The sequence below is a fragment of the Pyrus communis genome, chromosome 17 (genome assembly GCF_041283825.1).
Source record: "Pyrus communis isolate YQ-2024b chromosome 17, ASM4128382v1, whole genome shotgun sequence".
Classification (NCBI taxonomy): Eukaryota; Viridiplantae; Streptophyta; class Magnoliopsida; order Rosales; family Rosaceae; genus Pyrus; species Pyrus communis.
This window is the reverse complement of record NC_142581.1, coordinates 10,728,536-10,872,714: the sequence shown is the minus strand read 5'-3', so window position 1 is coordinate 10,872,714 and position 144,179 is coordinate 10,728,536. Positions and strand designations below refer to the sequence as shown.

The window sequence follows — 144,179 nt, the reverse complement described above, 5'->3', positions numbered from 1 at the left end:
GAAGAGCACCGTGTAAAGGAAGAGTTCTCCCATGTCAAACTTGTGAGGACCATTGAGTGCGAGAGGAACATGAAACAGACACGTAAGGAGATGGCTTTTAGTTTTAGATTCGGTTAGGTGCAAAGCCATTAGCGTCCGAAACACCGATTTGTGGCCGATCTTGATATGTACGATAACCATATAGGGATTTGGCTTAGCGGATATAAGTGGTACGAGGGGATGGATCAAAGGCCCTTCGAAGACCTTGCTTCTTCTAATCCTATCCTAGGCAACAGGTTTATCACTAACACTGGGCCCATCATTTCAGGTTCAAGCTTTGGAGGCTTTCAGTTTGGTCTCTACTTTGGCGCTCAATAGCTGACGTGGTCACTTATTCCCTTTCCCCAGCTAAAAACCCTGTCCATACTTCTGTTGTGTTTGAACCTATGTCAGCTGTACTTTTCGCTTATTTCATCTGTTGTTATAGTATAATTCTCACTCACAAGTTGGGCCTTAGCCCTTCCATTGCCTAGCCCTTTCTCGTCGTTCTTTTCGGTTTTTCTCGTTTGAATAAATGAGAGCAATATCTTTTATCCTTGAGTTTGATTTTTTAAACGAGGGTCTAACTTATTCCAATAAAGTGCAATCACTTTAGATTTTAAATTCTTGCTTCTATTAACCTTGAGACGTCATTATATAAAGAGATGTTAAAGGTGTGTAGGTAGTACCTGAGTCTCATGGCTAACAAGCGAAGAATGAAACTCCATTTTCGGCTCTGTGCTTATGTTCCTAAAAAAGTGAGCTCTCCCAAACGGAGGGTTCCAAGGGCTCTAAGAATGTCATCGAATTATGTTCCAGTTTTTCTTCTCGTTTGCCAGAAAGGGCTTCTCACTCTTGTGAAGTTCCTAACACTTTTCGTGAATCCACGTATCGGTCTCGATTAAGGTTGGCTAATGCAAATCGGGCTCTTGACTCCATTGATGGAAAGATCTCTCTAATGAGAAATTATGTAACTCGGGCTCTTGACTTAACTGATGGAAAGGTCTTTCTAGGGAAGAGTTATGTAACTCGAGCTCCTGACTCAATCGCTCATTCTTTGGACCTTTATGCATTAACTAGAGGTGAAGCAGTTCCTCCCGCACCTCCCCTTTGCCACATGTGTTGGCGTCGGTGCTTTGACTACTCCCTGTTATTGGACGAACGTGAAATTCTAAAGGGATACTTGCAGCATGCCCAACACCAGGTGAAATGCCTCAGAGAGGGATTGATGGTTGTCGATCGTGTGGTGTCCGCTGCTCACGCAAATGGCATACATGATGATTTCAAACAAGGTATTCTAAGAGTTCGGGTTCAGCTGCATAGGGTAAGTGTTTGTGAAGAATAGGATGAGATGGATTATGGGGTGGAGTAAAGGAGTTATAAATCCCTTATGCTTTTCTAGCACGATTCTCTACCTCTTCGTAGTGAAAGAAGAAAACCCATCTTCTGCCTGCCTTGCAGTGAATGAATGAGCATTAGGCCTTAGGAAACTAATGGCTCCTAAGTGGTCTGGAGATAAAACGATGGACCCAGGTGGAATACCCAAAATCGAATACATATCGACTTCGTAGGAAGTGGACTGAGGTGCACGTCCACGAATCTTGATGATCTCGAAGTGTGGTGCAGTTCCACCATATTTAGGCCAATGCGTGTGTCTCGAGAAGGTAGTCAGAAAAGGAATTTGGATCCCTTAAAAATTAAGTGTAAGTTTTGAAATATTTGACAATCCCACAGGTAAGAGTTCGAGATAGAAAATTACATGTAAGTCAAGAGGTCACACTGAAATAAGAAATTACATGCTTGTTGGAGAACTGAACGGAGGAAGTGAAGAAAAGTGAGGGTAATCATGTGGAAAAGAAAAATGCAATTTATAAGAAGAGAGTACATGCATGGGAGGTAACATGAATGCATGTGAAGTTTGGACTTTGAACATTTATCTCTACCGAGGATGGATGATACTCCAATTCAGGGGACATAGGCTATGGACAACTTGATGGATGAGATAAGACTTGTAAGAAAGTTGCCTTTTTGTCATTTATATTTTAGTGTGCAGTCACAATCTAGGTCATTCCGATGGGAGACGACAATTTGAATGAGAGCGAAAGAAGAAAGCAACCGCTCATTGTTCTGGAGCACATGTTCCAAAATTGAAGCACGTGATGGCAGAATTTATGTGTGGGAAATTATGAAGCATACTGAACTAAGCCTGAGTTAATGACATATAAACATATGACATGCATAGTCTAATCCGTGTGTGGAGGTTTGAAAAGGGACGACACGTTATGTGTACGTGGGTTTGCAAGTTCAAAAAGGGATTTGTATGTGTAGATATATATATATATATATATATGAGCGTCGGTGTGCAGAGTTGTGCAGATATATATATATATATATGTGTGTGCAGAGATATATAATTGTATGGACGAGGTGGGTGCCGATTTATATAATATGTGTATATGTATGTACATAAGGATATGTTTGTGGAAGACGGCACGCAACGCATGCAGGTTATATATATATTAAGTAAGTGAATAAAAATAATAAATAAATAATTAGGGGAAGTGTCAGGAAGCAAGCTTAGGGAATTGAAAAAGTGACTGGGGAAATGCTTTGGTCTTAGCAGAGTAATGTTGTGTATAGTGTAAACAGATCCAACTTCAGTGCAATTCGTCTCTTTTTTCCAAAACAAAAAAAAAAAAAAAAAAAACAGAGGGACGTGTCATTTCGCTTTCATAAGATAGATGAAGAGTGTCAGTTGGCTTTCATAAGTTAGGAAAAAAGTTTAGTTGACTTTCAGTTTCATAATTTAGGCGAAGAGTGTTAATTGGATTTCGTAAGTTAGGCGAAGAGTGTCAGTCGACTTTTGTAAGTTTATGCAAAGTGTCTCAGTTGGCTTTCGTAAGTTAGGCAAAAGATGTCAGCCAACTTTTGTAAGTTAGGTGTCAGTCGACTTTCATAAGTTAGGCAAAGAGTGTCAGTCGGCATTTGTAAGTTAGGCATGTTAACAACAAAGAATCAAGAAACCAAAATATAGAGAGAAAGCTTGAAAGCAAATATTTGAAATACTTCACTTTCTTATTACTTTCTTTTACACTGTAATAAATACATCATTATGGTATTTATAGCTTATACCATCTTTTACATTTGTAACTAACACTCTACCTCAACTAATCATAATATGACACTTGTCATAACCCTAACCATTCTGTTTTACACTAAGCACATGTTACAACCTATCATCCCCCTCAATCCCATGCTTGGAGCAACCAAGCATGAGATTGGAAAAAAATAGGTAAACTGAGGAGAACACAAGCCTTTGGTTAATATCTCCGCATATTGATCAGCAGCAGCAACAAATTGCAGTTGAATGATGCCTTGTTAAACTCTTTCACGAACAAAATGACAATAGATTTCAATGTGCTTAGCTTTAGAATGAAGAACTGGATTAGTAGCAAGAGCCATGGCTGAGATGTTATCATAGTGTAGTAAGGGAGTATCAGAACAAGACACATGTAAATCTCGAATAAGCTACTGTATCCACACTACTTCATCTATTGTAGTGACCATTGCTTTATACTCAGCCTCAGTAGATGATCTACTAATAGTATGCTGCTTTTTAGAACTCCAAGATAGGGGATTAGATCCTAGAAAAATAACAAAGCCAGTGGTAAATCTTCTATCATTAGGGTCACCAGCCCAATCAACATTTGTATAAGCTTTTAAAGACATAGAACTAGGGCCAAAGCACAAACCCAAACCAGAAGTACGTTTGAGATACCTCATGATTCTCTTAATTGTAGCAAAGTGAGGTTCAAGAGGTTGATGCATAAATTGGCATACCTGATTAACAGAGAATGCTATATTATGTTGGGTGAAGGTTAAGTACTTCAATGTCCCAACTAAACTTCTGTAATAACTAGGATTTGTGACAGGAGGATTACCATGATTCAAGAGCTTTTGTTTGGGATGGCAGGGAGTATAACAAAGCTTACAGTTAACCATATTTGCTTTCTGTAGGAGCTCCTTAATATACTTTGTTTGATGAACAAACAATCTTTAAGAGTCGTATTGAATCTGTAACCCGAGAAAAAAATGCAGAATTCCCAGATCCTTTATATCAAATTCTTGAGTAAGTTGAGATATCACAGTTTGTACCACACCATCATTACCCTCAATGAGTATGATATCATCAACATAAAGTAAGAGCACAATAACATCACTACCAATATGATTCATAAAAATAGAAGAGTCTGCATAAGATGACTTGAATCGCAAGGAAAGTAAGAACTTGGTAAATCTCTCATTTTAAGCTCGATGAGCTTATTTAAGACCATAGAGTGATCTCTCTAGTTTGCAAACATAATCAGGGTGGTTTACATCCACAAAACCCTGAGATTGAGACATGTAGACTTCTTCTTCAAGAAAGCCATGTAAAAAGGCATTCTTGACATCCAATTGTTTGAGTTTCCAGCCATTAGTAGTAGCTAAAGACATAACTAGTCTAACAGTGGTTGGTTTAACCACTGGACTAAATGTCTCATAGTAATCAATGCCAGCCTCCTTAGAAAACCCCTTAGTTACCAATCTAGCTTTATACCTTGCCACAGATCTATCAAAGTTCTTTTTAATCTTATAGATCCACTTACACCCAACCAGATTCTTATTTGGAGGAAGAGGAACAAGTTTCCATGTGTGCTGTTAAATCAAGGCTGATATTTCCTCTTGCATGGCATGCTGCCATTGAGGAGACTTAGATGCAGAAGAAAAAGTCTAGGGTTCCTGAAGAGAATGTGATTCAATATGAACTTGAACTATGAAGGCTGTCTTTTTCTTTACAATACTAGACTTGGATCTGGTTTACATTGGATAATAGTTGAGAGTAGGCACATGAACAGATTGAAGATTGTCAACCTAAGATGTGCTTGTATCTGGATTCAACTTTGGATAATGAGATGGTTGCTCAGTTGATGGAGAACTGGTAGATGCTTGAAGAGAGACAAGGTCACTAGTGTTATTTGTTGTTTCAGGGTTGGACTGAGTAAAACAGGACATGTGACATTCCCAGAAGTAGAAGAAGAAAACACGTGTGGAAAAGGAATGGGAACAACTATAGGATGTGAAAAAGTGTTTGGATGTACCACAGAATATTCAAAAGTTGTACCAGAGGATGATGGGGGTACTAATTAACTGGGAATAAGAACCAGAAAAACTACTAGGAAACCTTTGCTCATCAAAAAGAACATGTCTAAAGACAATGAGTTTATGCGCACTAAGTCAAAAACAAATGTAACCTTTGTATTGTGAGGCATACCCCCCAAAAAATACATTATGTGGATTTGGGATCTAATTTGTTATGTCTATAAGGTTTCATTGAGGGATAACAAGCACAACCAAACACCTTTAAGTGATCAAGACGAGGTAAAGCATGAAAAAAAAGTTCAAAGGGTGATTTCATATGAAGAACAGGTGTTAGTATCCTATTGATCAGGTATAAAGCAGTAGCACAAGCATGAAACCAAAACTGGGAAGACAATTGTGACATCCCACATCACCCAAAGGAGTGGATCTTGTAAGCCTTATATCTATATTCTCATCTTTACCTAACACGAGGCTTTTTGGGAGCTCACTAGTTTCGGAACTCCGAAGTTAAGCGAGTAGCGCGTGAAAGCAATCCCATGATGGGTGACCCACTGGGAAGTTCTTGTGTGAGTTCCTAGAAACAAAACTGTAAGGGCGTGGTCGAGGCCTAAAGCAGACAATATCGTGCTACAGTGGAGTCGAGCCTGGGATGTGGTGAGGGCTCGGGCTAGGATGTGACAACAATGATGCTTTTTGAAGAAAGGTAATGGCATTTTTTAGCAAATGCTTATTTTTCCTTTCTGCCAACCCATTTTGTTCAAGGGTATAAGGGTAGGAAATTTGATGAACCATAACTCTATCCTTGAGAAAGTTTGTGAAAGTTACATTGACATATTCTCCCCCAGCATCACTTTGGAAAGTTTTAATAGAAGTGGCAAACTGAGTTTTAACATAAGCAAGAAACTGAGCAAAGATATTTAAAACTGCAGCTTTATTCATGATTGGAAATATCCAAGTGTACCTTGTACACTCATCAACAAATGACACATAATACCTAAACCCTTCTAAGGAACTAACAGAAGCAGGGCCCCATACATCTGAACGCATTACTTCAAAAGGAATAACAGATTTTGAAGCAACACTAGGGAATGGTAATTTGGAAAACTTGCTTTGCAAGCAAGCAATACAAGTTGTTGAATCCTTATTACATGAAATAGAAATAAATGAGCTCCTAAGTGCTGCAGTAGTAATATGATTGGCAGGATGCCCTAGTCTACAATGTCATAGTTCAGAAGACACCTTTTGACCAAGAAAAGCAGTTGGTGGGGACACATATGATCTGGAAGACTTGAAAACTGGAATTTGGTAAACAACATTATTACTCAGTCTATTGTATAACATTTTCCCTATGACCTTGTCCTGTATACAAATAGAGAATTCATCAATAATACATCGACATGTATTGTCCTTACATAATTGATACATTGCCAATATGAGTAATACTTAAACCTTCACCATCAGCACTAGTGACTATCTAAGTAGAAGGATAGGGAGCTGCAACATGGAGACTAGTAATATCTGAAGTCATGTGATTGGTAGCACCTGAATCAACCAACCAATACTTTTGTTGAGGTGCATTTGGTGACCCATTAGTCCTTGCTTGCATAGCCATTGGTTGAGACATGACTTAAGGAGTATGAAATAGATTGCCAAAAGCATGGTACACAACTGAACTACCAAATGATTGATGAAACTGTGGACAACCATTCACTGGAAACTGTGAAGTATTATAATTGTTTCTGTCAAAGCAGGTGGCAGCAGTGTGCCCTTTCCTGTGACAAATTTGGCATCTATTTTGAAAACAGTTTAGGGTAAAGTGTCCCTTCCTATCACAAATTTGACAGATTTGAAAAGGATTATATCCTTGTCCAGTGCTTGTTTGTCCACTTGAAAAACTTTGTGAATTGTTGTTCCCAAACTATTGTGTATTCTGAGAGGACTGAGAACTAGAATAAAATTTCTTGCCCTTGCCTTTAGGCTTGAAATTATTGCCTCGAAAGTTGTTGAATGAACCAGATGCATACTGTGAAGGAAATGCCAAAGGTACATGAGACATATTTGGCATATATGGCATTGGATTCTGAAAGTCTTGCATTTGCATTGGGGAAAACCCTGGCTGTATTGGTGAAAAACCTGGCATATTCATGGGTTGAAATCCATAAGTATTGCCTGAACCATGCATTCCAGCTGTGGATGCTATACCAAATGATGACCCTTGGTCATATACATTTTCATTACCCTGAGCATACATTGTTGCCATGAATGGAATTTGCTTATTAACCTCCTCCGTAGTGGATTCTTCAGCTTTCAATTGTGATTGAAGTTCTTTCAATGACACCAAGTTTTCTCTACCACAAATCACTGCTTTGATAGTGTTGTACTATGATGGTAAGCCTCTGAGAGCAAGTATAGCAATATCCTCATCTGAGATAGATACTCCCACAACAGCCAATTGATCTCTAGAGTCCTTAATTCGTTGAAGATATTTATCTATAAATCCAGGCCCCTTCTTAATATCCTGCAGATCGATCTTCATTTGAACAATGCTAGTCCTAGTAACACTAGCAAAACTTTCACGAAGATTATTCCACATTTCCTTGGAACTCTGACATCTAATTATGCATGATAATGCATATAGAGATAATGTAGCAACAATGAGTGTCATTAGGGCCTTATCATGAATCTTCCAGATTTTATAAGCATCAGAAATGGACGCAGTGTCATTAACATCACCTTCCGCAGAATCCAAGGCATCAAACTTGGCAGGACATGGAATCATACCATTAACAAATCTAACTATACCATTTCCCTCCAAAAGAAGATTGATTTGAAAATTCCAAGTTACATAATTGGAATCATCTAGTTTAACAGTGACAGTATTCCCCACGCTTGGAATTAGAGACGAAATCGGTGACTGTGTGAGAGCTAACTTAATAGAGGTGATTGTAGACATCGAAATTTCAGTGAAATAAATGTTGATCAATGCATTAAAATTACAATCTTTACTTATTTCACCAACAAACTCCACTCATTTCACCTACAACTTCCACTTACTTCACCTACAAACTCTACTCATTTCACCTACAACATCCACTCACCTCACCAAAAAAAAAAAAAAATGGATGGTGGTCATTCACTCTCAAAGCCTATAAATAGGCTTCTCCATCAAGGGATAAAAGGGAGGAGAAAAGACCACTTCACATCACACCAAAACCTTGAAGCTTTGAAACTCTAAAAGCTCTCAAGCAAATCCCGAAGGATCAAGAAAGCCCTATTCGTTCTTCATCAAATCTTCCTTCAAGATCAAGCCCCGATGGCCCTTGAAGAAACTTCCCCTCAACCTTCAAGATCAAGCCCCAACGGCCTTGAAGAAACTTCCCTCAACCTTCAAGATCAAGCCTCGACTGCCCTTGAAGAAAGTGTTCATGTTCATCATCCGTTCATCCTAAGATCAAGCCCCAGCGGTCATTTGGATCAACAACATCAACAAATCCACACAACTGTTCATCCCTAGATCAAGCCCTAATGGCCCTTTGGATCAACAGCTCATTCACGAATCTACACCTTACGAAGATAGAATCAGAGGATCAAATTGTAAAAGAGATTGTAACCCTAAAATCATTAATACAAAATATTATTTTGTACACGTGTTATTGTTTCAGGAAAGTTCGTGTTTACAGTGACCATTATGTAGAGAGTAATTACTTCAACACTAAGTAATCTCAACAAATTCAATCAAACACTTCGAAAACAATTCAACTGCTGAACTCCAGAATATAGTAAATCTTGACAATCATAGCAACAATTCAAGAATTCGAAATCGAGAAATCGAAATCAAGAATCTAAAATCACAACAACAGAAAGAGTGTTATAGGAAGAACACCTCGCAATTGTCCAATAGACAATCAACCGCAATGACAGGGAACACCGACTTCAAAAAACCCCAAATCTTAGGGTTTGCGCACCGACGACAATCAACAACAACGACGGGGAACACCAACTTCAAAAAGCCCCAAATCTTTAGGGTTTGTACACCGACTACAACTCGAATCGCAACCACACCGACCGAAGAGCAAATAGCAACACGACCGCAACAACACGAATCAGAAAGGTGAGCGGAAGCAGAAGGATGAACAATCAATGGTGGCAGCCATGACCGGTGAAGATACCATGTTAACGATGAAGAATCAAGAAGCCAAAATATAGAGAGAAAGCTTCAAAGCAAATATCTGAAATACTTCACTTTCTTATTACTTCCTTTTACACTGTAATAAATACATCCTTATGGTATTTATAGTTTATACCATCCTTTACATTTGTAACTAACACTCTACCTCAACTAATCATAATATGACACTTGTCATAACCCTAACCATTCTGTTTTACACTAAGCACATGTTACAATCTATCAAGGCAAAGGTAAGAAAAGGGTGTTGGCTTTTGCAAGCGAAGAAAAAATGAAAGGGTTAGGTGGCTTTGGTAAATTTGGATTTAGAAAAAGTGGCCTTTGCAAATTTGGCCTTAGCAAATTTGGCTTTAGCAAGTGGTTTGGCTTTAGTAAAAGTGGCTTTAAGTTTTAGCTTGGCTTAAAGAATATTATTTCATGGGCCTCATGCAATCGAAAGCTCAGTTTTCCCCTATTTTACGCACCAGTAAAAAAGGGAAAAAGGGGGCACTGTGGGAGAATAAAATCCGGCTTCGACTCATGGGCCAATACCTTTTGCAGGTATCCCCACCTAAATGAATCTTCGGAGAAAGACTATTCGAGGAAGCCTCCGGCGAGCGATTTAGCGAATGTGCAGATTATAGTCAACGAATTTGTGGAGGCATTTTTTCATGTAGGAAATTTCGCTCCAACAACACCGTTGATCAAGTTGACTTCATCACACAGTTAAAGGGTTACTGACATACAATTAAAAACTTGGAATTAGACTTGTGTGTATATGTGATATAGTACCATCCTGTAAAACGAAAAACAATGTAATTGAGGAACTAAGTGAGATTAGGCTAATTTGACTGAAGTCAACTTCTTTGAGTTGCAGAACAGGCTGTGGATCATTTGACTTGGATATGAGATAACATCTGTTTCCTTTTAACTGCATGAATCCGCAGATACGAGCGTTTATTTAGTAGTGATGATTACAACTATAGAATACAGTAACAGTCTTTTAAGTCTTTGCAGATTGTGAGTAACAAGAAAGTCCATTGTGTTACTTTTTTTATCTTGTTAGTCTGACATTATGTACATTTACTAGAGTCTTGTCATGCATAGGTTTTTTATTTGGCTCGAGAATCATGCAAGTGGATTCAGTTTGAAAGTTGTTGAACCTATGTCTGTGGAAAGCTTAAAACTTGACATATATCCTGAAGAGAAAGTCCCAGGGTCAAAGCATTCTAGTCATCACAGAGTGGATCCTAGCCTGCAAGTCAATAGAGCCAACAGTGGTCAAATTAGTTGGGATTGTTAGAACTGTTATCGGGACATGTTTGATTAGTTAGATTCTGTTTGATTAGCCAAGGTGTTTTCAGCTCATTATATAAGCTCTATTGTATGTTAGTTTCATTCATTGACAGCGAAAGATAAAGAAATTCTTCATTGTTTCAGCGCCACTAGCCTAGCGGAATTTCTTGCTGATAGATAGAAATTCCTCTAGAAGGTCGTGTTCAAGTTGGTTTATCAATTTTGAATTTGACTAGTAACTGGTTGAGTGGTTGGTAAAACATAATTTATCCCAGATTCTATTTGATGTTTAGTAGATACTATTTCCAATTGGAACTCTGGTGGTGTTAGGAAAAAAATTGATGATATTCCCCCAGAAACACGTTATCGACTTCTGCGCATGCTAGAACCAAGGTAATGATGTTCATTAAGTATCAGCTTACTATAGCAGCCCTGCTAAGTTATGTAGAAAATTAGAAAGAAAGCACTATGCATGTATCTCTATGTTGCATAGCATCTTTCTATATGATTTTAATTTTAGATTCATTGATGTTTAGAAAATTGTAATGCAGGCTGGGAGATAGCTGGCACCCGATATGCGTATCCCAACTTAACCAAGAGAAGTGCATCTAAATTGTTGTGTACTAATGACCATGGCGTAACATCTCTTGAATATTATCATTACCGAACAAGTGGAGGTGGATCACATAAATCAATTTATACTGGAAGTTCTAATGCTTTCTGAAAATGACTGTAATTCGTTCGATGGAGTAGTTTATTAGTTTACTCTTTATCAAACTAAGGATGTTAAAAACATGAAATCTTCTTATTATGACAACAAAAATCTACCTGTTGATTTATATGAGCGAAGGTGTCCTCTTTTAGTTTGGAAATACGAAACAGCCCATTTCTGGTCACTTTTGAATGATTATTTCTGTTGAAAAAGGCATTTCTCAAACTTCTGATTGCATATTTTAACCGGTTCTTTTCGAATATGAGCTGGGTTGTAGTTGCTGCAAATGCCACCTCTTCGTGATTTAGCAATAACCTGTGGAGAAATATATACTGAGTGCCCCCTCGCATTTAATCTGAATCTTATGTTACCTTGTAAAAAGTTTGACACTGGTTTGTTTAATAGGACCAATGCCCATTTCTTGGATAAACTCTTTCCAGAAGGTAACTCCTCTATTTCTACTGATTGTCCCTTTCTTCTACCTATTTGTATATGCATGCACTGTTGGGACAGTGTAATTGAACGTTATGCAAATCTCAGCCAATATTTTCTAGCACAGACAGGAATATTTATGGACGATTTATTGGTTGGTTCTTTATCCTCCATGAGATTTTTTATTCATTATTCTATTTATTATTCTACTCTACACCTATTGAAAGTTAAATTAAATTGAAGCTTATGTTGAATTTGCTAAGGAACAGTGCAAGATAATTTCTCTAGGACCTAGAGGAAATTCCTGGCAAGTGTGGATGGACGGTGGGGGGTTGCTAAGGAAGATTATCATGTGACAAAGGGGAAATTTCAATGGATAACTAAATTTGCAAGGATTGTCCATCATCCTCTGTAATGGGAGAAGATATAGCAACCTAAGAGATTGATTAGGAGGCATCGCAGAGGGAGTGAACTGCTCTGGTTCCGTGTAAGGCAGTGGTTTCAACTAAAGAAATGTGAATCCAAATCTCAGGGAAGAATCCAATTACTACTGTCGTATATCTTTGTTTCCATATTTTATTTTTAGGTAGGAACCCAAATAGAACTATGAAACTACTGCAATTTAACATGTTCCTTGAGGTTTCTTTGAATCCCCAAAATTTCATATTTGAGTTGTAAGTTCTAGAATGTGTTTGTTTATTATGGTACGGTTTCAATGTATTCTGTCATTGCATGGTCTGCAATACCAAGACTAAATGTTGATTTGCTACAACTTATCAAGTCTGTTGATATAACTCTTAACAATTGTCGTAATGAATCAGGTGGATCATTTTTAACCGGACTTGCGAATTCCTTTAGTCCATTGTACTTCACGGTGAGACAGCTTAAGGAAGTAATGCCAACTGAACAACCTAGTGATCTAGCATATGTGTTTGGGGATGGACTGTTTGACCTCCAAGAATACCCAGAAGGTTTTCAAAGACCAGGTATATATTTTCCCATATATACCTGAAGACCGAGGATTCGGGTGCATATACTTTTTTAATTTTACATATGTGGTGTATACACAACAGACACGTTGTATATACCTGACCATTCTAACCTTTTATTTTTCACGAATAGACTGACCATTCTAACCGATACGTTGAATATATTATTAGTACAGTATTTATGATTTCGGTTCCCATCACATTCTCAGAATCTCACTTCCAGTTCTTGTATCATCTCTACTTCCTTTTAGCTAGTAACGAAACTGCCTGGTCGTAGCAACTGCAAATGAACTGATGTTGTGGAATTATCTACTGTTTCTCGTCCACTTACGGTTGACCTCGCCCCCCACTACAGCAGGCCATTAAGGGGATTAGGTTTGGTACCGGCTATTTGCCATTAAGTTTCCTGCTTGCTCAAGCCTAGAAGTAGGGCCATTGATAACCCAAGCTCAATTGTATTTTCCATATGATAACAATAGTTAAACTATATCTGTATTACAAACATTAATAATAGTAGTTAGAAGTAGGGCCATTGATAACCCAAGCTCAATTGCATTTTCCATATGATAACAGTAGTTAAACTATATCTGTATTACAAACATTAATAACAGTAGTTAAACTATATACAACTGTATAATTTTGTAATGTTTTCGTTTTGCTTTTTTCAGTCAAACATCCATATCCTTTCAACGATCAGGTGGTTGTGTACGTTCGCCATTTGGGGCCAGGTGTTTCGGTTGGGCAAGCATGGCAAGAAGGAAAGAAATTACAACAGGTACCACAAAAGTTATGCTCCGATATTTTGAGGGTGAAAGATTGTTCTGCTCTTAGAGAAAATCAGTAATACTTCTGGTGAAGTTAGGAGAAAGGTTACGCTGTCATCAATTTTAACTCGGGATCTCATGTTGTAAGGTGTTGAGAAAACAAGCACAGCAAGGAAAGAGAGGGTAGGGATCAGGAGAACGAACAATTCCTGTTACTCAAAGCCAACAGTAAGTGATTCACATTGATTTGAAATTTACTGTTAGAGTAAAATTGGCAATTCCTAAACAAAACGCCTAAGTCTGTGATGTCTTAGACTGGTACATGTATTCCGTTGTAATTATTTTAGTCTAAATTTGTCTCTCGTGCTCTCGATCACTAAAATAACAAGCGTTTCAGAAACATCCATTCAGGTAAGTTTGTCATGCATATGCATTTGTGTAGTTAGGCTTAACTACAATATATTAGATCAATCAATTTGGCCTCATTATTGTTACGGTGATATGTCTACAGAGAAAAAAGTATACTTGGGTTTATTTACATGATAGCTAGGCTTTAATCAAAGCCCATGACTTTAAGTGTGAACAAAACCTTAGCATATGCATCCGGATTAGTCACTTGATAATTTAGTTTTATGCCTTATCTCAACACCTTCAAATGTTTTTGCTTTTTTTTTCGTCTCATCTATTTAGAGATTTAAGTTATATTGAAGTCTCCTACGGCAGCTTGTATATAGATGGGATTACATTAGGGTTTCGCCTGCTGTTGCTGTAAGATGTGAGTGTCAAGAAGAATGAGTTCTTGTTCTCAACAAACTGATAGCTCAGTGTATGAGTTATCATGTTGAGGAAATTCCGATCCTACTTGGTTAAGATTAAGAGTCCTAATAACATGCAATTATATTCAAGTAACCTTATCAAGACTTGACAAGAGTTCAATGCCTATGAGGACTATACCGAAACCCTAATCAGTTTGGAATATCTAAGGTATCATTTAAATAGGTCTGATATCAAGGGAGTATGGAGATATATAGGGAGGTCCTTGCACTCACAGTATTATTCTATCTTGTGCTAAAACCCTATTTGATAGCAAGGACTCTCGGCTGCTTGAGTGCAGAAGACTCCTTATGAAACCCTAGCAGTCATGGCTTCTTCTTCTTCCTCCACTTCGGAAGATAAGTTTATTTCCCTTTAACTATTTGATTAGTTTATTGTAATTATTTTGGTTTTATCTGTGATCCTAGTAACTTGTTGATTTTTGAATGACTTCTTACATGTGGTAACTCGCCTAGGATTCAGAATTTCGATCACGGTTGCTTTTGAATGTATTGGTAACGTTCCAATATCATGCTATTACTTTTATCTTTACAATATGTAAAGCTTCCGCGAATTACATGATTCATTGATTTATATTGCTGATAATTCAATATGTGGATTGATTATCGTATTGGCTTTGCAAATAATTATTTAGTTATTATTATTATTTTTTAACTGACCCATCTGCAGAAATTACTTCTGCGTGTAGTTGTATCATCGTTGTCTGCAGATACAAATCTGCTAGGGAATTTGCAAAGCTTTGGGGTTCGGATTATTGGTAATCTGTTTGAACAAATTTTTAACAAATTAAAGGCATAATTATTTGTTGTTTTGGTTAAATGTCTTTTACTTGTGGATCCTGAGGCTTCCGCTTAATCTTAGAATATTTTTGTAATTGCTTTTCTAACTACAGTTTTGCAGCATGAATCACAAAGATTCATGGCAAAATTTATATTGTGAATGACTGTTGACCAACATGTTCATTTAACTTTATGATTTAGATGTCAAGTTACTTCATACGACATATATACATAAGATGTATGGTGGGTGAAATATACATTATTCCAAGGATTTTGTAGCTTTTAGTATTCCTTTTCTATCACATGATATCTCCGATGGAGTAAATTTGTTTGGTTGAAGGATCAGAGAGCTCCAGTATGCTGAAGATTTCTCCGTCATGATTGAAGTGTTAGAATTGTTTAAAACTCTAGCCGTTATCTGATAAGGATTTACAGCTAGGGTTCCTAGTTTTTAGGGTTGTTTTATCTTTTAGAAACAATAATCCCTACACTTAAGGGACGTGTTGCATGTTTCCTGTTTTGACGTAGTCTCCACCATGATCGTAGGTCCTGTGATCGTGGGAAGTAGTTGTTTCTTTTCATGTTCAAATGTAAAGGCTATTTAATAGCCATGCAGTTTGTTTGCTTAATAAGAATTCTCCCGGTTTTGTTTTGTAAGCTCTCGAACTTTGCATTACAGCAGTCCTTTGCAAGTTTCTGGTTCCAACATCTGGTATCAGAGCCCCACTCCGGGGCCTGATCGAGAGTCTGCAACCTAAGCGGAGAGACACAACCATGGCGTCTGAGAATAGTTACGTACAACCAGCTATTCCCAAGCTTGACGGACACTATGACCACTGGAGTATGCTTATGGAGAATTTCCTTCGTTCCAAAGAGTATTGGAACTTGGTGGAGATTGGGATTACTGCAGCAGCAGGAGGATCGGAAACTGGGGAAGCACAGAAGAAGATCTTAGATGAACTAAAGCTGAAAGACTTGAAGGCCAAGAACTATTTGTTCCAAGCTATAGATCGGTCCATTTTGGAGACCATTCTGAAGAAAGACACAGCAAAGGATATATGGGATTCCTTGAAACAAAAGTATCAAGGAACTGCACGTGTAAAACGTGCACAACTGCAGGCCCTTCGCAAGGAGTTCGAGGTGCTGCACATGAAGAATGGAGAAACAGTCAATAGTTATTTTGGCAGAACTCTTGCCATAGCTAACAAGATGCGGACTCACGGAGAAAAAATGGACGACGTGGTGATCATTGAAAAAATCCTGAGATCCATGACAACGAAGTTCGACTATGTTGTCTGTTCGATTGAAGAATCGAATGACCTAGATACCATGTCTATCGACGAACTCCAGAGCAGCCTTTTGGTGCATGAGCAAAGGATGAGTCGACATCAGGAGGATGAACATGCTCTTCAGGTTACTTATGGAATCCAGCAAGGATGACGAGGACGAGGAACCTATCGAGGAAGAGGAAGAGGACGGGGAAGGCTAGACAAGTCAACCCTAGAATGCTATCATTGCCATGAACTAGGGCATTTTCAGTGGGAGTGTCCAAAGAAACCTAAGGAGGAGAAAGCAAACTATGTGGAGACAAAAGAAGAGATTTTGTTGATGGCACTCGTGGAGTTCAATGAGGCAACAGCGGAGCACACATGGTTCCTTGATTCTGGATGCAGCAATCACATGTGTGGCAAGAGGGACCTATTTAGTGAGTTTGACAGCAGTTTCACAGAATCAGTGAAGCTTGGAAATAATTCCAGCTTAACTGTCCAAGGCAAAGGAAACGTTCGAATGGAGGTAAATGGTATGATACACGTGATCACCAGTGTGTTCTATGTACCAGATTTGAAGAACAACTTGTTAAGCATCGGACAATTACAAGAGAAGGGACTCTCAGTACTTATCCAACATGGAAGGTGCAAAATCTTTCACGAAGAGAAAGGTCTAATCATGGAGACCAAGATGAGTTCTAATCGAATGTTTGCAATATCAGCTCGAGGACTACCAAAGGAACAAAGATGTTTCTCGTCTCAAACCACTGATCAAGCACGACTTTGGCACTGTCGCTATGGGCATCTGAGCTGGAATGGGCTTAGAATACTTCAACAGAAGCATATGGTGGAAGGAATGCCTCAATTCACTGCCTCTCAAAGGGTATGTGAAGACTGTTTGGTAGGGAGACAACACAGAGACCCTTTTCCCAGGGAAAGCACATGGAGAGCCTCCGAGATACTACAACTAGTGCATGCGGACATATGCGGGCCAATTAATCCTGCATCAAACAGCAAAAAGAGGTACCTTATCACCTTTATAGATGATTTTAGCAGAAAAACATGGGTTTATTTTTTGGTAGAGAAATCCGAAGCATTTGGCACGTTCAAATCCTACAAAGCAAGGGTAAAGAAGGAAACTGGGACATCAATAAGAAGCTTAAGAACAGATCGAGGAGGGGAGTTTACTTCACACGAATTCACAAATTTTTGCCAAGAGAATGGAGTTCATAGGCAATTAACTGCAGCATATACCCCCCAACAGAACGGTGTAGCAGAACGAAAGAATCGCACCATCATGAACATGGTGCGAAGTATGTTGTCAGCCAAGCAAGTTCCAAAAACTTTCTGGCCAGAAGGAGTTAACTGGGCAGTGCATGTGTTGAATCGATGCCCCACTCTTGCCGTGAAGAACAAGACACCTGAGGAGGCATGGAATGGACACAAACCATCCGTGGACCATTTCAGAATCTTTGGGTGCATTGCTCATGCTCACATACCTGACAATAAAAGAGTGAAGCTCGATGCCAAGAGCTGTAAATGTGTATTGCTTGGGGTGAGTGAAGAGTCTAAAGCTTATCGATTATTTGATCCTGTCTCACAGAAAATAATCATAAGCCGGGATGTAGTGTTCGAATAAGACAAGCAGTGGGTTTGGGATGACAATCACAAGGAAGTCATTATGGCAGATCTCGAATGGGATATGGATGAAGAAAATGGCACTGAGATGACAAGTAATCCTGAGGCTGAAAGTAATGAAGAAATTGAAACCGAATCTGATCATGGTGGATTAGTAGCTGAAGAAGACAGCCAAGTTGATGAAGTCTCACCTTTCACAAGACGAACTCGAAGACCACCAACTTGGATGAGGGACTACGAAACAGGTCAGGGCTTATCTGATGAGGAGAATGTGTTGAGTGGTAATCTTGTCTTCGGCCCATGACAAGTGATCCAACCCAAAGCCTATTGTGCAAATGCTAGAAAATTCTAGCAATCTATGTCGGTGATAGTAGCTGGAAAATTCCAGCAATGGAAGTCGGTGGGAGTGTTAAAAAATTGAAGACATTATGCAAGCCAATGTCGGTGTGCATTCAAGAAAGATCTAGAGGCAGCAAATCATGTGGTCATTGCTGCAATGCCCAAGTCGGTGGGCAGAGTAAGTCGGCAAAAATGCATGCCTATAAATTTAGGTGTGTGTGTGTGTGTTGCGATGTAGTAAGAAGAAGTGAGAGCAAGAAAGAGAGCAAGAAGTGAGAAAAAGAGTGAAGTGTGAGTGTGTTTGAGTGTTTCCTCTTGTATTAAGATTGTGTGAGAATAAAAATTTTGTATAACACTTTGAGTGTTTTTTCCTTTCTCTTGCCTATCAAATTCCGCTGCGTTACATTTTTCTTTGTGAGATAAACATGTCTAGAATAGTGAAGCATTTTTAAACCCCAACAAAGTGGTACCAGAGCTATGGCTAGCAATGCTATGGCAGCCTTCCAAGTTCCAATGCTCGACAGCAACAACTTCGATAATTGGAGTATCAAAATGAAGGCCCTTTTGGGTGCACACGATGTTTGGGAAGTTGTGGAGAAAGGCTACACTGAGCCAGAAGATGAAGCTACTCTGTCTCAACCCCAGAAGGAGAGTTTGAAAGATTCAAGAAAGAGAGACAAGAAGGCTCTCTACCTCATCTACCAAGCATTAGATGACAATGGCTTTGAGAAGGTCTCGAGTGCAACCTCTGCCAAGCAAGCATGGGAGAAGCTTCAAACCTCTTACAAAGGAGCCGAACAAGTGAAAAAGGTTCGTCTTCAAGTATTAAGAGGTGAGTTCGAATCTCTACAAATGAAAGGGTCTGAATCAATCTCTGATTATTTCTCAAGAGTCTTAGCCGTTTCCAATCAATTAAAAAGAAACGGAGAAAAGTTAGAAGATGTTAGAATTATGGAGAAGATACTACGCTCGTTGGACCCCAAGTTCGAGCACATTGTCGTGACGATTGAAGAAACTAAAAACTTGGAAGAAATTAGTATAGAGCAATTAATGGGTTCACTACAAGCATATGAAGAGAAACATAAGAAGAGGCAAGGGAATGATGAGCAGCTCCTTAAGACGCATGTTCAGCCAAAGAAGAAAGAAGAAAGCTTCGACAACGAGAGAAGCCGATACGGAAGAAGTCGTGGTCGAGGTCGCGGACGTGGACATGGGCGTGGATGTGGTTGGAACTTAAACAACCATAGCAACTACGAAAGAGGAGAAAGCTCAACAAAAGGTCGCGGAAGAGGATGCTCAAACTCAAGGTATGAAAAATCTCAAGTTCAATGCTATAATTGTCAAAAGTTTGGGCATTATGCTTGGGAATGTAGAGCTCCAAACAACAGACTTGATGAGAAGGTCAATTATGTGAAAGAAGAGAAAGAAGAGAATGGTGTTGTGCTACTAGCATGCAAGAACAATGATGGAGACCAAGACTATACATGGTACCTTGACACCGGCGCCAGCAACCACATGTGCAGAAGAAGAAGCATCTTCGTAGAGCTAAATGAATCAGTGAGTGGCAACGTTTCTTTTGGAGATGAATCCAAAATACCCGTAAAAGGAAAAGGTAACATCCTTATTCCCCTGGAAAATGGGGGTCACCAATTAATTTCGAATGTCTACTACGTGCCCAATATGAAAAGCAACATTTTGAGTTTGGGTCAACTCTTAGAAAAAGGTTATGATTTTCATACGAAAAATTATATCCTTTTTCTTAGAGATGACAAAGGAAGATTAATTGCCAACGCGAAAATGTCAAAGAATAGGATGTTTCCCATGAACATTCAAAACGATGTTGCAAAGTGTCTCAAGATATGTTACAAAGACATATCTTGGCTTTGGCATCTTCGTTTTGGGCATCTTAACTTTGGGGGATTGGAGTTATTATCTAAGAAGGAGATGGTGCGAGGCTTACCGTGCATCAGCCACCCTGATCAAGTTTGTGAAGGATGTTTACTTGGGAAACAGTTCAGGAAAAGCTTTCCAAAGGAGTCGACCACAAGAGCCCAGAAGCCACTCGAGCTCATTCACACCGATGTGTGCGGTCCAATAAAACCAAGCTCTTTGGGTAAAAATAATTATTTCCTTCTCTTCATTGATGATTTTTCAAGAAAAACCTGGGTGTATTTCTTGAAGCAGAAATCAGAAGTCTTTGGAGCATTCAAGAAGTTCAAAGCCGCTGTAGAAAAGGAGAATGGTTGCAAGATCAAAGCCATGAGATCTGATCGAGGAGGAGAATTCACTTCGAAGGAATTTCAAGAGTTTTGTGAAGAAAATGGAATTCGTCGACCTTTGACAGTTCCAAGATCCCCTCAACAAAATGGAGTGGCGGAAAGAAAAAATCGAACCATCCTCGACATGGCTCGAAGCATGCTCAAAAGCAAGAAATTGCCTAAGGAATTGTGGGCAGAAGCTGTAGCATGTGCTGTCTACCTATCCAATCGGTCTCCAACAAGGAGTGTGTGGGGAAAAACTCCACAAGAAGCATGGAGTGGAAGAAAACCAGGTATTTCTCATCTAAGAGTTTTTGGAAGCATAGCCCATGTACACGTACCAGACGAGAGGAGAACCAAACTCGACGACAAAAGTAAGAAGTTCATCTTCATCGGCTATGACACCAATTCAAAAGGCTATAAGCTGTATAATCCAAACAATGGGAAGACGGTGATCAGTCGAGATGTGATGTTCGATGAAGAAGGAGAATGGGATTTTGGCCCGCATGCAGGTGATCTTCACTTCTTTCCTCAATTTGAAGAAGAGAATGAACAAGGGATGATGGAGCAAGCAAGAGAGGTTCAACAAGAATCCACTACTCCACCTACTTCACCAACATCAACCAATCATGGTAATTCATCAGCATCAGCATTGTCAAGTGGGAGTCTAAATGAAAGAGAAGTACCACGCACAAGAAGTATACGAGATCTTTATGAGGTAGCTGAAAGACTTGATAATCCTACACTTTTCTGTCTTTTTGCTGATTGTGAACCAGTCGACTTCCAAGAAGCAGTGCAAGATACTAAGTGGAGGAAAACAATGGATGAAGAAATTGAAGCAATCCAGAAGAATGATACATGGGAACTTGTTATTCTTCCGAAAGGACACAAAGCCATCGGAGTCAAGTGGGTGTACAAGACAAAGAAAAATGCCAATGGAGAGGTCGAAAGATACAAGGCAAGACTTGTGGCGAAAGGCTATAGTCAAAGAGCCGGAATCGACTATGATGAGGTATTCGCACCCGTTGCTCGGTTGGAAACTATACGATTACTAATTTCTTTGGCAGCTCAAAACAGTTGGAAGATTCAACAAATGGATGTGAAGTCCGCCTTCCTAAATGGAGTCCTTGAAGAAGAAGTCTACATTCAGCAACCGTCAGGCTATGAGATCAAAGGGCATGAAGACAAAGTTCTGAAGCTGAAGAAAGCCCTCTATGGGTTAAAACAAGCGCCACGAGCATGGAATAGTCGCATCGACAAGTACTTTCAAGAAAACAACTTCATCAAGTGCCCTCATGAACATGCTCTCTATGTCAAAGTCAAAGATGGAGATATTTTGATTGTGTGCTTATATGTGGATGATCTAATCTTCACTGGGAGTAATCCAAGCATGTTTGAAGAGTTCAAGAGAGTGATGACCAAAGAATTTGAGATGACCGACATCGGGTTGATGGCATATTACCTAGGCATTGAAGTCAAGCAGAACGAAGAAGGAATTTTCATCTCCCAAGAAAGCTACACAAAGGAGATACTGAAAAAGTTCAAAATGGACGACTGCAAGCCCGTGAGCACGCCAATGGAGTGCGGAGTCAAACTAACCAAGTATGACAAAGGAGAAAGCGTAGATCCAACATTTTTCAAAAGTCTAGTTGGAAGTTTGCGCTACTTGACTTGCACAAGACCAGATATTCTATATGCTGTTGGATTAATCAGTCGCCACATGGAGAATCCCACAACTACACATTTGAAAAAGGCCAAAAGAATTCTTCGATACCTCAAAGGTACTGTTAACTTTGGCTTGTTTTATTCAAGTTCTGATAACTACAAACTTGCTGGATATAGCGATAGTGATTGGGCAGGAGATTCCGACGATAGAAAAAGCACTACTGGATTTGTGTTCTTCATGGGAGACACTGCATTCACATGGATGTCGAAGAAGCAACCGATTGTCACTCTCTCTACCTGCGAAGCTGAATATGTAGCTGCTACTTCATGTGTCTGCCATGCAATCTGGCTGAGAAACTTGCTGAAAGAATTAAGAATGCGACAAGAAGAGCCAACAAAGATCTATGTCGACAACAAGTCTGCAATAGCTCTAGCAAAGAATCCAGTATTCCATAACAGGAGCAAACATATAGATACCCGTTATCACTACATAAGAGAGTGCATTGCAAGAAAGGATGTGCAAGTGGAATACGTGAAGTCTCAAGACCAAATCGCAGACATATTCACCAAGCCCCTCAAACAAGAAGACTTTGTCAGACTAAGAAACTCAATCGGCGTCACAAGACAAGATTAAGGGGGGATGTTGAGTGGTAATCTTGTCTTCGGCCCATGACAAGTGATCCAACCCAAAGCCTATTGTGCAAATGCTAGAAAATTCTAGCAATCTATGTCGGTGATAGTAGCTGGAAAATTCCAGCAATGGAAGTCGGTGGGAGTGTTAAAAAATTGAAGACATTATGCAAGCCAATGTCGGTGTGCATTCAAGAAAGATCTAGAGGCAGCAAATCATGTGGTCATTGCTGCAATGCCCAAGTCGGTGGGCAGAGTAAGTCGGCAAAAATGCATGCCTATAAATTTAGGTGTGTGTGTGTGTGTTGCGATGTAGTAAGAAGAAGTGAGAGCAAGAAAGAGAGCAAGAAGTGAGAAAAAGAGTGAAGTGTGAGTGTGTTTGAGTGTTTCCTCTTGTATTAAGATTGTGTGAGAATAAAAATTTTGTATAACACTTTGAGTGTTTTTTCCTTTCTCTTGCCTATCAAATTCCGCTGCGTTACATTTTTCTTTGTGAGATAAACATCTCTAGAATAGTGAAGCATTTTTAAACCCCAACAGAATGAGGGTATGGCTCAATTGGCACTATTTACTGATCAAGATCCCACAACCTTTGAAGAAGCAGTGACATCCGAAATATGGAGACAGGCCATGGATCAAGAAATACAGGCAATCGAGAAGAACAGTACGTGGGAATTGGTCGAGCTACCACCTGGAGGGAAAACTATCGGAGTAAAATGGGTATTCAAGACGAAACTTAACGAGAATGGAGAAATAGATAAACATAAAGCTCGACTAGTTGCTAAAGGTTACTGCCAACAGTATGGGATTGACTATGCAGAAGTCTTCGCACCAGTTGCTCGTCTAGACACCATTCGCATGGTAATCTCGCTTGCTGCGCAAAAGAACTGGGACATTTATCAGCTTGATGTCAAGTCCGCATTTCTGCATGGGGAGTTAGATGAAGAAGTATTTGTAGATCAACCACCTGGGTATGAACAGAAAGGGCAGGAGATGAAAGTGTATCGACTGAAGAAGGCTCTATATGGACTCAAGCAGGCTCCCCGAGCCTGGTACAGTCGTATAGAGTCGTATTTCAACAAGGAAGGATTCAACAAATGTCCTTTTGAGCACACATTATTCATCAAAACTGCAGAACAAGGTAAGATCTTGATAGTATGTCTTTACGTCGATGATCTCATTTTTACTGGAAATGATAAGTTGATGTTTGAACAATTTAAGAAATCTATGATGGTGGAGTTCGACATGTCCGATCTCGGAAAAATGAGATACTTTCTTGGTATTGAAGTAATACAAGGTTCTGGAGGAATCTTTATTAGTCAAAGAAAGTATGCTCAAGAGATATTGGAAAGGTTTAACATGCATCAATGCAACTCGGTACTAAATCCCATTGTTCCTGGTTTCAAACTTACAAAAGATGAAGGAGGAATAGAGGTTGATGGCACTGTTTACAAACAGATGGTAGGAAGTCTCATGTACCTAACAGCTACACGCCCTGACTTAATGTTTGTTGTAAGTTTGATTAGCCGTTACATGGAGCGTCCAACTGAAGTTCACATGCAGACGGCAAAAAGAGTTCTTAGATATGTTAAAGGAACTACTGATTTGGGGATATTCTACAAGAAGGGAGGAACTGAGGAGTTGATTGGGTACACCGATAGTGATTATGCGGGTGATCAAGATGATAGGAAGAGCACCTCAGGTTATGTATTTATGGTGAATATGGGCGCAGTCTCTTGGTCCTCAAAGAAACAGCCAGTTGTTACTTTATCCACTACTGAGGCAGAATTCATAGCAGCAGCATCAAGTGCATGCCAGGTGGTCTGGTTAAGAAGAATTTTGGAGAGTCTTAACCATGAGCAACGAAGTCCAACAGTGGTGTATTGTGATAATATTTCGACTATCAAACTATCAAGAAATCCTGTGTTGCATGGTCGAAGCAAACATATTGATGTAAGGTTCCACTTTCTTCGAAATTTGGTTAAGGATGAAGTTTTAGAACTGGTGCACTGCTCATCTCTGGAACAAGTTGCAGATATTTTCACGAAGCCGTTGAAGGTCGACTTGTTTCTGAAGTTGCGGGGATTACTGGGTGTTTGCAAGCTTCAGGAGTAAACTGAATAGCTGTGGTATTCAGTTTAAGGGAGGATGTTAGAATTGTTTAAAACTCTAGCCGTTATCTGATAAGGATTTACAGCTAGGGTTCCTAGTTTTTAGGGTTGTTTTATCTTTTAGAAACAATAATCCCTACACTTAAGAGACGTGTTGCATGTTTCCTGTTTTGACGTAGTCTCCACCATGATCGTAGGTCCTGTGATCGTGGGAAGTAGTTGTTTCTTTTCATGTTCAAATGTAAAGGCTATTTAATAGCCATGCAGTTTGTTTGCTTAATAAGAATTCTCCCGGTTTTGTTTTGTAAGCTCTCGAACTTTGCATTACAGCAGTCCTTTGCAAGTTTCTGGTTCCAACATGAAGCAGCCATGGTTCATTACCCATGCACTAGGGTTTACGCATCGAGCTTGAACCCCATCATGAAAAGCTTGCTGCCAAGTCTTGCATAATGAATTATTTGCCATGCTTTATTATGGGTTGAGCTTTACGAGATTTGCATATCTTGATTTAATTTGATTGGTAGTGTTAGTGCTGGTTTCCTAGGGCTCGCCCAAAACCCTAGTGAGCATATCCCGTTCAAAGGTGAGAATAAATTTTGACCCAACGGAAGTAAAATTCGTAAGTTTGCTCATATTTTTTGTTGTTGTCTAAAGCAATCTTTTGAAATTATTTTGAGTTGATGGATAGAATTAACCTTATGGATACTGACTTCGTGGGTGAGCCATTGTATAGGATTTTCATGATTTAAAATTCTGAATTTGGATACCATGACACTAACATGTTTTATGTAGGCACACATGTTCATTCATAGCTTAGATGAATGTGTGAACTCATTCTGCAGAAATTAGAAAGGTTTGAGATCCCTTTCAATTCTCAAATCTTGCGATCGTAAGTAGTTTGATCTACATACACATATTAATGCCGTGGCCATTTTGGTGTCACTTTTAAACTGTTTTCTTATCTTAAAAGGAGATTTTGATATATCACAATGGACATGCTAAATGTTGTTTTAAAAAAAAAAAAAGAGATTTTAGTAAAGTTATGAAAACAAGACTAGCTATGTTCATGCAGTTTAGCGTACCTAGCAATTTGTTCTATTTTAGTTTCTGATTTTGATAGATTTTTCATAACTCCAAATTTTATGAAATTTGGTCATGTCATAATATCAAATGGATTGTAGACGCTGGTATTTTTTCACGTTTCTAGACAAGAAATGGATTTCTGTTAATTGTTTAAGTGTGATACCATGTTGCTGGAATAGTCTGTTTGTGATATTATTTTGATATATCTATGTAATTCCTAAATTCATGAAATTTTAGTATGATATACATTGAGATGTTTATTTCAAATCTGGAAATTTTCACTAGCATTGGTTTGCAAGTGAATTATTGGTGAATTTTTAATATTGGGACTGTCCTGCAGAATTTACGCAGCTTCTGCAGCACATTCCATTTCGATTTGATTTTTAGCCCACTTTTAAGATTGAAAAAATTATGGAACTTTTGGTGACAGTAAATGTATATGTCTACTTCATTTCTGAAAATTCTCATGCATATATTGGAGACAAATTAAATTTTTTGTGAATTATTTAGTCTCCGGTATGTACTGCAGAATTTTTGCCGTTTCTGCAGCACATCCCATTTCTAATTTTCTTTTAGTACACTTGTAATGTCTCAAAAATTATGAAAATTTGGGAATTAACAGCTTTGTATGTTTACCTTATGTTTGAAATTTTTCATGCATATCGAATGAACAGTGAATATTTGGTGATTTTGTAATCTCAAGTCTATACTGAACCTTTTTCTGCGGTTTCTGCAGCACCTCCCTTTTCGAATTCATTTTTGGCTCGCTTATAAAATTTTTAAAGTCATGAAATTCTGCGAAATAGTAGCCATCTATGCGTAGTTCATACTTGAAATTTTTTATGACAACCTAACAAGAATTGAGTTTTCAGTGAAATTACAAATAATTTAGTACTGCTGAATTTTGGGACTTCAAACAACTGGTTGAGTTATGGGATATTGTTTAACTGAATTGTGCACAACTATTGGTACCGATTTTTAGACAAGTTTATTGTTCCAATATGTCCTTATTTTATGCAAATTCTCAATACTAATGACTTTTATTAGGCAACACTGATTAAGTTTTGATTTAAAGATGTATTGGTTTATTTTGCTCAAACCAATGTTCTATTTGGTCATCAATTTTGATTATGATGATCATTGTCCGTTGAGACAAAAATTGGAAAGTGGCATCAGTTTACTAATTGATCATTTTGGTCCCTATTGAATAAATGATAACTATGTTTCCTCTTTTGAGAACTTTATTGTTCAATGTCAATACCGACATACTCTTGTGTCTGATTTAATCTTTTGAGAATCATTGAATATCCAACAAAATGGATTATTTAATTTTGTTCTAAATGATTGTTTTGAAAAAAAATCAGAATTCTAATTTATATGATGAATACTTTTGTCCCAAAGGAAATTTTAGGGAACTCATTTACCAACTATAAATTAGTATTATAGCAAATCATAAAGTACTTCTAACATATTTTCATCTGGCCAAAGTTGTTGAAGCTATATGTATTTTGTGTATTTTATGTTTTGGCTAGCTGTGCAGGTATTTGCTTTGCATGATTTGTTTATGCCCAAAGGTGTAACAATCATGCAATTTGCAATTGGTTCGATCCTCCACAACTCGACTACTTCCATGATGAATCTTGTTGAATCGAGAATGAGTAGGTAAAATTGCCAATCTTTTGCCTTAATTTTCTTTGAGTTCTAAATTGGATTAAAATTATTGTTGGAAAATTGATCTTATTGGGATATCTAAGTGTTTATCGACTTTGTTTTAGAATTAAAACATAAATTTTGAGTTTGGATTCTCTTATTAGGTTTCATTTTAATGTATGACCTAATCTTTAACACATACGTGAGTCTTCTCTCATACACTAAAATAAAACAAATTTTGTAGTCATTGCATAAGTTTTTATTTATGGAACTTTTAATTCTAACGTACTTTAAAAAAAAAATTATGTATTTGATCTTTATTGATTCAAGATATTTTGTTATATGAAAACCACTTTCTCTAGTGTTTAAACTTGCAATTTTGAGTGTTTGCCCAAGTGAGAGAAATAATGTATTATGGGCTTCACACTCATCAATTTTGCATGCTTTTAATGGTCATGGTTTTGGTAGATAAAATGTACATTATCATACTTGTTTATATTTTATTTGTTATATATGCAACTAATCTTGCAGGAAATTCAAGAAGGGTTAATGAGTATATTCTGCGTAAAAGTGTTTTGCTTATTAATTCTTGCTTGTTCATGAAATTGGACTTGTGATTTATATGTTATTGATGGATAATTAATCTGCTCAAAAGTGTTTTCTTATTCAGTCCAACTATAAATCAATGAACTATTAAACATGGAATTGACAAGATTGTATATACTTCATCTGCTCAAAAGTGTTGAAACTATATACGTTTGCCTTTGTATTTTATGTTTTAGCTGTGAAAACCTAATATAATAAGATTCTGTCCAAAGATGATTATGGAATTATATGTTTTTGTTGCAATCAGAAAACATTCCGTTAAAGTTTTTTGTTTCTATTAAATTTTAGATGAATAAAACTGAACATATGATTTTGTATATCTTTTTAGCCACTCACTTCCTCGCAATATCTAACGTAGAGATATAGTCAGAAAAATTAGTAGTTGATGTTGAATTCTCAATACTTTTAAATCCTTGATTAATGCTTGATCAGTGGGAGCTTTTAAGAGGTATGTGCATTTATGAGATTTTTTTACTCTTTTAATCGGTGGGAGTTTAAAATTGCTATTGTATTATTAATTGAAGTGTTAGTGGAAAATGGTTTAATAGTAAAATTTTATTCATAAATCTTGATAAGAGAGTAATTTTGTAACAGTATATTGTATTTGCATCTTCTCTTATCAATATATTTTGATTGACAGAAAATATGAGCCATGCTTGCATAAGGCTCAATTCATGAGTTGAATTTTGTTTATCAACCTGAAACTTTTGATTTCTGTCAAACAACACAGTGCTTATGGTGTAGGTACTTATAATCATAAGGTGCACATGTAAAAGAGATTACATACTACATTTATGATTCAATATTCGAAGCTATAAGTGACAGGTTGTTAAATGTTTAATTGCAGCTTTTGGGGACTTGTGATCACCTTAGTCTTAGCCTATGTAATATCATTCTTCTTGGACACTCAAGTGGGAGAATGTAAGATGTGAGTGTCAAGAAGAATGAGTTCTTGTTCTCAACAAACTGATAACTCAGTGTATGAGTTATCATGTTGAGGAAATTCCGATCCTACTTGGCTAAGATTAAGAGTCCTAATAACATGCAATTATATTCAAGTAACCTTATCAAGACTTGACAAGAGTTCAATGCCTATGAGGACTATACCGAAACCCTAATCAGATTGGAATATCCAAGGTATCAGTTAATAGGCATGATATCAAGGGAGTATGGAGATATATAGGGAGGTCCCTGCACTCACAGTATTATTCTATCTTGTGCTAAAACCCTATTTGATAGCAAGAACTCTCGGGTGCTTGAGTGCAGAAGACTCCTTATGAAACCCTAGCGGTCATGGCTTCTTCTTCTTCCTCTTCCTCCACTTCGGAAGATAAATTTATTTCCCTTTAACTGTTTGATTGGTTTATTGTAATCATTTTGGTTTTATCTGTGATCCTAGTTACTTGTTGATTTTCGAATTACTTCTTACAGTGGCCGCATGTTATTCATATAGCGGTCTAGGTTAAAAAGGAGTTGTGGTTACTGCCATTGCGTTTTCGTGAAGGTGAAAAGGATGCTGCTGCTATATCAGAATAAGTTTTTTTAGTCTAGGATTGCTGCTGTACTTTCATTGTTTAAGTCATATATATATATATATATATATATAATAGTCTACAACAACTACATGCATTATATAGATCCATTACTTGCTGCATGTTCTAGAATACATACATACATACATACATACATACATACATATTGCTGCATGCTCTGAAGGTATAATAGTCTACAACAACTACATGCATTATATAGATCCATTACTTGCTGCATGTTTTAGAATACATACATACATACATATATATATATATATATATATATATATATATATATATGTATTGTAGTTTGCATTTGATGCTGCACCATGCACTGAAAGCATCGTCATTCATACAACAGCAGAAAGTTTGTTTTCCATGTCGGTCAGCAGCCTGTGTTTTTAAAAGAAAAATCATATTTTTCCCGTGAGTTTTATGGTAGAAAAATCAGTTTGTATCCACGTGTTTCTGTTTTAAAGAAAAATTTAGTTTTGTTCACTGATTTTTTCATTGTGCTTTAATCGAAATCAGACAAAACTGCCTACTAGTATACGTGTCTAGTTATTGAGTTTTGTAAGTCTTTCTATACTCATTTCTCTTAGTGCTTGTCCTAGCTTGGGAGCCCGAGGATACTCCCAGTGATGGGTTTTGCCTCGTTAAATCCTACATCCTTATACACTTTTTTTATTTTTTTACTGCATATGTGTAAGATAGTTTGACATGTGATGTGAATGTGGAATTAATTTGAGAACTGAAAATTAAATTGAAAATTGAATTGCATAATTTTAAATTGGAACCTATTCACCCCCCTTAGGCTAAACTAGTAACATCCTAGAACTTTCATTTACAAGTAGAGTTTCTATAGCGATTGTTTTCGTACATTACTGGATTTGTTTTCGATGAATTCATGTATACGACGCCTTTCTGTTGCTCCAAGATAAAATGATTCACTGATTTAATTAAGGTAAATGTTACAACGTTAAAAATGGTTGGTGCAGGGTGGATATAGAAACGAAAGTGTGTTGGAAGAATCAACTGGGAACATTCAGTTCAGCATATTCCAAACCTATCAAATTAGTGTGATTATCCGTAAATTTTACAACGTTACGGTGTATCAAGTCCACCAGGATTGTTGGCTGTTAGATCTCAGTCACTGGATCTTTGATCAAATATCTAACAGTCAAAAACTCTGGTGTATAGAATGTCTCGGAGCATACTAAACTATCTCGTGATTGTATGTGTATATGTTTGGACAGGACATTAATTAGAGGACATGCAGCACATGAAAACTTTCCACTAAACTGAATACAACATCAACTTAGAGGAATGATCGATGTCTTATTGTCTAATTGCAAAGGTGGTATTAAAGAACACGAGGGCTACAATAATGGACTTTCATTCATGATGATGCCTTGAGTTATAAATTTTCGTTGTAGCAAGTAGCTAGCTAGCTAGCTCAACATCAAGGAGCATGTGATTATGTTCATCTTCAAATCAAAAATCACGAGAGTGAGAGCGATAGGGTACATGAAAAAACGGACAAGAAATTTGGTGCACGAAAGGATGAGAGAAACTCATATGTAACTCAATGTATACCAAAAGTCACAAGCTACACTGAGTTACAGCAAAGAACGAGAGAAACTTAACTTACATGCAACTCAGCGTATAGTTAAACTTGCTATGCTCAGTTACATGTAAGTTTATTTTATCATTTCACGTACTTGGTTGCACGGAAGTTCATTATTTGCCCTAAGTACCACACCAGCTGAAAGTAACTCATGACTAGAGAGGCCTTTGATGAAGGGGATTTACACCCAAATTGAAAGTGAGTTTTGGCAAAGAGAATTTATGAAAGGGTGCGAGAATTAGATGCAAGATGAAAGGATGTGACACTACCTTAGAAGAATTACAATATGTTTACATATATTGACTGTCCATAAATAGAAACACGTCAAACAAAATGTGTCACTTTTTTGCCTCACATATATATTCATTTTTGTAATGGTCATTGTTCAGTTGGTTAAGACTATTCACCCTTACACTTAAGGTTCTGAATTTGAATCTCTCATTTTCTAATATCATCCATATAAGAGAAACCATATATATTCATTTTTATTTTTTAAAAATTACAAAATATGTGTTGCAATAATTTGTGTTGATGTTTGAGATAAGTATGCAAATAGACCAAATGGGTTGTCAACTTCTCTCGATCTATATGGAACGCATATTAAGTAAACCAGCAAGAAACATGGAGCGTGTTAGTAGGCCAGAATCTTCCAAGCCAGTAGGCCTCACTTGGTTCTCTCCTTCATTTATTCATGCATGTTACAAGACAATCTTCTTCATCGGCTCCATGTATTTGATCGCTCGATTTGTATTTTATTTTATTTGTTTTATGATTCGTTTGATAATCATTTTAGTGTTTTTTTTTTTAACTGTTTTCTAGAAAATTGAAAACCAAAACTTGGAAATTGAAAATTATATTTTAAAAATTCAAAAAAGCAACTTTGAGTTTTTGGTTTTTAGTTTTAAAAGAGTGAAAATATTGAAAATAGTAAACCAAATGGTTATTGAACGACTCGTGAATTTGTCACTTTTTGTGGAAACTTTACAATGTTCTGCTATGTATTATTGACAAGAGTTAAACGGACCCATTATTCTACAACTTACAATTGAATCTAAATCCTCAGATTGTTAGGTAGGTTGTTTTGCAGGTCCCCTAGCTTTGTCTCTACACAATAATTTGGGAGGGAACCTTCCCCCTTGTAATGAGAGTGCACGCTACAATGAACGGCTAAAATTAGTTTGAACGCGTACGCAACTGGTGCTAGCATTTTCCCGTCTTATTGCTTTTGATTTCGATCTCAAACAATCAGAGCACATGGATAGTAATGGTGCAGTACTAGTGGCACTATACCTCATTTATAGATGTTATCGGATGTATTAGTCTCGTTAATGTATCGAAAAAAGTGACATTTTTACTTGCCATGAGAGAGAGTAAAATTTAAAGTTTGTGAGGATGAAACGAAAAGGTAGATTCATATTAGAATCATCTCTGAGATTTCGAGGGTCTTGTACGAAATTTATAAAAGAACGCCGAAATTTATAGATTAGATTTAGTTGTTTGTTTGAACATAAATAGAGGAAGGTTTTAAGTCTTCGAGTTAGCCCAAGTGACGAGAAAAGTTCAAGATTCAGGATTTGGTTCTCTTCAATGTGACAAAAAAAATGAAGACTGTTACAAATTCAAATCTGAACTCTTTCTTTAACTGATGAACAATAGAATTAGAACCCTCCCTTTCCTTATAATCTCCCTCTTAGCATAGAAAGGAATCAAAAGATAAGCATGACAACCCATCAACCTACTATACATATGCATTTATTTGAGGGTCTTTTCATGCTTTTGCTTTAGGATCTCCAAGACACCCATCATATAACACAAACCTTGGGCAGTTGTAAACCCATGATCTATTTACGATGAGAGAGGTAGTTTGGTCATTTTATCAAATCAAAACGTCAATCAAATTTGTACCAGAGTAAAGGCAATCAAATGCAAAAGTTGGATTCAAAGCGGAAATTTTTTAATATGCTTCGTTGTATCTTATATGTTTTGAAAATTTGACCACTTAAAAATACAATAACAAAGATTTAACGGTCAAACGTTCCCATACATAATATACACCAACATGCATCAAAAGTGTTCAAATCAATGAGGTAGTGTTTCTTTTTCTTTGGTGCATCTAGTACCACCATCATGCATTCCTTTATTGGAACAACAATTGGCACACACCCACAACCACAAACCCCTTATTATTACTAGGCAAGATAATTAGCATAGATTTATGTGGGGTTCAATGTCCACTGCAGGTCATAGTTTAGGGCACCCCCATTGCCTGCCGACACTTTTTTTTTTTTTGCTCTCTTATTTTCCGAGACAAATAAAATATTGTGCTCCCCACTCACAGTGTTCGATTTTTTTTTTTCACTTAAATTAGAGCAATTTAGAATATTAATCACTTTGCCAGAAAAAAATAAATAAATAAAAAGAAGAGAAGAGGAGAGAATATGGTATCAATTCAACTAATGCAACGTACACATTTAAAAAATAATAATAATGCACTATACAGAGAGTTTTACATGTGTAAAATCTGAAAATTCAAATAATTAACAAACCTATCTGGTGTTGGAACACAATATTGGCACCAACACTCCACACAGAAGCAGCAATACAAAGGCTTGAATTGGATAAGTCCTAAATTCTTAAACAACAACAACAACAAAGCTTTATCTCACTAAGTGGAGTCGACTATATGAATTCTAGAACGACACTACGCTCGGTTTTGTGTTCATTATCATAAGGATTCGATGTGAGACTGGAGTGCCGGCTTTCGACTACCTGACGCCCTCCTCCTCCTCCTTTATCCGGACTTGGGACCAGTGGTGTAATATAAGTCCTAAATTCTTATATGTAATTAAAAATCAAGAAAACAAATGATTGCAACAATGCAAGGACAAGAAAAAAAAATCTAGAAAAATAATCCATAAGGGAAATTTTAATGAGAAGGAGCTATTTTGGCATCTGCCTCTTCCAAATTTGGACACCAAGCATTCTCTTATTCACCCTTTATTTTTTAACTTTTACCATGATTTTTTTTACCTCAAATTTTTAGCTCATCTGCTCACCAATTAGATCAAGACCCACCAGTAAAAATGACACACCTTGGAATAGTAGGAAGTAAAAGTGTACTCCTTGTGCTGATAGGAGGCTCCTGACTGCAGCAGTGAGCAGTAAAAATGCCAGTGCTAGCTCTTTCTTGTATATCTTGTTCAATTTCTTCACAGGAGGAGGTTTGGGAGCAGCTTCTTGTTGCTCTTTTAATTTGCTGAGCTCAGAGAGACCGCTATCGGATGTTCCTCGGTACAGTTGTGGGTGAATCATGGCCTTTGTTTCCCTCTCCTCTAGTTCTAGCAGGTCGGGCTCTGATGACCGACCTGCCTTTTTGGTAACAACCCATTCGTAGGAGCTCCCCAACTTGAACAAACCGGAAACCATAGCGTTGAATTTGGTCACGGACATGGTGTTTTCAAACAGGAGGTAAGGGACAATGAAGGGGAAAGATCTAAGGGAAGGAAGAATGTTCATGAATGACATAAATACGGGCACATAGCAGATAACCCACATGGAAAGCTCAGCTTCCGGGACAAACATTGTCAGGGGAAGAATTATGCAGAACAATGTGAAAGAATAAAATGGGAGAATTAACTTCCTAAGAAGAAAGAATAGTAGTATCAAATTTGCTTTCTTCCAGAACTTCATCTGCAATACGGCATTTAGCAGAGTTATTGTCAGAACGGTACGATTCAGGACAATAAATTGATCAAAAGGAAGAATTAAATTGCAACAATACCTTAGAACGAATGATTGCTGGAAGGCACAAACGGAAAAGATGCATCGGACCAGAATGCCAACGATGTTGTTGCTTTTTGTAAGCTTCATAAGACTCCGGAAGCTCACAAAGAACCTGAAAAATCAGTTTCTTAAACTTGAGACATCATTCGAATTTATCATGTGCAACATGGAAAATAGCTTCCCATTAGATACACACTAATTTACGAAGATTCCAAATTGTCGGAAACTAAACGAAGGATCAGGTAAAGTTGGATTGGGGTTTGAATTGATTAAGTTACCTTGACATCATTGAGAAATATGAATTTCCAACCACAAAGATGGGCACGAACTGCTATATCCATGTCTTCTACTGTTGTACGCTCCAGCCAGCCTCCAGATTCTTCAAGTGCTTTGATTCTCCAAACTCCAGCAGTACCATTGAAACCAAAGAAATTGAGGAAAACCCCATTAACCTGCTGCTCAACCTCAAAGTGGAAGCACAAATTGATGTTCTGGAGGCGTGTCAACAAGTTCTCATCCGTGTTAACAAAACACCACCTAGCCTGAACCAACCCGAGCTCAGGATTGTCCTACCACACAAGTTAAAATTACAAACCAAAATCAGTCACCTAAAGTAGAAATAGCTAGAAACTGCAGAGAAAGAACTAAATGAGATATAGCCACCTTAAAATGGGGAACTGTGAGCTTGAGGTAGTCGGGGTTTGGCTGGAAATCGGCATCAAAGATTGCAACAAACTCATAGTCCTTCACATAATCACAATTCATAGCAGACTTGAGATTTCCAGCTTTGTAACCGGTTCTAACCAAACGATGCCGGTAGATAATATTGACACCCCTTTGGTTCCAGTTGGCAACCTCCCCCTTAATCAACCACTGTATGCTCTCATCATCAGAGTCATCTAGAACTTGAATCAGCAACCGTTCTTTCGGCCAATCAAGTTGGCAGACTGCTGAAATAGATTGTTCATAAACCTAAATACATTTTTATGTTACAGTCATTGTCACCAATAGAATGAATGATATATTGAAAACTACTAAAACAGTGCCTAAAACATAAATTTCCACAGTTATACACATATATAGTATTAGTTAGCAACCTTTCCAATTATAAAGTTACTTAAATTTGAACTAAAAGGATCAAACCAAATTAGTAATTTTGTAGAACATTAACCCGAAAAAGCATTGAGATTGTTACCTCTCTCTCATTGCACATAGGAATTTGAACAAGAACTTTCGGATAATTGCATCCTGGACCTTCCAAATCATCTGACTTCAATGGAACCTCTTTCAATTTTGGCTTAATCTTCTTAAACTTGATCCAGAAGCAACCTAAACACAGCAACATCCGGTCGGCGGACTGGATTAAGAAGAGAGCAACACAGAAGTTAGTCAAACCCTGAATTGCAGGAGCAATGTAGCCGGCCCGGAACTCCAACCACGAAAAGTAAACCGAATGAAGCCATCCTCTAATCTCCAAACTTTGTGGGATATGCAAATGCCATCCTTTCAAGTGAGCCATCAATTCAAAAGCCAGAAAAGCTAAAGCCATCACTAAGAACACCATAATAACCCTATACAAAATCCTCCCTTTCCCAGATTTCTCAGTCTCCACAGTCCCAAAAATCAATCTTTTTTTTATTGAAACAAACAATGACCAAACAATGTTTCCAATCCAAGAAACAAAGCCAACTGCTTTATGGGCCTTGAGAAGCAAAACCCAGGAAAATTGCTTAGCATTTTTGCCTCTGTCCTTATCAACCGGCCTGAAAACTTCATCTGGACCGTTCATCTCCAGCACTGAGTAATTAGGGTTCTCCATGGTTACCACCACTGGATTTCCTACTCTCCTTTCCCCATCACCTTGGAAAATCTAGGCTTGGTGCCATTATTTTGCTCCCAAGCTTCAAGCTTTTACTGTTCTGAAGTAGTAAAAAATTACAGTTCAAATCCAACTATGAAGTGAATCTACAGCAACCAGATCACAACATTGAAAATCTCAAAAACCCATATCAGAACCGAGGACATAAAGCAGAACCAACAACACTAAAGACTGAAAATTTGGCACTAAATATTCAAACCCAGAAACCAAAAGTGAGAAAACTCACAAACCCATTTGGGGACTGGTAAAAAGGAATCAGATCCAACACTACAACAACTTGACAAACTAGTTCAAACCAAATGCCGCAGAGTACAAAGGCAGAGAGAGAGAGAGAGAGAGAGAGAGAGAGAGAGGAGTGAGAGAGTGTGTGGGAGTGGTTTCTCTTTGAACACTAACATAAAGCTCCAGAAGCTGAGGGCTACCAGAAATGGGTACTTACCTTTGTAGGGAAATGTTTTTTCAGCATTTCTTGAACGTTTAATCCACGTGGGGCCATAAATATTTAATAGTAGCTTGATTAACCCAGTATAGAAACAAAACAGAGACCCATGCTGCCCTTCCACATATTACCATTACCGGATTGGAATTAAATAGATTCTAAAAATCAGACAAATGATTATAGAAAATTATATGGATAAATAAAATGAATAACTAATAAGACAGTTGATTAAAGCAGTGTATTTAGCTCGACTGCATTTGAATCTCTTTTATAGTGCATTACCATATTTTAGAATATTGGTTTATGAAAAGAAGAACGACTCACTAATCCCTTACCGAGATGTAGTGGCAGATCGTGTGAGAATGAAAAGTATGACTTCATGAAAGTTCTCTCGTGTTCTAAAATATTATATATTGTAAATTTTTTAATTGTTAAATCCTAATACTGTATCTTAAATTAATAATTTAACGATTAAAACACTTTTAGTATACAATATTTCGAATTATAATACAAAAGAATAATGTTAAGTAGATAATTTGCAAATTAAATGATTTTTTATTATAAGAAATAAGCACGTTTATTAACATTTACGTATAACCATCTTCTTTTATGTTATTTAATATATAAAATTTTATCTACAAATTCAGTATCTCTAGTATTATTCTGGATAGAAATTCCCAATACTTTGAATCTTCTTGTTAAAGAAAGAAAGCACTTTGTTGGCATTGGTGTTTGGAATTTGTGCTTTTGTATTAGAGTTGCAGAAAATGGGGAAGACGAGCCCTTTGATTAAAATAATCATAACTTACCAGAATAATATGATTAAAAAAATACAAGAAAATGGATAGAGAGGAATGGCCACAGACAATGCAGATCCCAAGTCTTATATCTGTCCCCTTCCTTGTCTTTAAACTAACCTAAATTTGTTGATGACCCACACACACTCTTTATCTCTCTCTCTCTCAGACGCACACACGCACACACGCACACACTATGTCGGTCGTCTTGAAAAAAAATGAAAGAAAAAGCCTTTTATACAAAATCATTTTTTTCATGTATAAATTAGATAGTTATATATTATATTACATCATGTTCAGAAATCACAATCATGAACATTGACTGTGTCTAGCAGTAGTAGGAGATTAGGATTCTTTCTAAGCAAATAACTTACATGTTTCGAGTCAAAACGGGTTTACAGGCAAAGTTAATAGGAAATTTTAATGAAAAGCTCATAGTATTGTTCATTTTAACGAAAAATTAAATTTTTACACTAAAAAGTCAATCCGAATACTATTCATTTTATTTTTTATTTTGTCCTTAAAGTTTTCAAGTCATTTTCATTAGTTTTCCTAAGTTAATAAGGGATGTGTTTTTGAGTCTCACTTTGACCTATGTTTTCATAATCTTAGGCCATCTCCAACCAAAGGCTGGTCAAAGAGCTCGTTTTAGTCCTTTGGCCGTCCAAGAAATTAATATTTTAATGAACAGTGTAGGGCTATATTTCTTACCATCTCCAACCGAAGAGCCAAAGGATCATAGGCCAAACATAGCCTTGTGAAAAGAAAAAAATATCATCTCCAACCAAGGACGAAAGGGCCAAACATATATTATTATTTTAATTGAACTACTATAGTTACTTAAATTAAATTACCTCAATAATTTTCAAGGTTCTAAAAGACGCTAGGCGCTAGTCGGGCGGCGAGCTGGGGCCTAACGCCTAGGCAGCTAGTCGGGGTCTAGGCAAGCGCCTAGGCGGACTAGACGGATTTGACTAAATCCATTATATTTCATGTAAATAAATGTATGTTTATACTTCAAATATCTATAATTTCATCATAAACTACAAAATAGAATGACACATATATTATGAAGTATTGGAACATAATGAAAACATGAGGAACAATCAAATAATATGTGCTCATTTCAGTATTTGACAAGTCTCTTACAATTTATTGAAGAAAAAAAAATGCAAAATGAAAGTTATCTATTTTCTGCCTAGGTGAGTCGATGCCTAGGCTGGTCTGGGCGGGTGCCTAGGTGGTCTAGACGGGCGCCTCAGTAGGTCTATGGGGGGCTCTTTCTTAATTTTCAAACACCTAGGCATTAATTGGGACGGTGACCAACTGCCCTAGCGCCTAGGCGGGGATTTTTAGAATAGTGATAATTTTATGTTATGGATTGTCAATAATTTTCATGTTGTTAAATGTTTTTAAAAATGTTGTTTAAGTTTCATGTTGTCAAAATTTTTTTTTTTATGTTGTTTAATGTTACTTAATGTTATTTAATTTTGTTTAATGACTTAGGAAATTATAGGAAAAAAAATAGATTTTTTAAATTTTGTAATTGAAAAAAATAGTAAAAAAGAAAAAAGAAAAATCAAATATGACATCAGCATGTGGCTCAGCCCAGGGCTAGTTGGCCCTTTGGCCCTTTTTGTCTAGTGGGGCCCACGAGCCCTTTGGCCTGGCCCTCGGTTAAAAACTGTTTTCGGGCTATTTTTGACCATCTAGCCCTTTGGACCATTCGGTTGGAGATGACCTTAAAATACATATATCTTAAACTCTTCCTCATTTATTCCTCCAAAAAAAAAAAAAAGGGTAAATGACAAAAAACTACCTCAATTATTTGTCACACGACACTATCATACCTCATCTTTTAAAATTGACAATGTCATACCTCATCTTTAAAATTTGGTCCAATGTTATACCTTCCGTTAGCTTGGCTGTGAATTTCGCAGTTAAATGCTGACATAGTTTGATTCAGGACCCACCTTTTATTAAAAATTTAATAAAATATTGAAAATAATAATTTACCCTAAGAAAAAAAAAAACAAACCCAAACACCCATCTTCCCATCGCCGTCTTCACCGACCTTGTCTCACTCAACCTCAGTTACAACTCGTTCTCCGGCCACCTTCCCGCCGAAATTTTCAACCTCGCAACATTAGACATCAGCAGAAACAACTTCTCCTGCCACTTCCCCGTCGGAGTCTCAGCTTTTCAAAACCTCATTGTTCTTGATGCATTTGGCAACAGCTTTTCCGGGTCGCTCCCCACCGAAATTTCAGAGCTTCAAAACTTCAAAATCCTCAATTTAGCCGGAAGCTACTTTCGGGGGCCGATACCGTCGGAATACGGCGCTTTCTGCCTCCTCAAGTTTATTCATCTCGCTGGGAATTTGATCACCGGAAGCATTCCACCGAAACTGGGGAAGCTCAAAACAGTGACGCACATGGAAATCAGCTACAATATTACCACGGAAACATTCCGTGGCAATTGGGGAACATGACGAAGCTCCAGTATCTCGACATTGCCTATGCAAATATCTCCGGCGCCATCCCAAAATCCCTCGAGGATCTCAACAATCTTGAATCCCTCTCTTTTTCAGAAACCAACTTTCCGGGTCGATTCCGACGGAGCTCAACAACATCAAAGCTTTTCAAATTTTGGATCTTTCCGACAATCTGATTTCTGGGTCGACCTCAGAAACCTTTTCAAAGCTGAAAAACCTTAAACTCCTCAGCCTTTTTTACAACGAGATGGCCGGCGAAGTTCCCGACGAAATTGCAGAGCTTCCATCGCTGGAAATGCTGCTTTTGTGGAACAATTACTTCTTCGGCAACCTTCCCCGGAGCTTGGGGAGAAACTCAATGCTCGGGTGGGTGGATGTCTCCATAAACAACCTCAGCGGCAGCGTTCAACCGGATATCTGTGGAAATGGCCAGCTCTTTAAGCTAATGATGTTTTCGAACAACTTCACCGGTGGCCTTTCCACTTCCCTGTCAAACTGTTCGTCTCTGGTTCGTCTTCGACTCGAAGATAACATGTTTTCAGGTGAGATTCCATTGAAATTCAGCAGTTTCATTGATATCACATATGTTGATTTATCTGGGAACAATTTTAGTGGTGGGATTCCAAACGGCGGGGAAATGTGGGTCTGGGGGGGGGGAGATGTTGGCGTGGGTAGGGAAAGGGTCGGGGGTTGTAGGGAAGGGGAAAGGGAATAGATATGGGTTTCATGGAAGGAGAAAGAGAATGGATGGGAAGATAGGTGTTTGGGTTTTTTTTGTTTGTTTTTTTTTTTAAGGGTAAATTATTATTTTTAATATGTTATTGATTTTTTAATAGAAAATGGGCCCCGAATCAAGCCACATCAGCATTTAACTAAGAAATTGACGGCCAATATAACGGAAGGTATAAAATTGGACCAAATTCTAAAGATGAGGTATGACATTGTCAATTTTAAAAGATAAGGTATGATAGTGTCATGAGACCAATATTTGAGGTAGTTTTTTTGTAATTTACCGAAAAAAATTATTATATATCGTATATATTCTCGAAGAAAGAGAAGGAAAAAAATCTCTCCAAAATATAATCTAATGCGTCTCAAATCATTATATTGTAGAGATGGTTAGTATACTGGATCTAAATATTTTCTGATTTCACTAGTTTGATAGAAAAATTATATTAATATACTAAATTAAGAAGACCGCATTGCATTTTCATCTTAAGTCTCAGCTTGTATTGGATGACTATGTTCGAGTGCATATGTGCATACTTTTTTTTTTTTTTTGTCTCTCTCCTTATGTGATTAGAGAATGAAAATACAATGGTTAAGTACAACCGGTACTAGTAGGTTTCTTTCCGCTTCTAATTTGTATTGATGTTCTTGAGGTTGCTAAAGGGAAAAAAAAAAAAAAAAAAAGACTATAATCTCAACTTTTCATTTTGATGATTGCAACAAGTGATGAGATGTTTACAAAGATATTTGGGTAAAGTACAAAAAATTACCTCAATTATGGGTCGAACGACACTATCATACCTTATCTTTTTAAAATGACAATGTTATACCTCATCTTACGAATTTGTGACAATGTTATACATTCCGTCAATTTGTCTATTAATTATTCCGTTAAATAGTAACGTGGCTTAAAAAAATTAATTAAATATTAAAAACTAAAATTATAAAATCATTTAACAATTTTTTTTTAACATGGGGACCCACCCCTTATCCCCCTCACCTTTCTTCTCTCCTTCTGTCTTCCCCCACCCCAAACCCAGATCTCACCCGTTCCCGTCTTCCCCTAACCTACCCCCCAAACTCATCACCCTCAACCTTCTTCCCCACCTGTCTCCCCCCGAACTCATCACCATCACCCTCCTTCCCCATTTCAGTCCCCACCCTAATTTCCCCACTTTGCTCTCTCTCACCGTGCCCAGAACCACCATCCCTCCCCTCTTTCTCCCTTTCCTCCCGTATTCTCTCTCCCTTTCTCCCTTTCACGATGCAACAACAGCCTTGTCAGCTGATGCGTGATTTATACGCACACAAATTAAACCCTCTTTTTCGTCAAATTGTAGTATATGTATAAGTAGGGATCGTTCTAGACCGGGGATTAGGAGGGATTGTTAACCACTTGGATTTGACTCAAAAACGTAAAATAACAATATGAAACACTATACTAGACTCAAAGAATGCAAAACTAAACTTTAAAACACTAAGACAAACCAAAAGACTCAAAACAACACAAACACACTCAAATCTGCCTAAAAACCACTTTCTGGGCAGATTTGAGCACAAACACAAATTTGGACGAAATTAAGTAATAACTTGACTCAAGAACGTAAAAACACAATATAAAACACTAAACTAACTCAAAGAATGTAAAACTAAACACTTAGAACATTAAAACAAACCAAAAGACTCAAACATCACCCAAAACACTCAAAACTGCCTTAAAATCACTTTCTGGGCAGTTTTGAGCACTTTGGTGAATTTGGACGAAATTGGGAAATAAAATGAATCAAAACACTTAAAAGCACAAACTAAATTGATTTCTAACTAAATTGGACATTAAAGTAAAGGGGGATTTAGATTTATACGAAAATTGAAATAACAAAACAAGTTAATAAACGAAACAGATTGTAAAACGAATTTGATGGAATGGAATGAATGGATGATAGAATGGCTAAGGGGTTCATCTCCATACATGTTATACTTGCATAATAAAATGATTTCCAATTGCATTTCAATAAACCATGAAACTCAACACCCCGGGTTAACCGTGATGCACTAATTAACCTTCAAATCTTCCTAACGTTATTGAATTGGATGATGCATGCGACAATTCAAAACATTCCCCACAAGTCCTCAACATGAATGCATAGAAGAGGTACAAGCAAGAATCATTATGCTCTATGAAAATTATAAGTGTTGACGAGGCATTCGTTACTATGATTGCATGAAACTTATGCCAAGAATTTGTTTAACGCGATTGTTTATAAGCAACCTCCACTACTTGTGAATATAAGTTCGTAACTATTAGGTGAAACTCACTTATATTCTAGCGTCATATTCATGCATGAAAATTAAGCGCGCATTCTCAATAAACATACATAAATAAGTTATCAATCAAACGGTTAAACAAATTGAATCCACAACTTATGAAACGCAATTAGAAGTAATCAAATCAAAATGCAAGCATAAACATATATTTCGAATTCCCCCCTAGCCAAGGGGGGTTTAGTTGAATTTAAACATTGGAATCAAAGAAACACCTAAACATTCCAACAACTCAAACTTGAATTGTATGAACGTTTAGGCACTCTTCTCTTCCATTCCTCATACGTACAAAACAAAGAGTATTGAAATTAAACATTGAAATCAAAGAAACACCTAAACATTCCAACAACTCAAACTTGAATTGTATGAACGTTTAGGCACTCTTCTCTTCCTCTTCGTTGTAGCACAAGGTCTAAGGATAGTTTGATGGTGTGAATGGTTTGGGGAGTGGTTGGAGTGGCTGCAATGGAGGAGAAAAGTGTTTTGGTGGCTGCAATGAGGGTGTGGAGAGGTTTTGACGAATTTCTGGAACATGGAAGAGTGTATGAATGAAATGTGTATGCAATGGATGCTTATTTATAGGTGAAATGGGGGGAACATGACAGCTAGGAGGGAATGTGGCTGCATGTTTGAATGATTAAAGGATGCATGTGGGTTGGAATTGCATGTGCAATGACAGCTAGGTTGAATATGCATGTGGAATGGCTGATTTATTTGAAGATGCATGTGCAATGAAGTGGAATGACAGCTAGGTTATGATGATGAATGCATGTGGCTGATTTAATTGAATAGGAAAGCATGTGGATTTAATGGTTTAAAGGGTGAATGCATGTGGATGCATGTGTTGATGAATGGGATTAGGAAAGGTTTAAATGTCCTAAAACTAAAGGGAACAAGGTTCCAACACTTTGGTCTTCAATTAGGTCTTCAATTTCGTCCAACACTTTGGCTCCAAGCATAAGCTATCCATCCTTAGTCCAAAAGTGCTCCAAAAGTCTCCAAAATGCATCTTTTTGCTCCTTTAGCCCTTTGGACCTACAAACACACGAAAATAGCTTAAAGTACTAAAATAACTAAAGAAACATAACGTAAATGCACGAGAACAAGCCATTTAAGTCGCATGAATATGCTCCTATCAAATACCCCCACACTTATCTTTTGCTAGTCCTCGAGCAAAACAAAACAAAAGAAACCAAAAACAAAACAAAACGAACAAAACACAACCTATACCTTCCAACAATCGTCTCAGGGATTTCCAATGCACATGACAAGTTAAAAATCATTATTCCCACAGATTTTAGCCATCTTTACACTTAAGTACATTTTTAATCATAGTCACCACATACTAGTTCACAATTAAGCATTTAAAACCATGTTTTGAATGTAGTAACATGCCTTAGAGAATTCCCTCAATTCCTTACTAGATGTACTCTCGTTTTTCACACAGATTTTCTAACTTCACACCCTACACTAGTTATATGTGAGAAGATTGATGTAAACATGAAAACGAACACTCACATATATGTATCATAAAGAGAGCAATTTCTGGAGTTAATAAGCATGTTTAGGTATGATCTCATGAATGGAATGCTACTACTTAGAAGCGAGAACCAGTGACACCATAAGCTTATACCAAGTTCAAACTCCACAAATTGAAACACATAACAATCAAGATAGAAGTCAAAGGGTTGTAACGAGGCTAGGCTATTGGCTAACAATGAAAGGTGAAGGATAAGCAAACATTCTTAAAGCAATAGTGAGCAAAGTATTGAATTAGGTACTTAGAATTCCCTTTAGAACGCAGAAGAAAACTTTGAACACCCAAGGGGAAGTCACAAAACTTAGGGCCATATTCAACTTTTTGGGCCCTTTCTTCAACAATCACACTTGTGAGTCCATTCTCACTTATTTTCACTCTTTTTCTTTCTTTTCTTCTTCTTTTTCTCACATTTTTTTTTTCTTTTTGCCGTGCCTCCTTTAAGATTTAGGCACATACATACACACAAAAATCCCTTCCCCCACACTTATTTTCTGCAACATATTAATCAAAAGGAATTCATTATCCGCCATGCTTACTATGCTTCAAGAACAAGGGTACGGATGGTCCTAATCTAGGCTAGGTGAGGATGATATGGGTTAACAAAGAACATGGGCTAAACAAGGCTCAACGGGGTTAAAACTTACAACATATACGAAATATGGGAAGTAAGGCTATTTGGCTATGGTGGCAACTACACAACTTCATCTTGATATATGTTATGCAATTCAATGTCATGCTTTGAATGAAACAGATATAAGTTCTAGCATTTAGTTCTATCATGATACAATTGCATTCTAAGTAGCAACCAAGCAAGGATAATGAGATCATGCAACAACTTTAGAAAACAAAGAATCACAGAAAATAACTCTCCAAAGAAAGTAATGGCTCGAGTCTCACAGGGATGTAGCGTTATTATGAGTTTCTTCCTTCAAGCATGTTACAGAAACGAATTTTTCTTTTATGATTGCATGTGAAGTCATACATTATAACCATAACCAAGCATATACCAAGAGTAAATCAAACTTTCATCCATGTTTATAACTCTCTTTAACAGTCATGCAATTACAAACCAAATCCTTATCATTGTGTTGGAAGGTACCCTAAGACACAAACACACAAAAACGACTCAAAACACTCTTTTTAGGCTTTTCGAAACATGTTTTTCAAATTTTTATGTGATTTTCGGAGTTATAAAACAAAACATACTAAAACACTCTAAAACAACTTAAAAACACCTTAAAACAGCAAGGAACAACATTTGAAGTTATGGGTGATAAAATCCCACGAATTTGCATCAAAACACTTTAGTTACCCCCCCCACACTTAAATCAAACATTGTCCTCAATGTTTTAAGCATAGATTCACACAAAACATAAGTAAACACACAAAAAAACAATTTAAACATACTAAACATGGCATAATGTAATTAACAAAGAGAAGAGTTTAGGGACGCAAATCTGGTTATGGAGTGTAAATTCCCTCTTCTCCTTGGTGATTGCATTGAGGCTTTGATCTTTGTGATTCCACAGGCTTACTCTTGAACTGGTTTCTGCCCATCGTTGATTTTCCTTTGTGCTACTTCTTGAACTGGGCAGCAGGATGGTTCTTTTGGTCTCCTCCACTTGTTGATTTTCCTTTGTGCTACTGGGCTGGAGGATTCTTTTGGTCTTCCCCGAAGGTCTGAGCTTACCCCTTTGGTCTGTTTCTTTGTTCAATCTTTCCAATTCGTATTGAAAAGGGTTGGAGGATAACTCAGCCTATGTTTGTCTCCACATGCTTCAATGTATCATTTTCACTTGCGGTACTAGTAGGTTTCTTTCCGCTTCTAATTTGTATTGATGTTCTTGAGGTTGCTAAAGGGAAAAAAAAAAAAAAAAAAGACTATAATCTCAACTTTTCATTTTGATGATTGCAACAAGTGATGAGATGTTTACAAAGATATTTGGGTAAAGTACAAAAAATTACCTCAATTATGGGTCGAACGACACTATCATACCTTATCTTTTTAAAATGACAATGTTATACCTCATCTTACGAATTTGTGACAATGTTATACATTCCGTCAATTTGTCTATTAATTATTCCGTTAAATAGTAACGTGGCTTAAAAAAATTAATTAAATATTAAAAACTAAAATTATAAAATCATTTAACAATTTTTTTTTAACATGGGGACCCACCCCTTATCCCCCTCACCTTTCTTCTCTCCTTCTGTCTTCCCCCACCCCAAACCCAGATCTCACCCGTTCCCGTCTTCCCCTAACCTACCCCCCAAACTCATCACCCTCAACCTTCTTCCCCACCTGTCTCCCCCCGAACTCATCACCATCACCCTCCTTCCCCATTTCAGTCCCCACCCTAATTTCCCCACTTTGCTCTCTCTCACCGTGCCCAGAACCACCATCCCTCCCCTCTTTCTCCCTTTCCTCCCGTATTCTCTCTCCCTTTCTCCCTTTCACGATGCAACAACAGCCTTGTCAGCTCCACCATCATCCGCAAGCTCCAAAGTCCTAGACTTCGAGAACCTCGTCCTCCGCACCCACCCCGAGAGCCTTTTGTCTTCGAGAACCTGACCGATTCGATCGTCAACATGAGCCTCGGCAAGCTCGCCCTTCGCACCTATAGTTGTGCCAACAAATCTGCGTTTTCTGACGAGGAGTACCTTCAGTTATCCCAAGCCTTCAATGATTTCTCTGCCTGCAATAGCGACATATCAGGAGAATTAAAACGGCTCGCAAGCTTGCCGCCGCCGGAAAATGCGCTGACCCCTGAATTATCCGAGGCTGTGCCAGAACTGGAGCTATGCTAGGGGTTTTTGCAGATGGAGAACATCTCGACCGAGATCATCGAGAGCATTTCGTTGGAGGATCTTCAGCCGATGATCAAGATCTGCGTCGACGGCATCCAATCGCCGTCACTTGCCGTGAAGCAATTTGCAGCGGCCAAGCTCAGGCTTTTAGCGAAGAATTGGGTTGATAATCATGCCTTGATCGCCGAGTCCGGCGCCTTTCCTGCTCTAATTCCTCTACTGCGGTGCAACGATCCATGGATGCAAGAGCACGCCGTCACGGCGCACACGCAGTTTGCTAAATTCCAATTCGGATTTGAACAGGGGAGAAAGAAAATGATGGATGCACGAGGCAGAGGTGTCAAAGGGGTAGCAACAGAGCACACCGAATTTGCGAAATTCCAATTGGGATTTGAATTGTTTGAGTAAATTAAAAATTGGGGACTGAAATGGGGAAGAAGGGTGAGGGTGATGAGTTCGGGGGAGACAAGTGGGGAAGAAGGTTGATGGTGATGAGTTGGGGGGTGGGTTAGGGGAAGACGGGAGGGGGAAGACGGGAGGGGGTGGGATCTGGGTTTGGGGTGGGGGAAGACGAGAGGAGGGAAGAAAGGTGATGGGGATAAGGGGTGGGTCCCTATGTAAAAAAAATTGTTAAATGATTTTATAATTTTAGTTTTTGATATTTAATTAATTTTTTTAAGCCACGTCGTTATTTAACGGAGTAATTGACAGACAAACTGACGGAATGTATGATATTGTCACAAATTCGTAAGATGAGGTATGACATTGTTATTTTAAAAAGATGAGGTATGATAGTGTCGTTCGACCCATAGTTAAGGTAGTTTTTTGTACTTTACCCAAAATATTTTATAACCAAATTACGCCACTAATATTGTTGGTTTTATCGCTTTATCGTACTCATTTTTATAAATATATTTATCGTGCTTGCATTTATATGAGTTGAATCTCTCCAACCAAGTGGTGACAACTTACAATCACCACTCGACTGACGACTCACGGCTTGTTGTAAGTACATTTTTTTTTCTCAATTGAGAGAAAATGAAGCTTTAAATTCATACTTTAACACAAACACTAAGACATTTGCAGTGTAGTTGAAGGCTGTAACCATTTGAGTGGAAGTATGTTGCCATTGGGTGTTTGACGTCCAAATTTTACATGGATGGTCAACGTTTGGTCAACATTGTCAGCGAATATTCTTTATATTATTCGATCTACCCCTCAACCAATATTATTTGTAAGTAATAATAGATATACCACTTATTTAGACTATATTAGTGAACTGTGTGATGTGATTGTTATATATCAAACAAGAATTTGAATTCTCTCATTTCTTTTCCCTTCATGGCCCTCCCCTCCTCTCTCAGTTTTTCTTTTCTTTCTCTCTTTACAGAAAAGATAAAACAAGATGTTAGTATGACTTAATCTTAAACGTTCAAATAGGAAAGGATGAAAAGGAGGAGAAAATAGAAGGGAGATAATCCAGATCTTTGATATAGTACACCAATATAATAGTACGAAAATGTGGTTTTCCTTATCGAGATATATCATGTTTATTTCCATATTCTTACTCATATAAGGATTTGTGTAATAGTAGTTTTAATACCATATGGCGCGGCAGATAGATTTGCTTTTTTGAGGATCATTCATGCATGTATCTGCTCTAATAACTTTCCAACTATAATCTTGCCAGGGTTAAAGCTTGATTTGGTATAAAGATTATACCATTTCTAAAAGTAGTCTTGCAATATAGAATTTCAATGTAATACAAATAGGCATGCTCCTACCACACACCAATCGTCCATCACATACATCAAGGGAGAAAAGGAACAACTATGACCAGCATGTCAAGAAAATCTGTAAAACTACAAAAATTCTATGTTAACGAGTTAAATCTTAAAAATTCATCTCCAAGAACTCTATAAGGGATACCATACAATAGTAAAGTGAATGGTTGCTCTTTAAATTTATAGAATCACTGTTCATTTGTTAAATGTTAAAAAGTATTTAGTCCAATATCTTAGCGGATATGGTGTTAGGTTTTCGCCCAATATCCAAAGTTTGTTAAAATATAGTGTAATTGGAGCTGAAAAATTAAAGAGACTAGCTAATGTAGTTTTCTGACACTGTTCACCCACTAAACTAGCAAAATTGTTGCAAATGCAAATCAATATACTTGAGAATATGGCTTCCATCAACTTTGTTGTTCTTGCAAGAGGCCTTTTCATGGCGCTCTTTTGTATGCAAGACTTTAGTATACTTAGTACCTGAGCTCAGAGGGTGTAAGCAAGATTTTCTTGTACTTATTATACCAAAACAATACTGTGGGAATAAGATTGTAGTACAAATTCTACAAATTAGCCTACATTTTTCAGTTTCTCTGAGTGTATCCCATCACTAAAAGAAATTAAGAGTGCGTTTGTTCCACTAGACTATCTTGAACTAGATTAGCATAAGAGATTAAGCCGGACTGGCTTGGCATAGACTAAGTAGTACTAGAATTGTGAAACATTTGGTGCAATGCTGGACTAGCTAGGACTAATTTTTTATTTTTTTATTTTTAATTACAAAAACTTCCACTTTCTTGTCTAAAAAACTAGAATACACTATAAATAAAAACAAAGCCAAAAATTAGATTTTAGGGTAAATTACACTTTCATACCTTAGGTTTGGGGTATATTTCAATTCCTTACAACATCTTCAAAACATTTCACTTTCATACCTTAAGTACTATTTTATTTCAAAATAATACCTTCGTTACATTTTCCATCCATTGATCTGTTAAATACTAATGTGGCTGCCACATATATGCCACGTGGCTACCAAATGTCTGCCATGTGGCAAATAAAATAATTTTTTAAAAATTTTCTCAAAAAAAAAAAAAAATTGAAACCCATTTCTTGCAAGAAGAAGAAGAAGAAGAGGAAGAGGAAGAAGAAGAGAGGGAGGAAGAAAGGAAAAACAAAAAAAATTGTCCATCCCACCCTCCCCTCCCCCCCCAGTGACCCAGAAAAAGAAAGAACAAAAAAAAAAATTGTCCCTCCCCCCCAGCGACCCAGAAGAAGAAGAAGAAATGGGTTTCAAATTCCCAGAACCCCCTCCCCCCATGAGACCCTCCTCCAGTCCCCCTACCCACCCCGACCCATCTCCCCACCCACCCAAACCTATCTCTCTTCCTCCCTCTTCTAGAAGAAGAAGAAGAAGAAGAAGAAATGGGTTTCAAATTCCTAGAACCCCCACCCCCCCTGGCGACCCTTATCCCGTCCCCCTACCCACACTGACCCATCTCCCCACCCACCCAAACCCATCTCCCTTCCTCCCTCTACTTCTTTCTTCTTCTTCTTCTTCTTCTTCTTCTTCTTGCAGATGTTTTTTTTTTTAATTAAAAAATTATTTTATTTGCCACGTGGCAGACATTTGGCAGCCACGTGGCATATATGTGGCAACCACATCAGCATTTAACGGATCAATGGATGGAAAATGTAACGGATGTATTATTTTGAAATAAAATGGTACTTAAGGTATGAAAGTGAAATGTTTTGAAAATGTTGTAAGGAATTGAAATAGACCCCAAACCTGAGGTATGAAAGTGTAATTTACCCTAAATTTTATACCAAAGAATCAAAATCTTGAATTTTCTATCTTTCCCATCAAAGAGTTGAGTTGCACCAAAAAAATAAAAAAATGCAGAGACAGTGCTACATCCCATAAAAACAAAAAGTGATGGGAGAGGTTGCAAAAGAAGAAGAAATTTGGAAAGGATAGAGAAGTTTTCTTGACGAATTTGATTGGAAAAAAATTGTTCAGACGTGTTAGAAATGGTGGGGGAGACCAAATTAGGAGTGGGTATTGGAGGCCTTGATGCGTTGTGGCGGGTTGAAGCGTTGGGAATTGAAGCTTGCAAGAACTTGGCATCCATGACGATCACGACGACGATCGAAGCAATTAGTCGCTACGACGCCTGTCTCCTCTCAACGATATGCAGATCCGACGTGAATCTCATCTAAGATTCAAAAATAACGATGCCCAGAACTCGCAGTGGGGTGAAGTGGGGAGGAGGAAGAAGCCAATTTTGAAAATGGATGTGGAAGTGGGGAAGAAGAAGCAGATGCGAGGGGCGTAAAGGAAGGGTGAAGCGGAAGCGAAGCAGAAAACCGGAGATGGTCGTAGCGAGTCCCATGGTCTGGGGAGGGTCTCATTAAGAACTTCTAGCGAGGTCTCTAGTCCAAGCGAGTCCCCTTTAGTCTCATTTAAGTTAGTCCCAACACGACCAAACGTGGGACTACATTAGTATGTAGTCCAGTCCCACTTAGTGAGCCCAAACACACCATAATAGTTTAGGGACCGGTAAGCAAAGATGGATGGTGTTTCTTTCATTACCGATTAAATTATTATACTCTAAACAAGATTGTCACTTAGTACAATGATTTAGTGGTGTTCATCTTCATTTGTAAATATGAGGTTTTAGGTTCGATTCTCGCCAAAGGCGAATTTGAACCACATTATTGCTAGCTCATTGTGAGGTGTAGCCCAGTCCCCTACCTTCTTAGTGTAGATAATATTATTTGTTAAAAATAAATAAATAAATAAATAACCAAGACTAGGTCCTTATTCACCGAGAAGGAGGAGTGAACTGGGTTGAAGAAGTAGGCCTATTCACCAAGACTATCCACCACTTGTGCAAACTAAAAAAGAAAGCACTTTTTGGCAACAAATCAGCAATGTTTAAGAGAGGATCATGCACATCCATAAATTTTCCGTTTATCGCTCATACAAAGATTTCATTTCTAAAAAGAGTTGCAAAGATATGAATTCAATGCAAATTGTAAAATAAATACACATGCTCTCACCACATGATTCAATCATCCATCGCGATACAGCAAAAGAGAGAAAAACAACAACTACTAAAACATTACATCTTCGACAATATGACTTCCACCAACTTTGATGTTCTAACAAGAGGGCTTTTCATGGTGTTTATTTGCATCGCCTTACTTCGTGTGAGCTCAGGTATGTACTAAGGTCATCTAACAAACGCTGTGTCGTACACATTCACATTTACGATCGTTATATGCGAAGAAGGTTGAGATTTATAAGTGGTTTCCAAGTTGCAGAAGGCCCTGCAAAAGCACCTGCTGGATGGGTAGAACTTGCCGTGGGGTCGTGCGAAATTTTTAAGCCTGACTGCAACCAATGGTGCCTGGGTCATGAAAACCGTTTATATGGTGGATATTGCAAAGTAAATGAAGGTGGAATAAACATGTGTTTCTGTCGAATATGAGATGAGAAGAGCTGGAAAAACCCTAGCTACTTTAATTTTCACAACTTTATGAATAATTGAGTTTTACGAGTTCCCAATTGTTTAATTAATAAAACATATTTACCTGACTGTGATCGGATATTTTTGTGTTTGTTAGAACTACGAAGTGGGTGTTATTGTATGCCAAAACCAGTTGGGAGTCTCATCGTTTAAAACTAAGTGCAACAAAGTAGAAAGGCTACTGGAAAGGATTAAAACAGCATTATAAAGTAGCTAGATTTCCATGGATCTTATTATCAAATAAGTCAAATCTTAATCTAAGAATAATTACATAAAGTTACTAAATTGGTTTCTTAATTTCATGATGTTATTGGTAACAAATCTGCAATTAAGAGGACATAATATCATATTTAATCAAATGATTTAGTAGTGAACCAAGAGGATCACCATGATTACCTATTATTTACCCATAAAGTTCCCTTAAGAAAATTCGTTTTTAATGTAGATCAAAAGAACTTTCATAAAAAAATATAGTTTAAAACGTACATAAAATAGGCATATCCAATGTGGTTCTTAGAACAATTTATAAAGGAAAAAAAAAGTAGTCCTTAGAACAATTCAAAACGCGCCCACAAATGTCAAAACACCACAATTCCACAATTACAAACTCATAAAAAATAGAATACAACTCCACGACCACATAGGTCCGCTAATCATGAACCCAAAGCCCTAGTCACAAGAATTAAACATTACAAGTTGAATAACTAAAGGCAACATGATTATCTTGCAATCGTCGACAAAGAAGCGCTGCTATAAGTAACTTCTAACAAGTCTCATCATAGTCCTTTGCGAGCACACAACCCACAAAAATCATCACCTCATGTATGAAAAACAAATGCCAAAATCAAGACCATGACCACAACCATGAAACTCCCCTTGACAAGTCAAGAGAGCGACCACAACAAAAAAAGACTCTCCTCGATAGAGCGAGAAAGCAACCATGACTAAAAACAAAGAAAAATAGAGAGGCAAGAGATCTGGAATGATTTCCGCAACTGTAAGATCAAAACAAGGAGTCCGCGACTAGGATTTTTCTTTAAAGAGCTAGGTTTTTTCGGGTAAAAAACAAATTAAATTCACTAATTTGACCTTCACATCTAAACAGTCTTGCAAGATTGCTACAAATTTGATGTAATATAAATAGACATGCCGCATTATTCAGTCATCCATCATAAAGGAAAAGAGAACAACCATTAAATTGACAATATGACAATCGAGATGCCTTTTGAGAAACCTTTTTTCTTTTTCTTTTTTGCATTTCACCAAAAATGGTGAACACATTTTATATAAGGGAGTTTTTTCTTCACATGACAACGTATTATTATATTGAAATACTACAGTAACAGTAAACACATTTCCTATAAATTGTTCACCTACATATCCCACCATATGCCGGCTGCCAGCCTGCCACTTTATTCGGATCATTGGGATCTTCTTAATGCAGTATTACTGGTAGCAAATCAACACTAATAAGGAGGAAATCTTATTTATCTCCATGAATGAAATTCTCTGAATGGTTATTACTTCTTGCATTGACATCAATCATTTAATACAAAATAAAATAAAATAAAATAAAAAAAAACAAAACGTAATTATTAATATAACGTCATATCTCTCTCACGATTTCTCCGTCTTCAATGTTAAGCAATTTTTGCAACTATTGTTCATTTATGGTGCAAAATCCCATTTGATAATAATCTTTATTTTTATTTTTATTTTAACAAACGATATTATTTATACTAAAAGGGAGGGGATTAGCTTAGCCTCACAATAGGGTAGCAATAATGTGGTTGAAATCCATTTTTGGAAGAGAATCGAACCTAAGACCTCTCACTTACATGTGAAGAGGAATACCACTAAACCATAGTACTAAGTAGCGATAATAATCTTTGCTTGATTACATGAAATGAAATAAGCAAACCAAGGTGATCATTAAACCGATTGTTTTGGTTCATATTTGCTACTAGTTTGGGGACTAAATCGAACCAAGGGAAGGGTGGAAAATATAAAAAACCAAATTTGGGCTCAAAGCCTCTCCAAGGCATATATTTTGGGGTGGGAATTTGGGGTTGTTATCAGTGGAGCCTAAAATAATCCTAAAAATTCTAGAGGCGACACGTGGACTTTTACCTAAGAAATACATGATTGCCCTCAATAAATGAGTAGGCTTCTCAGATGCTTCCAAGTGCAGCTTACACCCCTGAAGGTCCCAGCAGCTGAATACGACTGCCCACAGCTCACCTACCCTTGGCAAGGAAAAGTCAAAGCATTAAAAATAAGGATTAATTATCCAAATCCTATCTTTAATACATTCCTAATTGAAGATTGACTCCAATCAAATAATTAATCCTAATTTAAATCAATGAGGGATAATTACTCTATTATCTCAATATATTATTTCCTATTTAATATTTTCAGAATATTTCTCCATAAACCCTAACATTGTGGCCGGTCTATCCCTATAAATACCTCATATTCTACCAAATTTCGGTAAGATTTTGCAACCCTAAAAATCCCTAAACACTTTATTCTCCTCAGAGAAACTAACTTAGGCCTCGAAGATCCATCGCCTAACCCACCCCCACCTAATGGGCGTGTAAGGCTTAGTTCCTTGATCAAAGGTGTTAATTGTTTTGCAGGTGCATTTTTGTCAAGACCGAAGACGGCGGAAATTTGCATTGACAAATTAGTGTTTTCATTGAGAGCTGATTCAAATACTCGAAGAAACCTCTTGCATTTGGTTTCTTGAATTTTATGTTACATTGAATTTCCCACACGTCGTATCAATTAATTTTTCCTAGAAAGTTTATTGATCAATCCATGGGGAAATGATACAATGGTAGGAAATTTAGAAACCACGATGAACGGAACCCCATACGTACAAGGATTTGGACAGGAGAGTGTAGATGAAGACATAGCCCCACGACGGAGATCCTCAAGGCTCAACACGACAGCAGAAGAAGCCTTACCACCGCGAATCTGCGCCATCACCACCACCGTGACCCAGCAGCCACGGGCCAAGTTCCACCATCGCTACTCTCGCAGCGTCGCAACCCTCAAAACCCTCGGCTAGAGGCCCAGGTCTAAACAGTGGTCCACGGGTAGGAGGCCCAAGGTTTGGCAGTTGCCAGAACAGACCCAGGGTAGGAGGCCCAGCCCACTGCAGCAGCCCTAACTACCAACCAGTGAGCTCAGTCGCTCCAGGCCTACGAAAACCCAGCAGAGCTAGCCCAGCCAGTAGAAGTGGCCCACGGACAGGCAGCTTAAGCCCAACCAGCTGCCAATGGAGCCTAACCAGTTGTCAACCAAGCCCAAGCCCGCGAGGAGTTAGTGCCAGCCTAACGCCCCCACACACATGCCGACCTCATAACCGGGTTGGCTCACCCCGCAACCCACTCTGGTGACCAAGCCCGTGGCTCAATCCAATCCGAGGCTATCTCCGATGATCCAGATTCCTACCACCGGTCCAGCAATCGATTCATGGTTATTTTCACCCCACTTTTCTGAATGAATGCCCGCTTTGGGCTCAAGTTTTGTACCTGCAGTCCACTACACTTCCACCATAAAATGGAGAAGCCATTTGTCCAGACTCTTCTAATCCGAATGGCGAGCACCACCTTCCCCTATAGGTAACCAATTTGACAAGCACCCTCACCCAGTAGACCACCTTGGTGAACTAACTCCTCGAGCGTATTGAGATGCAGGGCGCCCCAGATGAGGTGTCTCGAAACAGGATAAGGGCGGAAGAACGTGACTCATTCCAGCGACGTCCCAGAAAAGAGCAGCTCAGCCCATTACGAACCGTGCATTCGAGTAGTGTGCATTCTTGTTTGGGTTCCTGGGAAAACGTCTTATCCCATCTAGATGCCTAGAGAAGCGTTCATTCCTGACTCGGCTTATGAGTCAGTGTGCATTCGAGGTTGGCTCTACACTTCGACGAGCACTCAGGACATTCCAGGAAAAACGTCCACACGGTTCATGGTCGTTGTCATCCTTTACCCGCTTGACGCAAACCTCAGACGAAATCACATGCTTGTACGCCTTAAGAAAAGCCTGAAATAGCTCATCGAAATTGATATTGACATGTGCAGCCTTGAAATAGCCCACATTGACGGAAGAACCACCTTGACTGTACCAAGGTGGAATATACTCGTCACTTTTACGATCAGAGGAAGACATCTCAAAGTCCCTGCAAAAAGTATGAAGAAAAATATTTAGAAGGCAACTTGCAAGAAGAAAAAAAAAATTAATTAAAGAATGATCGAAAAGCCTAGTGACAAGCCCCATGGCCCAGAAAGGCCCAGCCCTCACTCTTTCTCTAACACGCGGCTCGAGCCGTTCCAGCCCAAAGTGGAAGGAGGCCCACGTCTCCCTTTTCCCTTCCTCTTTCGCACGCTCAGCACTCCAAGATAGGCCCAGGCTTCTCGGCCTAAGCCACCAAGACCCAAGAGCTGGTATGAGCCAGTCTCTCATCTCTCTCACTTCACGCTTACATGGTCCCATGCCAGCGCTCCAAGCCAACTCAAAGGCTCGCAGCCCGATCCACCAGTGAAGAAGGGAGAGTGCCTCATGCCTTTCTCCCCTTCCTTTGCTCTCCAATAAAGCCCAAGGCCATTCGGCCCAATCTGCCAGCAGGAGAGACCTGGCCCATGCCGGTTTCTCTCTTTCGCACCATCAGCAGCACCATGGCACCCCTGCCACGTGTTCCACATGACCTCGGCCCCTGCTGAGCCAATTTTTCAAGTCCCAAGACTCCCAAAAAATTCAAGAAGAAGAAAATTCAAACTTTTCTTACCTTGGTGTGGCACGGAGAAGAAGAACTACAACGAGAGACGACTCTTTGCAAGGGAAAGAGAAGAAGAAAGCTAGGGGAGGGGGAAGAAAAATTTCCTCTGGCTTCTCTTTCTTGTTGGAATGATGATTGCTCTCCAAATTTATTTAATCCCCTGCTTAAAGCAGAATTAAATAGGTATTGGGGGCAATTGATTTCCTTTTCCTAGAAGAAGTCTATCTCTAAATAAAGAAAGAAGATCAAGTTCAAATTAGGAAACAACTCTACAAGCCTATGCAGCTTGGGATTACTACATCTAATGCCCTTTTTCCTACCTGCAGCCCAACATGTATGAGGGCATTTGTGGAGCCTAAAATAATCCCAAAAATTATAAAGGCAACACATAGACGTTTGCCCAAGAAAGATAGGATTGCCCTCAATAAATGAGCAGGCTTCTCAGATGCTCCCATGTGCAGCTCACACTTATGAAGGTCCCAGCAGCTAAATACGACTGCCCACAGCTCACCTACCCTTGGCAAAGAAAAGTCAAAGCATTAAAGATAAGGATTAATTACCCAAATCCTATCTTTAATACATTCCCAATTGAAGATTAACTCCAATCAAAGTAATTCCTATTTAAATCAATTAGGGATAATTACTCTATTATATCAAGATATTATTTCCTATTTAATATCTTGAGAATATTTCTCCATAAACCCTAACACTATGGCTGGCCCTATCCTTATAAATACCCTACATTCTACTAAATTTTGGTAAGCTTTTGCAACCCTAAAAAGCCATAAACACTTTATTATCCTCAGAGAAACTGACTTAGGCATCGGAGATCCATCGGCCTAACCCCCCTACCTAGTGGGCGCGTCAGGCTTAGGTCCTTGATCAAAGGTGTTAATTGTCTTGCAGGTGCATTTTCGTCAAAACCGAAGACTGCGGAAATTTGCACTGACACTATCCACCTCAGATAGATAAGAAAGCAAGTGGATCATGGGACCCCCATTGCAGCAGCATCACATGACTCACTAGACAGAAGTGGGCCTCGTGTTTCTGCTTCCTCAGTGTGGACAAATCAGCTACGGGTGAGCGCACAAATTCCACGCTTTCTACAGTTAAGATTGTCTTACAGTTGAGATCTAGTAGCTGAGGCGCGTTCTTGGGTTGTGATGAGTGTGGCGCCCCAACTACAATCCGTTCCAACAAATCTTTGTTCTATGACTCGGATTTTTTGACCATTGGAATCCAACGGTTAGTTTTGAATGTTATGGTAAATACGGGGCTAAAATTATAAGGTTAGGGTGGAAATTATAGATCCCTTACCGTTGGAGGAAAAAACTGTCTAACCTCATGCATATAGATGAATAGTTGAAAACACAGGGCTAAGATTTGGAATTTTTCCACCTTTAGGTTGAAGATAGTCTTACTAGAATTAACAGAGATTTATTCATATAATTGGGCCTTCTCTAATGGCCTCACATTAACATAAAACTCGATCAGGCCCATAAACAAAGCCCATTTGGGATTTAACCACCACTGCAAATTAAAGGGAAGCTTCGTCTAGGTCACATTGACTGACACACGAGAGAGCGAAACCAGAGAAAGACAATGGCGTCGAACGCAGCGGCACCGTTTTGGCGCGCAGCCGGTATGACCTACATCACCTACTCCAACATCTGTGCGAATCTGGTTCGTAATTGCCTCAAGGAGCCTTACAAGACCGAAGCCATTTCCCGCGAGAGGGTCCACTTCGCCGTCTCCAAGTGGGCGGAAGGCAAGCCTGAGAAGCCCAGTAAGCTCATCCCCTCATTTATATTTCGGATTTCCGATCTTCATTTCTGTGATTTGTTGTTGATTTTGATGTTAAAAATCTCATATTTTGATCGTTGTTAGTCGTTGATTTCAATCTGTGCGGTTAGGATTCGGGGTTTTTCTCTGATGGATTGAAATTTTGGGGTTGTCTGGTTAAATGAGATTTAATTTTGTGATGGGCTGATGGAATTCAATTTGCAATGTTGGATTGTGTAATTGGTGTGATGGAAATGAGTGGCTCAGATGAAAGTTTTGTTGTTTTGGTGTAGCGAGTAGTGGTCAAAATGCATTTGGTTGAATGAAGATTATTTAGGTTCATGAGTTTTCTTCCAGTTTAAGATTTTTTGAAATTGTCAAAGGTGTTAACTTTTAGATGAATCTGGATTTTGTCATGACTAAAAGCGCCTGCGTCGAAGAAAACCTGTTGTGATCTCTTGCTTTGTGTTAGTAAGTTTCAGAGTTGAGGTTTGTGAACTGAGAATGTATCTCTGAACTTTGCACCGTATGACTAGCTTCCGTGGGAATGTATCTCCATTTGTGCAGTTTTAAAAACAATTTGGACCCTTTCTAGCAGCTGCAAATGTTTGTATTTTCCCTATGATACCATTAAGGTAATATGAGGACTGCAGTTGCGGGGGCTTATCGTTGATGTTGCACGGACACTCCTAAACCCCTAAGTGTCGGAGTGTTGGATATTAGAACAGTATACCTTTGTGTTTAAGAGTAAATAAAAGTAACCTCTAGTTGTCATCTCAGCTTATGTTGGCAAATAAATTGCAATCGTTCTATATTTTCAGTTTAGCTGTGTTGCTTTAGGTTAGTTGTGCCTGAGGAACTCCTCTTTGGGTTCACCTGCCTGCCAACATATAAGGAATTAAACCGAGAACAAATCCCTCAGAAGAGGGAGGGCAGAAGTTGGGTCCCATTGGGCTACAACTCATGATTGGAAGGAACTCGTCCGCATAATATTGTTTCTTATAGGCTTATAGCATGCCTATGTAAATTCTTTTATAATATGTAAGGATTCCGAAAAACTATTTAGGCACAATCTGTCTTATTATGCTCAAAGGGGGGCTTCTTATGTTACATGGAATGTGCTTGAAACAAGGCTTTCTTGCCAGGCTCTAATATCTTGTATTCTGGGATTTCTGTTGTGGGTTTTTTACATGTTAAAGTTGTGAGTTGGTATGCTTGTTATCGTTATGTTGTATGTTATTAAATCAAATGTCCACTGTGGATTGTTGGTGTGCTGAAATATGAAATTTTGGATTTAGATTTTATTTGTTCATGCTGTGTGTTTTCTCAAAGTCATCCTAATTTATGACGGTCGATTTTTTCTTGATTTGCCATCTAATGAAGAAAATACAATTTTCTTTTGAAATTATAGATATTCAGAAGGATTGTTAATAATCCTTTTGTTTAAATTTTTGTTATTTCTGATGGGTTAGAATTTTAACAACGTGAATGTAATTGTTCGTATTTGTATTTGATAAATACGTATACATTTGCATAGAAATGTGATTTTTGAACTTTGTAAGCCGAATTTTTATCCCGCCAAGCCAGTATTCTCATGGGTGTTTTGTGTTTTCTCAACAGCTGTTCGTACGGATACACCCGAAGCATGAGTTGAGGGAGATGAAGAATTGCTCATGCGCTTGCGTTACACAGATGCTTTTTTTTTGTTTTTGTTGTCAATTTGATAGATGTGATCTGTGTTTCTGCATGATCTTTCTGCTATAATAATGTAATTGACACTGATGAAGTGCTTGGTTATTCTGTAGCGTAATGTATGTGACCAAATGTCAAATTGCATTTCTCGCATCGGCCAAAGGATACAAGCTTTACTCCGTTGTTTCGAAAAACAGGTGCGTTTTGAAATTAGTTGTTTTCTCGCCCCTCGTTTCTTTTCCGAACAAATCGAAGAACCGAATGTGTCACTTTGTGGGCGATATTTACATCGGTCCGTCAATTTTGAAGAACATACGTAGTACTGATACATCCTCATCCCAGATGATCCTGTGCGGTTGTCTATACTTGCACATGCATAAGCAATCCAAACGGACGCGCAACCAACCGTAGATTAAACTCCGATTCAGCCACCAATGTGACCAACGCACAGTTTAATATGAAGATTATTCCGAGTATGATAATTTGTCCAAAAGTTGATAAGAGTAGTTAGCTGGCGGCTGTTGGTCTACTCTGAGTTTGCGGGGATGGTCAGTGAGTTTTTAAATAGATATAGAGCGTGAAGTGAACAAAAAAAATTCAGTTTATTCATTGTGGCATTTCATCAAACACTTGGTGAGTTTGTTGTTGTCGAGAGAATTTGACAAGTGCTCTTGACTCAGCCTAACATTTCATCAAACGTTTGCTGAGCATAAAATGGACGAATACCTAACATTTAGGGAGTCTTTAAAAAACCTTCACATCTAATATTTTCCAGGCTTCGAATGGCCCTAGGACGGACGTTGGCCCCATCATACATCCCTCACTGGTTGCGGTTATGATAAGAACCTTTCCTAAATTATTTTGCATTTATTTTTTCCCTAGGCGACTTATAATTTAATTTTGACAGAAGATGACACGAGCTTATGTAACGCTGTAGATTATTGTAAATATTATCTCTTCTTTTACCGAAGCATAATATTTCATAACTTGAAAAAAGAAATAAAATTTATGATACTCTGATGTATATATATTCGCAAGTAAAATTTTGAGAAAAGCGTGGAGCCAAAAAGGCATATGCTTCCCCAACCACTATGGTGGTGGTGATGCATCGAACGGGAATAAACTAGTAAAGTACCAAACTACTTTCTACCAAACATAAAAAATAAACAACTTTAATTACTCAAACATAAATAAATAAATAAAAGATTAAGAAGAAAGAGAAAAAAGAAAAAGAAATGCCTGGAGATGGAGGTGGAATCTAACCACGGCAGCAGCAGCACAGCCACAGCCTGTAAAATACAGCAGGGCAGCACTTGGCATGCAACATAGTTGTTCCCTCTTTATTTTATTTTGGATAAGGATTTTGCAATACAATATTCCATTATTTTCAAAAAAAAAAAAAAAAAAAAAAAAAAAAACCTGAACACTGTTGTTGGTTGAGCCAGCTAGCCATTCTCCAGTGATGATATATATAATTTTTTTTATTTTTTTTACAGATATTTAGTATATTTTTATATAAATATTTTGTACATTGCATATTGGCTCGGTGATTAGAGATTTTTTGTTCAACCGGCTGTGTTTTTGTAGTTCAAACCATTATCCTTGTTTTAGTGTAGATTAGAACAGTAATATCGCGTGTAATTTTTGTTTTTGAACAAATATTATCTACATTAGGGGGTGAAAGAGTGGGTTAAGTCTTACAATGGCTAGCAATAATATGGTTCAACTTCGTCTTTTGCTAAAATTGAATCTAAGACTTCTCAAATATAAGTGAAGAGTAATACTCTTAAACCGTAGTACTAAGTGGTAATATCATTTGTATTTAACAGCTGGTTGACAAACCTAATTGAATTAAGAAATGATTAAAATGTTTGACCAAGAAGAATAATCATGTTTTAAATGTTTTAAAGCCGAAGTTAGTCATTTCTTCCATCATTGGTTTAGTTGAAAATGTACTCAATTTTATGAATATTTGTGTGAAGACTCTACATTATACAAATGTAGAAAAATAAATCATGCAATAATTACGTATTTGTTATAACAGTAGTCCTAAATCAAACAGAGTTAAAGAAAATCAAACTTAAAACTTTCTGCTTACTTAAATGGATAGCATTAGACCATAGATTGTAATAATGGTGTCGATTGAAGTAAATCAAGAACTATCCTTTTGTTTTTAGGTAATAAAATCTCAAAAAAACTATACAAAGATGTGATAAGTGCACAAATGGAGTCGTAAATCCCAGTTAGACCTCATTCCTTTCTATATAAGGAAAACTAATTAAAAGAGCTTGAAAATTTTGAGTTTTAACAATAAAAACAAAATAAAGGGTAAAGTGAATAGTATTAAGATTAATTTTTTAGTATAAAAATATAATTTTTTATTAAAATAAACAGTAAATGTGAACTTTTCGTTAAAACTGCTTCTATGTATTAACCGCTGTCAAAATCTAGTAAATCGCAGTCAAACCAAACCGTATCTCCATCACATTCCCGTTTCCTCTCTCTCTCTTCACCAAAACACGCTTCGTGAGCACTTCTCTCTCTCTCTCTCTCTCTCTCTTCGCTTGGTTCGGAAGCTCAACTTCCATGGCCTAATTTCCACCGGCGATTAGTTTTGAAATTCCCTTTTTGCCTTCACCGGATCAGTCGCCCGTTTGCTCCCCGCATCCCTAATTTCGGAGCTGCTGGTTCAGCTGATTGATCTGATCTGTCCGGCGATTCATGGCTTCGGCGAAGATGGCCCGGTCGAGAGGCACGCCGGTTAAAGAGAACGGCGTCAAGCTTGAGGAAGGCCTCAATGTCTTCAAGTCTGACAAGTTCGATTCCCAGAGCTACGTCCAGTCACGATGCTCCCTCAACGAGAAGGTCACTTTCTTCTATTCATATACATATATACATTACATACACACATATATGTTTGTGTATGTATGCCTGTTTTTTGTGCTCGATGTTGTATATTTTATGCTGTTTGGTTGGTGAGAAACCATGGGAAAGTGAAAGAACGAACTTTCAGGATTCTTGAATTGTTGATGGAATGGAATTCTATCTTTGTTTAATTGTAGAATTTGGTTTCTTGAAACAATTCCGAGAGATGCTATGAAGTTCGAATTTTCAAAATTGCGGAATTGTAAAGGGATACAAGTTAAATATAAGACAATTATGTTCATATCTTTTGCAGGATATAAGACAATTATGTTCATATCTTTTGGACTTGAAAAGAGCTTCCGCAGAGGAAATGCGTAGAAGTGTCTATGCTAACTATTCAGCATTCATACGGTGAGTTTTCGTTAGATGGTTAATGTGACAAATTGATGAGTTCATAGTGTATATGCAACTTTACCGGTTTATATTCTGAGGTGCTTCGCAATAACAGCACTCCCTTCGCTTGTTGGTAATGCTTAGTATATGTTTGGGGATTTGGGTTGCCTAGCTTGATACATTTGATTTACGCATGATTTGGATAGTGCGATTCTTTAGTTTTAAAATGTACTTTGTAAAATATCCCACCACTTCCAGCTCTAACTAAAAAGTAAAAAGAAAATCTCGTTTGGTTATTTAGAGTTTAGACCAAGTTCACAAAATATAAAATTTCACCTGTTTCAAGTGGTTGCATGGCCATTCTCTTAGTAGTTTGGATTTTGCTGCTGTGTTTATGGCATAGTATTCCAGCTTACCCTGACGTATTTTTTAACTCTTCGGAGTTTAGACTAATTAAACTTGAGATACAAAATGTTACTTGTATGTGGTGCAGATTATAGTAATCGTAATTTTTTTCTTTTATGAGTTAAAACGTTTTGGATTTGTACGTGTTTGTTTATTGTTGCTTTTCATGGTAGTTTTAGTGCCAATATAGTCACAGTCAAAGTGATTGTATATCTCCTTAAACTATCATTTATTGTTTTTATGTTTCCGTTTTTGTTATTAGAATTTCTGTTCTTGTTTCTTTAGATGATCCAATTGATAAAATTTGGTATCCAAGGTTGTTTGGTGCCAAAATAGTCACAGTCGAAGTGATTGTTTATGTCCTTCAACTAGGACTTATTGTTTTATTTTTTTTAGCTTTGTTATTAGAAATTTCCGTTCTTGTCTACCTATTGGTCCGGTCAACTCTGTCGGGGTTACTTTTATGTACCTAGTTTACTTGAAAGCAATTTTCAAATTCTATTGGAAGGTTAAGTCAGTTAATCCTCAGTTTGAGTCATTCCTTTTGATACAAATTATTCGTCAAGTATAATTTGGATTTTACGTAAATTGTATTTCTTACTCACAGCACCTCCAAAGAGATATCAGATTTGGAGGGGGAGCTATCCTCTATCAGAAACCTGCTATCCACTCAAGCTGCCTTGATTCATGGTCTAGCTGAGGGAGTAAACATCGATTCCCTATCGAAATCTGTTCCTGAAGGTTCTAGTGAAAATGGTTTATTAAGTTTTGAAGACAGAGATCCTACAGACCTGGAGAAATGGTTAATAGAATTTCCTGATCTCTTGGATGTTCTATTAGCGGAAAGGAGAGTGGATGAAGCTTTAGATGCCCTAGATGAAGGTGAACGCGTGGCTGCTGAAGCAAAAGAACTGAAGATGTTGGATCAAGCTTTACTCGTGTCTCTGCAGACTTCCATTATTGAACGCAGGCAAAAGTTAGCTGATCAGCTTGCTGAGGCTGCTTGCCAGCCTTCTACGCGCGGTGGTGAACTTCGTGCAGCTATCTCAGCACTGAAAAGGCTTGGGGATGGCCCTCGTGCACACAGTTTGCTGCTCAATGCACATTTCCAAAGATATCAGTATAATATGCAAAGCCTTCGTCCATCAAGCACCTCATATGGAGGAGCTTATACTGCTGCACTCTCACATTTGGTGTTCTCTGCTATTGCTCAAGCTGCTAGTGATTCGTCAGCGATATTTGGCAAGGAACCAAATTATACTTCTGAGCTTGTGATGTGGGCAATAAACCAAACCGAGGCTTTTGCCTCTCTTACTAAAAGACATGCATTAGCTTCATCAGCTGCTGCTGGGGGGTTAAGAGCTGCTGCAGAGTGTGTTCAAATAGCATTAGGCCATTGTTCCTTGTTGGAAGCTCGTGGTTTGGCACTTTGTCCTGTACTTTTGAAACTCTTTAGGCCTAGTGTTGAACAAGCACTAGACGCTAATTTAAAAAGAATCGAGGAAAGCACTGCTGCCTTAGCTGCTGCTGATGACTGGGTACTTACATATGCTCCAACTGCTACACGGCAACCTGGCAGGCCTTCAACTACATCCCTCGGTAATATGACAGCGTTCCAACATAAGCTTACAAGTAGTGCACATCGGTTCAATTTCATGGTCCAGGTAAATCATTTTTCTACCGCATAAAATCAATTAATCAATTTTCTGTGTAGTTGTATGCGATCCCTTATTTTATTGTGGCCTCATAGATTACCTGATCTTGCAGGATTTCTTTGAGGATGTAGGACCATTGCTCAGTATGCAGTTGGGTGGTCAGACATTGGAGGGTTTGTTCCAAGTATTTAATTCATATGTGAACATGCTCATAAAAGCATTACCGGGTTCAATGGAGGAAGAAGCAAACTTTGAAGGTTCTGGGAATAAAATTGTCAGTGTAGCTGAGAATGAAGCCCAACAGATTGCTTTGCTGGCAAATGCATCCTTATTAGCAGAGGAACTGCTTCCACGCGCAGCCATGAAGCTGTCTCCACTGAATCAGGTTGCTTACAGGGATGATCTACGTAGAAGATCTTCAGATAGGCAAAACCGGCATCCTGAGCAAAGGGAGTGGAAGAGGCGGCTTGTCAGCTCGGTTGATAGATTAAAAGATAGTTTCTGTCGTCAGCATGCTCTAGATCTCATTTTTACAGAGGATGGTGATAGCCATCTTACTGCTGATATGTACATAAACATGGATGCGAATGTGGAAGAGGTTGATTGGTTCCCATCCTTAATATTCCAGGTATGCTGAATAATGATTTTGTCCGGCATAATTTCTGCTTGGACTCATTTCTTTTCCTTCTTTTTAGACATCATGCTATTCACAGTTGGTGCTACTCAGTTCTAAATGTTCCTCTGCTAGTTTGCTTTGCATGTTTAATTCCCTCGTTGGCGTCCTCTATGGTTAAGAAGGGGTTAAGGAAATTTAAGAGGACCTCCCCTTGTGACTTGTGTTGCTGAACTTCTTGTTGGAGGACATCAAAGTTGTTATAAAACAAATGTCTTATATATAATGAGTGTTGTCTATTAATATATATATATATACACACACATACATATATGTGTGTGTGTGTGTGTGTGTGTGTGTGTACATTAATATATTTTTGTTATTTTAAGTTTATCCTTTTTCCCCACACCATGACTTGAAGGTTCTCTTTACCAAAAATATTGTCAATCGTTGCCACACTGTAGATTTTTATATTCATGTCTCCTTGCATGATACCTTGAAGTATAAGGTGTGGCATGAAGATTTTTATATTCATGTCTCCTTGCATGATACATGGTCACATGAAGATTATCAGGTGTGGCATGCTGTCTTTACGTGATTCATACTTATACTTCTTGTTCATTATTGTTCAATTTGTAAGCGAGAACATGAGAATTGACCAAAAAGTACTGAGGGTCATATGATATTTCCGCTTTTATATGTGTATAATGTATATGCATATTCAGCTTTTTTGTGGTGTATAAGATCCTGAGTATTTTAAACTATTTACGTGCTTTATTTATTGTCTTTTTCAAGTCCTAATTTTCTTTTGTTAACTTTTCCGAATTCAGGAACTTTTTGTAAAACTAAACAGAATGGCCAGTATAGCCGCAGAAATGTTTGTAGGCAGGGAAAGATTTGCTACATTGCTTCTAATGAGACTAACAGAAACTGTCATATTGTGGCTTTCGGAAGACCAGAGCTTTTGGGATGATATTGAGGATGGGCCACCTTTAGGTCCTCTTGGCTTACAACAAGTACGTAATTTCGGGTCACACCATCTAATTTACTGTCTTTTGTTGTGTTTCTTTTGATCATCCGTCGTTGTGAATCCAGTATAACAACCCAAAGCTTACACCTACAAGCAATAAGAAACACATAGTCATAATCATGTGAAGGGATATTCCTATTTTTGCAACGTAAGAAGGAACTATATCATACAAGAAAGAAAGAAAGTAATCGAAGATCTCACATGTAGAAACAAAGAAAAGAGGATGGAAGGAAAAATCTTGGATTGGTATATTTTGTGAGGGAGGGAGAGTCGGGCCTGCAACTGTGATAGCTCTAGTTGTTTACGTAACTCTCTTTCCGTGCTGCAACTATATCTCCAACCTATCAAACATGAAAAGGACTTACCCTTATATCAGGATACTAAGTATTTTGTAGCCTGGCCTTTCGTGGTGATATGAGGATGCCCAGTTTTTTCCTTTTCTTGGTTTGACATTTCTCCCCAGGTTACTAACTGATAATTTATACAACCTAACATTTGGTGCCTACAACATTGTGATGATATTGATCCTAAATAGAAACGTAACCTTAATATCGTCATTGAATCTAAAGCAATTGTGAGGAAATAATGCAGATTACAGGAAATGGTGACCAGATACTAAAGAATATTAAAAGGGTCCTAACAAGAACTCATACTCGATACATGATAGCTGTCTTCTCCCATCTTAATTTTGGGGAGTCTCCTCATTGAACACCCACTTCTATATTAACTTGTTTCATCTGTGTGCAGTTCTATCTGGATATGAAGTTTGTCATACTCTTTGCTTCTCAAAGTCGTTACCTATCTCGAAATTTGAATCGAGCTATTAACGAAATCATATCTAAAGCCATGGCAGCATTTTCTGCAACTGGCATGGATCCCAATAGGTATGTTACTTCATTTACGTTGCTCATTTTTCATCAACGATAATATACATGCATACATGTAGGTGTATAAACATAAAACACCTGTCGTAAAAAAGTTGTGTAAAACCTTCCAGTACGACACCCATCTATTTTATGCTGGACACTTTTATCCTTGTAAGGAATTCAAATTTTGCTGTGATTGCACGACGTATTGTACTGCTTTTGAGCCGTTGATTTAACTTATACTGAGTTTTAAATTTTGTTTCAGTGTGCTTCCGGAAGATGAATGGTTCAATGAAGTCTGTCAAGACGCAATTGAAAGATTAAGTGGAAAACCAAAAGCTGTGAACGGTGATCGGGATCTTAGTAGCCCAACCGCCTCTGTTTCGGCACAGTCAATCTCATCTGTCAGATCTCACGGGAGTTCCTGAGGCGCATCAAGTTTCATCTCTCTGTAAATTAGATAGAGAACTATCCTTGTATCCTTTAGAATTCTTTTTCCCCTCCAATATAATAATTTTTGTTTACCATTTTTAGTTTCCGTCATCCTTTTTCCTCGCTTTTTTCTGTAGGACGACATTTCGTGTCACAAGGCTAGGAATTCTTTTGAATGATTTGAGTTTGTAAAGTTGTTGATTGCAATTGTTTGATCGGAATACAAAATTTGTATAATTCTTAGACAAGGTCGGGTGGATTCCCAGAATCTGTATTGATGTCGTCGAAACCCTGAATTCATGTGAATAATGTTTTGTTTGATGGAGCCATGGGCAGTCGTTCTCATGGAAGATCTGTTTCTTTGTTCGAGTGTACTTTCTTTTCATTGAGCAAATATGACATTCCAATGTGCATAATATGCCGTACTGTATACTGCATTCCGTTTAGAATTAGCAACATCCGAGAGAATTTGTTACTAATACTCTACATCCATGAAATATCATTCATTTCGATCACCGGTGACGATCACACTAATATGCGCTATCTGTGAAGACCCCGGGCTCTTTCAAAATCTGCCCAATTTGACATCCACACTTCAGAAAAGCTTGAAAAGATTTTGTTCACTCATGTCCTACTTTTTCGACTCAATAGTCTCAAATAAGTTCTTCTCCTCACTCTGCCTCGGTCATTATATGGAACAGGTTCACTGTTATCGTGGCATCCCATCCAATACAACACAATATTATTGGACCAGGATGTCAAGTGACAGTGAACTCATTCCATATAAGTTGCTAGAGAGGGAGAGAGAGGGGGAGAGAGAGAGAGAGAGAGATTGCTTGAAGTGAATTCCATATATCTAACCTACATTGCACATGTTTACAGATGCATCACTAACTATCCGCTAAGATTACACCCGGTACAAAGCAGATTAAATATACAGGCTACAATAGTCGATCTGGGAAAGTTAAAAAGCTAGCCCTTTACGCTTCTCACTTTGGAATCTGCATCTAACAATTGCTTGATCACATCTCTCATTGTGGGTCTACTTTTCGGGTCTTTCTCAGTACATCTGAAAGCCACCATAAGAGCGTCAATAACTTGATCCATGATGTTTGAATCCAGAAGTTCCTCCTTAAGGCTTGAATCGATGATCTGATCAATTTGTTCTGTGCTGCTCCACACTGACCTAGCCCATTCTACAATGTCAGTTTGCTCCATAAATGATGGATCCAATGCCTTCTTTCTTGTTATCAGCTCAATTAAAACAACCCCATAACTGTACACATCAGATTCCACGCTCTTTGCTGTTCGAAATGCATTTTCTGTAGCAAACCACGGAAAATACTTTAGTTCATTAAGTGCATGAATGTACAAACATTTCTGAATCGAAAATAAACCAGAAGAATTACCTGGTGCAATATATCCGGTTGTACCCACAACTGCAATGGATGTTGCTGCAGAAGACTGATGATCCAAAAGTTTCGCAATACCAAAATCACCGATATGGGGCTCCATATCAGAGTCCAAGAGGATGTTCATTGGTTTGATGTCTCGATGCACTATAGGGGGATCACAATCATAATGGAGATATTCCAACCCATATGCAGTTCCAAGCGCTATCCTATAGCGGACACTCCACTTGAGAGTTGGCGGGGGTTTGATTTCATGTAAAACATCATAAAGGCTCCCATTTTGCATGTACCGATACAATATCAAACCATGGTCTTTTCTTAACCAGAAGTCTTCCAATCTAACCAGATTCCGGTGCCTAATCAACCCAAGTGTTTGAATTTCTCTAATCATGCTCAAACGCCTTCCTTCGTGCCCTGCAAATTGAAGCTTCTTGACTGCATAATCTTTGTCTGGAGCCAAAGAGGCCTTATAGACTGTTCCATGGGCTCCTCTCCCAATGATATAGTGATCATTTAGGTTTTCTGTAGCCTCCAGTACCGTGTTGAGCAAGGCAGATGGCCCCCCTAGAGCAGAGATCTCAAAGTCGTGCTTGGTCTTTTTGCGCAAGAGGAACAGATAAATCAGCCCATAAAGCACAAAAACAACAAACATCGAAGATCCTAGAGCTATAAATGCAATTTGCACTTTACTAAGGCCTTTCTGGTTGCTTGGTGGACTGTTGCAAGATTTAAAACTGTTCTTTCCTGAGCACATTGAGCCACATGATGGAAGGTAATTGACACATATGTAGGGATTGCCCAAAAATGACACTGGGGATGAGCTCAACAGGTTCATCAATGTCTCTGGTACTGGACCTGTGAAGTTGTTGTCTGAAACGTTAACCTCAGTTAGTGAACTCATATCGCCAAGAACTTTTAAAGTCCCTGTCAAATTGTTACGAGAAAGATCTAGTCGTTGGAGCCTTATCAGTTTCCCTAGCTCTGAAGGAATCAGACCTGTCAATGCATTGTTGCTAAGATTTAATGCATAAAACATACTCTGCAATGCTCCAATTGCTGATGGAATCACACCTCCGAATAGATTTCCACCAAGTTGTAGCTCTGAAAGCTTTTCGAACTCCGACAAGAAAGTTGGGATGCCGCCAGTAAAGCTGTTGTCGCTTAAAATCAGTGTTGATAAAACTGTCCAACTTCTCAGACTTGACGGAATGGAGCCATTCAACAAATTGGACCGCACATCGAACTTATCCATTTTGGTACAATTCGATAGTTGAGGAGGCAGAGAACCAATCAAATTGTTCTGGAAAAGAACCAAAGTACGAAGCTCTGCAAGCTTCCCCAGCTCCTGCGGTATAGGTCCAGTTAACCTATTCGTGGACAAATTGATGGTTGTGAGGTTGCCACAGTTTTGCAAGCTTGATGGAATTGCTCCACTTATCTCATTGCTGCTGATGTCCATATAATTGAGGTTTGGATTTTTTGCAAATTCCGGGAGAGCTCCGGTCAGGTTATTCTGTTCAAGCTTCAACCTCCAAAGTGTAGAGCAGTTTCCAACATCAGAAGGTATGGAACCTTGAAGTCGATTGGAAGCCAAAGTCAACACCCTTAACCTCTTTCCATGGCAAATATTTGGAGGGATTGTACCAGTGAAGTTATTATTCAGAAAATCTAACTGCACTAAACTGCTGTTAATCCCCAGACCTTGAGGTATAACTCCAGAAAAGAGGTTGTTAAACAACGAAATATTCTGCAGTTGCTTCAGCTCAGTCATCTCTACAGGCAGCTCCCCGGTGAGGTTATTATTGTACACAAGGATTTGCTGAAGATTCTGAATCTTCCAAATGCTAACTGGGATTTCACCAGTTAACCTGTTCTCAAACAATTCAAGATCCTGCAATTTCAGCGTCCCCAATTCACTAGGAATTTCTCCCTCAAGTTGGTTTGTATACAACTGTAGTCCTGTTAAGGACTTGCATTTACCAAGTTCGGGAGGTATTTTCCCAGACAAACGGTTCTCAGGAAGGCGCAGAAGTTCAAGCTTCTCTAGTTGGCCAAAGGAAGACGGGATAGTCCCCGTTAAGTTGCTATTCACAGCACCAAACTCTGTTAAATTACTACAATTTCCCAGACTTGATGGAAGACCTCCACTAAACTGATTGCGTGACAAATCCAAGAAAATCAAATTCTTGCAATCCCCAGAACCCAAATCAATCCTACCGTTGAGACGATTACCACTAACTTGAAGATACACTAGGTTCCCAAGATTGTTCAGACTCTTAGGCAGGGCTCCACTCAAATGGTTGTCATCCAAATACAACTCCTCCAATTTACTCAAATTCCCAACATTTGCAGGGATGGAACCATTCAAACTATTCCTATACAGATATATATAAACCAAGCTGGAAATCGAAAACAAGGGTTCAGGGATTTCACCAGAAAATCGATTTTCTGATAAGTCCAAGTACTCAAGTAAACTACAGTTGGCCAACCCAACTGGGATTTTGCCAGAAAAACTATTGGAACCGAGAGCAAGAGTCTGCAGATACCTAAAGCTGCCAACTTGAGGCCCCAATTGGCCAGAAATTCCAAACCCAGTGAGGTTTAAGGCAACCACATTGTGGGATTTATCACATTGGATTCCAACCCATTGGCATGGATTGGAATCAGAGGCATTCCAGGTGGAGGATATGGGGGATGGGATTACAGTCCAGTGCTTGAGGAGGGACAACAGCGCCACCCCATCAGAGCTCAAACTAGATACAATAGGTATGGGCACAGAGAAGCAGAATAACAAGAAGAAGAAGAAGAAGAAGAAATTGAAAGGGTAAAGCTTCATACTTTGGTATATAATTAGTTGAAGAAAAGGAAAATTACTTGGTAAAGATTTGAGCTTTAGCTACAGCATGCAGATTCAGCTTTCCTTTGCATTTGAATGAGTTGGAAACTGAGTGGTTTGAAGAGAGAGAGAGAGAGAGAGAGAGAGAGAGAATTGTGTTGGGATTTTGGTAAAGATTTGAACTTTGGTGGTAAGCTAGCTGGTTTAAGCTCGCACAGGAAAACCCAGCAGCATGTAGATAAGTAGACTCAATTGGCCTTTTGAATAAGTTTGAAATGAGTTGGAAACTAAGTAGAAAATTGTTAAGAGAGAAACAGAGGAGAGAGAGGATTGTGTTGGCTATTTGGTATGTCGGTTGACGTTTAAATAACAGAGTTGATAGTTTCCAAAAATAATAATAATAATAACAGAGTTGATCTGGTCGGATCCACGTTTTGGAGACTTTCTGTGGACTTTGAGTCATGTTTCATACTCTTAACAGAAGACAGAACCGAGAAAAGATAACGACTCTTTCTTGTGTCTATGTGTGTGTTATTTAACAACCAAAAAAGTTATAAAAAAATTCAAATTGTGTGTTTTTGGGTGTGAACAAAACATAAAGATAGATACTTTAAAGTGGAAATTATGTGATGAAATCAGTGGGTGTTTTCACACACCATACCTGCGAGGAAGAATGGCTTCCACTTTTTGACCACAACTTTTAAGAGAATTGTTATTAGTACTCTAAAAATTTTATTCTACACTCCTCGTAAGTGTATTTTTTTTTTTTCTAATTATAAAAAATTTAGAATGCAAAATGAGATTTTTGAAATGCTAATAACAGTTCCGGGAACAAGAATTACTTTAATGTTACTTAGCACTCGATGTTAGTCGTCCATTACCTACTATTGAAGAAAATTGCTAAATATATGAGTTTTTATTCTATTTAAAGTTGGTTGAAACTGAGAATTGACATTTTTTTTTTTAAATATTTTACCAACTATGTCTCAATCCCCCGTTCCCTGTTGTTACAAGGCAGAGGAATAAACATTGACAACACGACATTCGCATGCCTTGGATGTAAGCAAACAATTTTACAAGTTTGTGATCTGATAATTGGTTATGTCCTCTTTAAATAATAAAAAAGACTTTCAGTTTTTAATTCATCGAAAGAAACTTAACAAAAAATTTTAATCATAAGGACAAAAGTCAGCATTGAAATTGAAAATAATAAAAGATAAAATTAATAAAAAAACTCTTTTTATTATAATTCTTAAATTAATTGTCATTTATATACGTTAAAAATTTACACATAATAGAACAAAATACGATTACAGTGTATCTTATACGTCTAATATTAATGTGTTGTATATGACATATTTAATCACTTCTTTACTGAATAAATTGTCATTCGACCCCTTAAACTATTGTCCTAGTAATTACCTTGAACTATTTAAAATTAGCTAATTTATTCCCCACCATCAGATTCGATCAAACTCCATCCACTTTGCAATTAAATAATAGTACATGATCAGCACGTGATTCACTCTTGTGGATAAAATTGTGCTAGTACTGACATAAGGTGAATGAAATTTTATCAAATCCGATCCAACAGTGAGAGGTAATTTGATAATTTCAAATAGTAAAAATCGACCAAAAAAATAACTAAGGTGTCAAATGACAATTTAACGTTAGACCAGCTCTAAATAAAATATTAAATTATAAGAGTCAAATTATAATTGATGACAAATATATCAAATGTTATTTTATTATTCAAATAGAACTTTAAATGATTGTAATTATTAAAAAAATATTGAAACAAAATTTTTGTTCGTCGAAATGTTAGTCGAACAAATGACTTACCATTAAAATGAAAATTAAAAATAAATTTGATATTGATGTCAATTTTGACTCCAAATTATAAAGTCTTCAAATTCAGTCAGTAAATAACACTTCAATTGAATAGATTTTTTATGTCAAATATACACAATAACATTTCATCAAAGATTTTTACATCTTTGAAAATATTCTTTTTTTTTTTTTTTTTTTCTTTTTTTTTTTTGCAAGGGGCAATCTTTAAGCAGAGAATCCAGAGATGACATTACGCAATGTGAATAGAAGGCATGGAAGTTGCGACTGGAAGTGGACCCCGTCGTGTCCACGCGTGGAGTTCATATTTATATTAAATGACAGCACGCAGCCACGTCAATACTGTGAGACAACAACAGGGAGGGAGGGAGGCCCTACTTACTTACTACTCAATTCTGTGACATCTCCCCCTCCCTTTTTTGTCAACCTGTGACTTCTGACTTTCTCCAAAATAAATACATTTTATTTGTCAAAAATATAAATAAAGGAAAACTAAATAAAATAATTTAAAATTTTTGAATTTTAACAATAACGACAAAATAAAAGGTAAAATAAATAGTATCGGGATTGGTTTTTTAATGTAAAAATGTTGTTTTTCATTAAAATGAACAGTACCATAAACTTTTCGTTAAAGTTCCCTGTAAATAAGTGTAATAGTTGGTGTGGGGGTGGGTAAATTCAGCATTTTGTCAATGAAATAGTAAAGAATCAGCTACATTTATCGTTTATTTGGACCATTATTTGTACTACTTCTCTAATAAAGGCAGATCCCGTCAACACATGTGAATTCCATCTATATTAGATAGTACAAATAAATGATAAAAATAGCATTTTTAAATAATAAATAGTAAACTAGAAGAAAAAAAACACCTTGTTAATGATAAATTTTACAGAAAAAACACTTGAAGAGTTTAAAACTTTAATGGGAGATCAAGCATTTATTTGTCCACTCGTCATGCTATTAATTCTGAGTTTGGGAAATTCATTTGTTACTAAATAGTTTGGGTTTGGTTTTTCTTCTTATATATTGAGTTTATAATGTTTTTTTATTTATAAATTATGATGTTATTCAGGTCTTATATGAAAAATAAATAAAAGAAGAAAAGTTGAAAATTTTCATTGTGATGCATAATAGGACAAATAGAAAGAAGGGCGTACCAATAAAGCATGTGATGCATTCTTCCTTCATATGATTTTGGAACAATATCGTTTTCGTCCTTGTTGGAATAGGGAAAATATTTGGTCCCCGCTGCATCAAGAATGGTAAGCACTATCACCGCATAAATTGTCGCTGGATGAGCATATTTCGAGATTTGTATAAACTTCAAGATTTGTATAACAAATTAAATCACACTCATTCAAAAGCAGTTGATGCGATGGTAATGCTCACTACAAACCGACAAATGGTGAAATGAAATTAGGTGTTCCAACTTTCTACGAGATTTCTATGAAAGCAAATGGGGCAAAGTTGTATCGCACGGAATGCGACCCAGTTTTACAGTCAAAGCAATTTCTAATTAGAGTTTTATCGACGTTGATATCCAAGTCTTCAATGATAAAATGTTTGTTTTCCCACTAAATATTCGTAATCCCCCTTCTTGGTCGGGAAAAAAATTTTGGACTGAGAAAAAGCAATACGAACCGATCAATTCAACTTTGATTTTTCCAAAAGAAAAAAGTCACTCAAAATAAAGGCATCTACTCTTTCTTGTGCGCATCTAACAAACACATACAGGACCAGCCGATAGCATGGACCGAGATCCAAGACCGTTAAATCTTTAGTCACTAGATTCTTAGTTAAAACTCTGACGGCTATAGATCTCCATCGGGGACAAGGATTGTCTGCCTTCCTACTTCCGATGTCTTCCCGTGCCCTGCTGTTTTATGTGATCACGGTTAAACCACGTCAACATTTTATATTGTATTTTTTAATAGAGATAATAAGACAAAAATGAATAGTAATATAAAATGTTGACGTGACTTAACCGTGACCACATAAACAGGAGGGTACCGGAAGTAGGAGGGCAGACAATCCTTGTCCCTCAGTCCATGCTTTCGGTAAATCCATTTTAAAATTGGGAGCAAAAGAATATTCTTTCTTATTTTCCTCTCAATGTAAATTTCCATTAAGTCTTCACAACTTATAACTCATTTCACTTATAAGTAATCAATGGCACTCAAGGACCAACGCATAGTTCGATCATATTTGCTTCAAACTTGTAATGTGCAAAATGTGTTTCCCCTCATCGATAAATGTCAAGATACCTACTAATCTCAAGACAGCTTAACCCGAGGCACAAGAAAACTTCATGCTGGATGTAAAAAACCTCAATAAGTGGTGACCGACAGTAACCTTTGCCTAGTGAAGTGAACATTACCTGAAACAAACGAGCAGCTGCAGACACCAGACCTCCTCAAATGTATAGTGCATTCTCATTTTGTATTGGAAAATCCTGTATATAAACCACACAGCATATATAATACCCAACGTCTTACTGAAAAGCCATGCTTCGAACATCTTGAATGGTAAAACTGCATGTCTAACTCCTCGCTTAAACGATGACTTATGATTAGTCTAAGTTATTAGAATGTCGTGGGAATGGAAATGACAAAGGTGATGGAAAGGAAAACATGACAATTAATGGCATGTTTTCCTAAGTATCCACATCCGAATGAAAGTTATGCCATGAAATAGAACTGAGGAACACCTTCAGATGATTGGTTAAGATAATTGAATCTCAAAACCTATGTAAACAAAAAAGAAGTAAAAGTGGCAAGATGTCTATATGGACGCCTTCCTAATTTCAACGTGCAACAATTTAAAATACAGCAAAAAACACTCCAATCTAACAAATCTGCAGCCCCATGCACCACCCTACAGATGATAACCAAATTACTGCCCCTAATATTGCATTAACAGTTATACTGCTGAAATATGCATGTCACAAATACGGTATAAGATGATAACAATATTTGAGCCCCTAATATCCAGGCATTAACACATACTGCTGAAAATGCATGTCACAAACACGTTCTAACATGGCCAAATGGTATGTTCATGATGCCACTATGTGCATTCATTCACAGGAGGAGAGATGCTAATGCTGATGACGTGACTATGAAATGGATGCATGCAACAGCTGCAAGATGCATCCTATCATGTGGTTGTGTTTCTGTAGCATAAGGAACAGAGTACATCCCCTTCAAGCTACTGGTATGTCATAGCCGGCGGAGCTCCATTGGCAGTAGGGACAGCACCAGGGTGGTTTCCATCCTTCCTTCTCCCAAATGGGTTCTTCGAATATGCATTTATAGTCAAGGAAAAACATATATTGCCAATCACAAAAGAAACATAAACAAGTCACAAGCGACGTATATAATTGTGGTGAGGTGGATTAAAAATTCAGAATATATATTTAAAAGTTATTTAGCACAAATTTTAACCTATGCTTATTTATGGTTCAATAATATTAAGTTGCATAAACAACAAACTAAATATCAGCCATACAGAAAAATTCCAAAAGGATATTGTATTCTCATGCCTACAGAACCAGAACTGGGGATAACAGCACCCTGCAAAGCCTGGTGTACATTGGCGGCACTGTTCACATCCTGCATGGATTATACAGAAAATCCATTTAGAAAATAGAGAAAAGGGCATCCCAACATGAAAACATCAATGAGCAGCGCATAACTATGAAATAAATATTACTTACTTCAAACTCAATGAAACAAACAGTATGCCTTTCTTGTCGTAGGACCTTCATTTGCTTAAATCCAGGTTGTCTGCATTACCAAAAATTCATGTTTAGCATGACATCTTTCTTATGAAACATAGAGAAGAAACAAATCCTAAGATAAGGGATGAGAGACATTCATACGAGCTGAAAAGGCTCCTCAATTCTTCCTCATTAATGCTCTCTCCCAGATTTCCAATAAATAAGGTATTGCATGGTGGGTTATCTTTAGTGTTCTGCAGGAAACAAGAACCATTGTAAAAAAGAACAAATTATAGGCTTCCTGCATCATGAACAACCAACATTTACAAAGAATTTGAGCACTACGAAACAACAAAAGTACAACAAACAGGAAGAAAGATAGTGGGGAACACAAACAAAAAAGCTACATCCACGGAAGAAAAAATTCTTTGAACTGTGAGCAGAATAAGCAAAAATGAATAACCAAGGTAATCTGCTTATTTAGTTTGGTATCATTTTACAGCTGCACTTATGGCTTTTTTCTTCAATATATGATGTCTTCATTTATCTAAACAAGAGAAGAAGGGGCACGGGGGTTGTTTGACGAAGTAATAGCTAGACAAGCTATATCTCTTGATGAATATCAGTATCTCAACTCCCCACCCCACACACACACATCCCAATCCAAGGAAAAAAGGAAATTTGTGAATCAGTCTAAAGGTTCATGTGAACTCATCAATTAGCAAATGCAAACTTTTTACCCAACATTTTACGCACAGGAAGCATAGTGGATTACCAGAACAGGTACATAACTACTTGGTGCTGGTGCTGGTACAGGAGGAGGAGGGTGCATTGGTACTGGAGGAACAGGATAACCACCATATGGATCATACGTAGGAGGTGGTGGAGCCATATACCTGGGCCACACAAGTAACACTCACATGAGAAAATGTGATATATACGGAAGGGGAAACATATGCTCTACTGAACAGCAGAAACAACTAAATTTTATTTCCAAATTAGATGAGCAATGTTTGATTACCCATGTGGCCCCCAAACAGGTGGAGGAGGAGGATGAAAAGGAGATGGACTACTATAACCAGCCTGTGAGTAGTCACCACCAGTTCGCAATCGTTTACTTTGATCATAAGCACCTGTATCAGCTACAATTCCTACAGTTTCCAACTCATATTAGTGAGTCACAAAATATTCAATCAAACTCTCTAGCTAACCAAAAAACATTGATATTACAATTCAAACCAACATAATGTGGTATGACAAACATAGGCAACAGAGCCGATATTTGCACATTCCCGAAAACAAGAAATTTCATCGTATCCCGCTAACGAAATCGAAACTTTAAACCAAAGACACTGATTACTCCACAATGTAGGTAATACTCTACGAACATACCGAAAACACTAAAACTCTCGATTCAAATTCAAAACAAAAACAACTTTGATCACCATCCTCACCTCTTTTAACAAAAAGATTCTTCTTCGCCAACTCCGTGTGCAGCACCGCCTTCGACTCCGAATCGAAAATCATACCCTAAACCCCAAATTCCAACAAAAACTCAAAATTTCAACATAAAAATTAAAAATCAAAATTAAACAGTAAGAAATTATTCAAAGCTAACCTGAAGGGCGTCTTTGGCAGCAATGGCTTCCTGAGCAGTGGAAAAGAGAGCGAAACTCATAGGCTTCTCGCCTTTGTTGTTGACCTGCGAGTACTCGTATCCCGGCAGCCATCTCAGGAGGTTCTGTATCTCTCGCTCCTTCACATCCTCTGGAAGACCAGTGATGAATATGGTGCGGACCTCTTCGGTAACGGCTCGGTTTGGGTTGTCGACGAGGTGGTGAGGAGGAGGAGCGATGGAGCCAACAGCCGGAGGCTGCGGATGAGGAGCGGCGGCTGCGGGAGGCCATTGCTGGTGGTATGGGTGGATCCCAGCGCCGGCCATGTCGAATTGTACCCAAAAACCCTAGAGAGAGAGAGAGGTGGGGAGGGAGGGAGAGAGTTGAGATTTTTCGGAGGTAAACGACTAGAGTTTGGATGGGATGTTGCCGCGAGCGATTGGGAATTTGCCGATTTAGGATTTGCGGAAACTGAAACTGTTTAGAGCAACTCCACCCCTATCCACTTTACGCCAGCACCCAGCCCATTTATCCACTTAATTGAACAGTAATAGACACAATGAACAGTAATAGGCCAAAGCATCTCCACCCAAAAAAAATGTGCTGGCACCTAGTCTAAAAATGCGCTGGCACAAACGATCTCCACCCCTACAAAATGCGCTGGCACCCAGTCCATTTAAAATATTAAATACTTTTTTTATAAAATAATAAGAAAAAAAATAGTTTTAATTTCAGATAGGATTTTTAACCAATCTCGTCACGCCACGTGTTATTATCCGAACGTACTATTTTTTGAATAGATTTCCGCTAAGATTTTCAACCAATCCCGACAACCCACGTGTCACTTCCTGTTTACAATAATTTAGGCAAGATTTCGATAAGATTTTTAACCAATCTCGTCACGCCACGTGTCATTATCCGAACGTACTATTTTTTTAATAGATTTCCGCTAAGATTTTCAACCAATCACGTAGTGCCACGTGGCATTGTCCAGAACCTCATCTTCTTTTTTTTTGTCCATATAAACCCTACATCCCTACATCCATCTTCACACTAAACTCAATCCTTTTTTTTAGCTCAGAATTCTTCTTTATCGTTTTCAAATCTTGAGTTCTTACAATGTCTTCTTCAAGGAGAGCGTATAAACAGTTGCAAGAGCAGCAGAAAAGGTTGTTGGCACAACAGGAAGAATTGGTCAATCTTGACCAAGGTGGAGGTGGAGATGAGGCCTTCGCAATGGAGGAGGATGAGGATGATCACCATAGAAGGCGGAGGGCCTCACATTCCCGCCGTATCATGGAAGCTATGGGTCAGATAGCCAAACCCGAACGTGCGGCAAACATCGATAGAAGAAGGGAAAGACGAGGTAAAGATCTCTTGGAAAATTATTTTATTCCCAACAGCGTTTTCCCTGATCATGTTTTTAGACGTCGTTTTAGAATGCAACGAAGTTTGTTCGCTAAAATCATGAGTGATGTTTGCAACCATGATCCATATTTTGTGCAAAAAGAGGATACTTTTCATGTTCTAGGTCTTCTTCCTGAGCAAAAAATTACGGCTGCCTTGCGAATGCTTGCATATAGAGCATCTGCAGATCAAGTGGATGAGATCGCAAGGATGGGAAAAACAACAGTTCTGGAGTCCCTGATGCGGTTTTGCTCTGCAATTGAAGCCCTCTACACCAATGAGTACCTTCGGCAACCCACGACAAGGGACATGCGAAGGCTTCTGAGGAAGGGTGAGATGCGAGGCTTCCCTGGCATGATTGGAAGCATCGACTGCATGCACTGGACATGGAAAAACTGTCCAAGTGCATGGCAAAGCGCTTATGGCGACAGAAAAGGAGTCAAAAGCATCATTCTGGAAGCGGTGGCTTCTTTTGATACATGGATTTGGCATGCTTTTTTTGGTGTATTGTTTTTTAAGTAATCTTATTTAGTGTGTTTGCTCTTTTTTTTTTTAAGTTTAAATGGTGAGGTTATGTAATTTTATTTGGTGTTTTAAGTTTAAATGGTGAGGTTATGTAATTTTAAGTTTAAATGGTGTTTTAAGTCTAAAAGTAAATAAGAAATTACATAAGAAATTAAATAAAGTTCTAAAAGTAAATAAGAAATTACATAAGAAATTAAATAAAGTTCTAAAAATAAATAAGAAATTACATAAGAAATTAAATAAAGTCTGTGGAGTTAGGATATGTGGTGCTAGGATTTTGGTTGCTAGGATTTCTGTAGCTGGAACCCCCTTGACTTGTTTCGGCATCTCTTGCACGCCTCCTTCGCACGACATCTCTTTTTTCTGATGTCCAAAAATATTTTGAATTCGGAGACAGTCCTACTAGAGACTTGTTCATAGTGTCACGATCTGTTTGAGCCATCCTTTCTTCTCTAAGCATCTCATTCTCTCGATGAAGTGCTTCTCTAATCATCTCGTTCTCTCGATTAACTATTTCTCTTTGTCTCTCAGCCGCCGCATCACGAGCCTCAGTAGCTGCAATAATTGCTGCCATAGCAGCAACTTTTTCCTCATCTCTAGCCTTTTCCCATGCCATGTTCAGTTCACCTTGACGAGTAAGTTCCTCCATATATTTAGTGTAGTCATTTTTGGAAGAACTACCTTTTTTCTTTGATGCCTTTTTACCTTGAGGCCTGAGGGACTGACGAGTCGGTTGGGTCTCTGGCACTTGTTCAGGCGTCCCTTCCGTGTCTTCAAATGTGTTGGCTTCTTGTTCGGCTGTGTCTGCTTCTGGCGAACTGTGTAAACCCATACCGTGCATGACAACTTCTGGACCGGTTGCCACAATTTTGTATCTAGGGCAATCTTTGACAATTTGCCAACATTCCCATTTGTTGAATGATTTGTTATGGTTCTTTGCATTGTAGAATGCTTGTGCTTGTAGTGTCTATAAAAATGTGGGATAAGATAGTATTAAAAAATACGGGTGTAACACAAATAAATAAATTAAAATATTGATGGACGTGGAATGCATATAAATTACATAAGAAATTACATAGAAATTACATAAAATATTGATGGGCGTGGAATGCATATTACATAAAAATTACATAAGAAATTAAATAAATTAAAATATTGATGTGGGTGGAATGCATATAAATAAATAAAAATATTGTTACCTCATCCGCTAAACTTGTCCCACTACGCAGATTACCAGAAGCATGAGAGAGGGCATTTTTCCAACAAGTAAAGGATGCGTTGAGTTTTTTCCAACGACCTTGAAGACCTTGACTAGATCTGGCATCTTTTCCATGTACATCGCAAAACGATTTCGTAATTTTACTCCACATTTCTCGCTTATCCATCTCATTACCCGTAATCGGGTCATGAATAGTGCGAACCCAACATTCACACAACGTAACATCTTCACTGAGCTTCCACGAAGTCATTTTTTTCTCTCAAAGTGTACAAAATATTCAAATGTAGAAAGTGTAGAAAGTGTAGAAAATATTGAAATGTGGTGTAAGGTGGAAGATGAGGGTTAGGTATTTATAGAAAAAATAATAATAATAATTTTTTAAAATTTTTCTGTATTTTTTTTAAAAAATTTGACAATTTTTAATAAATTTTAATGTTGTAATTAATCTGGACCGTTGGATTTGAAAAATAATCAAATCCAACAGCCAACACGCTGCCACGTGGCCAACGGTCAAATTTCTGACCGTTGGGCCTTTTTTTTTTTTTTTTTTAATTTTTGGTGAAAAAAACGTGGACTGTTGATCTGTGATCGGACGATCCAATTTAAAAGTGAAATTTAAATTTTTTTTACCGTTGGAAATCCAACGGCCTACAAAAACTAGCCGTTGGAAATCCAACGGCTCTGAGGAGGGCCACGTAGCCCTTTGACAGTCGGCTGCAACTTGCCATGCACACGGGCCCCACCGCCTGCAATTGATGTCGGCTACTCGCCTGGACTCGCGCGTGTTGTGCACGCGCCAGGGAAACGAACCGGCATCTGGGTCTGTCCATTTTAGGCTGGGCTCTTGACTGGCACGGGATGGGTGCCAGTCACTTTTGCGGGCTGGAGCTCATTCACTGGGTGCCGGGCCATTTTCTTCACTTGGTGCCAGTCACTTGGTGCCGGGCTGGACTTGCTCTTAGGATGCAGAGCCTCGGCTTCACTTGCCTAATCGTTGAATGTCTGTTGACACGTGGCTAAAATGAAACTTAATTAATTTCTCTTAAATTTTAGATATAGTACGATATGTATCATACTGAAAAACTTCTCATCATGTTGGAAAGAGAATTACAATTCAAATACGATAAATTGATCTTTGCATTATTTGACAAAAAAAAAATGATCTTTGCATTACAAGGTTGGCTAATCTCTAATTTGATCAAGCCTACAACCACTAAAAGTTTATCAAGTTGCTCATGGAAATATATTTTGAAGGTAAATCTTCAATGCAAGACCAATGATTGTGTTAATAATCGTATCATTAAGAATGGTCGCCATGTTACGCACAATTGATCATATTATGCACAATTTGGCAAGGTAAATATATTGTAGCAGCACCAATTCCTCAAGATTTTGCCCCTTCCAAAGCCTGGAAGCCCAACTTAATTCAGCATATAGCTTGCTTCCACCCCCCCCCCCCCAAAACAAAAAGACATTACCCAATGAATACCAAACTTAAAAGAATTTTACTGGTGAACTTAATTAATCATAATTATATGCTAATTACTATCTAATAATTGAAACTGGTGCTAATTTTTAAACCTCTAGCATTACTGTCTACATTTACCAAAAGAAAATTGAAAAACTTCAATAGAATTACCATACTATTGTAAAAGTCATTCAATGTGGATGGCCACTCATCCCACTACCACTCTACAACTCATCCAACTACCACACTACAACTCATCCCATTAAACTTTGTCTAACATTCAAGCTTTGCCTATAAAACAAAGGAGCAAATGAAGAAAGAAAAATAACATACAAAAGGAAGAGGAAAGAAAGAGAGGAAATTATGGAGGAATGGAAAGAGAGAAAGAAGAGAGGAGGAAGAGATGGGAGAATAGAGAGAGTTATATTTGTGTTTCTATTATTTCAGATTATAAATGAAAGCACCATTGTTGTCCCGAGGACGTACTCCAGTCACACTGACTGTGGAGGAAACTCGTAAATATTGTGTCTTATTTCATTTATTCCACAACACACATACTACTAATTTTACAACACGTTATCAGCACGAGAAACTCTCGTGTCAGTGAAAAACACAACGCCACAAATATGGTGAAGCACTACCTACCTCTTACCTCTGTGAGCTAAAATCTCACAGATAAGAAAATCATTTCACTTCATCTTCAAAATCTCTGTACTACTGATTTTCTTGAAGCAACTATATATCTTGTTGTACGACTGTATATCATCCTTTGCATAAAGCAAAAGGGTACAGAGTCAAAATCTGTAGAAAATCTGACAGCCATGTAAACAGCCTCTGAACTCCAACTTGTTGACCTCGGATTGAAATACTTTCTTCCTGAAAGTTGTTCGTCCACCCAGTTCCTATAACATATAAAATTTTCAGAAAATTCCAACGGTATGATCATCACAGATGTTTAAAACACCAACCCAGTTTCCAATTCCGTAGAAAACTGGACAGCCATCTTATGAGTACCGAAACTCCTTTTTCAGTAGCTTAGATCGAAACTGTTTCTTCATGAAAGTTGTTTGGTATCCTCTTATCCATATCATAGTAAAATTTGAGCTAAATCTAACGATTTGATCTTCTTATAAGTTGCAGGCACTACTCTTGACTTCAAAACTTACGGGAACCGTTTTGACTCTTTCGAAACTCACCGGAGGAAGAACACAAATTGAGACTTATTGTTACTATCACTTCTTGGTTAACTAAAAAGAGTTAAAAGTAGCTAAAAAATAAGGATGCTAGGGTTTTCTCTCAGGGGGCCCGTCGGCGCAAAATTGAGGCCATTTTTTATGGTCTGACCAAATTTCTCATTCTTGCTTCTAGTCAAGGAGTGAATGATAATGTTCAGAAGAAAATTGATGGGATGGGTGAGTTCTGGTTTGTTAATTTTAGAGGTTTATTTCCGCTCTTAATTGAGTTTCTTGAGCTTAGTTGCTTAATCTCTAGCAATTTTTTGGGATTATTACTTGGTTTGATGTTAATTAGATGCGGAGTATGTGGTAGAAGGTAATTTGGGAAAAGCTAATTTTTGTAGGGTAAAAAGTTGTGTAATCAGGGAATGGTGGCTTAAGAACCAATCTGAATTTTGCTCAAAAAATTGGCGTTTCGTAATTATATGTTGGCAAGATGGAAAGAAACTAATTATTCAAAGTCTTCTTGTGATTTTTGACAATAATGGGCAGGTAAGCGTTCTCTTAAACGTTCCTTGGCCTTTCTTCTCACTACCTTCGGCCATCGGTTCTCCCCCTACTCTTCGTGTTTTTTATCTGCAATTCCTCTTTTTCCTGAGCTATTTCTATGTCTTGGGGGGTCTTGGCGCTTATTGGTTTTCTGTCGTTTGTGGTTGTGGTTTTTGGAAGTACTTTGGTTTTTGCTTTTATGCTTTTTGTCTATAGTTTTTTTGTCTTCATTTCCATTTTCATGGCTTTTGGGGTATGGGTTTTAGGCTTCTTTTGTTGGTGTAGTGATTAAGGGTAGTTGGTTGAGTTTTATATTTCATTTGGGGCGTTTGTGTTCAAGTTTTTGTTTGGGGCCTTCTCTTATTTTAATTGGGTCTTCTCCTTCCTTTGTTGTTACTTTGATTATGGGTTTGATTTCTTGGGTTAAGGCAATGGTTATTGGTACATTGAGACCTCCCTGCAGGGTCACCGTCATCAATATTGGGAAGTTTTTGTCCAGTGTCTCTTTCTATTATGGCGACTTTTGTCGCGAAGTCTTTACCTGTAGATAGGACAAGCTCCTGAAAGATTTTAATTTGAGTTGCTGTGGTGAGATTCATGACCAAGATTGCAACGTAGATGTTTATAGCCTTAAAGGCTAGATGCAAGAACCTGACATTGTGAAAATAAGGTTCAATTTTCATGGGATGTTTAAGGTAATGGTGAAGAATCGGGTACATGAACTTAGGGTGAACTCTCTGAATTGTGGCTACTCTGGGTTCATAAACTCTATCTCTACTCTTTTTATCTTTGGACAAAATGAGGATTGATGGATAGTTATTTCTAGTGTTAATTTTATTAACTCTATGTTTTATGATGATGAGTTATTTATCTTGCCATGTGAGAATAATCTTGTTTGTGATTATAAAAGTGTGAATTTTGATTTCTTTGATGTTATGAATGATCTTGCTTTATACCTAGTTGTTGATATGTCAAATATGAAAAGTGATGAGGCTGAAACTAAGGAGAACACTAGAATTGTGGTTTCTGCTTTTCTTAATGCAGAGGTTGGCTTTGTGAGTGCGAGACCTGAAATAGGAATGGTGAGTCCAAAAAAAAAAAGTTTGTGAGGAGGATGCTGTTAAACCTAGGCCTAGTGGTGGTGCACCTCGTGCCACTGTTATGATGATGAGTCTGAGAAAGAGAATCCGTGCGGAAATTGCAATTATGGAAGAGTTTAGTTATATTGAAGAATTAGATTGATGAAGTGGCTTGCGTGGAACTGTAGGGGTATTAGGAGAAAGGAATTTCCTAGTAATTTTAATTTTATTTGTAGTTTAGCTAAGTTGGACCTTTTTTGCTTGATGGAGATTAAGGTGGCTGTTCATAAAGTCCCTAGGAACTTCTATTCCAAGTATTTTGACAATATTTTTTGCTGTGATCTAATTGGCTGATCTAGGGGCCTCTGCTTATGTTGGAATAGCACAAAGGTTTTTGTTAGTATAATTTCTTCCTCTCTGAGATATATCCATTGTTCTGTGAAGGACTTAGTTACTAATTTAGAGCAATTAGTTACTTTCATTTATGCCTTTCCCCAAAAACATATGCAGTGTGACATGTGGGAGGAGTTCCTCAAGTTAGATCCAATTAATAGTCCTTGGTGCTTAGTTGGAGATTTTAACAATATTATTGATCTTTCAGAGAAGGTTGGAGGTAATCAAAGCCATACCATGGACATGAACAATTTTATTAATTTTCTTAATCGTGGCAACCCTTTGTCTTTAAATGTGTTTGGATTTCCTTTTACTTGGACTAATTGTCATACAAATCATACGGTTGTTTTCGAGAGATTGGATAGGGTGGTGGCCAACCCTTTATGGTTAAATATGTTCCCTAATTATCATTTGCATAACTATCCTATTTTTGGTTTTGATCATAGTTCTATCTTATTATCTCTACGTTCTAGTGAGGAGACGAATAACTACTTCTCGTTTAAATTTGAGGCTATGTGGCTTAATTATCCTCAATTTAAAACGTTTGTGCAAAATTCTTGGCATTGTGACCCTATTATTAATCCTAAAGATAAATTTAGAGTGTGTGTTGGTAAGTTTAAATTTCTAGTTTGTAAATGGAACAAGGACACTTTTGGCAATTTAAAGGAGAAAAAGAAAGAATTGTTAAATGAAATTGATGAGATTCAAAAGAAAATTATGAGTAACAACTCTTGATTTGATGATGGAAAAATCTCTTCGAGATGAATTGAATCATGTGTTACTTTGTGAAGAAATCATGTGGGCTCAGAGAGCTAAAACTAATTGGATGCAACTTGGGGATAAAAATACTAATTTTTTTTCAAACTATGGCTATTATTCGTAAGAAAATGAATGAAATTACAAAAGTCAAAGATGAAAATGGTTTTTGGTGGTATGTAGGTCAAGGCCTTGAACAGGTTTTTGTGCACGATTTTAAAAAGCTATTTTCTTGTGACTGTCTTCCCTCGGGTGATGAACTATGTAATTTTCCAGATATCATTCAACCATGTATTTCTAATCATCATAATGAAAGTTTGTTGTCTCTTGTTACAGATGAGGAAATTTGGGATGCGGTGAGTAGTATTGGAGCTCTTAAAGCTCCAGGTCCTAATGGTTTAAGTGCAGCCTTTTTTCAGGTTTGTTGGGACCAAATTAGGGACTCTGTTTCCTGCTTGGTCAAAGAATTTTTCCTAAATGGTTCTAGCTTAAGACTCATTAATCATACTAACATTGTTTTAGTTCCTAAAATAGATAATCCGGAAACTGTTAATAACTATAGACCTATTAGTTTGTGTAATGTTAGTTATAAAATTATCACAAAGATCATCGTTAAGAGACTAAAACCTCTGTTAGATCTTTGCATCTCTCAAAATCAAGGTACTTTTGCTCCAGGTAGAGCCATTCATGATGATATTCTTATTGCTCACGAAATGTTTGCTGGTTTTAATAAGATGAAAGGGAGAACTGAAGCTGGATCTGGAAAAGGCTTATGATTACTTAAACTGGGATTACATTCGGTCTATTCTGCTTATATTTGGTTTTGATAATCGTTGGGTTGATTTAATTATGGAATGTATTACTTCTCCTTCATTCTCTATACTTATAAATGGGCGACCTCATGGTTATTTTTATCCGAAGCAGGGAGTTAGACAAGGGAACCCATTGTCCCCTTATATTTTCATTATTTGTATGGAACCATTAATTAGACACCTCAATACCCTAACAAATAATCCAAATTCTCATATTGGTATTTTTTCCTCACCTAGAGGATTTAAAATCTCAAATATTGTGTTTGCTGATGACTGTCTCCTGTTTGCGAGGAATATTCTTCAAATCCTTAATATGTTTTCTAAAGTGGTGGGCCAACAAATAAATTTTCATAAGTCGTCCTTATATTTTTCCAAGAATACAACTTCTCCAACTAGAATTGATATTGTTAATATTTTACATTTTCAACATAAAACTACTATTGGTAAGGATCTAGGAATTCATAATATTGTTTTCTAGAAAGACCAAGTTAATGGTAATGAGTTACTTAAGAGGGTTAAGCAAAAACTAGCCGGTTGGAAAGCAAACACTCTTTCGAGAGCGGGGAGGCTTACTTTAATTAACTCTAATATAACAAGTATGCCTAATCATGTCATGTCTTGCTTTAAGTGTCCAGACAAGATTGTCAATAAGCTTAATAAAGAGTGTAGGGATTTTTTTTGGGGTAGGGAGAAGAAAATCTTTCCAGTGGCTTGGGATTCGATCTGTACTCCTAAGAAAATGGGAGGTTTGGGAGTTAGAAGACTAGATCATTTCAATAATGCTTGTCTTGCTAAATTGGGCTGGAAGGTAATGATCGAGGAGGATAACTGGTGGGTTAAGTTAGTAAAGAGTAAGTATCTTATAAAAGAAAGTTTTCTAGATAATAAAATTAGATAGAATCATTCTTTTGCTTGGAAATGTATCTTGAAAAGTAGGGATGTTATTCTTAAGGGTATGAGATGGAGAGTGGGTAATGGTAAGGACATTTTGTTCTGGTCCCATAATTGGGTTTTTCCTTACCCGTTGTTCCATCTTTTACCCAATATTGACAACCAAAACATTAATTGGGACTTGAAAGTTAGTGAATTTATTGATAACTATTTTTGGGATAGGAGAAAGCTTTCATAAGTGGTTAGTAATGAAATTGTGAGGAAAATTTGTAATATTACAATTCCCTTGCAGGATTCCAAAGATGTGCTTGTTTGGGGTCCAAATACAAATGGTAAGTTCTTTGTTAAATCAGCTACTTGAATCCAAAAATGGACATTGACTCAATCTACAAAGCATAAGTTAATTAATAAGATAATAAGATGTGGAAACTTAATATTCCTCCTAAAGTTAAGAAGTTTGCATGGTTGTTCATTCGTAATAGACTTCAAACAAGAAAACGATTAAGTCATATTGTAACTAATAGTGATAAGATGTGTCCTTTTTATAATTCCGTAGATGAGGACCAAATGCATTTATTTTTTAATTGTGGTGTCACTAAATTGATTTGGGACCTTTGTTCAATTAAGCAGGGCAATTTCACTAATGCTAATTTCGACTCGGTAGTAGATTTACTAAATTCTTTAAAGTATGTTGATAAGGAAGTTCCTAGTGATTTGAGCTTGTGTTTGCTTCTTTGTTGGCAAATTTAGAATGATCATAATAATATGGTGTTCATAAATGTTTTGCCCATCCATGCAAGATCTAAGTTATTGGCTATATCTATGGGTGAGTGATATCTTAAAGCCAATGGTAAAGATTTGAGAAGAAATACTGATGATATTTCCACAATTGTTAAATAGTATCCGCCGAATAAGAGTTTTGTTAAGTTAATTTTGACGGTTTAGTGGCTGGGGACAATACAGCAGCGAGATTTGTCTTAAGGAATCATAATGGGCAGTTTATTAGAGGTGGCGCCTTAAATCTAAATGGTGCTACTATTTCTAAAGTTGAGGCTAGGGCTCTCAGAGAGGGCCTTCTTTTTACTCAGAGGAAGGGCCATACTAAGATTATGGTTGAAGGTGACTCAACTTGGTCATTCAGTCAGTGTTAGACCGGGGTGCAACTCCATGGAATCTGGTTCCTATTATTGAAGATATCAAGTGGACGGCGACCGTTTTTTATTGCATTGACTAGAAACTGGCGGATGCCTTCACTCGCCAATGCCTTCTTATTACTGATTATCATATTTAGGACCATTGTATTCCTTCATTTGCTCTTCATGCTTTTCAATGTGATTTTGTAGGGAACGGTTGTACTCGAGGGTTTTCTCTTTAATATATTTTCTTGTTTCAACCAAAAAAAAAAAACAAAAAGACTTAAGAGTTATAAAAATAGAATAAAAGGGATGAAAACAAAAGGAAGTGGCATACAAAGAAAAAGAAAAAAGAAAAAAAAAACAGAGACTTAATCGTTAACCTTTTCTATTTTTGCTTTATTTATGTGAATGGTGCTGGTTTAAAACCCTTCACAAGTTTCATATACTTAAAAGCAATTTATTTACAGTGGGTGTAATTATTGCTCTTTACTTTAATTTTTTATTTATTTATGTGAATGGTGCTGAATTAAAGCCCTTATCACAAGCTTTATTTATTTAAAAGCAATTTATTTACCATGGCTGGAATTACCGCATATTGCTTTAATTTATTTATTATACTTTTTTTTGTTATGATGAGTATATACAGGACTCGAAGTTCCTTGATTAGATCAGAGCCTACAGTTTCTTGATCCTCATCATATAAAATGATTGGACCCGAAGTTCCATCATGTAAAAAGATCAGACCTGAATTTCCTTGATCATCATCATATAAAAAGACTGGGCATGAAATCCCTTGATCCTCAAGATCGAACATTGAGTTCCTTGATGAGTACAGTAAGTTGAAGTGCCGCAGTGCCACAACTTAATTGTAATAAAGGCCATAAGACTCTCAGTCCATGGACTATTAAATAAGGACCAGAAGTTCCTTGATTCATGTAAATAATGATATAATCCATGTATATTTGCTGGAGAGTTTACATTTCAATTTTTTTATGATTATTGCATGTTCTTGTGCATTGATGTTGAACACCATGTTCCTTATGTCCATACTTAAAATGATTTGGCAGAGGCATTTATTAAGCGGATGAAATTGATTACCCGCGCTTTACTCATGAAAACGAAATTGTCAGTTTCTACATGGGAACATGCCATTTTACATGATGCATTATTAGTTCGGTTAAGGTTGCCAACCATTAATACTTCATTACAACTAGTGTTTAGGCACCAGCCAAACATTACACATTTACGAGTTTTTTGTTGTGTTGTCTATATGTCTATTGCACTGCCACAACGTACTAAAATGAGGCCTTAACGCAAACTAGGAATTTTTGTTGGATTTGATTCACCATTTATCATTTAATATTTAGAACCCTTGACTGGGGATATGTTTACCACGCGATTTGCAAACTGTCATTTTCATAAGACAGTTTTCTTGCCGTTTGGGGGAGAAAATACCATTCCAAAAGAATGACAAGAATTGTCGTGGGATGTACCCACTTTGTCTTATTTCTATTCACGAAACAATCAATGTGAAAATGAAGTGAGAATAATTGTTCATCTTCAAAGTATTGCCAATCAAATACTAAATGCATTTAATGATGCAACGAAAGTGATAAAATCACATATACTAGCTGCAAATGTGCTTGCAAGAATTGATGTCCCTGTTGGACAAAATAATGCGGTAGCAAATGATTTATCTGTTGCACACATGAAGCATGACAGACTCTCAAACTCAAAAGATTCAATTCTTCGAAGGAAGAAGAATATGACATTACTAAACTATTGCATTTCCAAAGCATAATTGTTGCATGCCGAAAGCATGACAGTTGCCGCATGGTCCCAGAAAGACAATTCGTGGATATGGGAATTTTGATGTCTCATGCATGAAGCATGATAGAAGTATAGATTCCAATGACTGAACTCCCAAAACTGGAGATTAAAATCCAAGCTCTATAATGCTCAAGAGGAGGTTATGATCCGCATTCTCTAAACTATAACTGTCTTGGAAGAGATAATGTAATGTTCTTTAAGAGGCAATGAATATCCAAAGAAATGAAAAGTTTTTTATGCATTCGCATGCACATGAGAATATGGGATCACGGATTGATGATAACCAATAGTAATTTTGGTTTTTACAAATAGCTACTAAATTCATTAATAAGCTGTGTTGATATTGAGTCTCGTTCTTTTTTTGTTGACGAAAGAAAAAATTATTGGCCAAAATGGAGAAAGGCAATTCCATTACAATTTTGTAAGAACGTGGAAAAATGGACATATATATATGTATATAATACAAATAGCCAAAAGATGTTGAACCAATGAGGTTACATATGGACATTTGTAATACAATGAAGTACACTCACATGATATGACACAAGATTACTAATTGAAACCTGAAATTATACACCTGTAAACGAGTACATATGAATGGAGAATTATATACGAAGGATTGTGAGTTTCCCACATCATATCTCCATTAGTAAATTCCCTTAAGTATACGTGGGAGAAAGTTGCTATGTATAAATTCCCAAGGATAATTTGTCATGAAGTGTAAAAAATCTTTGAAGAATTCAAATTGCTTGAAATAAACCTTGGAAGGGTAAAGCATAAATTATGTACTCAATACCAATAAATGGTATAAATTGTCTTAGTGAGTACTTTCATTATGATATTGTTGCAACATACAAAAATCCCTTGCAAAAGTTGATGATATTAGATTGAAACTCCTGAAAAGTCTAGAAAGATTATAAAGTGTTGAAATGAATATTGTCTTGAGCTGCAAATCAAACAATATGCCAACATAAATCTTATCCATGATGTTTATGATATTAAAGAACCATATGGATTGAAGATTATGAGTTGAATACTCAAATGATTAACCAATATTTAGACACTAAGAATGATCATTTATCTTCGTGAGGGTAAAGATGAATTGATATTTGATCCATAAATACCACTTTTTAATGAAGTATATGTTTTATTGTATTTAGCACAACACTATTCTCATCCGTTAAAAGTTTCATTGATTTATATTCTTGGAACTATAATATTTCATCATTTCCTTATTTATTTATTGATTATGGAACTAGAAATTTTCATGGGTTTCTATTTCTAACAAGCTGGAATAAAAGTTTTCAGGCATAATGGAGGAGATTTTTATACATTACTTGGTAGAACCTCATAAGGAGGAGATACTGGAGACAGATCATGTGAAACCTCAAGTACTTGCAAAACCCCAGAAGGAGGAGGCACTACAGACAAATCATGTGGAGCCTCAGTATTTGGCAAAACTCCAGAAAGATGAGCCACCAAAGGTTGATTATTTGGAGCCTCAGTATTTGGTAAAACTCCAGAAGGCGAAGACAATTGGTGTCCTTGGAATAAAGCCACAAACCTGTGCATTGCTCTTGAGTAGTCATCTTCAATTGTTGTTAGGTCTTAGATTTCCTCAGCAATACCTCAGAACAATTGATATGATGTTGGCTCTTTACACTGAAGCTGCCAAGCATGGATGAGTCGCGAAGAAGCAATGTTTTGAAGGATCATTCAAAGACAAAAGTTGCACACCACTTATGCTATGCAAGAGACTGAAGCAGAAGGATCAACGATGAGCCCACAAAAGTTCAAATATTGCATTGACACGCACAACCTAAAAAATTTGAAATCAAGGGGAAATACTCATCAGGAGGATCATCCAAAACAGATCAAGATTTTAATGAGTTAATCGAAGATTTGTAGCCATCCAAGGGGGAGAGTTGTAAAAGCCATTCAATGTAGATGGCCATTAATACATCCCACTACCACTCTACAACTCATCCCATTAAACTTTGTCTAACACTCAAGCTTTGCCTATAAAGCAAATGAGCAAATGAAGAAAGAAAAACAACATACGGAAGGAAGAGGAAAGAAAGAGAGGAAATTATGGAGGAATGGAAAGAGAGGAAGAAAAGATAAGAGAATAGATAGAGTTATCTTTGTACTCCTATTATTACAGATTATAAATGAAAGCACCATTGTTGCCCCGAGAACATACTCCAGTCACATAACTTCGTAAATATTGTGTCTTATTTCATTTATTCCACTGCACACATTCTGTCGATTTTTCAACACAAACAAATAAGTTCACATACTAGCAGAAGAATTACTTATGCTACTACACCAGCACTGACAATAATCCAACAACAACAACAGCGATAAGATTCGCAGAATGCGGGTAAAGAATTGCGAAAACTAACTAAAACAACAATTCTGATACCCCGGCTTCTGGCATATCATATATGTTGGCGCGGAATACATTACCATCTAAATTAAATTCACGGCGCAGCCAGGGACACGCAGAGCTGGCCGGCCTCTTTGTTTACTGCTGAAGAACACAACTTAAGCCAACAGTGATTGTTTTTTTCTGCACCAGAAGCCTTCTCGTTAGTTTTTCACTATAGCTTAAGGAACACAAACTCTTCGATATCAGGCACCTTTCCAATTTTATTTAGCAACTGCTCTTTCGGTTCCTCATCCACTCCAATCGCCATTATGGCCTTCTTCTGAATAGTTCTTCCCACACTCATAAAGTTCACATTCACATTCTCAGTCCCAAGTATGTTCCCCACCTGCCCAATCATGCCTGGCTGATCCACCTGCCGGCACAGAATGAGATTGCCCTCGAGGCTCACGTCCACGCCAAACGATCCCAACAATGTCAGATGGGGCTTTCCATATTTTACTTTCCCCTCAATGCTTATGTTTCCATTTTTGGAAACACAACTTGCGAATTTGGACTCCACATTGGTAATGTGTACCTGGATTGAAGCGACAGGGAACTCAGGGGATGAGTCTATAGCTACCCTTTCCTCGGTTATGCGTAAACCTTTATCCTTTGCAACGAAATCTGCATTGACTAGATTGATAAACGAGGCAGATATTGGTTCGATGATGCCTTTAGTGATCATGGCCCTGAGAAGCCTGGTATCCAAGTCATCAGGGTCGCGAGCTGTTTTGTAAACCACCCTCACAGATGTGATCCCACTCCCTCCTGCTACTAATTGTACAGCCAACTTTCCTAGCTTCTCGGCTAGCACAACATAAGGAGACAACTCAGCCAGAACCTGAGAACATGAAAAATTTGTGAGCTTAACTAATCTTATGCGAATCTTGCTATTCCTCTTCTATTAATAAACAAACATACCTCAGGAGGGACCATCGGAGCGTTGACAGCAGTTGCAGAAAGTTCACCTTTCAATGCTCCAACTACAGCCTCGGCTATTTCAATGGCAACACCTTCCTGAAAATATTACATTTCGTGCAGAATTCGATGAGTTAAAGGATGTAAGATATATCATTCGATAAAGTTTTGATCAGTATCAGATAAATTAAACGTGCCTGTGCTTCCTTTGTGCTAGCTCCTAGATGAGGTGTGACTGTGACATTCTCGTGTTGCACTAGCTTGCTATCTTTGGATGGAGGCTCCTCTGCGAACACATCAAGTGCAGCCTGTTTCGAAACAATGTAACAAACATAACCACAGTTTAGCATGCATGAAAACAATACTACTGTTGTTTCTCCCTCAATAGAATAATGAAGAAGGAGAAAAGTGGTGTGCAAAAATTACTTTGTGCCTCGAAAACATGCTTATACAGTTCTATGTTCAACATGGTCAGCTTTGACATAAATTAGAGGATCATACCTGAGCAACAATTCCATTATCAAGAGCTCTCACTAGTGCATCTTCATCAATGACTCCACCCCGGGCAACATTAATGATACGGACTCCCTTCTTCATCTGCGCAAATGTTTTGTCATTCAACACCTTTGATGTAGTAGGAGTCAGAGGCATATGCAGTGAGATGAAATCTGCAGTGCCAATAGCCTGCTCAAAAGAGACCAATTCCACACCAACAGCGCGTGCTCTGTCAGCCGGGGCATAAGGATCATGCGAAATAACGTGCATTCCCAAGCCTTTCGCACGTCTAGCAACTTCGGATCCAACTTTTCCAAATCCCATTACTGCCAATGTCTTCCCAACCAGAGAGACGCCAACGTACTTGTTTCGTTGCCACTTTCCTGCAAAAATCCGGCCCCAAAATTAGCATTATCTGCAGGATATAGCAGTAAAACTTCAAAGGAAATATGCAGTCCATCCTAACACTTGCGCAAAGGAAGTGTGTCAACGTGTTCTTGAAAGGCTCAAAACTAAAACAATATGTGTCAACTAAAATTCTCTACGATCGATTTAACGAACAAAATTAGCGAAATTTAATGATCTGACAAATTATGGTAATTGGAATTAAGGCTTTTTCATCATTCAGTATGTTTAGTCCGGAAACAATCATACTCAAACATTTTTACTTCTACATTTCTCCTCCTGTTTCCAACCTGTAATTCTCCTTTGATTTATTCAGTCCAAAATCAGAAGAAACTAAAGAGCGCATGGAAATTAAAACGGGAGTGCGGAAATCATTTCTCGATTAGAATCCCGATCAAATTCTGTCAGGGTACATTAACAGTGCTAGATTTCCTCATAACCTCAACCAGTCATCTTTGTCTTTGATAATCAAAAGGGGTCCCTTCATTCCTAGCTATTAGCAGATAAAATATACCAGATAGAATTTGATTCCCGTTCTACTTTGGAATAAAATTGTTCCTGCATGCCATGCTCACATGTGAAGCACGTGCACCCACCTCTGGAATGTGTCGATTGAACATCATCCATTCAAATTATGTATATGCAAATGTATAGATATACAGAGTATGTATAATATACAGAGTCGTGTTTGTTCACTTGTTGAGTAGGACAATCATATTTCTACCCAGAAAGCGACGGATGGCGTATAAATTCAATGCACACCCACTAAATACAAAGAGTCTGAAAAAGTACGAAAGCGGAAACCCGACCCCGGCATGTCATGTGACATCAAATCAGCAGAACTTTAAGCCAACAATGTTTACTTTTCACAAGTTATTTTCCTCATGTGAGAAAATAAACCCATCAAGTCTATCTTTTAGCTTAGATTTTTGATCCTGAAAGGAACCCATCCTCAAATAACAACACATATACAAATTACGACAAGAAAACCTATCTTCAAATGACAAGACATAGACCAATTACGACAAGGGAACCTATCCTCAAATGACAATACATAGACAAATTACGAATATCTTCTAACAAAATATCCCTAAGCAAATCAGGGGGTTCTTCAAACCACAAAAACTCTTGATCTATGTTAATTGAAAGTTAAATCTACAAATTTAGAATTTTCCTTGTTGCTAAAAATTCACGGATAAGTGATTTTTAGACGCTGTTTTTCTCCTTTTGGATTCTTTTCACTTCTCAAATCCAATAATGAACCCAAATAGTTGGCCTACCAAAATCTGTGCTTGCCTAATACATGTAATTTGCAGATAATTGACAAAAAAAAAAAAAAAAGTAATATAACAACAAAAATTAAATGTGTTAATTACCAGCTTTGATGGAAGCATCAGCTTGTGCAACATTTCGTGACATGGCAGTGAGCAGAGCAATCCCGTGCTCTGCTGCGGCCACGGTGTTTGCCGTGGGCGCATTAACGACCAAGCATCCGAACTCCGTAGCCGCCTGCAGATCCACATTGTCTATCCCCACACCAGCTCTTCCCACCACCTTCAACCTCCCTTTGGCGGCCTCAAACACCTGCCTGGTCACCTTCGTGCCGCTCCGAACAATCAAAGCGTCGCATGTCGAGATCTTGGCGCAGAGCTCCTCAGGGGAGAGGTTGTACGCGCACTCCAAGTTGCCAAAGCCACGTAGGACTTCAAGACCGGCTTCTCCGAGTTTTTCGGTGACCAGGACGGTCGGAGTTGAATCTGAGGACCTTGGATTGGGAAGCTGGAAGGACTTGGAAAGATATGTGTCGGAAGATGACTCGGCTTTTTTTAGAACGTTGGTTATGAGAAAAGAATGGAAATGCGAATTATGGGAACGAGAACGGGAGAGTTTTAAGGAGATGGGGCGGGAGGTGGCGTGGAGGAAGGAAAGAAGGTAGGGTATGGACGGTGGTGGTTTGGTTTGAGACGGCGGAGGGGAGGCCGTGAAGGCGGAGGAGGAGATGGCCTTGATGGAGGAGCAAGCCATGGAAGCTGAAGATGTTTTTGTGTTTTTTTTTTTTTTTTTTCTTGGAAAGTGTGTGATTGTGGTGGGTAGGTGTCTTTTAAAAGTTTCTGGGATCTTAAAGCAGAGTTTTAAATTAACCTAATTTGGGGTAATTTTTTAACTTTTAACTTTTTTACTTAGGTAACTAAGAATTGATATTCATCCAAAAAAAAAACTAAGAATAGGTATGTTTTGGAGAGTAAAATTTGTTACTTTTAATTACAGCCACTGCAGTTTTTGTCCTCTAAATCATGGGTTGCAGTTGCACGACTATATTTACGTCTAGTTTGGGGGTTTTTTATTTTTTATTTTTTTCACCAAAAGCTATTTCACTTTAAAATTAAGCAGTAAAAAGTATACAGTAAAAATAAAATATTCTGCTTATTTTAAAAGTAATATCTTCCAAACAACAATTTTAAAAGTAGCATGTAAGTTGCTTTTGAAAACCACTTTAATAAAAAGCGCAGTTGAGTCTTTAATAATTATTTATAATTCATATAATGCGATCATTAATTTTAGAGCAATGTTAGGGAGACTAAATTTATCGACAAAATATCGTAAACTAAATGACATGAAAAATGAAAATTAGATTATGACTTAAGAGTTGATAAAGGTGCTCATTCTTATTGGTGACATATCATTTAGTTTGTAAATTTTGTCTACAAATTTAATCTCCCTAGCATTACCCTTAATTTAAAAAATAACATTATTTATTATTCTATACACATTTTATAATTGGGGAACAAAGTGAGCAACACCGCCTACCATTACAAACCCTAAACCCTCCACAGCAACCACCACGACAACCAAACGCACTACCAGAACCACCACAACCGCAACTGCCACTACCATCGTTTCTGTCACCACCACCACCATAAACACAACCTCCATCATTGCCACCAAAACCACAACTGTCACTATCGCTGTTGTCGCTACCCTTACCATTGCCTTCACCACTGTTGTCGTCATCATCACCCACCTTATCATGTCTATTTTTGTTATTATATACATTATACCACTTTTACTTTAAAATTGACCAAATGCTTTTACATTACTTTTCATACAAAAAAAAAATACAATTTACCAAATGCTCAACTACTTTATTTTGCAGCTGATTATTCTTAAAGCATAGTAGAAGCAGTTTTTTTTTTTTTTTTAAAGGACAGCATAAGCAATTTTTTTTTTTGGAAGTGTTATTAGCACTCCAAAAATCTCATTTTACACTCCTCACAAGCGTATTTTTCTTTCCTAATATAGAAAGTTTAGAGTGTAGAATGAGATATTTGAAGTGCTAATAACAATTCTCTTTTAAAAAAATTATAAAAAAAAAAGAAGAAAAAAAAAAACACACCAATTCCAAACTGCCCTTAGAGGGCAACATGTAAAAGTAAATTTTTTCCCTTATATTCTTCTGCAAGTCTTGTATTATACTCTCGCCCATGAGATATGAAGGTAAGCTTGTAAGATTATATTAAAGCTGCACACGTATTTAACGTCTCTTATGGATTAAGAATTGCAAAGATTGACTTCAATAATACTTGTATGCTAATAAGGAGATTGTTTTACTATATAACAAGGTTCTGTTACTCCCTGCTCTCATATTTGGTCGTGGAAATAACCCCTCTAGCCTCATTGAATAGATTTGTGACAAATGCACAAGATCATTATTTATTATGGCATCGTCACGATACAAGGAGAGATGTAGACGCTATGAAGATTACCCAAAATTATTTTCCAACTCAAGGTAGGCAGATGTTTTAGTCAACAGATCCCTCTTCCCTCTTCCGAATAATCGTCTCTGTTTCTATATTTTCTGAAATTTTAGGTGCAAAATTAACAAATCAATTGTACAAGGCTTCTTTTCTTTCTCTACCAAAAGATGATTTGGGCGGGAACGGATCCCTTTCCACCAAATCCATCAAGTTCAGAATCCGGATTGTTGAAATTTAATTCAGTGGCTACATATTATAACTTTTAAAAGGGCCTCCTATTTGTAGCCGTTGGATCAAATTTCAACGGTTCGAATCCTGAATTTGGTGGATTTGGTGGAAAAGGATTCGAAAATGATCCCTTTCCATTTAGACGATTACGGGTCCCATGATTGGTTGGCTAAATTGGACAAGTACCTTTTTTATTATTATTATTTTTCAATCACAAGTCACTACTTTTTCAAGTAATAAAAAACTCTATGAAAAAGTAACATTTGTTTGAGATTTGATTGTACATATGTAAACACGAAAATTCTGTAGGAAATAACAAGAGAATACGTGTACAAAATAATTGTATTGTATTAATCTGAATGTAGGATTACAATCTCTGTTTACAAAGTTTCCTTTGATTCGATCTCCGAAGTGTCAGGTGTGTAGTGTTGTTGATCCAAGGGTCGCAATGACTTGATCTTGGATGAACGGATGCCGCAAGGTTTTGGCTCTAGGCAATGGAGAAACCGGCACGTGTAGGGGTGCTTGGTGGTTCTTCACGAGTTTGACGAAGAACGCGAAGGGTTTTCCAAGTCGTCTTCAATGTTTGGGGATTTGAGAGCTTAAGAGCTTTAGAGTTTCAAAACTTTATCATCTGGACGTAAATGATTTTCTGGACCATTTTCTTTGTCTTGGAGCCTCCTATTTATAGACTTTCCAAGCCTTGCCTATGGATGAATTTGGATTTGATTGTGGGCTTGATTAATTGATGAAAGAACCAGAACTTGATTTGTGGGCCGATTCATGATTTGACTCAATCAATTAACATTTGATTTGATTAAATTAAAATCAAATAATTCATTTCAACCAAATGTTGACACATGTCCTTCTTGAATACCCATGTGATTTTGATGAGTCACTCCATGTGTACGATTTATGAGGCACATAGCGGATACCACGTATGCCCTGACATGTCGAAACTTTAATGCATTTGTAAATATTTATTTCACCGAAATTTCGATGTTTACAACATATTCTAGCAAAATCTATGGTAGTTTTGCTTCTATGTGAATTCTCATTGTGTGTAAATGCAGTTGTAGTCATTAGATTGACGAGTTCATCATTTTTCAGTAAATTTTTTTTTATCTATGGTTTGGTGGTGTTCTGAGAGGGGAAAGGGGAAAATGAGGTGAGGGAGCCTCGAACTTCCTATCAAAGGGTCACAAGAGTGCTTGATTTCCACTATAACATTAACCATCCATTTTTCGTTTGATGGGGGCCTCGGGGTGTACCCCTTCCTAGGGGGCACCCTGCCTCATTTTTCAGTAAACTAATTACAAGTCATTATTTGTGTATACAGTCAATGCAATCAAAATTACACTAAAAAAGCACACCAGTTATTATTGATTAGTTGGTAGTGTAACTAACATATCAACTCAAGATATAATCATTTCAATCCCACTACAATATCTCTCTCATTTGGAACCTCTTTTTCGTTAGGCACCCAATCATTCAACTTTGTCCCTTCATGGGTCCTTTCCTATCTCCTAAAGTTTAAGTTTACTTCAACTTTTAATTGGACAGATCATATTCGAAAAAAAAAAAAGGTTAGAGAGATCATATTTTATAAATCACATCTAAATTATCTCGTTAATAGATATGTGATCTACTTTTTTTTCTTTATTTGTACAACTTACTGTTTTCTCCGATTCAAACACCTAAAACATGCGTATATATAGTGTAATTTACAATAGTGGTCCATGAATTATACATTTGTTTTACTTTCATTTTAATTTTATGGTAATCCAATTTCTTCCCCTATTCCATTTTTATCAATATGTCAGCTTTTCAACTTGTTTTGTCATGTAAATGCTGCATGAAATGATCATTTTACCGCTTTAATATAGGTTAAGTGGACAAAAGTGTGACAAAATGACTAAATTGAGACACATAACGCATTAGATGATTATATGATTAAAAAACTAAGTTAACATGAGAGAAATGAAACACGACTTTGCGTTCAAAGAATTCATTCATACACCATTTATGATATGTTCTAAAATTTGGAGAGAAAGTGGAGGACTCATCATAATACTGCTAATTACATGTAAATTTTTCTCATTTATTTAAGCGTATATTGTCTATTTATCTATAAGATTTTTTACAACAGGGTTGTAACTTTGTACATGTATATAGAATCTAAAATTTTATTCGCTAGGGTTGGTGGTGATGGATGAGTGCTCATAGAGAATAATAACGCGGTCTATAAATCATTAACATTTGACATTAAAATATGAACATTACACATGCTGATCCACTGAGAAAAAAAAATTTGGATCCAAGTCAACTTTTACTAAGACTAAAAAAGTACTTGTGGATTTAGCATCAATTAATTATTTTGGAAACCTTTAAGTAGTGGGGAATCCATAATTTGAACCTTGGGAATTCTAGTGTTAAAAACAAATTTTTTTCAAAAGTAATAAAGCGCGAAGTGTGCAAAAAAAAAAAAAAAATCAGTTTATCGACTTGGTGGGCTTGTTGGGCTTGTTATGCACATGACAACAGATATCAGCATATGACAAAGCAATCTGATGAGTGATGAGAGAATTTGTCGAGTGATGTTAATGCAACATATTGAGATATACCTAGCATGCATTACATCACACATTTAGTAAGCATGAAAAGCTCCGTGCTAAGCATTTGGAGGGTTCTTGGAAAACCTTAACATGTATATTTTTCGGACTTGGGTGGTCCTGTGACCTCCTTGGTCTCTATTTCCATTTGCCCTTGCCTCTAAGAAACTCGGATGTGGTTAAAGCTTCCTTGACCTTTTATGATAAAAGCTCACATCAAAGAGCATTATTAGATGTTTTTGATACAATAATATGCACAAATTCATCTCCATGCGACATTGCATTATTGGATTGTGACATCACTTGACAGTAAACGTTGTTTATTGTTCTTATATAAAATGTTATTATTGTTCTTATTTTTAAGTTTCTCTCTCACTTTGTGCGATTATAATTTTCAATTAATTATTATTGTTCTTATTTTAAAGTGTTTATTTCTCTGAGCAAATATGATTAATTAATTTAGAAGCTAGACTAAGATACCTATAGTCTTGGAAGACAAATTATGAGTCATGAGCTGGGCTTGAATGTGAATCTGCCCGTAAACTTGAGCAAGTGTATGCATCCTTCTTGTTCCAAAGTTGCATAAACAAATTATTAAAGAGATAGTGCGTCTTTTTCCAAAAAAAAAAGAGATAGTAGGTACACCTACTGCAAGAAATAGCCAACGTTTTATTTGCTTTTTAATTCCACGATCCTGGTTTTGTTTCTAAATCACTTGAAACAAAACGTCACCAGAGAAATGAAATAAGGAGTGAGAAAGATACGAAATAGTGATATGCAAGTGTATCGTATACAAGGAGAGAGACAGAGACAAACCGTGACATGCATGGATTTATACTTGTCAAGGTAGAAGTAATTGTTGTATTCGTTTGATTTTACGGGAGTTTATTTTTAGCTACAACTCTTGAAACTCGGTTTTAATCTCATTTTACTCTTTATAACTTAAAAGTTGTTACTTTACTTCCTGAAACTCAATGTTGGCTTCACTTTGTCCCTTGGAACTCGATTTTGATCCCATTTTGCACCAAAACTTGATATTGTTGAATGTTAACACATACTAGAGATTTATGGTCAAATTTATTGCGCATTTGGCATAATCTTATTAGATGTTTTGTCCCACATATGTTTTAGGAGGCGATCTATAAATTCCAGGGAGAAGAAAGAGTTCACAAGTCAAAGTGGAATGAATATTGAGTTTCATGGATTAAAGTTGTGACTTTTGAGTTATAGGAGACAAAATGAGATCAAAATAGAGCTCCAAAAAGCGTAGATAAAAATAAGCCTTTCATATATGCTCTGATTTGTATCATAATTAAAAGCCCAAGGGAACCAAGAGATGCATTCTGGCCCAAAGTTGCAAGCCCAACAGACTTGGTCTTAATTCCTCGTGTATTTTCAAGTGCTCATTACTTGTGAAATTTCAAAAACAGGATTAAACTCCCAAACAATTTAGCTTTGCAAGAACCCTAATTAATCCCAGAGGTTGAAATTTCAAGTACAATATTTCGAACAGAAAACTGTACAATTTGCTCTTCCAATTCACAGTTTTATTACGAAAGAATGAACCAACATACTAATTCTTCGGACCCGAAAGCACCATCTATTCTTCATCCACAAGAAATGACACCGCAGCTGCTAAACAATGTAATAGATGATCAGCGCTAAGTATGTCAAAATGTAATAGATGATCAGTCGATCATCTTATATTCCTTTCGGTCTTTCATTATCCTCAGCCCGACATATCTGCCAAAATTGGATCAAAGAAAGTAGTCAGTTTTCAAAAACATTTCATTGTGCAGAATTACAAATGCAATGACATTGTTAGCAGTGCTTTGTGGATACACTTACCTCCCAAGCATCATAAGAGTAGCCTGAGGATTTGTCCCTGGTGATATACCGAATGTTGAACCATCAACAACTCTGAGAGCATCAGTACCAATGACCCGGAAATCACCATCAACCACCTTCCCCAAAATGCAGCCCCCATGGTAATGCCATATGGTGCTAACAGTGTGGCGACAGAAATCTGCCATCAGCTCATAGTTCGATTGGTCTACAGGCAATGCAGGTCCCACAAACCTAAAGTCTTTTCTCCCAAACCAGCCCTGGAACTTGAAATCCTCCATAGACCTGGTCTTGAGTATATCACCAATCTTGCGCGTCCCATTCACACACCTGTGCACATCCACCGGGTTGCTGAAGTAGTTGAATCGAACAATTGGGTTCACCCTGACATCCGTTGAAGCCAACCTCAGAGAACCAGCTGAGGCTGGCCCAATGGTCTTCTCCATGAGGGTTGCCACAGTGAGGTAGAGAGGTGCAGATGGTGTCCGAATGAACACAGACATTGCAGGTGATGCAAAAGGGATAACATTGGAGGCTGCTTCAATGTAAGCTCCTGATTCAGTAATTCCCACAACTTGTATCAGCGAGTGCTCCAGTGGAAATGGTGGCACAATTGAGATGCCATTTCTTGGGTTGTCATAGAGATATTGCCCAACATAAGGAAGATGATGAGCCACTGGAATCCCCCATGACGAAAGATAAGGCCTTGGGCCAAAACCACTCAGCAGAAGCAGCTGTGGACTTCCGATGGCACCAGCTGATAGAATAACCTCACCATGTTCACGTAATACAGCGTGGTGATACTTCCCAACTCTGTCACGAAAAACAACACCCACTGCAGACTGCCTTGATGCTGGAGATGGCATAGTTGAAGCCAACAGAATCCTCTCCACACTGGCATGAGTCACAACTTTGATGTGAAGTGGATTTGCATAATTGAGAAGATCTGCGGCACTGTGCCTCCGTCCCAAAGTGTCAAATGTCGAACCACCAATCTTGGTCCCCACGGCATGTTCCAAATCCAACCCGTTGTAGGGATCAACACCAGCTTCCAATAACCCATCTCGAACTGCCGATTGCCAAGTCCTCAGCTCTGGCCTAAACACAATTGCCCTTTCAACCCACTCGTACGACTCATTCACCATTCGGAGATCCCAATCGACACTGGTTTTGGTGTAAAAGTCCCGATCTGCACGGCTGTAGAAACCAGCATTTATGGCACTGCTGCCTCCAAGAATGCGGCCTCGGACATTTGCGACCCCTTCTTCGGATGTGAAGGCTTGAGTAGGTGAGTCAAAGGAGTTGACATCCATGAGTGTGGCCAAGAAACCTTCTCTGGTCATCAAGTTTCGATTTCCATAAGCAACCCCACCCCGTTCGAGCAGGAGCACTCGGAATCTAGATGATAATGTCGCAGCCAAGGGGCACCCTGCAGTGCCACCTCCTACAATAATGTAGTCGTAATAATCTTCTGTTGGAAAATCGGTGGCGTTGACAACAAATTTGAGGTAACTAGGCTCTGCAGATAGAACAAAATAGAATCAGACTCCGATTGGTTCAAAGAGGCATTAAAGCAAACACATATGGAACAGAAATTACCCTCTGTTTGTTTACCAAGAAAACTCATAGCAAACAAACAGAATTTCAGTAACTTGGCTTTGTAAAAAACAGAGAAGAATTATCCTCTGTTTGGTAACCCGGAAAACTCACTGAAAAGACAAATTTCCAAGAATTAAAAGCATGCGACATGGAAATCAAACTTATAGCTATCTACAAAAAACAGAGGAGAGTTAACTCCTCGCATGCATTCAGAAAATAAAACCAAAAAGAACGAAGAAATTAGGTACGAATCGAAAGAAAACGGAGAGAGCGCAGCGAATCTCAGTTACCCTGATGAGGGCGGTGCGAGCTGCGCGTCCGGGCGTCGGCGACAATGGCGTTCAGAAACACGAACAAGAACGCCGAGTGCAGAAGAAGACAGAACGATATGGGCCTCCCCATCGTTATGATTTTCCCGGCGTTTCTTGGAGGAGAGAGAATTTTCTCAGTGTTTCTTTGAGAAGAGAGAAAGGGAGAGGGGGAGGGAGAGAGAGAGAGAGGGAGGGAAGACAGTCCTTCTTAGTTTAACATTCAATTGGAAGATCGTTATTTAGCGGCAAAATGCGTCAATCCCAAGCGTCCGTGAGTAATAGAAGCTCATCTGCATTACTCAATCACTAGCCGTTGAATTTACGAGGACCCGATTTCTCATGAAATACAGGGGTAAGATCGTAATTGTGTGGGTCGATGGAGTAAATGCCTAGTTGGATCTCCGCCGTTAAACACGAAATTCAATTGTAGTTGCAACTCGGCAACGACGTCGTTTCGAAGCAAAGCAATAATCGCACTTTCAAACACAATTGAACCTTGTGTCGTGTACAGTATCTACTTATATGCCGTTAGATTGGTTAAGAACTGTCTGGAACAGTGGCGAAGTCAGGAATTTTTTGGGGGAGGGGCAAAATATAAAAAGGTAAGAGGGCGCAGGAATGTAGACAACGAAATCCTTTTAGATATATAGTAGACAATATTAATGTCAATAATAATTTATTAATATAAACAAATTACAATTGTTATTGGCAACATTTTATGTTGTGAAAACGTCACATAATAGGCTCATTATCAATAAAAGCAAAAATATATCTCTCAATTTAAACAACTATGCTATCCTTCAACCATTGATCTCCCATTTTGTTATGCAATGGTGTTTTCACAACAGTTATAGTAGAAAATGCTCTTTCCACTGAAGCAGTTGCAACCGGTAACATCAAAACCAATGTAAAAAGCTTGTACACTAACTTATAGTTTTCACAACTCTCGAAATTCACCAAAAATATCAGTATTTTTTTAATGATGAAAAAGTAATATGCATCTTCATAATTTCTTATGAGGTGAAATCTAGTTTCACCACATTACAAAGTCCCAAAAGATACAAGTTTAGTCAGGCACGTGGATTTAATTTTAAACCAGAATGCTATCTGGTTCTTCATATTCTTATCAATCTTGGCTTCTTCGGAAAGCTTAGCTTCCCTCTGTTTTCCCTATAAAAAATCATTGAAAATTCGTAACTTTCTTTTTGCTCATCGATTTGACAAAAGGTTTTCGCCTATGGATTTAGTGAGTCGAGCCAAACAAGTTTAGGTAAAGGATTTGGACATGCAATCATGTTTGGAATTTTATTTTTTTAATTCAGGATTTTATACAAACTAGACTTTAATCTCATGTTTCAAGTGTTCTTGACTTCAATCATGTCATTTGGAGGTTCGATCAAGATGAAAGAGCCAGCTTGGAGGAATTCAGGTAAGCTATAAGCTTATATATTGTTGTTGTCAAGTTTTGGAGAGGAATTCAAGTAAGCTATGAAAGCCTTTGAAGCTGGGCAGTGGCTTGGCTTGAAGGTTGGAACTTGGAGGGGAACGGCGAAGGCGTGAAGAGGGAATCTGGGCAGTGGCTTGAAGGTTGGCTTATCTTCTCGAGTTGGTTCATGGGGGCTCCAATAAGGTTAATTTGGACGAGTGGTTCCATATGTCAATCTTATTTATTTATGTTTTTCAATGAATACAAACGACACCGTTCTACTTAAGGGGGTTTTCTTTTTTCTATGTCCAACACAATGCCGTTTGGCTTGGGATTTTCAGAAAACTGAACTACCGTGCGCAGCGCCTGCGCAACAGCAGCAGAAAACAGGGGTTCATTTTCGGTGAGAGGAGGGGCAGATACTTACTCCTGGGCTTCATTTTCGGTGAGGGGAGGGGCAGTCATCACTCCTTGCCCCTATTTAGCTTCACCATTGGTCTGGAGTATGGTTTATACATGAATTCAAAGCTTACATCTGACTGAAATTGGCTTCTTATTTTATTGAAGGCCATCCTAACTGATGGGAATTCTATAGTTTGCGATGTCATACACATATAGAATTTTCTTATTAAGGTTTTTACTTGTATAAGAGAATTCATCTTAATCTTAAGGATTAGATGCGGTGTTAACAAAACTACGCATTTTTGTCTATAATACGTGCCTCTTTTCTGAATCACTACTGTGACTAACAGCACTTCGTATAGCACATTATTGTCTATAATACTTTACTAATTGCATTGATCTAAAGTGAACCACCTAAGTTCTAGAGCAAATTATTGTAACTCAAAAGCACTCACTTTTCGGAATGTCCTATGAAGCCTTGTTAAATGGTCATACTACTGATGGAGTTTTGAGCTCCCATTGACCCACATCGGGAAACCACAATTTGTCAAAGGCCTTTATATAGGTCAAGCCCTTTTTATTAGTGATTAGGTGTTGGACCATTTGGAATGAGGATTGAGGTTTGGGCCACTAATTGTGTGGATTAGGCTTGATGATTATACCATAATATTAATATAAATTAATATTAATTAATCAAGACAAGGGCCTTGGGCCTTGGGGCCAAGGAATTAAAATTAATCTGATCAATTACTTTTAATTTCGAATTAAGTTGTTAATTAAATTAATTAAAAACGTTTTGATTAATAGACACAACTCTTTGGAAAGAGTTGTATAGCTTCAGATACATCCAAAAGGTATTTGAAGAGGTTTGAAACAACCTATATAACTAGAGTCCCCAGTTCCATCGAATATCATCTTTTTCCTTTCCTCATCTTCCGTACAAACATTCAAGAGAGTAAACACACAAAGCAATTTGCTAGAATTTTATAATCTAGTGCGGGTTGTAGAATTTGGTTGTTGTATATTGGGCAAGCAGACGTTGTAGAACCACAAGCACAAGAGTGGGATGGAAATACTGTTCGAAGGACATAACTTTTGCGCTAGCCTCTACCTTTGATTCATTCAAGTTAGTATCATTTTAATTTTTGTATTTATTGTGTAATTTCATTCTGTATTGCAAGTGTCTTTGAATAATAAAGTATAAGTATTTCAAGTTCTGTATTTCTGTTATTTTTTGTTTCTAAATTGTTCTCCAACAACTACTAATGCACATATACATTCACGGGACCTACATACCTGCGGTGCATTTGTATATCAATGTGTGTGTTTGTTGTATAATATAAGCCCTAGAAGGCTCAAGCAATTTGCTGCAGATTTATCCCCGAACAAAAGGTTTTCGTCAAATCCTACTACTATTAAAGGTTTTTATGTTGGTGTCTAGCTTATAGACGTTTGGGTGGTTTCTCCCGTCAAGCCCCTCTGTCATCTATTCACAAGACTGCCCTGGTTGCTGGGAAATCTGAGGACGGCGTGGAGCTTTGTTACCAACAGGGCCTAAGCGTTTAGGTGGGGATAGCAACATTAAGGAGGCTTTGAGCCCAGTACAAGTTGTTGCTACGTCTGCAGAATGGAGACTGCATGATGATTCATGGTGTGGGTCCAAGTCTTGGGAGGGTGACATTGAAGTACAGGGGAATGTTGGAACTTCTCAAAGTGCAGAACCATTCACATTTACTGATGGAATCTCTACCCAGACTTCTATTAAACCGAAGCCAGGTCAGGAAGAAATTGATGATCAAGCACTGAACTGCAGTATGTGCGCTTTATTAAATAAGGTAAGGCTTTTTAGTTAAAATGATCTCTGAGATTTGCATAACACATAACTTTGGTCCATAAGATTTAAAATCAATAGATGTGGTCCCTGAGATTGTTCACGATCCATTATTTTGATCATTCCATTAAAAAACTCCATCACATAACTTTGTTCCTGAGATTTGCAAAACACATAATTTTGGTATCTGAAATTTGCATAACACATAACTTTGGCTCCTGAGATTGTCCATCATCCATCATTTTGGTCATTCCGTTAAAAAGCTCAAGGACCACTTAACGGAGTTTTTTAATGAAATGACCAAAATTATGGATCGTGAACAATCTCAAGGATCACTTCTATTGATTTTAAATCTTAGGAATCAAAGTTATGTGTTATGAAAATCTTAAGGACCATTTTGGCTAAAAAGTAATGTTATTCTATGCATAGTTTTTGTAAAAAATTTGAATATGAAACTCTCTGTCTGTCTCTGTGTGTGCTCGCGTGTATGTTGTAGAGTATATGCGGTCATCAACCTGCGTTTTAATGCGTTGGTTATTGCAGCCATTAACACTGAGCTGTTCAGCCTGTGGGACGTTAAAAGAGGATGTGAAGTTTAAAGTATGGTCTTGCAAATTTTGTACCCCGGACAACAGAGTCAAGCCAGATAGATGTTTAGCTTGTAGACAATGGAGATACTCGTCCGCTCCTCCTGTCCCTAACCGTGGACCTTATGTTGGCACATGACAAAGACTGGATTCCAAATCTGTTCGGGACTCTTGCAGAGTCATGCAGAATGATCTTATGAACACAAGCATTTGTCATTGTTTAGAACAAACTTACAAGATTAGAAGTGAGCTATACAGTCTAGAAAGGGTGTGCTAAATGTTCATGATTGGTCAGCATTTCTAGGAGCTTATCAGAAGGAATGAATTCCTTTGATAGCCATCGAAAAAGCAACAGAAGCGCGAAGATTTTGACTGAAAAAATGTAAAGCCAGCCTACCGAATTTGAGAGAGCATTCTTGCATCTTTTACCCTCTCTGTCTGAGATGATAATTGGTAAGTTTTCTCGTATTCATTGACAATTGGCAAGGCATAAGCTCATTATTTTGACAGAAAACATCAAGAGCTTTTTCCTCAATGTCATAGCTAACAAAAGCAACTCGCCTTTCTGCTTTCTCGGTGTATGGCTAGACATTGGTCATCACAAACTCGCAACCAACTTGCGTATTATTTTCTTCTTTCCGACTCTGCGAGATACTGTTGTGTTTCTTGCTGGTCTTGGGGATCCCTGTCGCCTATTTCCAACTCTTCAGATCTTGAAGGAGTACTTTAACCGCTTGTATGCTATCATCAAGAAACGATGCTCGCCAATTTTTTTTCGAGCAGCATATCATGAACTTTTCGGAAATCTAGTTTTACCTAGACCATCAAACAATTTTAGAAACCATTCTCGTCGTTTCTTCCTTTAGGTCAATCAGCAGTCCGGTGTGTATAATTTCGATATTACCACCCGCGAGCCTTTACATATTCTCATCACGGGGAAGCCATGCACATCTTGATCCTCGTACATGAAATCCTCATGTTGATGGTTACGATACACTCCCTGCATTTGCATTCCCATCAAGCATCATCTTGTTCGCCATATGTAAAGCCTGAAAGAACAAAAGGGAAATGGGGTAATAGAGATAATAGGCCTTTAACCGCTTGTATGCTATCATCAAGAAACGATGCTCGGCAATTTTTTTTCGAGCAACATATCATGAACTTTTCGGAAATCTAGTTTTACCTAGACCATCAAACAATTTTAGAAACCATTCTCGTCGTTTCTTCCTTTAGGTCAATCAGCAGTCCGGTGTGTATAATTTCGATATTGCCACCCGCGAGCCTTTACATATTCTCATCACGGGGAAGCCATGCACATCTTGATCCTCGTACATGAAATCCTCATGTTGATCGCTACGATACACTCCCTGCATTTGCATTCCCATCAAGCATCATCTTGTTTGCCATATGTAAAGCCTGAAAGAACAAAAGGGAAATGGGGTAATGGAGATAATAGGCCAATTTCCTGGCCCACCAACTGAAATGAGCCCATTTACAACTAACGAATTAACAAATTACATCACCAAAAATAAATGAAAAATAAAGAAATATATACCTCAGAGGTTGGGCGCCGTCTTTTGGGGTGCAACGGCATCAGTGGAAGAATGGGCTCTGTTGGGAATTGAAATGTGAGGAACCATTTGTCCTATATCAGGCTTGCTACGCTACAAAAAAAAAACATAGAATTGGTGGCGACATTTTATGTGACGCTTATAAATTCATCACAATTTAGTATAATAAGTGAGGAATTTTAAAAAAAAGCGTTACATACATACTAGTGTGGGATACGAAACATTTTTGGAATGTTGTTTGTCACATAGCAATCCTAACTTCCTCACAATATTTTAGGTGCCAAATTTTGCTGCCCAATTGTTTTCGCTCGGTGACAAAAATATTGGGTTCTTCACAGAATCTAAGATTAAGCCACCTAGTTATGTGAGAAAAGTCAATTCATCACCATTTGTTTTACTGAAGGCATAGGGAAAATTTTTTTTAAAAAAAACATAAAAACAATTAAAATGAGAAGCCCCTATTAGAACTCATCTATTCTACTCCCACCCCACTTTGCCGACGACGGATTGTTGGTGGCCACGACTGCATCACTCTTTTATCTTCCTCAAACCTCAGCTGTTTGCTCTCATACTCTACTCTCTTTGATTTAAGAAGACCTAGTTTCTCAACTATCTTTTCTCCTAATTTCTTCTCAAAAGGTACTCAAATCTTTCTCTGTCTCTTGAAATTACTACACTTTTCTTTATTTCTCTCTTGTAAATTTGTCTTAACTGTGAAAATTTGAAATTTTTCTTATTTTTTGTATTGAGTTTTCAAGATACAGAGAAACTCAGCAGTAGAAATCCCACTTGTGTTATTGTGGTAGAAGATTTTTCTATTTGTTGTTTAATTAAATTTTAGGATGATTTTGATATATATTTCTAAATTAGGGTTTACAATGTGGGTGTGAATACGTAAATGGCATGCTTTAAAAAAATAATTGTAATTAGATGGGTGCGAATGCTTAATGGCCTGCGTTCTTTGTTTTAGCATCTTGCTGATCTTGAATTTTCAGTTATATGAAATTCATTTTTGCTATATTGTATGCCTACCTTTGCTTTCTTTGTTTTATTGACATTCATCTTTGCTATATGCCTATCTTAACAAATTTTTAAAAATTTGTTATGGCAACCTATTAGAATATATCAAAGTTTGCGCCCAATACTAGTATTGAAGTGATCTGACGTCATGGATAGATAATGGATTCATTGTCAGAATCGCCTTAGTTCCGAATATAGAGAAGGGGTCCAATCATTCGTTGATGTTGCTTGTACCATGTGAACCAGAATAATCAGATACCATGTGGGGCGGAGATATGACCAATGCTCTAAGGGTAGATGTTGATACTTATAATATGTTACTTCGTGAAACTCAAAAGGAACTATACCCTGGACGCAATCAATATACAGTTTTGTCTTATGTTGTGGAGTTAATTCACAAGAAAGTTGATAATAACATGACAAACAAGGCCATTGATAAGATGCTAGCAATGATGAAGAAGATGTGTCCTAAACCAAACAGTGTTCCCCAATCATTCCATGAGTGCAAGACGATATTGAAAAGTCTTGGATTGGGGTGTGAGAATATACATGCTTGCTATTATGATTGTGTATTGTTCTATAAAGAATATGAAAAGAAAGATAGATGTCCAGTTTGTAATGTGCCAAAGTATAAAGATAGTCATTATGAGCAAAAAAAAAAAAGGTTCCAAGAAAAGTGTGAATATATTTTCCACTTAAACCCAAGTTACAAAGGTTGTTCATGTCAAGACATACGAGTGAAGACATGAGGTGGCACAAGGATAAAAGAGTTAATGATCCAAACATAATGAGAGATCCAGCAAACTCTATCACATAGAAAGAATTTGACCAAATGTACTCTGATTTTGCTCAAGACCCACGAAATGTCAGATTGGGCCTTGAAAATGACTAGTTTACTCCATTTTCATATATACGTTAGTTGCACAAATGTGGTCAGTTGTTATATTTCCATATAATATGCCCCCTTGAAAAAGCATGAAAAAACCATTCTCTTTTTTAACCTTGTTAATTCATGGACCAAAAGCACCTGGAAATGAGATTGATGTATATTTGCGCCCATTAGTTGACGAGCTTAAGGAATTGTGGGAAAATGGTTTTCAAACTCATGATAAGATGACTGAGAGTACATTTAATTTGAGTGGAGCTGTTATGTGGACCATTAATGATTTTCCCGCTTACAAAAATTTATCAGGTTGGAGCACTCACGGCAAGTTGGCATGTCCAGTGTGCAATGAGAATGGATCGTACACCAAGTTGAGAAGTATTGTCATATTGGACATCGTTGCTATTTACCTATGAATCATTCGTAGGACTGGTTCGGTATGGGATATCGAACCAAAACCCTTGTCCCAATTCCCAAACTGAAATTTTCGGGATTCCCAATTTGAAGACCGATCCTAAACCAAATTTTTAGGAATCCCGAAATAGTTTCAGGATTTAGGAACAATCAGGAATCCCGAAATAATCAATTAGAAAACTTGTTTGCTAGACTCTATACTATACCGGTGGAATAAACTCTAGATAGACTAAGTTTATTGGACAGAAACTTCACTATACAACAAGACAAAGGAACAATTTGGATTGTAGAGTTGTTTCTTACTAGGAATAACTTGAAGGGAAAATCCAATAATCCTAGAAGATAAAAACTCATAGAAGACAGAAATGGCATCTAAATTAAAACTAGATACCGATAATATGAGGCATAAAATGGCTTAAAAATCCAATAGGATAAATAGCAGCTACAAGATCAACTCATAGAAATTAGACTATTATAGCTCCCAAAGCTCTTTTCACCATACCTTGCCCTACTACATCTTCAAAGATTCATTTCCCCCCTAATGACCAAAAAAATAGCTTTCACACCCAGATCTTAAAGACCTACTCTAGAATTTGAACAAAATCCTAAACTATAAGAGTCTACTTTAGGAATATAATATTGACATTGAAATTAACTTGTTTCATGCCGATTTAAGACTCGCATTCAAAATTGAACACCATCCTAATCTCTTCAACGACTAAAACAACTTATATACATGATAGAGACTCGACTTTTATTGAATTTTAGCAAAACCCCAAATTGGATAAGTCTGATCAGTCACTAAAAGTCTAAAACATCCTAATTTTATAAATTTTTATTTTGGGAACATAATGAAGATTTGAAATTAACTTGATTCATGCTGATTTTTATACTATTTTCTATTTTCTAAAATGTGGATAGAATGCATGCAGAGTTTCAAAGCTTGAATTATTCTGCAATTCATCTTGGTTCCTATTTAATCTACATCCCACATAAACCATTCTCTAAATTCCCTAGGTTCTTGTCTAGACACTGACGAACGAGAATCCAAAATTTCCAATAATACTCAATTAATCCAAAATTTCTAATAATACTCAAATAATCAATTAGAAAATTACATACTTTGAATTCCTTAGCGGCGAATTTCAGCACGGCCGCAATAAAGGCAATTCCAAACAAGTTATTCTCCAACGAGGTGAGGTGAGGTAAGGTCGACAGAGTGACTGAGTGAGGGTGACCGGGTGAGGATGAGGACGACGAGGAGGGTGAGCCAGTGAGTTGTGAGGTCGAGAGAGACTGAGAGAGAATGATTGAGTCTCTGAGTCTATGTTAGGGTTTATTTGGATTCAACGGTTGAGATTAAATGTCAACCAAATTGGATGGCTATTACAATTCCAAATATATATTTAAAATTAAATAATATATATATATATATATATATTTGTTCGGTTTGGGATTACCGAACAAATGCAAATCTGAGACTGATTCCCATGCCAAATTTTCAGGATTGGTTTGGTAATGGGTACCGAAATTTTCGGGATTTTCAATTTGGGATTTTTTCGGTTCGGTTTAGGGATTTTTTCGGTTCAGTTTGGAAATTTCGGTTTTTTTTTCCATCCCTAATCATTCATGGCGCAAAAATACTCAACTATTTAATGGTCACCAGGAGATGAGACATCATCCATGAGAATTCTCAGGCGATGATATACTTGATCAATTTGATTACCTTATACCCCATAAGTTTGGTAAACGTGATAGCAATAAAGATAGGAAGAGGAAGCGTAATGCTGAAGAATTAAATTGGACAAGGAAGAGTATTTTTTCGAGTTGGAATACTAGTCCAAATTAAAGATTAGGCATAATCTTGACATTATGCATATTGAGAATAATATATTTGATTATTTGATCGAGACATTGCTGAATACGAGGAAGTCAAATGATACCCTCAAGGTGGGGATGGATTTACAAGACATGAATATCAGGGAAGTTTGCATTTGAAACTAAATGCACGAAATATATTGGATAAGTCTTTGGCTCAGTATGTATTCAAGCCATCTAAGCGTAAAGATTTCTTGCACTAGTTGAAATCAATTAAATTTCCAGATGGTTATGCAGCAAATATCCCATAAAGTGAGTGTGGATGAAGGGAAGGTGTTAGGTTTGAAGAGCCATGATTGTCATGTGTTAATGCAATGTGTCATTCCAGTGGGAGTTAGAAAACATTTGAAAAAGCAGATATATGGCCCACTTGTTGAGTTGTCAAGTTTCTTCCTACAAATATGTACAAAGACATTGATTGTTTCTGATCTTGACAAGTTGGAAGAAGACATTATCCTCACATTGTGCAAACTAGAGAAAATCTTCTCAATTGCATCTTTGTTCCCATGGTTCACTTAACAGTGCACTTACCCCGTGAACCAAAATTGGCAAGACTAATTGGATACCAATGGATGTATCCTATAGAAAGGTAAAATGCCATCAGGTTTACTTTAGTTACATTAAGTGTGTCTTTCTACATACTGATAATTGTTCATCTACTAGATTGTTGGGCTTGTACAAGAAATATATACGTAACAAAGCTCGCCCTGAAGGCTCTATTGTGGAAACACACTTGACATATGAGTCTTCAACTTTTTGCTCAATGTATTTGTGTGATATTGAGACGAAATTCACTTGTCCAAAAAGAAACGATAATGGTGGTGATCCCAATGTGTTGCTCTCAGTGTTTGCACAAAAAGCACGTCCATTTGGAGCTTATGTATTGGTTGAACTTTCGAGGGAAGATACAGAAGTGGCATATTGGTATAACTTAGACAATTGTAAAGAAATAGAAGACTTCAAAAGGTATATGATAGTAATAGTTTTACATATATTGAAATATTTATAATTCTACAACTTGAACTTATATTTTTTTTTATGTATGCAGTGAGCATATCTAGATTTTGGAAAGAGATAATCATGTCAATGTACAACTGAGACATAAAATGTTGTTTCCTGAATGGTTTAGGCAGCGGTCCACATCATTGTATTATCAAGAAACTAGATTAGTGAGTGAAGAAATTCTTTCATTAGCCTAAGGTATGGATTGACGTATTGTCCAATACACAGGTTGTAATGTGAACGACATTCGCTATTTGGTCGCACAAGTTGATCAAAATCGTACAACATAGAACAGTGGGGTAATGATGCCAGGGTCACACAATGGTGAACCACGTAACTTCTATGGCAGATTAATTAACGTTATTAAAGTACAATTTGTAAGAGGTTAGAAGGTGATTCTTTTCAAATGTCATTGGTAATTGGTACAATACAGTTACCAGAGGAAAAAAAATTATTCGGGATTATCATCTTACATCAGTCAATGTAAATAATCGGTAGTACGATAGTGATCCATATGTGCTAGCTAGACAAGCACATCAAGTGTTTTACATTGATGACTTAAAGTTGGGCCATCCTTGGAAAGTTGTGCACAAGATTCAACATAGGCACATTTGGGATGTCCCTGAGAAAGATGAAGATAGTGAGGACCATGATAATGATGAAAACGATGCTGATTATGTAGATGAAAATGAAATTTTCATGAGACCAATCTCGAATGATGATGATGAAGTTAATATTGAATTAGAATGAGGAAGATGAGGAAAAGGATGAGGAGTAAGAGGTTGCAACTTGTGATACAGATTAATGATTATGGTAAGTGTAACGACCCAAAATTTCTAATTCGGAAGCTAATTACTATTCATTTTCTTAGCAAATTTCGCTAAAAGATTAATCTCAGGTATTTTATTATGACTACATCTAACATTCTTGTTAGACTGCCTACATACCCTACTAATGGATCAAGCCATTCGTAGTTCACAGTACGCTTTTAGAACAACATACTAAAATTTCATTTCAATCCTATGGTCGAATCTCTGCCAAACACAACATTCGAGTGGCGATCGACAAGTTTGGTGACGATCCAACGGTTGAATGGTCGTCAATTACGAAAAAATCGTACGACGGTACAATTATCCAAAAATTTGAATATTTGAATCATTGTATCAAATTTCAACAAACGGACTTTGGATATGGGCTCAGGACATCAAGGATGCCCCACTGACCAAAATCCATGTAAACAGATTCTCCCCCATGCGCCGCCGCGCATGGTGGTTTCCTGCGACCGGAAACCCACCTTTTCTTCTGACTCCAAATTCTACCAAAATTTACAGAAAGATAGAGCTCAACAAGAGGAACAAGTTTATATCTGCCACAAAGTCCAAAAGTGGACGGAAAATGGTCAATTCTGCTGATAAAACAGGCGGGTGCCTAAAGCTTCCCGGTGTCGATTCGTCTCCCACAGTGGTCCAACGAGATCAAAGCTGGCTGGGATTTACTCCTGGGATGATGGGCTACAAAACCCAAGTAGTGGCATTGGCCATCACTTTGCCTATTCACTGGAAAAATGAAAAGGGTGGCCGGAGCACCATTGGTTTTCATCGGTTTTTATGGCCTCACACCGCCACATACAGTGGCTAATCAAGGTGGTTCTTGGTTGGATTTTGTAGAGGGGAGTGAGAGCTTCAAGGTGGTGGTGGTGGCATCAAAAAACTCCACCAGAGTTGGTCGGAATCGGCGTCAGAAAATGGGATGTCACGGGAGTCAACTGGGTTGCGAATTAGGTTAGGGTTTCTGGGGCTTTTGGGTCAGTTTTCCTCTTTCTGGAAACTTCCTAATTTTGGATGTCTAATTATAGAGACTTACAACTAATAGTAAGTCCACGTGTCTAAAAGGTCTCACTACTTCCGAGGCTCGTAACTTCTCTGTTCTAACTCGGAATTAAGATTCATTTGCACCTACACACTCGTAGGGTCATCCCCTATTCAAATATATCAAGAATTACTATAAAATATATGAGGATAAAATACATCTTCATATAATTATGCTAACCAAATAGGGCATTTTTCGTCATTCCCCACTTAACGAAAAATTATATGACATAATTAATTTTTAATCTAGAAACGGGATTTCACATTTTCCCCATTCAAATATCATAACCATAAATCGATCCATTTCTGATTTCCTCCACCTAAACAATAACATGAATATCCACATAATTTCTAAAATTTTCAAGGTATTACAGTAAGATCTGTACATTATAAATCAATATTTATATTCTCCAATAGTATATTTGTTTATATTTTTATTAATAGTCATATTATTTATAATAAATTAATGTTTATTAGTTATATGGTTATAATGATAATTATTTATGATGTTAGTCTGTTACTTTTTTTTTTTTTTAATTTATTAGATGACAACTCCTACTCAACGAGGAAAGAGTGTGAAACGGATGAGGAATGCCCCACCTCCGCCTCCGCCACCACCGCCTCCTCCGCCACCTCCACCACTACCACCTTCGCCACCACCATCTGCTTCTTCACCAGAAAAGCTAGCAGACATAAACTTTGGTATTTGAGAAAAGCTACTTACAATTATTTCAACGTTTTTTTTAGGAGTTGATCTTTTAATGCTATTTTAAATAAGTTATAAAATTAATCAAATGCATATGTTCTCTTTTAATTTTTAGAGACAGATTTTAACTTTAATGCCAAAAAGATGACACGTGGAAAGTCATGTGGGAAACGCCTCCACGATATTTTGGAGGCAAATAATGGGAAGAATATGCCAGTCATTTTTTATTTCAAACTTCAAGTTCCAAGTGATCTAGTAGTATCAGGTTTTTTCACTACCGAGATAGGGAATATTGTTTGGACTCACTCACCAGTTTGCTACAAGAAATGGATGAAGGTCCCACCTTCAGAAGATGACACTGCGGAATAAGCTGCTTATGAATTTGATTTTAATTTAGTTTATTCATAATAATTTCAAGCACTCGCTTTTATATATTTATGCTTGATAATAGGTATTATTTGTGGTGGATGTGGAACACCTACAAGAGGACGAGCTAATCTCCCAAATGATCGGATATGGAATGGGAGACCTAAGAGTCACTAGGATTGACTATGCGATAATGTTTACACTACTACCCATTTTTTGGTATGCATTCTATACATCCTTTTCTAATATATGTCCAAGTTAGATGCCAATTTTTTCTTATATAGTTGAACAACAATTTTTTTATAACAAGTTGATTTTGTAAGAAATGGAATGGGCATAGAACAGTGCATTTTTTATTATTAAAAGTTAATATATAAGCATATATTAACTTTTACATGCATTTGTTAGTATTAATATACATAAGCTTGTGATTGGTATTAATATATATAAGCTTGTGATGAATAATCAAATGCAGAGCTTGTGATGAATAAGCTCAGCTTCTTCATTGATAAGCTTATTTAATATGTATGTGTGTGTGTGTGTGTGTGTGTGTGTGTGTGTGTGTGTGTGTGTGTGTGTGTGTGAAGAGCTTATACTTGTATTATATTGATTAATAAGCTCTGCTTCTTCACAAGCTTTTACATGTATTTTATTGGTATTAGGCATAATCAAATGCAGAGCTTGTTTGTTTTTATTAGGCTATTTATTGCTTTTAGTTCTACATTTCAGGTTGGTAAAATTTGAGAATGGCTACAAGAGAATGAGAGCAAAAATCATTGGATATAGTGTTTACAAAAATTAGATTCTAATTGATTGGAGAAGATGTTAGATAGTGGTATTCTATTGCATTTGAACAAATATGTACAACTCAAATATATGAATATGTATAAGTCTAGGAGGTAGGAGCTTCCCAAATTGTACACCTTTACAATACTAACTCTTCTTTTGCTTGTCATGTACCACTTGTGTAATGTAGGAGCTTTCAAAGCAAAATGCTAATAATAGGATGAAACAAAAGTATCACCACAAGGAAGGAGCAAGGCCATTCATCAAATATGCTAGGAAAGCTCACAAGGTAATGAAACTAAAGTACTTATAATACTCATTATGCACTCTCACGTTAGTATCTTCATTATTAAGCAGAAAAGAGATTCATTATCAATGATTGATAATTGGGGTGCTTTTCACAAAGACAAGAATGGTCATTGGATCAATGATGTTGCTCAAGACAAATATGTAAGTCATTCATGGGCCACTCATTTTTTGTCATTTCAAATGCATTGGAGATTAAAATTTTACAATTGACATGATACAACTTAAGAAACACAGTTGAAGTGAACATGTAAAATTGACACGATACTACTTGTTTTTCCCACCAATATATCTTATGCTAACTTTGCTTCTATTCTTGTTGAGAAAAACATTGTATGTGCCTAGTCCAATTTAATCCATAGTCAAATAGGAACTACAAATCATGTTTACATACATGTTTTGCATGGTGATTTGCTTCTGCATCAGATAAAGATAACATACAAGCAAGGTTCTAAAAAACGTTAGGCGTTAATTGGGTGGCGGGTTGGCGTCTAGCACCTAGACGGCTAGGCAGGGTCTAGGTAGGTGCCTAGGTGGTTTAGGCGGATTTAGGTAAATTTCTTGTATATCTTGTAAATAAGTGTATACTGACACTTACAAAAAATTATACTTGTCTGAAATCCCTGAATAAAATAGTAAAAGAATAATAAAATGCGTATCTAATAAGTCCAAAAAATCAATAGCACTTGATGCTATGAACTAACAGCCTGACAATCTAGGTTTTTTTAATGAGAGCAAAAAAATTAATAGCACTTGATGCTATGGATAGACTGATAGCCTTTTTTTCTTTCAGAAAAGTCAAGATGCTACCTGTCCAAACTTGAATGAACAGAAAAAATAAAAATTAAATAGTTTGAAAGTGATCACGTAAGTGTGGAAAGATGAGAGAAACTAATTTTCTCTCATCTTCTTCCTCTTCGCAAAAACACTAACCAGAAACTCAAGAAGTCCAAAAAAACTAGAACAGAACTAATCTTCTTTCATCATTTCTTAAGTTTGAACACATAAAAATTTGAAATTCCCAACCGCCTAGGCCACCTAGTCACCCGCATCGGCGCCCGCCTAATCCATGTCCCGATTTTGCTCTTGATTTTGCATTAATCCCGGCGGTTGGCCACCACCCAGCTCCTAAACGCTGCCTAGGCCGATTTTTAGAACACTCCATACAAGAGGTCAAGTTGTATTGTTTCTATTTAATTATGAAAGGATAACATGAAGAAAATGAAGCATGAAATGAGGGAGAAGCTAATCTAAGAAGCACCTGAAGGTACACCATCAGATTTCGTACATGTGCCATTGGATGATAAGTTTGGAATCATGGCTGAAAACCTTGGGAGGAAGGGAAAATTTGTTAATGGTGTAGGCGTTTTTCCTCATACGGATATCTCTGGTTGCATTTCTTTTATGGCATCAAGTTCCGAGTTACTGATATGAGATCTCAAATCAAGCTTTTGTCAGATGGTTTCCTCAAATTGCAACAAAAGAATAAACAATAGAGAGCTCGATTGGATTTACGTAATAATGATGAAAATCTGTTCACAAAAATCAAGGCATTTTTTTGCTGCAAGTCGGGAGAAGACCAACAACTCTACAGAACCTGATGGTGATATTTCAGAGGGTGAAAATACTTATCCTGAGCTGGAAGAACATGATTTGGAAGAGGAATCATGTCCATATTGTGTCTTTTGTGGTTAGTTTCAAGTATGCACATAGTACACCTCTTTTGTTAGCACCTAAATGTGCCTTGGACTTGTCATTTGTTAGTACCCAATATGTCTATATATAGGTCTTACTACTCTTGATTATTCTAGCTTAGACTTCTGTTTTGTTGGTACCTCAAGCTGTCATTTATTAGGCATCTCAAGCTGTCTTTTGTTAGGCACCTCAAGTTGTTTTAGACTTCTCTTTTGAGATAGGTCATCGTGACTTTAATTTTTGGGATGTACATTTAGTGAATGTATTTGACTTATATGTTTTAATTGTTGATTAATGAAAATGTGAAGAATTACCTTATTTGTTATAAACTGCAATTCTAAATCATGAAACGAGAAAAACAATTAGTTCGTTGTTATTATTTCTAAAAAGATATTTGATTTAAACATATGTGATGTAAGTTGTGCCATAAATCAAGGGAATATGTGACCTGTTCAGTGTCACTTAGTGTAAACTATATCATCTGGTTTCATATTGGGTGATTACTAAATTATCGCTTATAAACCTGATAAGAGACTAAAAAATAGGTCACAAAATTTTGTATTTTGTGATGTATAATTCGTCACATATATTGTTATTAAGTGACGTATAATTCGTCACACATATTGTTGTTAAGTGACGAACGTTGTGTCACATATACTGAAAAAATGTAGAAAATAAAATTCGTCACATGGACTATTGGTGACGCTGTATAAATGACGCTAGAATTTCGTCAAATATAATCAAATGTGACGAATTTTCTTGTTTATGTGACGAATGTATGTCGCCACCTAAGCCATGTTTTCTTGTAGTGCTAGTGGCTTATATGGTCTTAGGCTACTCCCCATATAGCCAATTGATTTTATGATGGAACCCAATTTCATCATGGTATCAGAGCAGACTGTCCCTCGTTTGAAAGTTCAAGGGCCACACATACTCACGTGTCACCACTTGTTGTCTACTTGTCTACGTGTAGACTTGAAAATCGGCCACAAGTTAAGAGTTGAAATGTGAAGAATAGTTTGTCCCACATCAATGAGGGACTTGTTGGAAATTTTGAGTAGAAATCTTCATTCTTCATTGTCCCACATTTGTCACCACCAAAAGATTCTCTCACTTTATAAGGCTTTGTCTATATTAGAAAGTGATTGAAGTGTTAGACCTTGGAGAGTAACATTGGGCTCAAACCTTAGGTTTTGGGGTATGCTATTTAATATATAATTAATTATCAAAAGATAGGCATTGGACCTTGGGACTCGGGTTCTAATAACTAAATTCTTTAATTATTTATTTTTAACTAATTTTGGATTGAATTAATTATTTTTATATTAATCGACTCATTTTTTTCAAATGAAGTCTGAAGTGATGAAAGAACGTCAGAGAGCAAAGCACCACTATGAGAAGATGTCTCCTAGCAGACGCATCCCATTCTTATACCTGTTGCAAACATACATAAACCTATTATATACACATCCATCTGCATGACATTTAGAACACAAAAAAATCAAATTCATCTTCTACAATCTCAAATCTTCTTACTCAGAGAATCACAAAGAAATTCGTCAAAGGTCTAGTTTTCCGGTGCTGAATGTTGATTTAGATTGTTGAATCCTAGTGAAGCAAACATATGTAGAACTACAAGTATAGAGTAAGGACGAAATTTCTGTTTCACGTTGCAGTACACAAGTCTTGATCTTCAGTTTATCTGTTTAATATTATTTCGTTTTGTCCATACTCTGTTAAATTATTCATTTGCATTTATAATTTATTAGCATAGATGTAAATTTATCATTGATTGTTGATATTTATCCAATAGGACTAGCTTTGCTAGTAACTTATATAGTTTTGAGCTACTCCTCATATAATTAATTAATTTTATGATAAAACTATCGTTTCACGAGGCTCTTAGAAAAATGGGAGAACGCCACTTCTCTCGAGAAATTTTTAGTTGTGATGGGAACACGAATTGTATAGCACATGTTTTTATGGAAATGGTGGAAAATTTTAATTTTTAAGTTATTAATCTTTTAACACACATATCTCACTATTTATATATAGACACATAATGTATTATCTTGTGTCACGATCACATTGAAAAATCTCTTACTTCTCTCAAGTCACACACAACTAAAATTCCAAAAACAAGAACTCAGAACAACGACTTTTGTTTTTTTTTGTTTTTTTTTTATTTTTAAAACAACTTCTTTTGTTTGGACCTGGCATTTCACTTGGAAGTGCGCCATCATTATGCCGCTGATGTCGGCTACGACAGTATTCTCATGGAAAACATGGACAGCTTTCCGTTGTCATAGCTAACAAACATAACTTGCCTTTCCGCATTCTCATAGAATATCTTTTTTTTTTTTGGACAAAGCATTCTCATAGAATATCATGCCATCTAAATTTGATTTCCCTTCTTTTCCGGATGAGGTGTCTAGACTTACCACCACTCAAGGCGGTTAATTATTATAATGATTTAAGAAACGAAAAGTTTCAAACTTGAAACGCTTGATAAAAACTCAACAGCCTATCGACAACTTGAAATATCTGTTCCATCTATCTCTTCGCACCATGTAATGCATAATTGATGCAGGGCGCAGTGGATATAAACGAAATAAAATGACAGATATGATTGATAGGTAGGGTTCACTATCTCGTAGTGCAAGAAGAGGCCTGAAAACCCTAAGAACTTTGGTTCTAGTACCAGCCTACAACGTAGATGCTAGAAAGAATAAAGATGCAGACTCTTAAACAAGAGAAAGGCACATAAAAAACGGGTTTACAACTCAAATATCAATATTATAATTCAAACAACTTCTCCCTTATTCTTTACAAATACATGTATTTATAGGTGCTTAAACCCCCTCTTAATAATTACTGATACGTTAATGAACTCATTGATATTAACCCCACTTAATCTACCCCACTAACATATATTTATTACATTAAATAAAGATTGAATTATTACATAAAATTCATTACTTCAGAACCATTGTATTCCATTTATATCGACTAAATTTCAAAAACCAAATGTATTGAATCTTCCGATGATCTTATTTCATGCCCTGCATCAATAATCAGGTTTCTAATGAAACACGAGATCCTCAAGGGATCCACTTCTGTAACTGCATCGTACGTATGAAGCCATTTCATAGAGAATGTCAGGTCACATATACTTTTACTTTAATCCTTAACAAAGTACAAAAATAGTTCGAAAAAAACTTCACTAAATTATTCCAAGTTCTATGCTCTCAAACATCATTAAATTCGTTTCACTCATTAATTTCACATTTTTCATGGAGCTTACTAACAAAATCATCGCTCATGTCTTGCACGCCACCATCCATTTCCTCCACTTCATACTTCACCACGTAATGCTCCGCAAAATTCTTTAGCGAAGAAAATTGCGCGTGAATTTGTGACAGTACGATCAACTTTCATGTCATCTCTGCATAGCATATAAATAATGATTTTATAAATTTAAAGAACAATTGTTCACTTTGCTATTATATAGTCTCTTCTTGAAGAGTTTCTTAGATTAGGCTCTTTAAAATAGAGCTTTAATGGTTTTACAGCTTTTCTAGGAGATGCTTAAGGTTTGGTGTTGCAAACCTAAAAAATCTCCTACTTAATTTGATTCCAAAATCTTATTCAAATGTTATTTCTATCAATTTTGTAAGTTATTTTAGCCGAATGAACAGAGAATATATCAATTTTTTAATACAAGCAATATTCATACACGAAACTACATTAAGATGAAAAAGAAATGTTTGGACATAGAAAACCGTAGGTTGAAGAAAAAAACTCGAAACTCATTTTTAATTATACATAGTTGGTCAACTTAATGTGTAGACTTTGGTTATTTTGTTAAGGATAATACTAAGAAGATCCATTTTTGAACCAAATTGATGTGTCACCTATAAAAAACAAAAATGTTAATTAACACTTAATTAATAATTTAAACATCTACAACCATATTATTTGATTTGTAAATTTAATTTAAAAAAAATTGATCTCTCTAGTATTACTTGAAATATACTTTATTTTTTATAAAAGAAAAATTTAGCTTTTATTTGACTTTTTTGTCTTGTCTTGAGGAATGAGAATTCCATCCGGATCCATATGTTGGGGATCTTAGGAATTCTCATATCTTAGTACGGTCAATTTTTATTAGGTACTATTTATGTTTAATTTTAAATAATAAAATTCAAATGATTTCAAATCATACGATATACGATAAATGGTTAGAATTTAAAGATTCCCACCATTTGGATCCGAATCCTCATCCTGTCTTGATGGTATCGGACTGGTTCATTTGTTGAGGAATTTAATGTTGGAATTGATTAGCACAAAAATGTCATAATCTCAGCTTTTACAAATAGACCAACCCAATAAATACCATTGCATTTAATTCAAGTCTACACACAGAAACATATGTATCAATCCAAGCCATGCATTCTACTTTCCATCTTTTCGTTCCAAAAATTTCTTTAGCGTGATGTGACAATGCCGTGTTATCAATTTATTTATATTTTAATACATATTTATTATAAGGTGTAATCTTTTAGTATGATTGTCACACTTTATGTTACTAAACTACAAGTTACAATATGATTTGATATTTTTAGTTCGATAATATATCATTTATATCATTCATTCATAACATAACACTTAAATTAGAAATATCAAATGACATTGCGACCTCCACATCTAATAATTTTTTTTTTCGTTGACTGCATATATTATCAATTGCTATATGGATATCTCCTTTATCCATTAATATAATACATATTGGATTTAACTTCGGAATACGACTAGGATTAGCTTCTAATAAAAAAAGATTAGGATAATCGCCGCAACCATGTGAACGACACACAATTATTGGCAATTGTGCTGGAGGCTGGAGGGCTGTTTTCTAGCTTGGCTTGCTTGACGGGTTTTACTTTTATAAGCATTAGGAACAAGAAGATGCTAGGAAATGCAGAATCTCTGATATTTCGATGGAACGAAAGCACCCAACAAATGAGAAAATTTTCAGGTTCCTGAAAAACGACCCAGTACCACAAGTGTTATAATACAATTGATTGAATTTTTTTTTCTTCCAAATATCCAACCACTTGTATTACGACATTTGGCATATTTGGTGGGCTGGTTGTGCTAGGTTGTGATCAATTAAAATGAAGTTGAGTAGAGTCCATTGTTTGTTGTGTCAAACTATGAGCTGGACATAATGCGTTATGAATTCATAATAGAGTGTGTTTTCCTTATACATGAGGTACAAGTCATGTTTTACAAAGTCTAATAAATCTCTGCTAATCTAATCTCATCTAACTCACCAAACAGGCATATTGAGCCTTGTTTTCAGTATAAAAAAATAAAAAAATAAAAAAAATCTCTCTCATCAAATTGCCAAGAAACACCCCAAAAATAATGGCAGGCAGGGGGCACAAGGCTGACTTGCTGGAACTCAAAGGCGAAAAGAAGGGTTTAAAGTTAGAGAAAGCAAAGAAAAATCTAACAAACCAATAAAATGTCCACTGCTTTTGTCACATCCGGACACAAACTTGCAAATACAATTGTCAAATGGCTGTCTTTGTCTCTATTTTTCCAAACCATGCATACATCTTTTTCGTTAACAACATATTTGTAGATTTCTTCTGTCGTGATTCGAAGTATTTTATATTCTGAGATTTTTATTAATTAGGTATTTTGTCAAACACGCTTCGAGGCACAATAAAGTTTTTGCGTGTTTGCGTAGACTTAATGTGAAAGCAAAAAATTTATTTCAATTTCTTTCTAGAAATATTAGATGTGTCATGTAGAACAATGCCCACATCTCAGTTTTGTGAGGGGACACCCGACTTTTGAGCTTTGATTTTTGGAAGCCATGTGGAGGAATGAAGTAAGAGAGCACAAGCAAAGCTTGACTTTTGTTTTAGGTCAATACGGTCGACGCTCTCCTTGCTTAATTAATTAGAGCTGCTCACCTGCACATCAATTTAGATTTAACGCTCATTTAGTTAAATCTCAATCGTTCAGTGATTGTAAAAAAATGTACAGGGGCGAATTTTCATTGTGAGGTATGAAATTGGGTTTAGTTGGATCAGGCCAAGCTCGTATTTGGGTGGGCTTTTTTCTTCTTCCAAATATACAAGCCCAATGTGAAATAGTAGAACGAAAAAAAAATAATTGATTAATGATTAAGAATAATTCTTAATGAATAATGCTAAGGAAATTAAATTTTGTAAACTAAATGACATAAAAGTTGGTTATTGAATTATTATCGCCGATGATGTGGGGCCCAACCCACCCAAACAACCAACCCTTGGATCCTAGCTCGAAACCAAATTAACCTTCCTTGACCGCCGGCGGGTAATCCAAAGATAAGAATTAACCTTTTTATTGAATTTTAATTTTTTTTCCCCCTCCTATACTCCGCTGGTAGATGTTGTACGCTTCCAGGGCCGAAGGGTATAATAGGTACTAATGTACACAACTATAAAGGAAAATATCGATGGGCCTCACTGCAGGCGATTATAGCTGCCTAAATCGTTTGTCTTAATTTTCCATGAGATACCCGATGCCGGGAAAATCACGCGCGGACCGTTTAAGCGCTAAAATATACATTTTACTTTTAAATATTTTCTAATTTAAAAATAAATACTAAACCCAAAAATGCTGGCCGGTCCCACCAGCACAGACGCCTCGAATATCTGATTAGTCCTTGACCCCACTCTCTCCATCAGCGCGTGGCCTTTAAATTCTCGATTCTCATTTTTTTTTTATTTAACAATTGATGTTGTGTGCATTAAAGGAAGAGGATTAGGATTAACTTTATAATGAACTAGCAATAACGTGGTTTAAATTCATCTTTGACGAGAATCTAACCTAAAATCTCTTACTTACAAGTAAAGAGGAACATTATTCTTGTTCTCTCTTTTGAGTGCTACCTTTCTCTAAAAACATTTTTTAGCATATCAAGAATACTGAACACATTTTCGACAAAAGAAAAAGTGAATGATGAACACATATTAAAATTTGTGGGCAATGCTATGAAAATTAATTTTTTTTAATTAAATTTGCAAATCAAATGTTGTGGTTGTTAATGATTAGATTATTACTAATGTGATTATTTCTTATTGGTGACACATCATTTAGTTTGTAAATTTAATTTAAAATTTTGATCTCCCTTGCATTACCCTAAATTTGTTGTTGAAACAAAGGATCTTGTTCTTGTTCCATTGTATTGAGAATTCAAACTTATAAATTTGTTCGCTAAATTTCAAAAATCGGGAACATATACTACATATCATTACATAATTAGAGAAATACTTGAAAAAATTTCCTCCACTATGTAGTTTCAAAAAAAAAATCTCTCCATTGCATAGCCTCTTTGTTTTTTAATTTATATATGGTTTTAACTTTATTTGTAAATAATTTTTTATATAAAAATAAATAAAACCAGAAAGAAAAGAAAGCTCCGGTTTGTGACTTCTTTTACATTTTCTCGCAGTTTCCTCCTTTTTTATTCTCGCAACTAAAAAAATAATAATAATAATAAATAATAAATAGAAAATAAATAAATAAAAACCACATCAATCAACCAATCACTCAACCAATCAACGAAACAAACGATGACTCGTCATCCTCACGACCTTCATCATCATCGTCCTCCTCATTAAACCAATCGCCTCTCCCTCCCTCACTCCCTCCCTCCCTCCAATTCCTCGGACCACCCCCCCCCCCCCCCCCCCACACCCCCCAAAAAAGAAATCGCGATTTCAAATCCTAACCCGGCAACGGCGTCGTTTCAAACGAGTCGTCGCTGTCGTCATCCGATCATGAGGCCGATTCAACCGCCGCCCGGAACGAACCCAGCAGCAGCACCACCACCACCGAGACAAGTAACCAACCAGAGACGACGTCGTCACGACCTAACCCTACCCCTCCCTCAGCGGGACACATCGCTTGCTGTGCCGCTCCCTCTCCCTCCGCCCGGCCCCAGCTCGGCCCAGTCCTCCTCGGCCCACAGCGCGGCCCAGCAGCTCATCAACTTCTCCGAGCTCGAGCGCTCCAACCGCATCGGGAGCGGAGCCGGAGGCACCGTCTACAAGGTCATCCACCGCCCCACGGGCCATCTTTACGCGCTCAAGGTGATTTACGGCAACCACGAGATCGAAACCCTCCGCCAGATCTGCCGCGAGATCGAAATCCTGCGTGACGTCGATAACCCCAACGTCGTCAAGTGCCACGACCTGTTCGACCACAACGGCGAGATCCAGGTCCTGCTCGAGTACATGGACGGCGGGTCGCTGGAGGGCAAGCACATCGGGAACGAGAGGGCCCTCTCCGATTTGGCCGGGCAAATCCTCAGCGGCCTCGCCTACCTCCACCGGCGGAAGATCGTGCATCGCGATATCAAACCCTCGAATCTTCTGATCAACGCGAGGAACCAGGTCAAGATCGCCGATTTCGGAGTGAGTCGAGTTCTGGCTCAGACCATGGACCCCTGCAATTCCTCAGTCGGGACCATCGCTTACATGAGTCCGGAGAGGATCAACACCGATCTCAATCACGGCCAGTACGACGGCTACGCCGGCGATATATGGAGCCTTGGGGTCAGCATATTGGAATTTTACATGGGCCGGTTTCCGTTCTCCGTGGGGCGGCAAGGTGATTGGGCGACCTTAATGTGGGCTATTTGTATGTCTGATCCGCCTGAAGCTCCGGCCACTGCTTCCAGTGAGTTCAGGCATTTCATTTCTTGCTGCCTGCAGAAAGAGCCTTCGAAGAGACTGTCGGCGGCGCACTTGTTGCAGCACCCGTTTATCTCCGGCAATGGTGGCGGTCAGGCCCGGCAGCCTCATCAGAATCTTCGCCATCTGCTGCCGCCACCGAGGCCTCTTTCATCTTAGCTCAAATAGTGTACTTTCTACTTTCTTCTTCCTTTGTTTTCGCTGCCCAATTACTCTCTGCTGTTGGTTTCTTTCTTTTTCCATGATAATGATAATGATCATATGATGACTTTGTGTCTTTTTTCTGCTGGATTGGGAGACATTGGGGAAATGGGTTGCCTTTGTTTTCAAATTTTACTTCCTAGTTTTGTTTAAGCAATCTAAATCAAAATCTATCACCTCAACTCTGCCAATCAAATCTGTCATTGATTGTAATGTGAGTGGTTTGGTTACCAGAAATGGCAAAATTTGGCTTCCGGGAACTCCAAGTTCTGAGTGATTAGACTCCTTTTAGCTATTATGTTGATTGATTGGTGTGATTATATCTCATTGGGCATTGGATTTTGGCTTCTGCAAGATTTTTCCCATTTTTGGTTAAATCTTTTTGTTGGGTATTCCTGGGAAAAATCATTTCTTTGTTTTTTGGTAGAGAAAAATTATGAATCTTTTAGGGTTGGATTAGATTTTGCCTAGATAATATCCATGAACACAAATCTCTCTCTGTCTATCATCAGAGTCTCATAGAGGAGAGATTACATGGAAATGGGAAGCTGCAGTTTTTACCTTTTCTTTTCCCCTCTTTCTCTTTCTGTCTGGAACTGTATTTTCGTAGGGCTGCTTTATCTTTTCCTCAGTGCCTTTGATTTTGGTAGTATGAATGGGTGTGTGCGTGTGTGTGAGCATGGAGAAGAACTTTCATGCAACAAGGACACCAAGGTGGTGCCACAAATCAGTCATGTGATGCCATCTATTAAAGTTAAATTCATGGCGACGCGTGATAGATTTGGAGTAACGCCACCTGGTGGCATGTAAGTTTGAGTTGTTTGCATTCTCCTGAACTGTTATGGAGTATTACACTTGAATTGACAATTGATGAGCCCTTTACCAGCTAGTTGAGCAAAAGAGTAGGTGGTAGGTTTAAAACAAGAAAAGCTTTGGATTTATGAATTAGGTGCTTGTCTTTGTATGGAAGGACATGTTAATAATGGAGGACACTGGTGTGTGAGGTCATAACGGGGCAATCCAACACTTGCAATTCATTATACTTTTGCGTTTCCATAATTCGATTTTTTTTTATTTGGTGCTTTTTGATTAGGTTACTCATTTGCTTGTGCAACATTTTGATAATTTTTGCATGCGTAACATTTTCTGTTTGGGATAATACTGCATTCACATTTTTGGTATAGTTTTGGTGATTTTTATTTAAGTGTAATTCAAGCCTTTGATGGTCCAATTTTCCTCAAAAAGTGCTTATTTTCCTAATTGGGTTACAATTCTGATATCTTTTCGTGGAAAGGGATCCGCTTCGGATCCCTTCCACCTAATCCACCTCATCAAATAATCCGGATTCTTAAAATTTGATCTAACGGTTACAAACAGGGCTCCACTCTAAATTTGTAATAACTTTGGCCGTTAAATTAAATTTTAAAGGTTCGGATTGTTGGATGAGGAGAATTAGGTAGAAGGAATATTGAGAGGATCCCTTTTCCGTTTGGATGATTTTGATAACGTATCAATTTTGTGTAAGAACGAATCTTGGGTTTTTACGGCAGTGCGGCACGCAATATCCAATCCAAATGGAAAAAGGCAAAAGCCTAAAGTTGCAACCCCATCATCTCTCTCTCTCTCTCTCTCTCTCTCTCGTGTTTCCGTACAATTTTTCTGTGTGTGTAGGCTCTCTTTTGCAGTCTTGCGTAGGTAAAACCTTTATAGAATGGATAAAAGTGGAACCCACATGACTATTATGTGCATATTATTTTGGGTTAAAGATTCTCATCGCATCCTTTTTCTGGGAATATTAGGTATCTTGTGATCGGGATAATTCATCATATATCTTATATCTTATTGTTAGAAATTATTTTAAAATTTAAAATTAAATATAAATAATATTTATCGAAAACTGACTGCACGATATACGATAAACGGTTACAATCATAGAATCCTAGGAAAATAATGGATCCTTTAATTCACCTTATCCTAGTTGGTTTCGTTGGAAAAAAAAAAAGAAAGAAAAAGTGGGGTTTAAGAGGACAGGTATATCCACAAATACTCTCTGCATATGGGCCGGCCGGGCGGCCGGTTGGGGGGGGGGGGCCGCGATTGGTACGAGAAATTACAATGACGGTTTATTCATCTCATAAAGCTTTTTTCGGGCTTTTTTTTTTTTTTTTTTTTTTTTTTTTAATATGAAAATTGAGTACCAAATTTGTTTTGTTTTATTTTGTTATTTTCAAAAGGACCATGATTGTCCATTGATTTAGTTAGCCTACACTTTGTATTCTAACTCGTTAAACAACATCGAGTCAAACCGCCGTTTTTTTTATAGAACTTTTGAAAATACAATAGATGAATAATCATTCAATCAAAATCATTTTCCCAGTTAAATATAAACCTATTGATTTATTATATGTCGATGCCGTTTCAATTTGGAATGAAAAACAAAGAGATAAATAAGAGTTACTCTTTGGCTTTGTGAGGAAGATCCCTCCCACTGGATCATCATGACCCCTACGTTCCAGCTTTTCAAAAGGTGATCCGGAAGAAGAATTCAAAAAAAGGATAAGGCTACAAGAAAGAACCTAGAGAGGAAGTTCCTCCGAAACGAAGGAAGAAGAGGAAATGTCGCTCAAAGGAGAAATGCAGCCAGAAGACGAGGAAATAGGACTTGAGTCTCTAGAAATGTTTCAAGAGGGAGTTCCAAGGAAAGAGGAAAATTCAGAAAAAGAAAAGAAAAAGGTTGAATGGATTATCCCGAACCTGCCTCCACCAATGCTCATTTGTTGATTAATCTGAGGTGGGTTTTGAATAAGAATAGAAAGACTAAGTTTACCCGGTCGATCTTAAGAGTAAGCTGTGAGGAACAGGGGTTTGCGTACTCGACTACCAAGAAGAGGCGCAAAAGATAAGTGCTCCCGTTACTCAAAATGACTAGTAGGAATCAAACTATGAACATATTCTAGTTGCAACATGTTTCTCCACCCTTGCCCATTAATTGGGTTAAATTGAAGGGTTGAATGTTTATGATGTTAGAAGAAACACAAACCAAGAACAAGTAATATGAATTACTGTGATCAAAACACAAACTAATGTTCATTAAACTAATGTACGGCGAAGATCATACCTGCAGATGAACTCGAAGAAGCAGCCACGTCCAAGTGCACCTTCTCCTCTCTCCAGTAATCGGTTTGCTCTAACTAATAATAGGTCTTAGTTCAATGATAGAGCGTATAAACTATGAGAGCAGAGGCCACTATATATACACAACATAATCCTCGCCAAATCCCATAAGGATTCCCCTATTAGAATCCTTATAGACAACCAACATAGTGTTTCAGCATAACATGGATTACAAATCCATTCTCAATAAGTCTTCCTATCCAAACTTGAATCAAATAACTTAATCTACGGATTCATACTCATGCTCATATTCTAACATATGATTGTTTTCAAACCCTACTATTACTAAAAGACAACCATTCCAAATCCAGAGTCTAGTTAACAAAATCGATATTTCAAAAACAGAATTTCGTTGAGTACGATTTGCCTTTGAGGAGGCAAAAGATAGGTCCATGACATTTAATGAATTGAATTCTTACTCTTAAGTCATCTAGAGATCCTTACGTGCCACTCAAATGGATTTCAGATGATATGTTTTGACTACATTTTGTAAGAATGATAATGGAGGTGATACATTCACACTAAAATACGAGTGTGAGTGGTATTTTGGTAAAATTTGAAGTATATAAATGGTATCTACGCACAATCCTAATGATTTATATACATAGTGTTTGTACAATTTTCCCTTTAACAAAACTGACATAATTATATCAATATTTACTTGTAGACAATAAAGGTACGTACCAAACATTGGAAAAACTGTAACCAAATGTGGACATGCCAACATCCCCTCTTCCCACTTGGTTGCTTTTCCAATTGTCATGCCCCCAACACATATTCCTAACCTATGTATTCACTTTTGGATTCCCATACATAGATAGCTCATAGCCCCACCAAACCTATCCAATTCAACCCTGCCTCTCCCACTTTTAGTAACACCTCCACTTCAACGTACCAAGATCCTCTCTTGATCCTTTCTGTGAGGATCCTAGAGATCAATTGGCCTTGGCTGTTCACTAAAAAATCGAATAGTTGTGAATTATTTATATTTTAACGCATTCAGATGCCTCAGCCCCTTACCTTTCTCTTGGTCATTGTCGCCTCTCTCTTCTCCCGTTCACTTACCATCCATAAAGAAAGCATCAAGCTTTTAATAAAAACACAACCCATGTGAATGAATTGCTTCAAATACAAGAGATGTGTAACCAAATTTGCGCGTCGCCGTAGGAGGTGGGGAGGTTAAACCTTTTTATCTGCAAAAGAACACATACCGTGATTGTTAATGAATGATTTTAGCACAATTGTTTTTTAAAATATAATTTATGTAGAATATCCTAATTTTTTATGAACTTCTTAACCTAAAAGTATTTAAATTTCATAAAATAATGAAAAATGACTGAAACTACCCCATGAAAGTCATGGAAAAACATGGAATATGAAAGTCATGTGACAACATGGAAAATCCTAATTTTTTATCAATGTCTTAACCTAAAAGTATTTAAATTCCATAAAATAACGAAAAATGACTGAAACTACCCCATGAAAGTCATGGAAAAACATGGAATATGAAGGTCATGTAACAACATGGAAAATCCTTTCTACACATGAAACACATGAAGCAATAGTTTTGGAAGTGGTTAGAAAGAAAAAATGGAAGAATTGCACGAGGAAATTGATATTTGTGCGGATGTTTGAAGAAATACATAGGTACTTATAGAGTTTTTCGGTGAATTTTAATTTTAAATAAATTTTTAATTGTTTTAGCCATTGAATTTAATTTTGGACTGTTAGATCTTTTTTTTTTACCGTTTGATTTGCTCATATTCAATCTTAGACTTTCAATTTAATGTAACTATAAATTTGATTTAAAAAATGAATTTGGACTATTGGATCAACTAATACCCCAATCTTTACATACGTAGGATCAAATAAAAGAGTTGTTGGGCTTGTCACAAGTGGCCGATGAACGTGGCGCGCGTCCAACTGTTGTGCATGGGTCACGTGCTGGGCCACTCACCTATCTCAGGCTCATTTTTTTGACCGAAATCTAGCCTAAACTAAATTTTCTCCCCAATCTTTGTTTTAGCCTAATGCTTGGAGATGCTTTGAGGGTACAAAGCTTAACCATTGCGTTTGCTCTAAACAAGGTAGAAGAGTGGGCTAAACCTCACGATGGGCTAATCATGTTAATTTGGTTCGAATTTTTCTTTAGCGAAAATTGAAACTAAGACCTCTCACTTCAAGCGAAGGGAAATTTCACTAGGTCGTAGTATTAAGTAACCATATCCAAGCAATATTAAGACAAAGGAAATCGAACCTAAAACATCGAGTACAAAGATAAATACTCTTAACCACTTGAGCTACATACTCTTTGCTTGAATCTTTAGGCTGCTTCGGGAAACTATAGATAGGCATCACATGATCTAATAAAAAAAAGGGTATATTATCAATTTCCCCCCTAAACTTGTGACCCTTGGCCAATTTTCCCCCTGAACTTTAATTTTGGCCAATTTCCCCCCTCAACTCTCATAATTAGTCAATTCCCCCCCTGAACTTTAATTTGGCCAATTTCCCCCCTCAACTCTCAAAATTAGTCAATTTGCACCCTACTGTTATTTTTTTTTTTTTTTTAAATTTTCCATCTATTCTTTTCTTAATTTTCAATCTTTCTAATAGCTTCCAACAAAGTACTAAAATTAACATAAACTCACCTGCATAATATAGGGTAAAATGTACAAAAACATAATACAATTAGTATGTGACATGGGTTGATTATAAGAAAAAGTTATGAATCGGGTTTAAAGCATGTAGAAGAAGAAATAATAACAAAAAGAAATAATAATCCTAAACTCATGGATCAAACCTATTTCAATAAAATGGGTTATTCTTAATAAGGAGTCGAAAATTATGAATAGACTAGCCGTTTTTTTACTAAAGCTCGATTCTCCGCAATTTACTTGAACTTAGCTTTCACTTTTATAAAGAAAATTGTATTCACATACAAAAATTTACACATCAATCCTTTTTGTTATCAAGTTTGTATAGTCAAAAAACAAATAAAATTACTCCATACTGATTTATTATGACTAATAATACTATCTATGATAAATTGTAAAATTCTAAATTTTAATCTATTTGTAATAGGATAAAGATATAGGAACATGATTAACATACATCTTATTTAGTTTCTTACACACACTTGTTTAATTATGATCAAATTAAAAATTTAACAGTAGGGTGCAAATTGACTAATTTTGAGAGTTGAGGGGGGAAATTGGCTAAATTAAAGTTGAGGGGGGAAATTGACTAATTATGAGAGTTGAGGGGGGAAATTGGCCAAAATTAAAGTTCAGGGGGGAAATTGGCCAAGGGTCACAAGTTTAGGGGGGAAATTGATAATATACCCTAAAAAATATCCTCGTAGCCAAACCAACTGTTAAATTTCAGAACGACAAACCCAACAAACTTTAGCACAAACTACATATTGACATCTCATCACATGATCTAATTCAAATTTCTTTCACTGACATCACATGACCGAATTCTAATGTCCTCGTACCCAAACAAACTATCATAATGTGATCTCATGATCTAATAAGGCTCAGATTCATGGGTTTGATAGGAGCTTGGAATTTCATCTGGATGCTTGATCACATTCTGATAGTTTGTTTGGCTACTAGTCTTGTGCTGCGCTATTTCGAAAGCAAAACGACGAGCAAGCTTCTTCATATACGGGACAATACATATAAAAGAATTTGAGTGGAATAAAAGCATCACAAACGAGAGACATAAACTGAAAACAAAGCAACACTGAAAGCAACATAAAACCAATCGACATTGACACTTCCACCACCAATCAAAATGGTTAGGTTCTACAAAGAAAAAAAAAATGCTACTCATCATCTATTTTTACCATCATTTGTATTATTTCTCTCATAGAGATGAGACCTACATGCGTTGAAGTATAAAATAATGTTTAATTGGATTTGTACATTTAGCAATGACATGGCTGTTAACATAACTTTTGACCAATGTGATAAGTTGTGAACAATTAATATGGACTTGAGTTCAGTTCTTTATTTGTTATGTCAAATGTGCAAGGACAAAAATGAACATGATGAATTATAAATCTACAATAAAATAAGTTATGTAACTTATATTTATACATAAATTACAAGTTATGTCTTATTTACACCATATATTAGCACCTCTCAAAACACATTTTGAATTACATAAAACAAAATGGGACCAAAGTTAAGTTTCGAAAAGCGCTAATGTATGGTGTAAATAAGCTTTCTTAATATTCACTTTTGTGTTTTGTACCATCTTATGATATTATGACGAAACACATTTTCTATACATGAAAAAACGTGGAGAGGTGATTGAGCGATTGAGCAGTACCTGCTTCTTTTTGTCTTTGTAAAATATGCGGCTACAAAGTTACAATTCGTCGGTATTTGAAAAAATTAGATGGATTAGGATTAAGAGAGGAGTAGTCGATCTCATTTTTATTCATGACTTTTTTAGGCTTAATTGGATAGATAGTCTTGGTGGTGATAAGGTTATTGGAAGATAGTCCTTGTGGTAAAAAAAAATTAGGATTTAAATCTTCGTGGTGTAGTCCCTTAGCAAATTTAGTTCACAAGTGATTTTTTGCGTTAGTTGTCCGTTAAATGCGGGGTAAAAATGTACTTTTAATGTGTTCTTCTTCCTTGTCTCTCTGCGTTTCCTCGTCTAGCTGGGTTTTGATTTTGTTGGGTGGGTTTTGATTTCGTTGGGGGAGTAAGCAATGGTAAAGGAGGAAGATCCAGTTGCACTTTTCACAAATGTTTCCAAGAACTGCTTCTCCTTTAGTTCAAATTTGCAATGATCCAGCGGCAAAGTAGCCATTGCAGAAAAGTGCAGCTGGATCTTCCTCCTTTACCATCGCTTACTCCCCCAACAAAATCAAAACCCAGCTAGAAGAGGAAACGCAGAGAGACAAGGAAGAAGAGCACGTTAAAAGTACATTTTTACCCCGCCTTTAACGGACAAAAATCATTTGTTGACTAAATTTGCTAACGAACTAGACCACAAGGGTTTAAATTCTAATTTTTTTACCACGAGGGCTATCTTCCAATAATCTTATCATCATGAAGACTATCTATCCAATTAGACCCTTTATTTATTCACGATTTTCTTTATTTTTAAGTAAGTAAACATGACACAATTTATAATAGCACACAAAATATGATCATGAAAATAATAAAAATAATAATTTTTCTTTGTCATGCATAAACTTCGTTACAGTGGAAAATGTTATAAGAGATAAAGCTTATGAAAGGGCCTAATAAAGTAGGATGGATTGGAAGTTTGGAACCGTGACATGATACCTTTTCACTAAAACCACATAGTCAATTCCACAAAATAGCTCCAATTTAAAAAGATTTTTTAGCCAAAATGGTTCTTGAGATTAACATAACTTATCATTCTGTTTTTTGAGATTTGAAATCGTGGACTTTGAGTTTGTGCACCATCAATCATTTTGATCATTCCATAAAAAATCATCATTAAATAATGATAAAACGACAAAATGACTCTCAATTTTTGTCATTTTGGTTTTTATTTAACAAAAGTTTGTACGGAAAGACTAAAATGATTAATGTTGGACAAACTTAATGATTGCTTCTATCAATTTCAAATATCAAGGATCAAAGTGAAGAGTAATACCAATCTTAATGACCACTTTGGCTAAAAGATTATTTAAAAACAAAAGCCTAATCTCACTATCAAAGATGTAGAAACACTACACAAAATTGTCACCAATTAACCAAGAAAATGGAAAAAAAAAATTAGTTTAAAAGCTTGATCTATTCTCAGTACCAATCCCAAAAACTTTCTACAAGTCGAGTAATGCGAGGGATTCTATGAGTTGTTTAGTTTATAAAGCGACATTATA

At 37.2% G+C, this 144,179-nt stretch overlaps 10 protein-coding genes and 3 pseudogenes across 13 annotated transcripts; 7 read left to right on the top strand and 6 right to left on the bottom strand.

Annotated features, from left to right (window-relative positions):
• The first annotated feature begins 12,583 nt into the window (after positions 1 to 12,583).
• On the top strand, positions 12,584 to 13,595 carry LOC148689458 (uncharacterized). Its single transcript, XM_088689872.1, has 2 exons — positions 12,584 to 12,748; positions 13,420 to 13,595. Exons 1-2 carry the CDS (start codon positions 12,658 to 12,660, stop codon positions 13,593 to 13,595), a joined length of 267 nt encoding a protein of 88 aa, XP_088545998.1. The 5' UTR covers positions 12,584 to 12,657.
• A 10,655-nt stretch (positions 13,596 to 24,250) lies between these two features.
• LOC148689457 (secreted RxLR effector protein 161 pseudogene) lies at positions 24,251 to 25,041 on the top strand (annotated as a pseudogene).
• Positions 25,042 to 34,005: 8,964 nt separating this feature from the next.
• Positions 34,006 to 37,796, bottom strand: LOC137708382 (putative xyloglucan glycosyltransferase 5). 3 transcript variants are annotated; one of them, XM_088689493.1, is made up of 6 exons: positions 37,424 to 37,796; positions 36,514 to 37,237; positions 35,982 to 36,290; positions 35,597 to 35,887; positions 35,317 to 35,430; positions 34,006 to 35,225 (listed from the first exon to the last, which is right to left on the bottom strand). In XM_088689493.1, the coding sequence occupies exons 2-6, from the start codon at positions 37,135 to 37,137 to the stop codon at positions 34,575 to 34,577; spliced, it is 1,989 nt and encodes a 662-aa protein (XP_088545619.1). In that variant the 5' UTR covers positions 37,138 to 37,237; positions 37,424 to 37,796; the 3' UTR covers positions 34,006 to 34,574. The 3 variants fall into 3 exon arrangements, with proteins under 3 accessions (XP_088545619.1, XP_088545620.1, XP_068303541.2); XM_088689494.1 differs by having other exon boundaries at positions 37,637 to 37,758; XM_068447440.2 differs by having other exon boundaries at positions 36,514 to 37,610.
• A 1,813-nt stretch (positions 37,797 to 39,609) lies between these two features.
• On the top strand, positions 39,610 to 48,326 carry LOC148689456 (uncharacterized; annotated as a pseudogene).
• An 11,649-nt stretch (positions 48,327 to 59,975) lies between these two features.
• Positions 59,976 to 62,113, top strand: LOC137708544 (ATP synthase subunit epsilon, mitochondrial). The gene is made up of 2 exons (XM_068447644.2): positions 59,976 to 60,215; positions 61,832 to 62,113. The coding sequence occupies exons 1-2, from the start codon at positions 60,032 to 60,034 to the stop codon at positions 61,858 to 61,860; spliced, it is 213 nt and encodes a 70-aa protein (XP_068303745.1). The 5' UTR covers positions 59,976 to 60,031; the 3' UTR covers positions 61,861 to 62,113.
• A 2,247-nt stretch (positions 62,114 to 64,360) lies between these two features.
• On the top strand, positions 64,361 to 70,524 carry LOC137707752 (exocyst complex component EXO84B). The gene is made up of 7 exons (XM_068446664.2): positions 64,361 to 64,768; positions 65,082 to 65,179; positions 66,174 to 67,230; positions 67,334 to 67,849; positions 68,665 to 68,850; positions 69,612 to 69,748; positions 69,996 to 70,524. Exons 1-7 carry the CDS (start codon positions 64,625 to 64,627, stop codon positions 70,156 to 70,158), a joined length of 2,301 nt encoding a protein of 766 aa, XP_068302765.2. The 5' UTR covers positions 64,361 to 64,624; the 3' UTR covers positions 70,159 to 70,524.
• A 470-nt stretch (positions 70,525 to 70,994) lies between these two features.
• On the bottom strand, positions 70,995 to 76,395 carry LOC137708126 (uncharacterized). Its single transcript, XM_068447119.2, has 2 exons — positions 71,572 to 76,395; positions 70,995 to 71,484 (listed from the first exon to the last, which is right to left on the bottom strand). The coding sequence occupies exons 1-2, from the start codon at positions 74,408 to 74,410 to the stop codon at positions 71,135 to 71,137; spliced, it is 3,189 nt and encodes a 1,062-aa protein (XP_068303220.2). The 5' UTR covers positions 74,411 to 76,395; the 3' UTR covers positions 70,995 to 71,134.
• Positions 76,396 to 79,023: 2,628 nt separating this feature from the next.
• LOC137708127 (uncharacterized) lies at positions 79,024 to 82,097 on the bottom strand. The gene is made up of 8 exons (XM_088688844.1): positions 81,596 to 82,097; positions 81,432 to 81,507; positions 80,999 to 81,128; positions 80,753 to 80,873; positions 80,140 to 80,231; positions 79,975 to 80,044; positions 79,788 to 79,870; positions 79,024 to 79,563 (listed from the first exon to the last, which is right to left on the bottom strand). The coding sequence occupies exons 1-8, from the start codon at positions 81,917 to 81,919 to the stop codon at positions 79,467 to 79,469; spliced, it is 993 nt and encodes a 330-aa protein (XP_088544970.1). The 5' UTR covers positions 81,920 to 82,097; the 3' UTR covers positions 79,024 to 79,466.
• A 1,663-nt stretch (positions 82,098 to 83,760) lies between these two features.
• LOC148689455 (uncharacterized) lies at positions 83,761 to 85,072 on the bottom strand. Its single transcript, XM_088688475.1, has 2 exons — positions 84,725 to 85,072; positions 83,761 to 84,492 (listed from the first exon to the last, which is right to left on the bottom strand). Exons 1-2 carry the CDS (start codon positions 84,992 to 84,994, stop codon positions 83,761 to 83,763), a joined length of 1,002 nt encoding a protein of 333 aa, XP_088544601.1. The 5' UTR covers positions 84,995 to 85,072.
• Positions 85,073 to 97,050: 11,978 nt separating this feature from the next.
• LOC137749422 (D-3-phosphoglycerate dehydrogenase 2, chloroplastic) lies at positions 97,051 to 101,284 on the bottom strand. Of its 2 annotated transcripts, none has more exons than XM_068489517.2 (5): positions 100,459 to 101,284; positions 98,684 to 99,060; positions 98,380 to 98,490; positions 98,186 to 98,281; positions 97,051 to 98,105 (listed from the first exon to the last, which is right to left on the bottom strand). In XM_068489517.2, the coding sequence occupies exons 1-5, from the start codon at positions 101,105 to 101,107 to the stop codon at positions 97,437 to 97,439; spliced, it is 1,902 nt and encodes a 633-aa protein (XP_068345618.2). In that variant the 5' UTR covers positions 101,108 to 101,284; the 3' UTR covers positions 97,051 to 97,436. The 2 variants fall into 2 exon arrangements, with proteins under 2 accessions (XP_068345618.2, XP_068345617.2); XM_068489516.2 differs by having other exon boundaries at positions 98,186 to 98,277; positions 98,376 to 98,490; positions 100,459 to 101,184.
• Positions 101,285 to 107,018: 5,734 nt separating this feature from the next.
• Positions 107,019 to 109,622, bottom strand: LOC137749201 ((R)-mandelonitrile lyase-like). Its single transcript, XM_068489314.2, has 3 exons — positions 109,412 to 109,622; positions 107,526 to 109,041; positions 107,019 to 107,420 (listed from the first exon to the last, which is right to left on the bottom strand). Exons 1-3 carry the CDS (start codon positions 109,521 to 109,523, stop codon positions 107,366 to 107,368), a joined length of 1,683 nt encoding a protein of 560 aa, XP_068345415.2. The 5' UTR covers positions 109,524 to 109,622; the 3' UTR covers positions 107,019 to 107,365.
• Positions 109,623 to 110,809: 1,187 nt separating this feature from the next.
• On the top strand, positions 110,810 to 113,977 carry LOC137709082 (uncharacterized; annotated as a pseudogene).
• A 19,793-nt stretch (positions 113,978 to 133,770) lies between these two features.
• On the top strand, positions 133,771 to 135,203 carry LOC137707904 (mitogen-activated protein kinase kinase 5). Its single transcript, XM_068446847.2, has one exon. It carries the CDS (start codon positions 134,012 to 134,014, stop codon positions 135,083 to 135,085), a length of 1,074 nt encoding a protein of 357 aa, XP_068302948.2. The 5' UTR covers positions 133,771 to 134,011; the 3' UTR covers positions 135,086 to 135,203.
• Positions 135,204 to 144,179: the final 8,976 nt, after the last annotated feature.

Excerpts from the sequence above, each read along its gene's own strand:
- LOC137708127 (XM_088688844.1), bottom strand. The coding sequence starts at position 81,919 with ATGGCCGGCGCTGGGATCCACCCATACCACCAGCAATGGCCTCCCGCA. Across the intron at positions 80,232-80,752 it reads GTAGTTATGTACCTGTTCTG|AACACTAAAGATAACCCACC; the intron begins GTAATCCACTAT and ends TGTTTCCTGCAG. Across the intron at positions 79,564-79,787 it reads TCTGTAGGCATGAGAATACA|ATATTCGAAGAACCCATTTG; the intron begins ATATCCTTTTGG and ends GACTATAAATGC.
- LOC137708544 (XM_068447644.2), top strand. The coding sequence starts at position 60,032 with ATGGCGTCGAACGCAGCGGCACCGTTTTGGCGCGCAGCCGGTATGACC. Across the intron at positions 60,216-61,831 it reads AGGCAAGCCTGAGAAGCCCA|CTGTTCGTACGGATACACCC; the intron begins GTAAGCTCATCC and ends TTTTCTCAACAG.
- LOC137708382 (XM_088689493.1), bottom strand. The coding sequence starts at position 37,137 with ATGGAGAACCCTAATTACTCAGTGCTGGAGATGAACGGTCCAGATGAA. Across the intron at positions 36,291-36,513 it reads CTATGTGCAATGAGAGAGAG|GTTTATGAACAATCTATTTC; the intron begins GTAACAATCTCA and ends AAATGTATTTAG. Across the intron at positions 35,431-35,596 it reads TATTTCTCAATGATGTCAAG|GTTCTTTGTGAGCTTCCGGA; the intron begins GTAACTTAATCA and ends CTGATTTTTCAG.
- LOC148689455 (XM_088688475.1), bottom strand. The coding sequence starts at position 84,994 with ATGACTTCGTGGAAGCTCAGTGAAGATGTTACGTTGTGTGAATGTTGG. Across the intron at positions 84,493-84,724 it reads GGACAAGTTTAGCGGATGAG|ACACTACAAGCACAAGCATT; the intron begins GTAACAATATTT and ends ACATTTTTATAG.
- LOC137749422 (XM_068489517.2), bottom strand. The coding sequence starts at position 101,107 with ATGGCTTGCTCCTCCATCAAGGCCATCTCCTCCTCCGCCTTCACGGCC. Across the intron at positions 99,061-100,458 it reads TGATGCTTCCATCAAAGCTG|GAAAGTGGCAACGAAACAAG; the intron begins GTAATTAACACA and ends GGATTTTTGCAG. Across the intron at positions 98,282-98,379 it reads CTAGCACAAAGGAAGCACAG|GAAGGTGTTGCCATTGAAAT; the intron begins GCACGTTTAATT and ends TAATATTTTCAG.
- LOC137749201 (XM_068489314.2), bottom strand. The coding sequence starts at position 109,523 with ATGGGGAGGCCCATATCGTTCTGTCTTCTTCTGCACTCGGCGTTCTTG. Across the intron at positions 109,042-109,411 it reads CTCGCACCGCCCTCATCAGG|AGCCTAGTTACCTCAAATTT; the intron begins GTAACTGAGATT and ends TTCTATCTGCAG. Across the intron at positions 107,421-107,525 it reads ACTCTTATGATGCTTGGGAG|ATATGTCGGGCTGAGGATAA; the intron begins GTAAGTGTATCC and ends CAATTTTGGCAG.
- LOC148689458 (XM_088689872.1), top strand. The coding sequence starts at position 12,658 with ATGCCAACTGAACAACCTAGTGATCTAGCATATGTGTTTGGGGATGGA. Across the intron at positions 12,749-13,419 it reads AGAAGGTTTTCAAAGACCAG|TCAAACATCCATATCCTTTC; the intron begins GTATATATTTTC and ends TGCTTTTTTCAG.
- LOC137707752 (XM_068446664.2), top strand. The coding sequence starts at position 64,625 with ATGGCTTCGGCGAAGATGGCCCGGTCGAGAGGCACGCCGGTTAAAGAG. Across the intron at positions 67,231-67,333 it reads GGTTCAATTTCATGGTCCAG|GATTTCTTTGAGGATGTAGG; the intron begins GTAAATCATTTT and ends CTGATCTTGCAG. Across the intron at positions 69,749-69,995 it reads ACTGGCATGGATCCCAATAG|TGTGCTTCCGGAAGATGAAT; the intron begins GTATGTTACTTC and ends ATTTTGTTTCAG.
- LOC137707904 (XM_068446847.2), top strand. The coding sequence starts at position 134,012 with ATGAGGCCGATTCAACCGCCGCCCGGAACGAACCCAGCAGCAGCACCA.
- LOC137708126 (XM_068447119.2), bottom strand. The coding sequence starts at position 74,410 with ATGAAGCTTTACCCTTTCAATTTCTTCTTCTTCTTCTTCTTCTTGTTA. Across the intron at positions 71,485-71,571 it reads AACCGGATATATTGCACCAG|AAAATGCATTTCGAACAGCA; the intron begins GTAATTCTTCTG and ends GGTTTGCTACAG.